The 143,838-nt window shown below is 48.6% G+C and overlaps 2 protein-coding genes and 2 long non-coding RNA genes across 6 annotated transcripts; 3 read left to right on the plus strand and 1 right to left on the minus strand.

Annotated features, from left to right (window-relative positions):
- Positions 1–4,593: 4,593 nt before the first annotated feature.
- Positions 4,594–8,275, plus strand: LOC121489092. Its single transcript, XR_005987273.1, has 4 exons — positions 4,594–4,659; positions 5,082–5,136; positions 6,725–7,101; positions 7,353–8,275. It is a non-coding gene; the product is annotated as an uncharacterized LOC121489092 (long non-coding RNA).
- KLF13 (Kruppel like factor 13) lies at positions 8,196–58,452 on the minus strand. Its single transcript, XM_041751580.1, has 2 exons — positions 57,844–58,452; positions 8,196–14,157 (listed from the first exon to the last, which is right to left on the minus strand). The coding sequence occupies exons 1-2, from the start codon at positions 58,433–58,435 to the stop codon at positions 13,868–13,870; spliced, it is 882 nt and encodes a 293-aa protein (XP_041607514.1). The 5' UTR covers positions 58,436–58,452; the 3' UTR covers positions 8,196–13,867.
- Positions 19,191–35,978, plus strand: LOC121489091. 3 transcript variants are annotated; one of them, XR_005987272.1, is made up of 4 exons: positions 19,191–19,830; positions 23,257–25,734; positions 34,391–34,519; positions 35,339–35,978. It is a non-coding gene; the product is annotated as an uncharacterized LOC121489091 (long non-coding RNA). The 3 variants fall into 3 exon arrangements; XR_005987271.1 differs by lacking the exons at positions 23,257–25,734; positions 34,391–34,519; positions 35,339–35,978 and adding exons at positions 20,472–20,772; positions 22,077–22,488 and having other exon boundaries at positions 19,196–19,830; XR_005987270.1 differs by lacking the exons at positions 23,257–25,734; positions 34,391–34,519; positions 35,339–35,978 and adding an exon at positions 22,077–22,488.
- LOC121489089 (translation initiation factor IF-2-like) lies at positions 58,452–66,992 on the plus strand. The gene is made up of 2 exons (XM_041751579.1): positions 58,452–62,969; positions 65,259–66,992. The coding sequence occupies exon 1, from the start codon at positions 58,678–58,680 to the stop codon at positions 59,611–59,613; it is 936 nt and encodes a 311-aa protein (XP_041607513.1). The 5' UTR covers positions 58,452–58,677; the 3' UTR covers positions 59,614–62,969; positions 65,259–66,992.
- The last annotated feature ends 76,846 nt before the right edge of the window (positions 66,993–143,838 follow it).

Raw genomic sequence — 143,838 nt, forward strand, 5'->3', positions numbered from 1 at the left:
AGCCCCCACAGAGGCCCATCCACAGCCCCACCCCACAGCCACTCACAATTGCCCCTACAGGCCCAGTCCACAGTCCGCCCCCCAGCTCCTCCTACAGACCCAGCCCACAGTCCCCCCACCCCAAGCCCCCCACAACTCTCCAGCTGGTAGAGAAGGCTCATGCAGTCAAGTCAAGACTCTGACATCTCTCCTGCTTGGGCAGCCAGTAAAGGTCAGGACAAGATGCTTCCAGCTGAGGGGGCATGAGCACTGCCTGGGGACAAGGATGCCAGGGCCAGCTGGAAAGGACAGGGGTGTGGCCTGGGTCTTAGAGGATGTATAAGATTTGAGTCAAGAAGCCTGTTCCATCCAGCTCAGAGAGCTGGCCAGGAGATAAGAAGGAAAGTAAATAGGAGGATAATCCAGGACTGAAAAAGTGAAAGTGGAGATAAGAGATACAGAAGGCTGACTCTGTAAGTCTAACTTCCGCTACTGGGAAACAAAAAAGGAGAGACCATGAAGGGAGAAAAATTAGCAATGAAACATCAAAGAAAACATTTCCAGTTCTCAAGAGATCCGTGGGATGGGGGAGGAAGGAAAAATGACCTGCCCTTAGAAATACCCGCTTAAAAGTCTGGAAACAACGGAGTAAGAAATGCTGGAAAGATTTCAAAAATGGTGAAAGTAAAATGTTTGCTGCAACAAAGTGAGAATCACAGTGGCTCAGACTTCCCATTCGTAGCAATGGACATAAGACACTTGGGAGGTAATTTTGAACCTAGTTTTCTATACTTGGTCAAATTATCACTCAAAGTATGAGACAGAATAAAGATATCTTCACACCTTCAGGGATGCCAAAATACACATACACTTCACACATATCCTTTCTTGGACAGGATATATGCAGCAAAGTGAGAAAGAAAACTAAGAGATAGAAGACTAAGAGATAGAAAACTAAGAGATAGGCTTTGGAGCTAAGGAGTGACCCTCCCAGGGTAACAGCTGTGCAAGAGCCAAGGAGCAAGCAGCCAGAGAGGGGCAGTAGCAGGAACAGTGTTGAGGAGGAAGTCTTGGGAATAAAACAGTAGTAAAATTGAGACTATGGCAGAGGAACCTTATTGTTTTATTAATAAGAAGGAAGAAAGGTGATTCAAAGCTACGGAGGAAAAAATGTATATAACAAAATTAAGTTCCAAATATAAAGCAAACTAAAATGAGATATGACTTTAAGCTAGTGGTGGAATAAATGTGTTCACCCAGTTTGCCCTGGATGCTAAGAATATCTTTCTGTAGGCTCACAGAGAAGGAAATGTCCCCCAGCCTAGGGCCTGGCTGTGCAGTGAGTAACAGGTATGTCACCAAAATGCTCATAGCCCCGGCAGATAGAGACCCTTGCTACTGTACCACCTGAATCCACCTTTACTGTACAGAATTTGCAAGAGTACATGACTGAGGAGCCGTGGTGGTGGTGGTGGCGGGGGGCAGAAGGGTGGATGGTGAGGGCCATGGGATCCTCACTTTCCAGAAAGGGAAATAAAGACACGGGCCAAAGGTGAGGTAGCATCCATGAGAGAGGAACAGCAGTTCGTAAAGCTTCAGAGGGAACCTACAGAGTTCAAGCATTCCTCGTCGTGTAAAGTTCAAGCATTCCTCGTCATGTAACTACAGGGCGGATAGGTGGAATTACTCAATCCTGTTTCACATCAGGAAGCCAGTATATTTTGTCAAATGCTTTTAAGTCGCAAAACAGGAGGGCAGACAAGCATTTCATTGAGGCTTAAGGGAATAACTAACAAGATATTTAAAAAGAGAAATGAGAAAAAGAAAAGGGTTATCCCAGGAGTGGTGGAACTTTGGTCGGGGTGGGGAGCAGGAGGAAAGAGATTATTTTATCACTAGGTTTTCTGCTATTTGTTTTTTTAACCTTGTTCACATGTATTACTTTGATTAAAATTTGCAAATGTTAAAAATGAAACCAATGATCGGATTACTCCCAAAGTCCTTGAACACCATGACTCAACACTCCATAAAGCAAAGTCAACATATTTTGCTGCTTTACTCTGTAAAGTATTTCATTGGCACCTTCTCAATTAGTTTTACAACCATCACCAAATGTATACAGAGCATGCTTTCCTTGCTGTATCTGCATACAAGAAGAAAAAAAAATTCAAACATTTACCTAAGGGTACAGTGCCAGCTGGGGTGAGGAAAAATGAGTCCCCCACCTCCAGCCCCAGATGGCATCTCCAGGTACCAGAGCAGGTAACTGGGACCCCTCCTGGCCTCCATCCTCTCAGATCAATGGACACTCCTCTCCTTTCCTTTTGAGGCTCCCCAGCAAGGAGCTCGCGTGCTCCACCCCCGCTCCACCCCCAGGCACTTCCCTCTGACTGGAGCAGTTTTATTTTTATTTCTTGTGAAGCATTGCTTATGTCCCAGCCAGCAGCCATGCTCCTAGTGCCATGCTTTTCCTAGAGTGGAGGGCAGCCCGAAGCCATCACAGCACACTTTAGGCTGTGCAGTCTGAGGATAGCTGCAGGCCTGCCAGGATGAGCCCGGATGCAAGAACTGAATCCTTGGGCCACGTAAAATTGTGGAACATTTCACACCTAGAGCAAATATGGAGAAAGAAAAAACAACCCACAGCTTCCACCACCTAGCAGGTACAGGTGAAGACCTCAGAGCTACCTGCCCTTACTTCCCTTACAGGGTTCTGTGCACTTGGCCTATGGGGATGCATGCGCCAGAAACACATGGCATTGCCCTGTGTTTTCCAGCATTCACAAGCACATTGCTCTATGGCAGTGCTTCCTGTTTGCAGCTCGCCTTCTTTATGCAGCACTGTTTCAGGACTAAAGTTGATGCACTCATTTCTGCATTGCACCTTTGCATGGATGGGCAAGCAGCTATTGGGCATGTCCCTCCTCACGTGGTTGGGTGTTTAGAAGCCTTTGGAGGTGTGTCTGGGTTTTGCTCTCCCTCGGGCAGTCATGGACCCTCGCCTCACAAAAGTGCTATTGTGGTTTTTAATTACAAAAGTTATACTTGAGTAGTTTTGAAAACTTAAAAAATATGGGATCCCTGGGTGGCTCAGTGGTTTAGCGCCTGCTTTTGGCCTAGGGTGTGATCCTGGAGTCCTGGGATCGAGACCCACGTCGGGTTCCATGCATGGAGCCTGCTTCTCCCTCTGCCTATGTCTCTGCCTCTCTCTCTCTCTCTCTCTCTCTGTGTCTTTCATGAATAAATAAATAAAAATTAAAAAAAAAAGAAAACAAAAATATACAAGAGAAGTAAGTAAAAATATATTTAATTTCTACTGCTTAAAGATAAAACTGCTCGAGTCTTGTCTTTTACCAGGAATGTTTCTGTGCATATATTCATACACACAATTATATAACTATAGAGAAAAAATTTAAATACCATGTGATTATACTTTGCAAACTGTTTTATTACCTGCCCTTTTTTACTTAATAATATATTGGGTACTAGAAATAGTGAATGTTACATAGTTCACTTAGCCAATCCCCTATCCCTGTTTACACCATGTTAAACATTTTGGTGTTTTCAACAAATTATTTTCTTTTAAGTATTTTTTAAAAAAATTCTATTAGAGAGAAACTACAAGCTGGGTGGGGGTGGTAGGAAGGAGCAGAGGGAGAGGGAGACGCAGGTTCTTCACTAAGCAGGGAGCCTGAGGTGGGGTTCGATCCCAGGACCCTGGGATCATGACCCTGAGCCAAAGGCAGACACTTTACCCACTTTACTCCTAAGTGTTTCATTACTTAATATTCGCTGCATTCACAAGAATATATGTAATGGAGGGGTGAGGTGTTTTTTGTTTGTTTGTTTTTAAGAGATGGAGAGAGAGCACAGAGGAGGGAGGAGCAGAGAGAGAGAATCCTAAGCAAGCTCCATGCCCAGTGAGGAGCCCTTTATGGGGCTCGATCCTACAACCTGGAGATCACATCTGGAGTCAAAATCAAGAGTTGGATGCTCAACTGACCAGGCCACCCAGGTGCCCCTGGAACGGTGAGTTCTGATCTCCCCACCCCCACCCAGGCAGAGCTGATCACTGCTCTCATTGGTCTTGTGGGCCTCACCCAGCCTGGGACCTCTATACTAGAGACATCCACTCTCCTAGATGTGGGGTTTGTGCTTCCATTACAGTCAAGGCTCAAGCCCTAGCAGCTGACCTTCCCTCCCAAGGTGAAATGTTCATGTAAGAAATTCCCTGGACCAGGGCCGGGAAAGAGCTGCAGAGGCCTGGATGGAGCCACCATGCCTGCTCTGGGCGCCCTGCCCTGACCAGCCTAGGATCTGGATCGGTGTCCATGAAACCTCCAGACTGTGCTTGTTGCTAGGAAGGCCGGAAGACAGACAGAAGACAGGGTGCAGCTGGTGTTCATCAGAGCCAGCTGTCAGTAACCCTTTCCCAAAAGCAGTAATGGATCCATAAGCATACCTCGTTGGGGGGCTCTGGGTGCTGCTGACTCCCCGGAGGAAGCCTATTGATTATGCAAATCATACTGCTATTTATTGTTGATACTCACCCAGTGTTCCGGGGGAGTTAATAAATGACTAACTGCCCTGTTGTGAGGCTGGGAGTGCAAGACACTGTGACGGGGACAGGGGTAGAGCTGCACACTGAGTCCCTGAGTGCTGCTTTGCTGGCGAATGAGGGTAATGTTGCTCTGCCAGCTGCATCCAGGGTGTGGAGCGGGCGGTCGGGAAAGGGATCTGCAGGAGGACTGAGCCTCCTCACTGCTTTGTGACCAACCGGGTCACCTTGGAGGCTGCGAGTGGGAGCGGAGGCCAGACCGAGGGAGCCGGGTGTCTGGGCACACACAATTCCCACTGAATTGGCACCTGACATCTGGTGACTCCATGCAAACTTCATGAGTGTGACTGGAACCCCGCCAAGCCTGCTTCCCCAAGGCAGGCAGGGCTCAGGGAGGGACCTCCCTGGGGTGAAGGCTCAGAGATGCCTCTGAGGCCCCCCCAGGCGCCACAGGTCAGCTGGGCTGCAGTTCTTAGAGGACCCATCACTTCTTTAAAAATAACTACAGTGCGGTGACTAACATTTGCATGGTTGTCATTTCTAGGTTTCAGAGCTGACCACTGAAGGAAAGTTCTGTGAAGGACTACCAGGTCATGCAGGTGACAGGAGATCTGTGCGATTTGATTTCCCGTGTAACTGCAGGGTGCTCCTACCACATAGGGGTCGGTCAAGCCCTGCGTCTCTCCACTGTCACCTGTGCTGCCACCATGCTCTCCCAGGGCTCAGAATGGGTGCAGGAAGGCCACCAGGGCTGGGGTAGGTGGAGAGGTGATCTTGGACTTGCCAGGTGGGCCTAAATGGAATCACAAAGGCCCTTCCTTGCAAGAGGCAGGTGGGCAGTCAAAGAGAAGTTGCTCTGAAGATAGAGGAAGGGGCTAGGAGTCAAGGAATGTAGGTGATCTCTACAGGCTGGAAAGGGCAAGAAACAGATGCTCCACAGGGAACTAGTCCTGCTGACAGCTTGGATTTAGCCCTATCAGACTCATTTCAGATTTCTGGCATCCAGAGCTATTGAAGAATAAATATGTCCTGCCTTAAGCTGCTCTGTTGGCAGTGGTTTGTTACAGCAGGAATCAGAAACTACTATGGGCCCTATGCTCCCAACATCAGCTCCATCCAAACCAGCCTCTCCTGTGGACGCTGCTGCGGCATCTCTGATCCATGGTGGTGGAAAGTCAGCGTGGAGGTGGCAGTGCTGCCAGTAGAAGCCAGGTGCTATCACTGGGCCAACCCACTTTGCACTCAGGCCTTGGGAGTGGTGCTAATGGCAGGAATTTTATCATGGGCTGCATGAGGTTTGATTAGGGGGAACTGAGCCACCCAAGTCCTCAGAATGAATTACACAGCCTAACCCATCATTCAAGGCCCTCTACAGCCCAACCCACCACACACCAGCCACACCCCCAAGATGGCTGACAAGGCCACAAAGAGATAGCTTTAGAGGATTATGCCCCATTGGGTCTCCCCAGAAGATGCTGTGTCCTCAGTTCTGCATACTATCTGGGCTCCCATCCAGAATTGACTGGTGGCATGTGTGACAGGTAGCATTTCAGCCTCTGCTTGAATACCTCCAGCAGTGCGGTGGTCACTGCTTACAGGGCTGGTGCCAAATGATGGTAAGTTGCTGTAGTTTGTTAGCTTTGGCCAGCCTCTGCCCTTGGACAGTCTCTCAACCAGGTGCCACCCCTCCTGCCACCTGCTCAAAGACAGCACTCCCAGGGTGCTCCCAGGCCCTGAGCCCTCCAGGACCTGCTGCAGGTCAGCACCAGCCAGCCAGAGGCTGGGTGTCTTCCAGATTGGTGGTAAGATGGGCCCGTCTCATCTGCCTGGGGCAGGCAAACTTCATCTCGTTGGCTATGGTCAGGGGCTTGCTGTCATCCTACTGGCCTTTGATGCCATGTTGAATCCTTTGTTCTCCAGTACATTAACTGCTACATTCCCGTCACTGTGCAAACCCTCCCCACACTGCATACTTCACACAACTGCCCCAAGTCTGACTCTGTAAGGTGAGGTTCTGATAAAAATGCATAGTGTTCGGCAAGGAGTGTCTGGGGACTGGCTGCCCACTCTGCAACACCCAGTCCCTGCTCAATTCTGAGATCCTATTAGCACAGACCCTCCCCCGCCCCACTGCTGATGTGCTATGTTTATGCCACACAAACTAATACATGTGTTTTTTAAACACAGGAAAACCTACTGCTTGACCATTTTCTTCTTTCTACACTACTGAGGGCCTCTCAAGGTCTCAGGAGGCTCCTGGGCCCTGAGATGGAGGCTCCTTGAATACCAGGCCCCCATCTTCTGGAAAGGAACCCCAGCAGGAACCCAAAACTTCTCGCAAACCTCAGTAGCGATGTCACAAGTGATGGCTGCATTTCCCTCATCCCATCAGGATTTCTAAAGTATTTGGGTTCCTCTCAACACACAACTATTTATGGAAGTGGATCCATCCGGCTTGCTGCGTGCGACCAGGGAGGTCCTGAGCAGAAAGAAATGGTCTCTGAGAAGGCGGAATGACGGCTGTCCTGGGAAAATTGCTCCAACCGAGACTGGGCTCTGAATGTGTAAGCACCAAAAGACTCCTGTTTGAAAACTGTTCTTGTTTTCCTGACAGTTTCCTGACAGTTCCACTGTGCTTCAGTGCATTCACTTTGCATCCCCTCCTCCTAGTCTATGATACAGAAGAGATTTTATCAGGAAATGCCTGCCAGGGTAGATGTAGCTCTAGGAAAAATTACCTTTGATCAACTCCAATGCCAGTCTCTTACTACTATTTTACAGTTCTCCGTGTTTTCATGTGCTCTCTAAACGACAGGTGACAATCTAAGAATCTGCACTATCCCCGGATGGAGCCCTCATCTGCACCTGGCTGGGGCTGCGAGGGCCAGGCAGCACCTGTACCTTCTCTCCATGCTCGGACCCCATCTCCCATCTCTTCCCACTAGCTGCAGGCTTTACACTGCCTGCTGCAGAAATGCCCTTTGGGGGGAGCAGCCAGGGATGGTTAATGATCACAGGAGATGTAAACAAGCTCTGGCACCAACACACACCATGCCAGTCCCTGGGGCCCCCAGACCTGTCCCACAGCTCTGGGCTGGCATTTGTGGCAGCGTGCTTTGGGGTCAGTTCCCAGAGCCACCCTCAGGGACTGCAATGGCTGCATACAGGTCATTCTTTGGACTTTGTGCAGAGGGGTAAGGGGAGCAGGCCAACCTCTGGTAGGCACCTGACAGATTTCAGAACTTCCTAGGGTGACTGGGGCTGACAAATGGGGCTACTGCCTGGGGAGAGAAGCTCAGGTGTTTATTGGGACTTCCAAGGACAGTCACTATGCCCTGCTCAGAAACTCACCATCACTGCCTCCCTGAGGGTCTTTCTCCTTGATGCTCTTGGGGATACAACTGTCAGGTTGAGCTTTCTTAGGGTGAGGGGAGGGAGTAGAGTTGAGGAATGGGACTGTGACAAGCTGAAATAGGCCGAGTAGGTGGGAGGGGATAGCCACTCTCTGCAAAGCCTCTTCTGTAGAAGACCTGCAGAGTTCCAGGCTGGTTTCTGCCCCCTCAGCCAAATACATATATAGGTGCTTGATGTGGTCCATTTTGGTCACTCCCCTCCCCCACCCTGGGCCTCTCTAAGGAACCAACTCTGGCAAATAAAATAATGAATCATAAATTTTATTTCAAAATGTAAACGTCACTAAACATGCATACACGTTAAAACAATAAAATTTACAATTTAGTTATTATTTTTTTTTTGCATAGGACATCATTACAATATAGAATCTATGCCATACAAAATACATACAAAGTTTTATCCGAGCAAGCCAAGGCCAGATTGGGAACTGTACAACTGTAATACTTCACTGTAGTGATCCAGGAAAGATGAAACGTGGCCTTTGGAAGCATGGTGTGGTGCTGGTTAAAAAGAAAAAAAAAGTTCCTACAGAAAAGGAAAACGTATGCTCCATGGAAATGGTCTTGGACCCTTGGAGTCTGCCTTGGGATTTTGGCAAACGATTCCAGAGAAGCTCCATCAGTGGCTTTGGATGAGGAAGGGGTCATTTGTGTGGGTTTGAGAGTATCTGACTCATGCACCTGGCACACCCCCACAAGCTATTCCCCATCATGTGGAAACACAGCAAGCCCCACACCCCACAATGCATAGCTCACACTGATACCATTGAGCCCTTGAGATCCTCAGCACTAGGCACAATGACTCTCCAGGGTGAGGCTAGGGAGCGAAGCCGCCTGCCTGCACACCAGCACCCTGAGTGGGTACAGCTGCCACACCGCTCCCCACACTGGGAAGTGGCCCCATCACCTCCCACACAGGGCGGGCTGGGGACAAATCCAGCTAGTACACCCAGGCCTTGTGCTCTGAGTGGGAGGGATGATCTCCTGCCAGACCTGTGGTTGTCCTGCAGGCATTCAGCTCACATCCTTGGGTTTCTAAATGAGCATGTACAGCATCCTGTCAACGTCACTAGGAAAATGCCCCCGCACCCCTGGAGCAAGCTGTACATGTGGTCCACTCTCCTCTTGTTCATCTTTAAATAAAAGTAGTAAGGTTTTAAAGCTGCATAAGAAGTGGAGAGGTTGGCAGGGCCAGCTGGCCACACCTCAAGGCCAACATTGCTCCAGGGGGTCAGTGCAGGCCATACAGGTACACGCCTCTGCCCTCACGGATCCAGGGCTCACAGTTCCCACCAAATCCAATCTTCAAACCAACAAGGGACATGACAGTGTGTGGGGAAAGGGCATTGCCCTAAATGACGTTCAGGCATTTATCAGTAGTAGTAAGCTGGATTGTGCATCCAAATTCTGGTACAAAATTCTCTGGAATGTGTCTTGGACAAACCTTTGAAACCAAGCCTCAGAACTGGGAATGTCAGCTGGAGGAGCTGGCTCCTCCCAGAGCAATCCTGCATTCAGAAAGCATCAACCCACACCCTTGATTTTAGGTTTGGAAAATATGGTCACTAGACTCACATATAGAATCTTTGGGCAGCGGAAGATGTGGGTGACCAACGAAGCATCTCTGTCTTCGATGTGACCGCTACATCAGACCCTTTATATCGTCCAGCACTGTTTTTGACTGAGTTTTTGCAAAAGGGTTTAAAAACAACAAAAAATCAGTGATACCTGCCAGAAGTCAAAATAATCAAGGATCCTTGTAAACAGCCCAAACCAGGAGTCAAAATAACAAGGGGAGGCTATTGCTCAGATCACACTTTCTTGTTAGGTGGCACTCCTGCTCACTGAGACTATGGATGAAGTCCCTAGGGAGTGTGCTATGACCCTGTGCAGTCCATCTTAGCACCTGCTTCTGGCAAGAAAGGAGGCTGGGTCTTCTGTAGACTCTGGGCTGGACGGCAGAAAGCTTGACTGGAGACCCCAGTTCTGCCACACTTCACTTGGGACCACAGAAAGCCACCAACCCTCTCTTCATGTCCCAACAAGTGGGCTGGGGGCCACCTGTGGCCTGCCTGTCCCTACCTCCAAGTCACTCTCCACTGGTCTAAGATGTGACCCAGGGCATAGGTGAGATCTGGGGACCCAGTCCCACTGACGTTTGCACCTGGTGGCTGTACCTACCATGTTGCATGACCTCAGAATAAAGGGTGGGTGGTGTCCTGCACCTCCAGTGCCATTTGTGGGGGTGTGGTGGGAGGCAGGTAAGGTACCTCCAGGACTACATTCCCATCAAGGGCATCACTGCCTGGTCCTACATAGCACCCTACAGAAGAGGACCCCGGGGTCCTTCGTGGAGACATCTGTGTTCAGGTTTCCTTCTGGATGGCTGTAGGATTCAGTGGGCCTGTGGGGGAGCCGACAACTGGTCCCCAAATGTGGCTGATGCAAAAAGGGGCTTTCTTTTTTGGGACGTGAGTTAAACAGCAGCCCCTGATGCTTGAGTCCAGGGATGGTTTTAGGACTTTTTGGAGGAAACTTTCCCTTTGTTCAGGCAACCTTCATTTTGAGATTTCTGCCCCCTTGGCCTGTGAGAACAAGTCTGCTACAAAATAAAGGTTTGATTTTTCTCTATTATGTCTAGGAGTCCTATGGGTTCTTCAATCACATTGAAGCCAGCAAGCATGGCCATTAACCAGAAAAATGAAAGACCCTGAAATAGACCCAGGCTGGGAAAACATTCTACATCTTAGAAGAAAATGCAGGCTGTTTCAGGAAGGTCTGCCCCACATAACTGCTTTCAGTGAGGGCCCAAGGGAGGTGGCTTTCCGCGGCCCACCACCCCCCTCCACGAGCACTCATTTCATGATGATCAGATGCCAGTGAGAGCCCATGTAAACTTCGCTGGAGGCTCATGGATTTTTCCCACCCTTCAAGTGAGATGAATATCAGCCCCAGATGAGTCAGGATGGTCTGATGGAAGCTCCAGGCCAAGTGCCCAGGGATGCCAGAAGGGAATTCCCTCCAGGTGCCCCACCTCCCAAGCCAGGCCCAGAGTGGAAGGAGTGCACCCTGCTATTATATCAGAACCACTTTGGGAATGAAGACACACTCATTTGCCAAAAATAGCCAATGCCTGCATATTTCTGTTTTAAGGCAATGTTACCTTTCCATCTATCAGACGGAACAGCCCTGGGTCATTCAGAGGAAAAATTAAATTAAGTGCTCTCTTTGGAAACAGCAAACACCCGTGTTCCCTCCCCCACCCCCCACCCCGCCGCTAAAACAAACCAGCTCTTCTTTTATTCCAAGATGACTGGGTTTAGAGTCCTTACTCCCCTTCCTATGTGCAGACAGATGTGGGGTTAGAAACCCTCCTTCTGAGATGCCAGTGGGCAGATCACAAGGAGAAACCTGGCTCCTCCAGGGGATAGCACTGTGTGGCCTCCCAGAGATACACAGCTCCCTCTCCCTGCCTTCGGGGACCCATGGACGGTGAGCACACCAAAGGACTTTGGAATAAAATTCCTGAACCTGGAATGTGAGTTCCTGAGACGTGAAATGTATTCAGTGTGGCTTTCTATGCCTCACACAGAAACAACTTTGGGAGGGGCCTCCGAGGGCCTTCCAGGCCTCACTTTGGAACTGGGCATGAAGATCTTTCACCCCAAGCACTCAGGGTGCTCTTCTGTCCAGGTCTCTATAGGATATTCTACCCTCTCTCCCAGATCAAACGCAAGCAGGGCTGTCATGCAGCCCAAATGGGACACAGCAGCCAGGGCAGTCAGCCCTGCATCTGACCCCCATCCCTGTGGGCTTCCACCCACAGCAGTAACAATGCTACTGTCCAACTTGGTACCTAACATGCTACTCAGAAGCCACCACCATGCCACTGGCTAATCCTAGGTGACACACAGTAGAGTTAGAAAGGGGCATCCAAGTGTTACAGACAGCAGATTGCCATCCTTGTGGTCACTATGGACAGAGGGTGCTGGCCTAAAGCTGCAGCCAAGGGCGATTAGCACCAGCCAGGCCGGGGTCCCTTGGGCTTCTCTGTGCTGCACCCCATGCCCTGTAGGTCAGGGTGCAAGCAGGATGGCCACAACCAAGGCACTCTGGGCCCAGGAAGCCCATCTACAGCCCTCTGAGGTCCCAAGGGTCATTCCTCCTCACCAAAAAGAGCAGAGGTCTCTGCAAAATACCCCGAGTCCACCCCAAACCCCCCTCCCCCTCCCTCCCCCACGCGTGCGCGCACACACACACACACACACACACACATACACACACACTGTCCTGGGGGCTTGTATTTACAGGCCCGAACTCTGAGGAGGAAGGGAAGGGCAGTGCCTGGACAGCAGCACTGAGGAGGAACCTCCAAATGTCTGCAGAGGAGCAGCACGCTGGAGCCCAGCCTGATTGCTCTGCCAGGGCTCAGACCCCAGCTGGGCTCAAGCTGGGGCTCCAAGACAAAGTGCTTAGCTCTTTGCTCCTCCTCTCCCCGGCAGAACCTGGTGATGGAGCACCCACAGCCCTGAGGTGCCACAGACAGGTATGGGCTGGGGCCGCCGAGGCAGGAGAATTATGGGAGGCAACAGGAGAAGTCCAGGGCGTGCAAAGCTCATGGAGAAGCTGGAGGTTTGCTAATTCTGAGCTGGGAACATGGTGGGTGTGAGCAAAGTATTTCCCACAACTTTCTGTCTGGTGTTCCCTGGGGAGGAAACAATGCACATTCTCCAACAGCATTTCCCACTACATCTGCTTTACCACTCCCGAAAAGTTCCAAGTCACAATGTTCCGGTCTCTTGCTACAGAACAGTCTCTGTGAAGCACCAAGCACTGCCACATGCACGGCCACACACACTGGGCCTCTGGCCAGGGGGCCCAACAACCTTCCCTGCTATTCCAAACAAAGGTGTCTTGGTAGCAGGGCCGGTCCAGGAGAACACAGGGACTGGAGACACTTGCAGACATCTCTGAAGAAGACCGGGATTCCCAGGCTCTACTTTCCAGTCAGAGAATGTGAAATAGTGAGAGGTCCCCATGTGTCTTCTGCAGGACACAGGATAGGAGGTGTCCCTCCGTGGAGCACATACCTCAAGCAGGCCAAGGGCAGGGCGAACATGGCCCCAAGGTCCCCTCACGACGGACTTTAGGTGGTGCAGCAGGCTGATGAATCAGGGCTTGCATCTCTGCTTCCAGGGCTCTGAGAGGCCCAGAAGGCAGCTCCTGGAGGCAGGGAGAGGGAAATGGGCTCCCCAGGTGGAGTGCTTCTTCTGCCCGGTACAGCTTAAGGCATCCCTCTGAACATCTATGTCCTGAGCCCGGCCGGGCTGCTGGGGCAGAGGCTGGTGGGGAGGCCCTCAGCTTAGGAATATGGCCTGAAAGCAAGTGTCAGTGACCACATCCATGCAGGACGGACCGACCAATTCACCCACAGGCTGGATGCTGAGCTGCACCTGCACTGCTTGTCTCTGTCCCCAGTGTGTCCCTGAACCTAACAGAAAACTCCAGAGTGCAAATCTATGTACAGAATAAGGCGGCAGGAAGGGGGTGTCCTCACTGACCTTGTGGAACATGTCCATCCCTGAGAAAGGGGGGGGGTTCAACACCACTGAATCTCACCTTTGTGGGTATGTCTATTGTGCAATTTATGAATGGTGTTTTTTGAAAATTTTTTGTTTTTTTTTTACAAATTTACTTTGACACCTGAGGTGAAGAAATTGTTGTGTTATTGTTATTGACTTCATAAAGTTCTCTCTTCTTTCTTCTTACAAAAGGGAAAGACACGGCATCAGGAATAGAAGGGCGAGCATCTGCTCATGGCTGTAGTGGGGGTGGAGGGTCCTCGGCCAGCCCCAGGGAGGGGGCGGGGCCCTGGGCGGGGCTGTGCTGCTGCCGGGGGGCGGGGCGGTGGCCAGGCTCATGGAGAGCTGGCCGGGCTGATGGTGGGGCTGCTGGCGTCCGAGCGGCTGTAGTCGCTGAGGGAGCCGGTCCTCGAGCTCCCGCTGCGCCGCTGCAGCATGCCCGGGTGGAAGTTGGCGTGGCGGCGCGCGTGCTTCGTCAGGTGGTCGCTGCGCATGAAGCGCTTCTCGCAGATGGGACAGCTGAACTTCTTCTCGCCGGTGTGTGTGCGGTAGTGCCGGGCCAGCTCGTCGGATCGCGCGAACTTCTTGTTGCAGTCCTGCCAGCTGCAGGCGAAGGGCCTCTCACCTGCGGGCGACAGGGGCCGAGCGTCAGTACCCGCCTGGCCTTGCCCTCCTGCAAGCCCGCTCCCCCATGCCCACCCCAATTGCCTCCCCTCCCTCTGCAACAAACCCATGGGGCAAAGGAATGCCCTGCGAGTGCCCTCCAGCCAGCACCCAAGGAAGGCAGCAGATGAAATGGCAGCATCTCGGGTAATGTGGTGGCAGGGCCCAAGGCCTCTGGTGGTGGTGGTGCCAGCCAGGGAGCATGCCACCCAACAGCCTGTGCAGATCCCCTGGCTCTGGCCTGTAGGGAGCTCAGGCCCATCTTCAGAATCAAAGACTGGGAACCAGGACTAAACCGTAGAAGCGCGGGAGAGGACCCACACTAGCCCTACAGGAACCACACTCCAGAGCCCCACACCCTCGAGGGCCAAGAGACAATTCCCAAACCCAAATGGTCTGCCACCATTCTCACTCCTCCTCAGTTTCCTCATTTATAACGGGACGCGCCAAGACCAGGTAATTTTCTTCTCTTACAGCAGTTCCAATGCGGCCAACAGGCAACAGCAGAGCAGGAGACTACAACAGGCTCTTGCAGACCCAAGCTTGGAGACAGACAAGGATGGCTACTTAGAACACTCCATGAGAGGGAGGTAACAAAAGTAGGCTGCAATCAGCACCTCCCTACCTCTAGCCCATCCCTTGCTCAGAGCAAGGAACAGGGCCAGCATTTACCTTGGCAAACTCTAAACCACACACACACACACACACACACACAGAAAACCTCCAAAAAAACATCAGCTGATCAGAGAGAACCAGCAGAGGCTCCTGGCATCCCAGAATGCAGCCCTTATGGCACTGAGGGTGGCCACACAGACACCCTTTCAACTCTTTACCTTCCACTCCCTCCCCAACTCTGGCCCTAAAGCCGACAGCCAGTCCTTGAAGCTGGCCCACCTTTACCTGGAAGAGGAAATCCATACCACCCACCCTAAATGAGCACATCAGCCTTAAATATAAATAAACACCCAAGGATGGCCAGATGGCCAATGAAAACCAACAGCATGAAAGGGAGAAGTCCATGAGCAACAAAACAAGCTTACTCCAGAGGAAAAAGAGTGAAGTCAGGAGACAGAAGAGGATGTCAACCTAAAAATTCTAATTAGTATTCTGAGAAATTTCAGACAAAATTCATGCATAAAGCAAACATGACACCATCAAAAGGAAGTGCAGAGAACAAAAAATAGTATTTAGAAATGGAGAGTATTATTACCCAAACAAAAATTCCACAGAAAAGCTAGAAATATACTCAAGTAAATATCCCAGAAAAATGGAACATCAAAAGAGCTCTAAAACATGAATGTTGCTGTGTTCTCTGTCTCCTAGTAATGCTGAAACTAAGAGCTATATATGTGATTGTATATGTTCTCATTCATTTTACGGGTTTCTGTTTTTGTTTCTGGTTTTTTTTTTTTTTGGGAGGAAGAAAGGGCGTTTGTTGGAGGGGGGAAATTCAAAATCAAGTAGGAGAGGAAACCATCATTTCCCAAACCTATCTACAAGTTACAAATGATAGTTCAGAGTTACAGGGAACCAATCCCGGTGATACAATATTTAACTAATTTCAGTTCGTTTAAAAAACAAAACAACAGAAAAAGAGGGAAGAGAACAAATTACCAAAGAAACAAGAAAATGGTATATGTCAGAATAAAAAAACACAGGAGACTAACATGGAATGGGCTAGCACAGAGGTGGGCAGGGTAGTGAGTAAAGGCTCCTGCTGTGAGAAATTCTGCAATGTCAGAACACTGGGTAAAAAGATACCACAAAACTTCTTAAAGAGGTGAGAAACAAACACCAAGTTACCTGTAAGGGAATAAGGCTGGGACACACACTAGACTTCTCATAAATCACACAGGATTCTAGATGACAAAGAAATAGAGTCTTCTAAGTTTAGCTCTCAAACTGCAGCAAAAATGAGAAAAAAAAAAAAACAACAACAACAAGAAGTCAGAGAAGTGAGTGAAAAATGAAGAGCATTCAGGAGAGTGAAGCAGAGACCTGGGGACCACCGAGGCAGGATTCACAGGGGGATAGTTCTAAGAAAGTGAGTACCATGCATCAGAGGTATGATTAAGAGGCTGAATAAACTTCAGGACACAGTAAAGGCACATACAATTCTTTGGTTAAAAGGAAAAAGAGAGGCAATTAGAAACTCCAGGAAAAACAGAAGACATGCAAAAAACTGGGGTCTAAATTTGAAGCAAACTAAAATGCTACAAGACTATGAGCAATCAGGGAAGAGCTCTGAGCCAAACACTGATTAAGGGGCTTTTTGTATGTTATGTTATTTATCTTTCATAACAACCCCATGAGGCAGCAGGAGGGAATGAAATCCCTGCACAGGCCCTGGCATATGGAAGCAATCCTTTCACAGTCATGGTCATGTGAACCCTAGCACACTAGTTAGTTGTCAGTGTTTAGAATCACTGTTAAGGACAAAACCCATACAACTGACTCATGGCCCCAGTAGAGAATGTAGATTTAAGAAAATGGTAGGAACACACATATGAACAAAGGAAATGTCTAAATGAGGTTAAAGTTATAAGGATAATAAAAAAAAATTTGAATAATACATCCATCAATTCGGGAGGAGAGGAGGGGAGGGGTAGGAATGAGGTAAATCCTTAAATTTCATGGCAGGGAGATAACAGATCAAATCTAAATGTGATACATCAAGAAACAGTAAAAAAAATCGTATAGGTTATTTATGTCAGTAATCACCAAGACAACTAAAATCAGAGCAGTGCTGTGGAGTGAGGCTACACTGGGAACAGGATTTTTGTTGTTTTAAAAGCGAATTAAATACATTGTTAATCTGTTCTCAGAGGAAAAACTCTTGTCAACAAAAAAGTTTTGAGAAATGATGCATGCTAAGTCCACTCTAGGAATTTCACAATACACAATGGTCACTAAATGTTTGAAAAGTCCAGCATTAAATACAGTGGTTTCATTTCTATGTGACTGGGTGCTGAGTTGAAGAGTTTGGTGTGCCAAGTCTGACGGATGAGGCATAGAACTATCTTCACAGTGTATTAATGATCCAGCCTCAGGTAAGTACCTCTGTGGTAGGGTAAAGAGTGCCCCCCTAAAAACACATTCAAGTCCTACTGCTTTGAACCAAGGAATCCTCAAATCCTTTTTCTTATTTGGAAAAGGGGTCTTTGTAGATATAACTAAGGTAAGGATCTTTAATGAGATCACAATTGTCCTTAGAAAAGAAGGGGAAAGGACATAGAAGAGAAGGCCAAGCAATGACAGAAGAGATTGGAGTGATACATCAAAAGCCAAGGAACACCAAGCATTGTAGACAGCCCCAGAAACTAGGAGAGAGGCATGAAATAGATTCCACCCGCACCCCCCTGCCAGGAGAGCTGTCAGAAGGAACAGAAGTCAGCAGAGGAGTGAGCTGCCAACACCTTGATCTTAGACTTCTGCCCTCTAAAACAGTGAGAAAGTGCATTCCTGTTGTTTAAAGTCACCTAGTTTATGGTAATGTGTTATGGCAGCCATAGGAAATGAATATACTACCCCATCCCCAAAGTGGGGTACACATGGTGATTGTACCATGGGGTCACATGCAACCAGATCGTGGCACTGTGCCTGGCACATGCCAAATGCTTACCCTTGAAATGTTTAAGTTATTATGTTTGTTCTTATCCATTCTTTTTGTCATCTGTGTCTTCTTAAATTTAGGCCTGAGGTGGGAGTAGGGGAGGATGAACCCAAATTCAAAGTCACCTTTGCTTTCTAATAAGCCCTGGGCCCTCACAGGGGGGCTTATCCTTTTTAGGGTCCTTATGCTTGCAGCTCTGGGAGGCAATTATAGGGTGTAATTATAGATTAGTTACAATGATGTCAGGCCGTAAACAACTACAGCATCCAGTAGGATGGGATGCTGGTACCAAGGAGCCTAGAGCAGCAGAAGGTAGGGAAAGCTCGGGATCACCCCTAGGCCACTCACGGCTCTTGGTCTGTCTGGGCATCAGCAGCTTGGCACTTTTACTGAACATGGATCCAATGACTGGCCTTGGGGACTGGGTCATTATGCAGACAGGGTCCTCCCTGTTTCATCCTTTATACCTCTGTCAGCCCATTCCAGGAGGGCAGATGGCAATAAACTGGTCTACAAACAGATGGAGAAAACACTTATGATTCATGCTGGCAAGGAGCAGCACCAGGGTCTGGCTGGGCTGGCCTCTACATGGTGACATGCAAGCAGCACCCAGGAGGCTAATGAGGAACAGCCAGGAGAATTGAGAACAGGTGGGGGAAAGCAAGCCAGACAGGCAAACAGTCATCCATGACGGTGTTTCTCGTATTTGTAAAGAGGGATCCAAAGACTATTTATGTGGACTATATTCCATTGATATTTATCATACTAGAAATTAAACAAAACAATTTAAACTAAAAACTACAGCTATTCCAGTAGCTGTCAGAGGGATGATGTCATCACACATCATGTAGCTTTTGGAATATTCCACTGTATTCTTTTAGAGAAAAAAGAATAATGTTATTATTTTGAAAATAGTTTTGACCTTATGGCTTCCTAGAGGGGTCTCAGGTACCTACAGGTGTCCCTGGGCCTCATTCTTCTAAGGACCGACCTCAAGTTTGGTGTGACTGCGCTGAGTTAGTACACAGGGAGCGCACCTAGGCTGGAGCAGGTCCAGGCCCTATGAGAAGTTGGCCCAGACTCAATGAACCCTAGCATCCCTTCTGCTGGGCTTAAATTCTGCATCTGCTTCCTCTTGGGCATGTGATAGATAGGCAGCAATAGTACCACAGGGTCATCATAAGGGGAGTGCTCAGTCTAGCTCAGAAGTGACCTGATGGAGGATTCCAGAACCCTGATAAGAGCTCAGCCCCCTGCAGCCTCCTGCCTGAAGCCTAAGCCTGGCATGGGCCCCCTCCAGTCCCCTGACCCTCTCTTTCCAATGAAGGGAGGGCTGCACGGGACCAGGATTAGGGCTGTGGGGCTGAACGGTGAGAGGGCCTTGGGAGGGGAAGGCAGAGTGAGATGAAGGGTACTGGGTACACAGGGAGGTAGAGAAGGAGAGAAGCTAGGGGAAGGTCGGGGTCAAGGGGGGGGAGCTGGGGGAGGGGCCTGCAGGTGCCAGGCTGTGAGGGCCAGGACGCTGGGCCTCTGGATAACTGGCCTATACAGGGCATGGTGCTGTTGGTGCATAGTAAGGGAGGGGCAGCTGGGCGGCAGGGGCGCCAAGGCCAAGGGCTCATGGGGCGCAGGGCAGGGGTTACATAAATGTTCTCTGGCGCTGCAGTGAGGCTGTGAGAGTGATTGCCTCATCTTATCAGGGAACACTGCGTCCCACATGCTCCTCTTGCCCAAGCCACAGGCCTGGGCTGGGACAGCTTGTTCCTCCCAGAAGCTACAAGAGGCCAGACTGGGAGCACAGGGGCTTTCCTACCGCCTGAGCCCCTGACTGGGCACCCAGCCCTGGGCCCTGCCCCGCCCCCTTCCAGGCAGCCTGCAGGTACTGCTTGGGAAGTGTGCATGTTCTAGCTCAGGCTCCTGCCACAGTGAGACTCCATCCAGCTCTGACTCCTGTCCAAAGGGCATGCTCCCAATTATCTCAATTGCTTCAACCAGTTCTGGCCAAACTGCCAACTCCTACAGGTGAGTGGGTCCCTCTTGGCTCCAACAGCACCTGCACATGGCAGTTCTTTTCTATCTGGGGGGCCTCTTGTGGGCAGTCTGGGGGGTCCTTTTGCATTGCCTCCCAGTGCTTCACAAGGAGCCAGGGCCAGAATAAAGTCTGTAGACTAAAGCCTTTTCTGCCTGTCGGCATTTAAGTGCCTTGCCCAGTTGGCCCCCAGGCCTCCTGCTGGCTCTTCTCAGCTCAGGCTGGCTATACCAGCCAGGGCTCTAGGAAGGCTTGCTGAGCTCCCCTCTGTGGGAGAAAGAAGGGAGGGGATGCAGCTCTGAACAGAAGGCCCCTAGAGAGAAGGGCAGATGGATCCATCGACTGAAATCACATGAACAGACCTCAGTGAGCACAAGGAATCCACATGGGTATGTGTGTGGGGAGTTGAAGGTTCTGAAGGGCAGGGCTGGTCAGAGAGTCAGAGGGAGGCACAAAGAGAGGTTTCCACAGAGATACAGCTTTTCCCAGGCTCCCAGGCCCCAGCACCCAGGTCTTGGCTATTCACTGCCAGCAAATGGGCTGTCATTCATCAACAGATAGCTCTGATCTGCGGCCACTGGCATGTGGCCACCTCCAGCTCCCCACTTCAACACTGCCATGTTTCTCACTTCAGGGAATCCCTCCTGCTCACCCTCCCACTCTGGGGCAGCTTGGCAGACGGCCAGCCACTGGAGCCAATCAGCTGCCAGCCACCAAGGAAACCCAGGTCCACAGGCAGACTCCAGGTCAGCAGAAAGGCTTGTCCCCTGTGGCAGAAAGCAGATTTTCCTTTCATCCAGAGGCCACTGGCTACTCCACTCAATACTGAAAATGTCAGTGGCTTACAGACCCCCATGGAGCTGTCATGAAGATGCTTTACCTCCTAGGAAGCCCCAGCTGGAAGCCCTTACCCACGGTGGTACAGCAGGAGAGAGGTGAGGCCCAGCAGGAGGGAGAGGTGCCACTCAGTGGGGACCCCTCTTTCCCTGGGACTCTGCCTGTAGCAGGAGAGGTGCTTTCTGAATGGAAGCCACTGCTAAAGTGGTCAGCCACTGCCCTACCCCCCATCCCTTCTCATTTATTGATGGCTTCAGGGGCTGTCATCCTGTCTGTTCCTTCTTACAGTTACCCTAAGGTTTAAGTGGGAGCACATACTTGCCCATATGAGAGACACTGTTATCACTGGTTGGAAGGGGGGGTTGCTCCTGGGCCCCTGAGCCCCCTGAGAGGGGCTCTCATGAGCAAGCCACTGGCAAATGACCATGGTGGGAACCACTGGTTACACACTGAAGCCCCACACCAGTGAGTATTCATCTTTGCTGGAACTGCCCCCCACCCCCCCCCCACCCCCGCCCTGGCCTTGCCCCTGCCCCAGGGCACCCTGGTCTCCTGCTGCTGTTATGGGGTATAGGAGTGTTGCTAATCACATGCTGCCTTACACTCACTCTTGCAGGAGCCAGAGCTGGCAGGATATAAGGAGAGGTTGAAGACTATGACATATAGCCTTGGGGACACAGTTAAAACAAAATCTACCTTTCTACAATCGATACAAGTGTATTTTTAAAGTAGGCGTTTTTGGTGTTGCCTTGCTTTGTTTTGGAGTAGGGTAATTTGATCCTAAAATTCCTACAGAGAAACAAACAAATAGAAATAGCGAGGAAAACTAATAAAGAATGATGTGGACCATTAGATATTCAACATACTGCCACATGAGGTGATAATTGACCAGTGGACAGGAGCAGAAATGCCAGAACTAAACCCTAAAACAGTGGGAAACATTTAGTGTAAATGAACATCTCATATGGGTGGAGGGGAGAGGGTCTAAAAAAATGTTTAAGGACAGCTAAGTAGCATCTGGAAAGAAAGTAAGGACCATGCTAGGTAGAAGTTCTTTCTATCAATCACTCCAGTAGCCATAAATGAAAAGACTGATAAATTTGACTACAAAAGTATAAAATACTTCTCCAAGGACAAAGCCACCAGAAGCAAAGGTAGAAGATAAATGATAATCCAAGGAAAAAATATTTGCAGCTCACACCAGGAAGGCCTACCTTCTGATACATAAAGAGGGTGCAGAAGAGGAAAAACCAACACCTAACAGAAATATGGGCAAAGGCTGTAAGGTAGTTGGTAAAAAGAACACAAAGGACTCCCAGCATCTGCAGAGATGCTCAGCCTCCCCCATCAGAATGCCAATGCAAACTAAACTCCACTGAAACCCTATTTTTTTACCTATTAGGCAGCGAAGCTGCAGGAACACGAACTACTCTCACACTCACCAATGGAAGTACACATTGCCCCAACTTCTACGGAGGACAACTTGGCGATACTACTCATAGTTACAAATGTGTGCCACCTTTGACGCCACAAAACAACTTTTGGGAACCTATTCTATACACATCCCTGTACAGCTACAAAATGGAATATGTGCCTAATTATTCAAGGCAGCAAAAGCCTCAAAACAACTCACGTCCTTCCTTCCACGGAGGCCAATTCTGGAACGCCCATATAATGGAATACTCTGAACAAGTGGAATGGATTCCTTCTGAACTGACAGGGGGAGATCTCTAAAGTGGTACTGCTGAGGGAAGAAAGTGAGGTTTAGAGCAGAATGTGTAAAATAGGAGAATAAACGGTGTGTGTACACCTAAGTGTCTGCGCATTTGTGCAGAAACATATGTAAGAAAGTCAGAACGGAGATGACCTGGTGACAGAGGGCTGGGAGGCTGGAGGAAATCTTGAAAACGGCTTCAATTTCTTGGATTTCAAAACACGCTAACGTATTTATTACCTATTCAAAAAATCAAAAACAAGAATCCACAGCAAATTAAGAAACACTAGACACAAATAATGCAAATTTTCAAACAGGAGTTGAAGGAACAATATTCTATGCCTTCCTGGCCAGGCACACTCACATCACAGCATATTCCAAATGCAATCCTGAGAGCTCCCCTTAAAATAGATCCTCCTGGGAATGGGGGGAGGGGGCAAGGGAGCTCCCTGACAGAGGGGAAACTCAAAACTGGTGAGGAGGCCCAATCTACCTTGCTGGAAGGTGTTTCTTTTTTTTTTTTTTTTTTAATTTTTATTTATTTATGATAGTCACAGAGAGAGAGAGGGAGGCAGAGACACAGGCAGAGGGAGAAGCAGGCTCCATGCACCAGGAGCCCGATGTGGGATTCGATCCCGGGTCTCCAGGATCGCGCCCTGAGCCAAAGGCAGGCGCCAAGCCGCCGCACCACCCAGGGATCCCTGGAAGGTGTTTCTGAGGCAGGACTTCCAGGGCTCAAGTCCATGGGTTTTATTGCCAGTTGTTTTGTTGGAGGGTGCTCCCTGATAGTTTCACAGACCTGGTGTGACTTAGAAGACAAGGGGGAAGAAGGTGAGCAGCAGCAGACTCATCAGATCTGTAACTGTAGGTGTGAGAGGCCCGTCCAGCCTCCTAGATACCACGTGCCCGGGGCCACCCTCCTACAACTGGACGGCAGAGAACCAGCCTCCAAGGATGTGCCAGGTGCGCTAGGTGAGTTAGCCACTGTCAGGATACAGGCCATACATTCAAGGCAGGAGAACCAGTGCACTGGTCCCCTCTGCCAGGGGCTGGTAAGGAAGTGGGAACTAGGGGACGGTGTGGGCTTCTAGGAAAGGGTTTGCTCTTGGACTGAAGGGAAGGGAAGGGAAGGGAAGAAGGAAAGACCGGGGGCTGGGTGTGTGTGGGGGGCCGGGGCAAAAAAGCCTCAGGCAGGCTGTGTGGAGCTGTGACGTCTGGGGTGGCACCAGGGGGGTCTGCAGGGACTCGTGGAGAAGCCAAGGTGCTCCTAGATACAGACAATCCAACCTGAGGCCACGCACACCACCCTCTCCCCAAAGAAAGGAAACTCATCAAGGTCAGCCAGGGCCCCAGGGGAGGGTGCGGAGCAGAGAGAACTGCTGCCCTACTCACCACCCCAAGGCCCCATGCCCACACCCAGGACTCTAGGCAACCAAGGGAGGGGCCCTTCTCTGGAGAGCCTTGGGCAACCATTCTGTTCCACTTCCTCTTCCTGTGTCTCCCCAACACCCTTGCCCCAGCCTTCATTTCCTCACCCTCTGCCTCTCCCCGCTGCCTCCTGGGTGGGCCTGGCCCACAGGGACACAGCCTGGCCACAGCTGCCCCAGAGGCAAGGAAAATGCACAGCACAGGCATCTGCAAGCACAGAGCTTTACAGGTACGCAGTTTTGACTTTGGACAGATGCAAGCTCATGTAACTCTATCCTGAAGGACAGAAGGGCGTCAAGATGAAACCTGTCTCTGAGATGGGGGCTAAGGGTGGAATGTCAAAATAACTTCACCAAGGCCACACACCCAGAATGGCTGGGCCCTCTGTGTCTAAATTTCACTTAGAAGGAAGACATTACCACAGCCTCTCCCTGCTGTGGAGCAGGAACTGCTACAGCAAGCTGCTCAGGTTGACCCCAGCCATTAGCGTCCTTGGGTCCTTGGTGGGGGTGGGGAGAAGCAGAAGAGGGAGCATTAAGGCCAAGGGCCCATCTCACAGATGAAGGCCCTGATGCCCAGCACACAATGGTGTGAAGTGCCACCCTTGGTACCCTGAGGCTCCCAGCTTCCCAGGGAAGGGAGTTCCCCAGCATCATCCCCCACCCAGTCAAGTAGCACTGGGCCATTCTACCTGCTGGGGGCCTTGACAGGTAGTCACCAGCCTTCTGTGGCATGTGGCCACACCTAACATGTGGATGAACCGGGTAGCTCTTCTACAAGAGGCCCTGCTTGCCTGCCTACCTGCCTGAGAAGGACTGAGCACTGTGAGGCAGCAGACTCAAAATAATGGAGCTAAGAAGTGGCCCTGGGGAGCAGAGGCTCTTCCCCTAAACCAGCACCTACACTTGGCCTGCTCCTGGTACCCAAAGCAGCAGCCAGTTTCCCTCAGGGGGAAAAGAAAAAAAGTAAGTCACAAGGTTTCAAAGAGAACATAGCAAAACAAGGTATTTGTCAGAGCTGGTTTCATAAAGCAAATAAATCAGAATAAAAACAAGCCATTTTTCTCTAGTCCTAAAATGCTTTTGGTTTTTGAGGGAGCTGAGGCAAAAAAAAAAAAAAAAAAAAAGGCAAAAAAAGCCAGTCACTGACCTACCTTTTCTAGAAGAGCTGAAAATGCCAAGTAACTGCCTCAGACACTCAGGGAGGAGCCCAGAAAGCTCCTGGGGCCTCTCCATCAGTAGCCCAGGTCACTAGACCCACTACAGCTTTAGCCACTTGGAGTGATTTATACCTGGTATGTTCTAGGAAAACTGTTTTGTTCAAAAAACCACCTGCAGAGAACAGGATACTACAACAGTAAGCCAGAGAGGCCTTGCTCCTCAGTAAATCTGAGTAATGTTGCCAGAAAGGAGGTGACCACTTGCCATCCTCACCAGCCAGCCCTCTCCCCACCTGCAGGAACCCACACTGTTGTGTAGAAAGAAGAACATCCCCAGGGCTGTTTCAGGTTCAGGGCACAGAGTCCAGCCCCTTCCCCATCCCAGGGCCTGCCCATTGCTTCTCTGAGCCGATCCCTTCCTCCACCCGTCCTGTCTCATGCTCAACCCTGTTCCTCTGCCTAACCTTGAACAGGTCACTAAGGGAGCTGACCCGGAGTGTACCGTCCAGGAAGGGAAGCAGATGCCACTCTGTACTCTAATCCCTACTGGCTCCCAGAGTGTCCTCTTCTTCAAGTGACAGCTCTGCAGGGGACTCTATGACCCAGGGCTACCCTGGGTTAGCCTGATGCCAAGGGAGGGCCAGCAGGAGCTGGAACAAGCTGCCCAGAGTAGGGAGATCCTGAGGTGGGATGTCAGTGGCTTGGTGCTCCTTGCTGTCACCCCTAAGGTCACCGGAACCAGGCTTCAAGCGTCAAAAGGTAAGGAGACAAAGAATGGGTCAGCATGGAGGCTGCCTAGCTGTCCCTTTATGAAGTCTCAGAAGCCACAGACAGGGGTCCACATATAAGTAGTCCTATTAGCACAGACCAACCAAGAAAACAAACTGCCGAGCCACTGAGCCCCACTGTTCCCAATGCCTGCAGGAAATGCACATGCTACATAGCCAGAACGGCAGGAAGGAAACACATCCATTATCATGACAAGATGGGATTCATGTGTGATAGTCCTTTCTGCATTCCTGTACTTTCCAACTGAGCTGCATTTCATGTTATCTCATGAAATGGGATGTATACATGTCTCTCTATACAGGTGTATTTAAGTAGACATATTATAAACCTTTGTCACAAAATAGTAACAGCTCACCCACGGTCCAGCTCAGGAACTGGACATGCTTCCATAGGACTCAGCACCTCTGGCCTCTGGTGAGGGAGTAGCACTAACTGACATGCATGAGTGCATGTGCCTAGAAAGGTCAAAAGAGCACATGCCAGAAATTTCACAAAGGTGTTTTCCCCCCTTTTGCTTAGGGTTAAAAACACATTTGAAAATTTCCGTTCCCAAGGTCCCATTTAAAACAGCAATAATAAAATACTAGTAATTTCTGCCAGCAGGCAGCCAGAAGCCACCCCACACAAAGGCTCTAGAGGTCCCCCACCCCCTTCACACACACACACACACACACACACACACACACACACACACACACCCCGAAGGGACATGGATAGAGAAGTATATGAGCTCCCACTCCCACTTCCAGATCCTGTACCTCAACAGTCCCAGGTGACCAAATGTGACGAGTGGACTCAAGTGAGGTGCCTCAAAGGTTTCTCATCTATTCTGATGGTCACACCAGTATCTCCAAAGGGGACTTTCCATGGACTGAACAGTGACTCCTGTCAAGCTCCCTGATCCCCGCCCTCCCTTTCCTTTGCCATCTCAAAGGGAGCATACCCCTGCTTTGGGAGCCAGAATGCTGTCACCTGCTCTGTTCTGGGAGTATGTGATCTACTGCACACACAGCCATGACAACTGCTGACAACCAAAGAATGACATTTCAGTTGTTTTTTTTCTGAAGTTTCCTCAAACAAGGACAAGGACATGAGTTTGGAACCTATAATTAAGGATTCAGGTTTATTTACTTGATAAAAATGTTCTTCATTTGAGACTGATCACAAGTAAAGGACGCTCATATTCAGAATATATAAAGAACTCTTAAATCTCAAGAGTAAGCAAACATCTGATTTTAAAAACAAGCAAAAGATCTGCACTCAACCAAACAAGATATACAGAGGGCAAACAACTACATGAAAAGGTGCTCAAAATCATCATTAAGGAAATGCAAAATAAAGCAATGAGGTGGCACCATACATTTAGGAGAATAGGTAAATTCCCAAAAAACCAACAGTACTAAAAGCTGGTGGAGCCACTGGAACTCTTGTTCGCTGCTGCTGAGAATGTGGTGCAGTCATTTGGTAAGACAGTTCAGCAGTTTCTTACAAAGTTAAAAACACAACCCAGCAACCCCAGCCCTAGGCATCTACCAAATGGAAGAGCCATCCACAAATGTTTATAGCAGATTTATTCATACTCAGAGAAAATTAGAAGTAAGCTCTTTCTACAGGTAAATGGATAAACAAATTGCAGTATACCCATACAATGGAATACTATTCAATGATGATGAAGAAGGAGCTAGCCACTAATTCACAGACACCAAAATGGTTGAATCTTAAGTGCATTTTGCAAAAAGAAAGAAGCTAAAACAAAAAAAGTCTATATATTGTGTGACTCCACTCATGTGACATTCTGTCAAAGGCAAAACTGTAAGGACAGAAGTGGCTGACCTCAAAAGAGAACTTTTTAGGGCTATGGAACTGTCTGCCTGGTACTGGGGTGGTGAATATAAGACTCTGCATTGGTCAAAACCCATAGAACTGTACATCACAGACTGCACTATACAGTATGCAAACTTTGAGCATGTGAAGGAGGTTGGGGGATCCCAGCATGGAATGCAGACCGTGACCACACACTCTGACCACATCACAAATGTATGATGTGGCCTCTGGGAAGGGGGTGGGCAAAAGCAGCTGACCTAAGTAACTTGGGAAAATGTTTTGATTGGAAACTGGAAGACTACAGACATAAGTAACTGTACTTAAACACTGCTCTAGTTTCTCATGAGATATAAATAGCTATGAAACTGCTTCACGTGTTTGCTGGGACTGAACGAACAGGTGGCCACATAGTGGATGGTGGGAGCCAGCATCTCACTGCTGGAGAGGGGAGGTTATAGATCAGTGGGGAGCGGAAATGAGTCCTTCTTCAGGGGCTGCTCCAGAACCTGAGACATCTGTGTGAATGCATGCTTTGCTTAATGAATGAATGCGTGTATAGCTCCACACAGAGGGCCCAAGAGAGAAAGTATTAAAGTTATGTGTGTGTAAACGGGCTGGGACACAGGTCTCTTGGGTCCATCCACCATGAGGGGCCAGAAGTAGCAACATCCCAAGAGCAGGGAGAACACCCAGCACCCAGATCATGGTTTCTAGATATCATTCTCAAGCAAAAGGAAATCAGAGTTCCTTAGAGAAATGGATGATGCTAGGACCAGAGCAGGAAAAAATGCAAGATAAACCTGACTTCTTAATGTAACAAAGCAAGGAAGTGCACAAAAAACCAATCTGACTGAGATGTATCAAAGGCACATGGGAGCCAACCTGCCAGGATTCCTGGCCAGTGCTAGAACAACTGAGCAGCAAAATGAAGTATCATTGGCAATCACGTGGATAACGTCCTCCCACTGATATGACATGAGAAGGGCATTTCACCTCTGTGCTATTTCTCCCCCAAAACCATAAACCCAGTGTCATCATGCGAAAAACATCAGACAAATGCAAACTAAGGGACAGTCTACAAAATATCTAGCCACTACACTTCAAAACCATCAAGGTCATGGAAATATTAAGAAACTCTCATAACCACAGGAGCCTGAGAAGACATGACAACTATAGTTCAGGTAATAAATTACAGAAAACCCATTTCATTCACATTTTGTGATCAGTACAGCTGGGATCATGCAGCTCATTTCTAAGTAGTAAGTCAGTTACTGCTTAGCTAGTACAAATGGCTGATGCAGCCTCACTTGTTAGGGAAAAAAGTAAATGATGGAGAAAGCACATGATTTCTGAGGTTCCTCAAATGCTTTGGGAGCACTGGCTTATGTGGTGGTCACCTCTGCCAGCTGGACCCTTCTCTGATCAATGCAGGACAAATGCACAGGAGTCACTCAGCAACCAGGACAGTGACAACAGAGTGTCAACTGGTCCAGCACCCATTCTTCATATCCTCTTTCCCCAGACAACATGACTTAAGTTTGCAGTGGCAATGCGCCAGGTAAAGATGGTTCCTTTCTGACTCCCTTGCAGCTAGGATTGGCTTTGTGAACTGACTATGTCCAATGGGTTCTGGATATGTCAAGGGATAAACCTTGTTATGATAAAGAGGACCATGTGCCTGGTGCCCTTCTTCCTGCCTGGAGAGTGCTCCCAGGTTGTAGGAGCAGCAGCTGTCATGTGATTCTGGGTGGAAAGCATAGTATAATTCACATGTCTACAATAACTAAAGAGAAAGAGATGATGAGCCTTTCTGGTGGCATCCTGGAGCTGCTACACCAGCCCTGGATATCTACTTTGGGACCCGTGACCAGAGTAAGAAACCTAAACCTACCAACCTTAGGTTTAGACCTTCTTCCTTCCCACGGTTTCAGTTGCTTCCAGATTATTGCTCACTGTAACACTGGCTACAGTGCCAATTCCTGGGTCACATCCACAGTGATGCCACATCACTGGCATGGATGTGGAGATGCTGGCTCATCCACAGCCCTGGATATCTACTTTGGGACCCGTGACCAGAGTAAGAAACCTAAACCTACCAACCTTAGGTTTAGACCTTCTTCCTTCCCACGGTTTCAGTTGCTTCCAGATTATTGCTCACTGTAACACTGGCTACAGTGCCAATTCCTGGGTCACATCATCGGACAAAAACCAAAGGAGGCTGCTGGAAGCCTGGGGGCTGGACAATTGAGTCCGTGCAGAGGTAGGAGCCTACATGGGAAGGGAATCTCCTGCTGAGGAGGGACATACTCATCTTACCCTCTCGTCTCTCCCTGAATCTCCCTGCACTGGCCCACATGCCAAACAGAAACTCTGGATAAACAGCAGATCACTACCTTCCCATCCCCAGATCCCTCTAAAATGAAAGGAAAGGGATTTTAAAGGACTAAGTGAAAGGGAAAAGAGAGAACAATAGTAATTTGGAAGCTGGAAATTAGAGGGATGGCAGAGAAAACAAAGAAGCATGTTACTATGGAGGATGTGACCTCCCAAAAGGCTCATGAGGGTCCAGTGGGGCCAGGAGAGGGAGCACCCAAACTAAAGAAGCAACAGACATACCACAGCCTTCTGTATACTGCACAGACAGCTGCCTGCCTTTTCCATACCTGCCAAAGAATAACTTACTGTTGGGTGGGTCAGAGCGGTGGAGGCTCTGGGCTGGAGACCCCAGATATGGCTCATGGCAGGCAGGGCAGCCTCTTAGATGGCAGCCCAAGGACCAGCTTGCCCACTCCATGCTGCCACTCCCAGCCCTCTCCCCACCTCTCCCCACCTGGCCATCCGAGTGCTGCAGCCAGAACTACACCCCATAGGCAGGGACTGAAAGTCACGGAGCCTGTCTGTGCACCAGTGCTGGCCTTTGGGCGATATCCCCAGAAACCAGGGACAATCAGACAGAGGACAGCCTCTGACCAGGGCTGTGGGGTGAGAGATCCAAACCAGCAAGCAGAAAAAGGCGATCCAGAGGTTGCAGAGGCCATCCGATGTCAGGAGAAGAAAACTTCCAGAGCTATCTGTCATCCCCAGAGGTAAGACATGGCACCCACGAACCAAAGACTGCTCCTTGAAAAACCGCAATTCGGGGGCTCCTGAGAGGCTCAGTTGGTTAAGAGTCTGACCCTTGGTTTCAGCTCAGATCACGATCCTGTGGTAGTGGGACTGAGCCCCACATCAGGCTCTGTGCTCAGCGTGGGGTTTGCTTCAGATTATCTTTCCCACTTTGTCTCTCTCAAATACATAATACCTTAAAAAAAAAAAAAAAAAAAACAGCAATTCAGAAACCTGAGTCTGAAAGTAAAGACACAGTGGGGGATATGGCAGAGGTTAAAATCTCCATTTCGGGAGTGTAAGAGAAAATGGAGAAAGTCTCACAGAAAACTGAGCAAAAGACAAGTAAGTGAATGATGGGAAGGAGAAGGTAAGATAATGGAAGGATCAGCCAAGAATTCCAAGTCCATATAAAAGGAACCAGGGATGGGGGTGGGGAATCCCTGGGTGGCTCAGCGGTTTAGCGCCCTGCCTTCGGCCCAGGGCATGATCCTGGAGACCCTGGATCAAGTCCCATGTCAGGCTCCCTGCATGGAGCCTGCTTCTCCCTCTGCCTGTGTCTCTGCCTGCTCCCCCCCGCCACGTCTCTCATGAATAAATAAAAAATAAATAAAAAATAAATAAATAAAAGGAACCCAGAGAGCACTCAGAACACAGAAAGTGGGCCATGAACCAGAGGATGTGCAAGAATGAGTCCCAGACGCCAAGGGTACCAGTGGCCACACCAAAGGGCACACTGCAGGAAACAGAGCCTTGGGTCCTGCACTTCCACCCCAACTAATCAGATGAGGAGCAAGACACTTCCAGACACCTATGTCTCCAAGATACAGCCTCCATACCTTCACCAGAAAGCAGAGGCATGCATTCCAGGACACGGGGCCTGAAGGTGGGGGCAGGGGGGGGTCCCAGGACAGTAGGAATGGGCAGTCGAGGAAGCTACCAGGGGTCTGGAGCACAGTCCTCCACACCAGTGAGAGCCACATGGTGACAAGTGAAGGACAACAGCACTGAGAAAACCAGGCAAAAGGAACAACTATTAATTCAACAGAAAATAAAAATGGGACACCAGGGTCACCACCAACTAACATCCAGTTAGTCCTGGCCATCTGTCAACATTGAACGCTGACCTAATGCAAAATACCCCACCATCCTAGTGCGGCGGGGGTGACAGGGAGCTCACTTCTCATCTGCCACCATGGGAAGTCAACACAGGATGTTCAAAGCTGAAATGCAGAGCAGAGCCCCCAGGAGCATGCAGTTGAGAGCTAGGATGGTAAATCCCAAAAGAGGTGGGTAAAGCCAACAGCAGCTGCCTCTGGCAGAGGGCACGGGATGGAAGAGGCACAGCCAGGCACCTGTTTATCACAAAATGTACATGAGGCTTTGGTCCTTAGGCTACGTGTGCTATGTGGTGCATTACTCTAATACATTTTCAAAAACAATCTGCAAAATGGGACAGACAACATTTGTGGTAGCCAAGCCCTTCCATGCAGAACCACTTTGCTATGCCCACTGCCCCTTTAGAGCTGTGTGAGGGTGTGGGCCCTGCCAGCATCCAAGGGGTGTGGGTGTAGCACCCACTTTGCTCCTCCCTGGTCCCGTGGACCAGAGGAAAGCCCTTACTGGGCAGCTGGGCCTCCTCCCTTGCCTCCTGTTGCCCCAGTACCAGTTGGGACTGTCTTTGTTACTGCTGCTTTTGATTCTGATAAGAACTTGTGTCCAGAATAGTCAGGCACTGGGTACCTTCTTTCACCGCAATGAAGTGCTGCCACGGGGGCTGGGGGGTGGGGGGTGGCCCACACCACTTCCCAAGTCTAACTAGTCCTCTGGGGTGACTTGAGGCTGGCTTTCTTTATTCCATATTTAATTAGTGTTATTCTGCCATTAGACACACTGGACTTTCATTTTAAAATGTGTGGTACTGAAATATTAATGGATAAAATGTTATGGTGTCTGGGATTTCCCTGAAAACATTGAGGGGGATGTAGGGGATGTTGGAGATGTGGGCATCTATTACATGCTCTGCTCAAGTGGGGTGTCAGCCCGACGCTCTTCTGACTGTACAGATGTGGGGTGCCACCATATGCTGTAGCCCAGCCTGAGGGCTCCTCTGCTCACTGGATCTCATCCCTCCTTTGGCTCTCCCAAAGCCAGCTCAACATACCACAGGCTACTCTCTGCCTGCCCTCCCATGGGCAGGCTGACACCCTGCAGGCCTGGCCAGGGCCCTGGACTCCCCACTGTAACTTGTCCACACGGGCCCTGTGCTCGCTCCCACAGCTTGGGGAGCAGAGTGCACAGGGCAGAGATTGGGCCTGGCCAGGGCCTTCCAGTCTGATTCTGTCTCCTGGGCCTCCCTGTGGCCAAGCACCACGTCTGATCCCAGACTGTGCATGTCCACTTGATCCTGAAGTCCGGGAGCTCTGGGGGGTTCCTGGCTCCCAGGGGGCTATGAACTAGGCAAGGCTGCTAGGGTGTTTCCTCTAAGAAGCAGCCTGGTTTCTGTTTGAAAGGAGAAAGAGCTTCAGAGAAGAGTCCTTCTTCTCTGCTGCATGTTAGCACCCTGTGGGTGCTGGGCCCTTGGCAAGAAAGGGGAGGGGGAAAGGGGGTCTGCTGCTGGCCAAGGGCCCCTCCTAGGTCCCCCACCTGGGGCGGGGCAGGACTTGAGCTACTGGCACCTCCTGCCAGATCACTGTGGGAACTCTGGCCACAAACACCGCAGCCCCCCTTCCTGGCAGCTATTCTTGGTCTGTGTCTCCCTTTGGGGGGAGGATAAGGGTGGAAATGATCAGAAGCTAAAATTAGCAAATGGCAAACAATTGAGGCCAGGAATCTGAGGTCAGCTGAGGATAACGGTTTGTTTTTTTGTGGCCCTGAGGTTGTTTGAGCAATAAAGGGAATTGAAAATGAAAACAAATCTGGAAGCAGCCCAACCCCTGCTGGGACCAAGGCAGACACTGGGTCAGCGGGGGTAGACCAGGCCAGATGGCAGGGACTTTGCTCAGCCGAGAGACCCTTCCAGGGCTCCCCTCCCCCCACAGGACTTCCGGCTGTTGCCCTTTGAGCTCACCTTCCCCAGCCAGGAGAACATCTACAACTGGGAGCTACAGAAGGCTCCAAAGGGTTCCCCAGGCACTAGTCTGGTTTCGAATTCCACTCCTGGGAGGGCCAGCATTAGCAGTCATGAAAACCCCAGAAACTGTGCCATATAACCAGGGCTACAAGACTCTGCTCTGGTTCTGCAAGCTCTTGCCTTTTAACATAACCCAGGAAAACCCCCCAAGTGACACAAGCTAGCCAATCCAGCCCCTCCATCTACAATCCTTCCTCCTCTGGAAGGCCCACATACACACTCCCGAGGAGACACTACACGACAGCAGGGTGTGGCTACAAAGGTAGGGCCCTGGGCCCCAGGTCAGACGGAGACAGCAGTTGTGACTCCTTCCTGCCCGGAGGTGGGCCAGCTGCAGATAGAGCAGGGGAGGATGGCCCTGCCCCAACACCGCTCCATGGTCTGGGGGCCACCTGCCCCCAAGAACTCCAAGCAGCCACTCAGGAGGTCCCACTGCCCAGTGGTCTTGGGATTCTGTCTTGATGCTCATAGCTTGGGACCTGGAAACAACATCCTCCCTCTATTCTTAAGAGTGTTCAGCTTGGCCTTGTGATACACAGGACTTAACACGGCCTTTTACTCAAGCACACAGGAGCCCAGAGAGCCTGGGGAGCCAGAGACCAAGCCCTAAGGATGGGACTCCTGTCTCCGGACACAGCAGGTACCCAGAGGCTTTTCCACGGGGCTGGCCAAGGACCAGGGACTGGAGCCACAGTAAGTGACACCAACCTGCACATATGCGCTAATCTCAACAGTCACCAAAGCTGCTACAAGACCTGTCCCTAAGCCACACCTAGGCCAAGCAGGATTCACACAGCATGAGCCTGACCAGGCTCTCCTCATTGTCAGGTTCAGAATGACACTCTACTGTGGGGACTGGCCTTGGCTGCATTTTTATCTCCAGCTAGCTCAGGCCAGAGCCCAGCTGGCCACCACCCTGGCCATCAGGTCTATGCACTGAGCGGGACTGAGGATGCTGGGAAGCATAGGAATTTAGGGGGCAGCACTGTGAAGTCCAGGGCCGTCTTTTCTTGTCCTTGGCCCTAGGGCAGGTGGAGGGCCCCAGGTGGACTCGGGGACTGACAAGAGGGATGGGAACCCCTGGGCCCAGCTGGAGCCCTAAAGATGAGAAGAGCTCCCACAGCTGCCTTTCCAGGCCAGGTGCTGCTACAGAAAAACTCACCTTTCCCTGACCTGAAGATCTCAAGACCCTTGCTGTCTAAGGCCACATCACACACCCTACAGCCCTGAGAGCCCGGAGGCTCAGGACAGTCTGAGGGTTTAAAAAAAAAAAAAAAAAAAAAGGACAGTTTGAGGGTCCCGGGGTAATGAGCGGGTCTGGTGCTTGGGTTATGTCTACTCTATACAACCAGCTACCTCGGTTCATGATGAAACCCTTTTGGGATCTCCTAACCCAGTCCCTGCCAGGGTGCCAGACTTGCTGCGCTCAGGAGTGGCTGTGGATGTTGGGTTCATTCTCCCTTTCTAGAAGGCAATGTGACCTTAACTGCACGTGCCCCTACTTGTTCCCAGGAGTTCATGCTATGATAGTAATAAAGATGAGTCCGCTGCAGATGGCCACCAGTCCTGGGATATTCCAGAAGAGCAAGTCACTGGAGCTAGGACAGCCACCAACCCCAGGGCCTATTTAGGACACCAGAGACCACCGGGAAAGGCCAGGTCAAAAAGCCAGTCAGCAACTCACGGATATGATTGTGACAGAATGTTACAGTGGGAAAAATAAAGGACATAAAATGACTTCCATGAGGCAATCCTGAGTTTTATACTAAAACACAGAGACAAAAATGATAACCGTGGTATTTGTGGGTGGGTGAGATGAAAGTTAATGCTATTCCTTCTTTTTACTCTTTCTCTTAATACTTGTTTCCCAAATCCTCTTTATGAACATGCTCAGCTTTTATAATCAGAAATGAAAATGAATGTGGTACACCCAAATCAGTCCTTGGGCAAGCCAACTTCTGGTGAGAAACAGAAACACACATCTACCCCGTCCCCAAGCACCTGAACCCAGGCCACACTACTGGTGGAGTACACATTTTCTGACTGTTGACTTAGGCCCAATTCAGAAGCTGCCACCAGTCCAGGGATGGCAGATTTGGGTCATCTGGAAAGCCAAGTCATCCCTGGAAATGCTGTGGGATTCTCCACTTGGATGGCCACCAATGTCCCTGGTCAGCATCCTGATTCTCACCGTCACTACCATGTTCTCACAGAAAGGCCAGGAAAAGCTAGGCTCCTCATCTATTCAGAACTGCTATAGCCCCAAAGTACCGTGGGCCCTGGGTGTCAGCCAGGGTTCTGGCCTGGCCACAGGGCCTCCTCTGAAGCCTGTTGAGGGGGCTGCCAGACCAAAGTCACTCTGTGGATCCTTTGATGTCAGACGGGGGGGGGGCTGACACACCAAACCGCATTCTCTAAACACTGTGTGGGTGAAACAGGTGCAAAGCACCAAGCCCTGGGCCTCATTTCTTTTACCCCACTTCCTGGGGGACACAGTTCCCGACACCTCAAGTTTAAGCATCTGACAAAAACAGAACCTAAGAGGAGCATCCGTACCCAGAACCTCACACACTTCACACAGGGATCTTTAATGAGATGAAGTTCCCAGGGTCAGTTCCCTGTGACCCAGATGGAGGCGCCCAGGATAGGTTCTGAACAGTGGGCCCATGTGACTTGTGGGATGAGATGGGAGGGGGTGGGCTGTCCAGGGACCTGGTTCTAGCCCCGCTCTCCCCTCCCTGAGCCAGGATCCCCGGAGTCAGGATCTCCCGACTAGTATGCCTACTTCCCCACTGTGACTTGGGCAGACTCTTTCCCTTCCTAGCTTATAATTTGCATAATGGCTTAAAAACAAAGACCACATACCACACCACCCTTCAAGTTCTAGGAGGTCAGGGGAATTCTCTGTAGGGGCTTTGCTTGGTGGAAAAGAGCCACATCATCCACAGAAATGTTCACAAGTTCTGCAAGAGGTCCGCAGAGAATTTGGCAGTTTCAGCAACTCTCCAAGTGCTTCTGGTTCAGCCAAGGACACATGGTGGATCACTTGTTCTACTGTCTAGCTTCATGTGGAATTCCAGGGCCATCTGAACTCACCTGCTTTTTGTTAATTCACCCCAACTTTGCACTGGAAGGAGGGGTGCTGGAAGCTGTGACACCACCACCACCCCCCCGCCGCCCCTGGAGTCCTCCAGCACCCCAGGAGAGAGAGACCTGAGGCTACCTCAAGCACCTGAGGACCCCTGCTCCTGACTCTCATCCTCCTGGTTCAGAGACAGTTGTACAGGCCCAGCCCACCCCCACCCCTCAGGGGCCTGGCAAGCACCCAGTTCCTCCTCACCACTTGCTAGGCCCCACAAAGTAGGCACCCCTTGTACACTCACATAGCAAGAAGCCTGTGGAAGTATCAGATATGATGCAGCTGAGCAGAGGCTGGGCACTGCTGGCACCAGGTCAGGGGCCTGGAGACTCAGGCCCGGGATGAGTCAAGTGTACTTTTGATCCCTGGCCCCCCGACCGTTCACCAGTCAACCCACAAGAGAGCCTGCTACTCCCACTACAGCCCAGCAAGGCACATGCTTTCCACACGGGCCACACCAGTGGGCAGCCCAGCTGCTGTCAGCCCATCCCAGCTCTGGGAAAACAGTGTCAAAGACAGGACCTGCGCAAGTAAGGAAAGCATTGGGCAGCATCTCCACGGGTCCCAGGCATCCCCCAGAAAGAATTACAGTCACGGACCATGACTCTCCAAACTCAGGCATCAGAAAGCCCCAGCAAGCAGGGACAGTGGGCCCACAGGGAATACAGCATCCCACCCCACCCACATCTGCACTCACCGCTTCCCAAGACAGCATTAGCCCTCCACAAACAGCCCTGGATGATGCTAGCACCAACATCAGTAACTTAGGCTGCACCCCAGAGCTCCAGGCACAGAACCTGGCATGTGGCTTCAGCCTCCAGCTCCCAAGAACAAAGCTGTCAGGGCCCCGGGGAGGCAGACCGTGTGCTGCCTTCATGGTCTGCCATATCATGGACGCCAGGAGGGGCTTCCTGGGGCTGAGTGTCAGTGGTTCACTGGAGGTGAGAACAGGGCCACAGCAACAGTGCTCTCTGGGAGGTAAAAACCACGAATACCACTTAATCTTTTCTTTGAGCTTCTCTATATTTTCTGAATTGTTTGCAGTTAACGTATCACTTTCAGTAAAAATGTGCATGCATGTGCCACACGTGACATTTTTCTTCCCAGAAAGCACTCAGGTTAGGCTGACACATCCAGACCCTTGAGTCCCACTGTCATTTCAACACAAGAGCAAGATAAAAGGGAGTAGGAGGGGCTGCCTGTCACTTGTTTGCTTCTGCTGCGGGCTTTCTCTTCTTACACTTGACCGCTTCTGTGGTCATCTCAACAAGGGCTAAGCCACATGTCCCACATGCCAGTCCTGTGCATCTTCCACTTTCTTCCACAGGCAGGAAAACCTGGGCTGGGTCCTGCTTTCATCAATAGACGACAGGCGCCCAGGATGAGCAGAAGCTGCCAAAGTCGAGCCAGATCCTCCAGGGGTGGGAATAACCAAGCAGGAGGCACCATACATGGAAACGCATGAGGACCAGCATCACCCTCAGAGAAGGCAGGCAGGTGCCGGCCCCAGGAATGTACCCATCTGGGAGAAGCCAACTAAATGCCTGCATGTTCCACCAAAGCCACCTGTGAGGGGACATGCAGCAACCACAGCACCCCAGAGGCTAGGGAACATAGAGAGCAGGAGGTGCCAGCCACCATGACACCAATTTTTCTTCTCCCCTTCATTTCCCAATCACATGGCCTCCCCCTCTCCTTCCCTCTCCTTTTCTGGTGCTCCCCACCCTAATCCAGATTCCAAGGCTCTCCTTGCCAAGGCCACTCCCCCTCCTTGTGACAAGGCCCCCAGCCCTCCCTCAGACTCCACCTTTGCTCCCCACCCCTACCCTAATGATGGGGCAGATCTTCCCTGCTCCCACACCACCCAGGGTCCCCCTCCACACTAGCCCCTCCACTACACAAGCCTTGCTCAGAGCCTTGAAACGACCCCCCCACCCACCCATAAGCAGCAGGGACACTTCCCAGACCACCAGTCAGTCTAGCCTGGTGTCATAGAAACCAGTTCCCTGGTGGCCCTGGACTCCCAGGTGGTTCCCAGACTCAGCTGCAAAGCCTTCTCCTTGGAAGCCTTTGTGCTGCCAGCACAGCATAGCTCTGCCCCCCAGGGACACCTGCTGATACCCAGAAGGGTATTCAAGCCCCACCTCCTTGCCTAACTAACCTAGTTTCTTATGCCCACAAATACTCCTACCTACTGAGCCTGGCAACCTGACACAGACCTGACCCCACCACAGCCCCAGCTAAAGGCCAATGGCAGGGGACATGAGATTCCTACCCAGAGCCCCTCCTGTGCTTGCCCCCCACCCCAGGTCACCCACCCAGACCACCAATCCAATCTGCACCTCCCTGACCTGGCTGCTGACTCCCAACTCTGACTGCATGGGGCCGGGGTGCAGAGCAGGGGGCAAAGGTGAGCCAGGCCCAACTACCGAGCGCTTGGCATGTCCCTGTCTAGAAACTGAATGGTTTTGAGGCGCAGGTGGTGTTTTCATTTCTTCTTCCAGTTGAAGATGATGTCTTTGAAAGAGAAAAGGAGGTATGGAAGTAAACCACTGTGACAGAGCAGGCCACTGCCTCATGGGAGGCCTATCCCAGAGCAGAGGCTGTGGTTGTGGGGGAGGCCATGGGAGGCTTTGAGCCCCCATCCTGGAAGCCGCCAAGACCCTGAGAGGCCAGGGGACCACGTAGGACATGAGGAAAAAGAAGAGAAAGGAAAGGTAGCTGTGGCATCAGCAGCAGCAAGACAGAGGTATGGGAACACCCAGCACAGCGCCTGGGGGACACCACACAGAGCCACACTGACTTGGGGAAGGCCAGAGCAGGGCCAGGTGTGCAGGTCTCCCACAGCCTCAAGAGAGAGGCCAGGCCCACTAAGGGAGGGAGGACAGCTCGGCTCTTAACTTGGGGTGGGGAGAGAAAGGTCCAAGAGTCAGAAAAAGGAACAGGGAGCTTACCAGAACCACAGATGGGTGATCTTCCCAGAAACAACAGTCAAGATCATCGACTCGCTGTTCTGTGCAGAACAGGTCTGGATTCCCATGGGGACAGACTGGAGACCCATGAGGGGCACTGGGCAGTGGGGACATGGGTCAGGGTTGGGGCTCATGCTGGGCGCACACGGGCACTCTGGTGTCATATCCTCTCTGCACACAAGCTCCATGTGAGCTCTGGGGATGTCATGAGAAATGTCTGCCCTCTGTTATTCCCTTTAGAACTGGGATCAGAGCATGTTTATCAGTGTTATTACTGTCAGCGGAGGAAAACTTTACCCATAGGGCAGCCCAAGTGATGAGCTGGTGGGAGCAGGGTGGGGAGAGCTGGAGACCCCAAGGAAGCTGGCCCATTATAAATGGGTGGTGTGAGTAGAATTTCATGTGGCTAAAAACATTTGAAGACCTTCCACCAGGTTGGCTGAGCAGACATCCTGGGGTGGAACTGGGCTCTGGTCCAGTACTGCTGTGGTCAGTCCTATGACAGAGACATTCCCACCCACCCCCAGTCACAGAGATAGGGTGCTGGCACATCTGAGCACAGCTGCCTCGGGCTGTGGGTAGCCCAACACACCAGCCAAATGGGGTGCTGCCCATCTGGGGACATCGGGGTACAGCCAGTCACTGGTGAAAGGCAGCCACAGAAGCAGCTCACCTCTCTGACTCTCCTCACACTCACTAAAGTGTTTCCTTTCACTTCCTGTGTGCCCCCTCGTCACACACTGCTAGGCACACAGTGGTCACCTGGGCCTGGATCTGCCCCCACCCCGAGTACTTTGAGAAGGTGTGTCTGAAGGAGGGAAAGACCTGGTCGAGTGGAGTGGGTGGACCAAAGGTGAAGAGGAGGTTGGAGTGAGGAAAGCAGATCTCCCCAACCCAGGCCAAGAGAAGCATATGGGGATGGGGCCACGTGGCACTGGCCTTACAGATTCCCAAGTCTTCCCTTCAAGGGGCAGAAGGACCAGCCAGAGCAGGACTCATGTGGCACTCAGGGAATAAGTGACAAAACCCCACGCCCCACATCCTCCACCCCAACACTATCCCCTGACACCCCACAAATACAGCTTTACACACCAGTCCAGTGTGTGCCACTGGCTGGGCCAACCCAACTCCCATACCTGCCAACCCATCGCTTTGACCCCTGGCCACCTTCTCTCTCCCCTCTTGATAGCCCAGTGCTTCTCAGCCAGTCTGAAGGGTGGGTTAAGACCCTGGTGCCCACTGTCTTGTGACCTGATGTGCCTGTTATCTGCCCCCCACTCTGCCCCTTGCTCTGGCCAGGGTCTCATTACTACCTCTGCTTGCTGGACTCATGGAGCCCTCATCCAATCACCCTCGATTAAAGCCTGGGCAGGTAGGGTGGCAACCCTCTGAAAGGCAAAAGGACTCTGACTACAGACCCCAGAGGCCCCAACTCCCTGGCCCAGCCCCAAGGGTTAACCTGAACCCAGCCTCTGCCTTGGGGGCTTAACCCCATTCATGATGCTTCCTTCCCCCTCCAAGTCACTGAAATACAGAGGCAGGACCTATGCCAGCCTGTGGGGGGATGGGGACAACACAGCCAATCTCACTGGGGACTGTCTTCAGGGTGTGTGGACTGTACCCAGGAGGGCTCAGTGATAAAAGGTGCCATAGCTCAAACCCCTCCAACCCCTACCAGCAATCCTCCCCAGCTCTGTTCTGCACTGGAATCCATGGGATTAGGATGAAGGAAAGATTCTACTGCTTTCAGGGAAAAAACAAAAAACAAACAAAAAAAAAAACCCTGTAAACTCAAGGACCAGGACTCATTCCCCACATTCTTAGGACAAATCCTGTGACCACCAAGTTTGGCCCTGGGGAAGAATGTGGAATGAAAGCCCAGTCCTCCAAGCCTTTCCCTTCTCACTAGTGGCAACAGACCCCTCAGACCAGGCTCCTGAGAAGGGGGCAACCTCATCACCCTACCATGGGTCCAGCTCATGATGGTGGGGCGAGAGCATCCTACCCTAAGAAGCAAAGGTCACCAGCTAGGGCACTAAGGAACCATGTCTGATGAGCACCTGGGCGGCTGCTATTTCCTGGCCTGCTTGTTCCCAACATCCCCAACCCCCTCCATGGACTGGATGCATGGAAAATTCTGAGCCATGGCCCATCTCAGGTGGCAATGGCCTGAGAATTCAGGTGAAGGCAATGATAAAGACACTCAGGAGACCACTCTGCTGACACCCCAGCCCTTAACTGAGGGGTGAGACCAGGTACCAGCTGGCCACCAGGTATAGGCTGCCAGCAGGACCAATTTGGAGGTGCTCCCATCTGCATGAGCAGGGCTAGGAGGGTAAGTCCTGCCTTGGAGCCAAAGGGAGGGCTCTGGACTGCAAGGGCCCCAAGTGGTAACCTGAGGTAGTCGGGGAAGCGTTGCTGGGTATTTGCCCAAAAGGCTTGGGGAGTGTCTTTGTTCATTCTGTCACCAAATAACACCAGCAGGGTATCTTACAAAGAGCAGAAATGTATTTCTCACAGTTCTAGGACAGGAAGTCCAAGATCAAGACTCCAGCATGGTCAGGTTCTGGGAAGGCCCTCTCCTTGGTTCCTAGCTGGTGCCTTCTCACTGTGTCCTTACAAGGAGTAAGGGACAAGGGAGCTCTCCAGAGCCTCTTTTATAAGGGCACTTATAAAGTCATCAGGGCTTATGACCTAATCACCTCCCCAAAGACCCACCTCCAAATATCAACACATAGGGCATTAGAGTTTCAACCTGAGAATCCTGGAAGACACAAACATTCAAACAATAGCAGGGAGAATCTCCAATGGTCAATGTCATCCCTGAGAGCCAGTCATTTGTGCCACAAGTTACTGAACCAGGAATGAGCCAATTGGTCTGCCTAGTGTGACCTGTTTCACTAAGAGGAGGGAGACATTATTACACAAAAATGCAGCCAGAAGAAAAGGAGGTGCAGAGAGTATAGTGCAGAGAGTATAGTGCAAGGTATCTCCCCAACGAAGAGACATTAAGGCAGGATAACTGCCCGGAGCACCCCGGAGGGCCCAGGGCCCCCAAGGGCGACTCTGCCATACAGAAAAACTGAGAAGGCAGATCCTAAGGCCCTTCCCAAGCTGATTCAGGAACCAGAAGACACCAATTCTGTGCTTGGGAGCCCAAGGTGTCCTTGGGTTTTTTGGTCAGTCCTTTGCAAGGCTCTGTCTTCCATGGAGTCACTGCAGTCAAGAGTCAGAACATCTAAAACCCAGAGCGCACACTTGGCACCCAGGGCTGGCTACTCTCCATCAGGGGCAGTGTAAGCAGGAAAGTTACCCAGGTCATTTCCTTGCGGTTGGAAATTTCCTTAACACATGAAACCCCGTTCATCCTACTGTGGTCCAGGATGCAGCTAGCACAGGTGGGCAAGCGGCCCTGCGAGAGTTCATGGGTGCTCAGGTCACCCAGTGGTTCAAGTGCCTCCCCATTCTGGACCCCAAAGAAGGCTGGATGCCTTTCCACACTAGGGAGCAGCCTACAGGCACCCCCCCACCCTCCCATTCAGGATGCTGTTTGGGATAGCACAGGTTACCAACACCAGGTCTGCAGGAATCTCTTCTAGAGGCAGAGCCTGTCCAGACTTTCTGCACAGACAGCCCTGGCTTTTTCCCCTCCATCCCTGTGAGAAGGGCAGGGCGCCAGCCTGTCTCTGCACTTTGAAGGACATCTGAACGTGGCCATCACAGACCTGGCACTGTTTCTCAGGGTGACATCGAGTGGACACCTATAGCAGCTACACCTGAAACACCTGAGCCAGCAGGTCCTGTGAGGGGTCTCACCACAGCCCACCACATGAGCAGAGCACAGAAACAGCACAGGAAGAGCCCCCAGTGGCCTCTCCTGTCTGAGCAGAAGCCCTGGTCCATGGGAGACCCAGGAGCCTCCCCGCCCCCCACACCATTCACAAATACCCTCTGGAACAAGGAGATGCCAGAAGAGAGTAAGGAAGGCCACGCTGGTGTCCAAGTGTTATCTCAGAATAGATGCCCTCGGCCCTTATATTCATTCAAAATATTCACCTCAGACCACACAGGAAGCATCTTGATGCCAAACACACTCACACAAGATGAAAAGCAAGCAGGAAAGGGGTATGAAACTCACACAAGCCGAAAAGCCAGCCTCAAGAATGCTTTCATGCTTTCCTCTAGGAAACAATTCTAATATCTGCAAACATAGGATTGCTGCCTCCCCCCCAGAAAAAAAGAAAAAGAAAGGGGGAAAAATCCACAGATTGCCCGAAGCTCATGAAAGCAATTACTCTCGCAAACAAGAAGAAGAATGCTGAAACCAGAGAAGCCCAGGAAAGTTACAAAAATAGCAAATATGAGTCCTGAGTGGGATTCCCAGGCTGTGTGCACCTAACCCACTGTGACACCAGAGCCCAGTACCCTCTACTCGAAGGAGCTGCCAGGAACATGGGGTGAGGATAGTCTCCTTGCAAGCAGGATTTCTGCTGTCTTCAGGCTGTACACCCGGGCTGTCAGCTACCCAACTCTTCACGTCATGGCACTAGGGCCTCCCCAAAGACTTCAGGCTTCTGGAAGTCTCACCGAGAGCACACACCTGCACTCAGAAAGTCCTTCCCTTGAGGTGGAGTCACGCGGCAGGACTGGCATAGCCCTGGTCACCGTGATACTGTCTGACACTGCGGAGGGGAGAAGCTGCTAGCCCTGTGCCATCCAGACGTGCTCTGGTGCCCAGGGATAAGGTCTTTCACCTCAAGGTTCTAGTTCAGCTGCTTCTGCACTTAAAAAAAAAACCATTAGGCCAGGTACAGCTGGCTGGGACCAGGGAAGGCTCCGTTACCTGGTAACAGAGGAGGCTCACCTGCAATGGGGCCGCCACTCCCCAGGCTGAGCACAGCTATCCCAAGCTGCAGATCTCCATAGCAACAAGATGCTCCAGGAACCTCACCTTCTGCAGCGACCAGTTCTGCAGGTCCACTTCTTCCTCCCACAACCCAACATGGACAGTTTAGGGATGGGGGAGTGGAGGCTGGGGCACGGCTGGGGCCATGCTGTTGGGGAGGCTCACCCCACATGTGGTATCAGACATGGGAGCATGAGCTGGCACCTGCTTCAAAAAAGTAGTTCTAGGGATGCCTGGGTAGCTCAGCAGTTGAGCGTCTGCCTTTGGCTCAGGGTGTGATCCCGGAGTCCTGGGATCGAGTCCCACATTGGGCTCCCTGCAGGGAGCCTGCTTCTCCCTCTGCCTGTATCTGTATCTCTGCCTCTCTGTGTCTCGCATGAATAAATAAATAAAATCTTAAAAAAAAAAAGTAGCTCTAAATGATCTGTTGTTGGGTTTTTTTTCTTCCCCAAAAGAGAAGGCAACAAAAATGTTCATTCAGGTCCCCGTGAGCATCACCGCAGTGGGTGAAGCTCTGCTCCGGTAGGTTCAACACACAGACACACACCACACACACACACATACATACACACACGCACGCGCGCATACGCGTACAAAGCCCACCCCCATACAACCCAGATGTATACAGCACAGGACACATTCACACACTGCACAGACCACACCACTCCTGCACCTCCTACCCCACCCCATGCACTCACTTGCCTCCTCTCCTCCAAGGTCAAGCACGCCCCAACCTGCTCTAGGCAGAACAGTGACTGGCTCAATCTGTTCTCACTCCAAAGCCCTCACTCCTCAACAACATTCCATTTTGTCTCTCTGTCTGAATGACACACAAAGCGTATCAGGCAAAAAGGACTTTGTCTGCTAAAAACACTGAGAGGCCCCAGAAGGAGTTGCTTGGAACACAGCATAAACTTCAACAGGGCTGGGAGGAGAGAAGGACCATGGGGTGGGGCTCCGTGGCCAAAGCCCAAATTGTTAGTTACAGCTTACAGAGGGCACAGAGGCACTGGGTTTTTGACAGAACTCCCAGATTAGGGCTCTGGACTTCCAACATTGCATTTGATGCATTTTGATGCATTTTACTACCTTTAATTTGTGTCTTTTCTCCAACATTATTAAAAAAAAGTAAATTCTTCACACACACAAAAATCAAATTCTGCATCCTTGAAAATGGTTCCTTACAAAGGAAGAAAGGATGACAAGAAGGCTTCTCGGTGCCCAGGGAGGAAGGCTCTCCAGCACCTCACTGGGAATCTGGAAAAGCTGAAAGGCACAGTGCATGAACAAGTAGCTCACCACAAAATAAGTGCAACAAATAAAGATATTCCCTTCAGTTTGGGGTTGGGGGGACTCCCCCCGGGGACCCCGCCCGTGGTGATCACAACAAGTGTTGACATGGAAGCCTGGAAGCCAGAGGAGGGAGGGGCTGCAGGGCAGCCTTGCCCAACCCAGCAAGAATTCAGCCTGTCTATGTAGAGAGAGGGGAACCAAGTGGCCCTATGCACCCCCAATGAAAAAAGGACCCTGGATACAGGACTGGGTGCTAACTGTGGGGCGACTTAAAGGACATACCACCCCCCAGGGGCCCGCCTGGCCAGCATGCGTGGAGACAGCCAGCAGGGTGGCAGGAGGCCCTGACCTAGCACATCCAGCCCAACCTACATGGCAGTTACTGTTTAACAGCAAACACCAAAGTGTTACCTTGTACCAAGGCATAAAACTAGTTCACACCTTGGCCTCCCAGGAGAATCTGGCACTGGGCAGAGAGAGCCGTGCTTGGGCTCAGAAAGACTTACAGGACTGTCAGATAACTTCCAGAGATCCAGTTATGGGGATTGAACACCCGGAGATAAGACAAGCATCTCCCCCAAATTTTCCATGGAATTCAATCAACTTCAAAGCCAAGAGGATATCCCCATGTGGCATTTACATAAGAGCTCCCCTTCCTGGACCAGTGCCAGTGCTCCCCTCCCTGTCCCCCAGGGCAGACCAGCTGTCTGCAGTGGGGGCCCTCTGTGCCACCCCCGCCCTGCCTTTCTGCAGCTTAAAAGAAAAAGTCAATGAATCACACTGGAAGAAACATTCCTCCTGTAAATGGAATATAAATGTTTATTAAGAAATTATAGGAACCGGGTCAGGCATTTTGGTATCTTAGTCACTCCAGCTAATTAAAGAAAAAAATCAAAACAGAACAGCATCCCAGAAACTTGAGACCTTGAGAACTTTTCTTGCCACAAGCACTGCCCCAGCTCTGCCAGTTGCCAAGGTGACCCAGTGTTTACCTCCCATCCTGTAGGAGGCGGCTGACTGAGCAGAACAGCCCAGCAGGCAACCTTGCTGTGAAAGGCTGCCAGGGCATCCCCAGGGGTGTGAGGAGGAAGCCAAGGCCACCCCACGGGCTCTCCAGGCTGAACCAGGGCTAGAACACCAGGGAGAGGTATCTTCACCGGCTCTCTAACCCCTGCGGCCCTACCCCCAGCACACCTCCTGCCTTAGTCCTGGGGGCTAGAAACCCCTGAGGACAGGTGAAAGATATGCTTAGATCCTAGGATGCAGAAGGGAGAGGAGAAGGGGGAACAGGGGGAGGGGAGGGGAGAGGAAGTAGAAGGGGAAAGAAAGGAGAGACAGAGGAGGGGGGAGAAAAAGGAGGAGGAAGGAGAGGAGCAGAGAGGAAAGGAGAGAAGTAGGGGAAAGGGAGGGGGGAAGAGGACAAGAGAAGGGGAGGAGGGACAGGAGGAGAGGGGAAAGGAGAGAAGTAGGGAAAAGGAGAAGGGGAAAGGGAGGGGGAGGAGGACAGGAGAAGGGGAAGGAGGGACAGGAGGAGGAGGAGAAGAGAAGGGAGAAAACAAAGGGGAAAAGAGCAGAAGGGGGATGGGGAGAGGAAGACTAGGGAAGGGGGAGGGGCAAGAGAATGGGGAGGAAGGGAGGGGAGAAAGGGAAAGGAGAGGGAAAGGAGGAGGAGGAGCAGGGAGAGGGAGGAGGAGGGGGAGGAGGAAGAGGGGAGGAGGAGGAGAGTATGAGAAGTGAGGGCACACCACACTGCACACTTCGCTGGCTAGCTAAATGGCTTCCATTCCCCTGGCTTTAGCCAGGCGGCCATCCCAAGCTATCTGCCCCCGTGCAAAAGGTCAAGGGCACAATGGCTTGAGAAGGAAGACTCCACCAGGAATGCACACCCTCCAGCCTGGCACCAGAGTCCCCACTCTACCTAAAAGACGGACCTGCCCGGCACCCACTGCTCCTTTCTTCTATGCCCTTGCAAGACACTGGCCTCAATGTGAAACAGCCCCACTGTGGGTCATGGAGAAAAAGCCATCCCTGCTACACCTGGGATGGCTTTTGTGCCACCTGGCCAGATGCCTTGTGACTGGCTTACTTCCAAAGGAACAATCTCTTGAGCTTTGACAGATGGCTGACAATGCACACGCTCATGCGTGCGTGTACACACACACACACACACACACACACACACACAAAAGTATCTGTCTTCAGAGGCCACATGCAGTGCTGAATGTAGGACGGGAGGGCTTGAGTATGGGAAGGAGTTTAAATGCTCAGCTCAGATTCAGGGAGACAAGTGAGATCAGGGAAAGGGAAATGAAAGTGGAAGTTTTTCAAAGTTTAAAGTTAGCATACTTTAAAATGAGACAACCTGTCCAAAGCAAAATGCTAACACGTAACACCCACTAATCAATAGGGAAGGACAGCTTCAAATCAGAACCTAGAAGAAGCCGAGGAAGCTGAATTTCTTGCAAGACCCAAAGGCCTGACAGTAACTCAACACAACCACTTTTGTGCTCACCAACAGGGCAACAGAATAGCTGTGACAGCAGATGCTGGTCAGTTGGACCACTGACCACCCACAAGGAAGGCATGGCATAAAATACTAAGAATACATATCATGATAAAAGACAGCATCCTGCAAAGCCCCTCGGACCCTCCTGATAATCAATCCCCTGATGCATAAGGCCAAGCAGCAAGGTGATCTTAGAAAGCAGGACATGCCATGCAAGCAGCCAAAAAGGAGCACTCTGGAAAAGACAAGGAAGCCTTAGGAAACTGCCCTTACTTAGCACACAGGGCTGCAAGGAGCCAGAAGTCCCTGGTAGGTCCCTGCGCTGCTGTGAGGGGCCGTCTCCCCCCACCACACCACACCACACCATTCAGATGGCAACTGACGAACAAGCACCAGGGAGTGAGGTCCTCAGGAGAACCAGGCAAGATCTCTGGGGCCCTACCCTACCAAGGCCAGTTGGCACACCTGCCAGAAGATGACCACAGATGGAGACATGGGGTAACCAATGACTAGCAGACAGACCAAAGGTGGCCGGTCGGTCGGGGGAACGAGGACAACAGGCAGTGCAGAGTGTAAACCAAGACAACAGAGTGACTGCGAAGTAGCAGGACTTCCCATCACTTGTTACAATGGCAACTATGTAATTAGCTCACATGTATTATTTCTCTTCCAAGGAGAATATGCTGGAGTTTGATACTGATAAGATATTCAAGGTGCACCCATGGTGCCAATGCCTTGTTTCCAGAGCCTTCCCCTGATCCCAGACACGGTTTTGAACAAGCAGCCCAGGCGATGGCCCAAGCAGAATATCACGGGGTACTAAGGATACTCCGGGGTACCTGGGCCCTGCTCCTTTCCCCTAAGGGCGGAGCTCTAAACTCAGTTACGCCTCTTCTGTTTCCTCTTTCCCAACACTTCCTTGCAGAAACCTCTATTCTTGATCTGCCATTTACTAACTTCTATCTCTAGCCTCAAACCAAGTTCCCTTTATCCTTTGTGTGTGGGTATTTATACCATAAAAGACAGTAAAAGCTCAGAGGAGTTTACAAGGGTGGAAATTCCTGGCTATATCACAAATATAGGCTACACATACTTGAGGATAATGACCTCAGGTTGACTTAACGCAAAAGCGTCAGGAGGCCACAAAGGGGTCCTTGACCACCAGCCAAGCTGCCTGGCCATCGCCTTGCTGATGATGCCTCTACGGTGGTCCTGGGTGGGGGGCAAGAAGCCTCCTGAGCTCCTCTGAGCCCACTCCCTCCTCTCCCCATTCCCAAGCTTCCTTCCAATTGGCCCATGTTTGTAGGAGACAGGCATGTGCCAGAACTCCACTCTCAGAAGCTCCTGGGATAGGAGCCCAAGGCAGACACTGAGCCACGTGCTCCCTGGTGAATGATTTTTAATTTGCGCCCCCCCCCCCCATTCCCTGCAAAGCTCTTACATGATGTACCCTGGGCTCTAGTTCCAAGGAGATGAGTTTGTACCCTGTGCTCAGAGACCATGGGTCACTCACCCATTCAGGGAAAGCCACGCCCCTGTGGCAGCAGCACAGGGACATTTAATCTGAGGCATCAGGCCTCAGCACTCTTCCAAACAGGTCACCTTGGGACAGACTGGCCAATCGCCATGGAGTGTTGCCAAGTTCCTGGTTAGCAAGTGTTTTTGTGTGATGAACTTCAAAAAAGAAGAACAATAAACAGATAACCCCCCAACATAGCCTCCCCCACAACCCCCCAAAAAAACCAAACATTCTGTTTGTGTAGAATGTTAGTCAAAACCATGGAGTGGTCAAGGCTGCTTGCTCCCACCATGCACACAACGCCCAACAGCAAACAGTGCCAACACCCAGGTCATGGGTCAGGAGGGGAACGGGAACTGGGTAGAAGGCGCACGTGGGCTAGGGCATTAACAGGGGCAAGGCAGGTGGCCAGGGAGATGACCAGTCTCTTTGCCGTGGCCTAGCTACAGCTGAGGGACTCCATGTCTCCAAGAAGCCTGACTTGCACCCAGCTGATCCACAAATGCTGGAAGATGGGGTTGAGGGTGGACTCTAAGATCAAACTGAATAAATGAACCAGAATCACAGGTCTCACATAAACATGTTCCAGATTTAGACACAAAACAAACAGGAGAGCACGTTTGCATGTATGCATGTGTTTATGTGCAGCCAAACGGCAGAGCTTCTGGTTGCGTGAGGATTTCTGTGTTACATCCTGTGCCTAGCACCAAATCACTGCCAACAGAGTAGAAAGTTAGCATCTGGGTCTCCATTAGATTGACTTAGAGCAGGGGAGAGGGCCTCCTGAGCTCAGGGTCCCACCCTGCAGGCCTTGGCAGCCAAACCCCCAACACCCTCCCATCCCAGACCCACCACAGCAGCTTCTTCAAAACTGCTAAGCTGGAGAGAGCACTCCAAAGTTTCTTTCCATTTTAATGGGAAGCTGACTTATCAAGAAAATAATCCCACTTGGGGCTATGAAAGGGAAGTAAAACAGGCTCAGGTGTGTGGGCTTAGATCAGTATTGTTTTTTTTCTGGAAAGCAAGCAGAGATGCACCAGGTCCTTGACGGTATCACTGGCTGCAGGCCCCACCCAAGTCTGGAGGATGGGTCATCTGGGGCCATACACCCAGGGTGGATGCCATTGGGCTAACTAAAACAAACAAAACCAGGCTATAAATACTATCTGGAAACAGTTTAATTCAAAGTAAAATTAGGGTATGTCGTTTGTTTGGGAAAGGTGCACCTAAGACTTGGCTGAGCTATCCTTGGACTTTAAAAGGACTTTAAAGCAGGACCCAGAAATCCCAGTGCTTGTCCAGTCAATGGAAGATGAAACGGAAACATATCAGGTGGACCAGATCAAAGGGGGTTGAATAAAGGTGAACAGACACCACACCTGCACCAGCCAGGCACCTGGCTATACATACAGGACCAGGAGCACCCTAGCCCTCCAAAAACCCAGCCTCAAAGTGTCACCATATCGGTTACTTATTATCAAGAGGAGAATGTCCTATCTTTATAGTGAAGAAACCTGGCAGACACAACCTTAACCACATACGTGATCCAGCAACCAGACAAGCTGACATCAGGTGCTCCCACTATCGTGTATGGAAATGACCAACATTCCCTGTGTCACCAAAATGTTTCAGTTGGACCTAATCAGGGGGAAGCAACCAGACAAATCCCAGATTGTGTGATGCTCTACAAGACAACTGGTCTGGATCTCTAAAATGCTAATGCAACAAAAGGCCACAAGATATTCCAGACTAAAGGAAACTAAAGGGACAGGCCAACCCACTGCAATGTGTCATTAACTGGACCCTGCATCCTATAAGGGACATTTTGTGGATCATTAGGGAAATTGATTATGGACTGTACACTTACATAATACATACTATTTAAAGGAGGAGAGACAGGGAAGGGAGAAAATACGGTACTTGAAAAAAAAAAGGAGGAAGGGAAAAAAGGATAGAAAAAAGTGACAGAATATTTAACTGATGAGTCTAGGAGAATGTATGAGCATTCACTGTATTTCAGAATAAGAATCTGTGTGTGTGTGTGGGGGGGGGAAGAGCTAATAAGAATTTGTGTGCTGGGACACACATATTTCTAATACCATGAGGCACTGCTCACCTGTCATGCCCTAGAACACAGGTCCAGACAGGAGTAGCAGTCAGACCAGCAGCAGTGGGTATACCTGAACTCAGAAGTGGGGCTGCCCAGGCACTAAATTTCAGTTTCCCTCTCATGTGCGGTGTGACCTTAGGCATATTTCTTAACCCATCTGAATCTTGGCATCCTTTTTTGAAGACTAGTAATAATAATAGTGCCTATCTCATCGGGTCCTGTGAAGATTAAATAGCTTACTGGAAATTAATGCAAACAGAACAATGCCTGTCCCTAGCAAGCAGTCTGCAAGTATTAGATACAACAATGAGAGCTGAGTTTATCATTCTATAAGTTTTCACTTTGAAAAGCAGTTTAAGTGCTTTCTCAAAGTATAAACCAGACATACTTTAACAGTGCCGTGATACCTCAAGATCGCTGGTATAAAGGGCAGTTACAGAATGCAGGCCTCAAGGACTACTGGGGGGGGGGGGGGGACACGACACACCCATCCACAAACAGTCCCACATTTGTTTCAGTGCTGTTTGGTTTTGTTGGGTTTCTTGAGTTATATATTTAAATACACAGGCATATACACATGCATACAATATTAATAACTTGTTGGTTTCTTTCCTTCCTTGCCTGTAAGCCACTATCAACACATCTCTCCCTTCCCCTTTCGATTTGCTACATCTAGGAACCCAACGACCAACTTGATTCAGAGTGAGGTCAGGGCAGACAGGCCCTCACAGTGTCTGGGCTGTCGTGAGCTGGTTTCAGTGAGAGGACTCTCACAGCACCTCCTCTGAGTTTCAGATTTGAACCCCTACACACAGAACCTCTGGCTGAGAAGTGTGGTCCTATCAGCCTGTCCACACAGAGGGGGCTCCAGCCCTCTTTTAGCCAGGGGAGGGAGGGTTTCAAATGGCATCACACCAGCTTCCCTCCCAGTGCCAACAGCCATTAGGCACAAGGGTGGCAGGCAGGGTGGGCACACCTAACTGTTGCAGGGGCTGAGCCCTCACCCAGGCTAGGGTAGAGGGTAAGCCATGGAAGGCTAGCAGGAGAGCCGGGCATGACGTGTGAGAGAGTACTGGTGATTTTCTTAGTGTTGTTTTAAATGTTCCCAATATGATGATGTATAAAAGGAGAACTGGGAGAAGTTTAAACAAACAAACAAACAAACAAACAAACAGCAACACAGCAGGAACCTCAGTACTGGGGAGACCAAGGCCTCCATCTATTTCCTTTAAAAACGTAACATGCCTTTTAAGTCAATACAGTAACTTCCCAGGGCATTTAAACGCTGTCTACAGGACCATCAGTAACAGTGCCAGGTCTCAAGCTTATGGAAATGCCAGCTGCTCTGCACCAAGACACACACCAGAGTGCACTGCTGCAGGCATTAAAAAAAAAAAAAAAAAAAAAAAGGTGGGGGGGAGGCAATGTAGCTCTCATCTCAGATCAGAGGCTCAACAAGTTGTGTATGCTACAGCCACACAGCCACACCTTAGAGTACCACACAGCCAGGAGAAAGAACGAAGGTGCCTCAATTAAACCCCTGCCTGGAACAAAAGCCTGTGGTAGGATGTATTTGCTATGATCCTACATATGTATTTTTCACATGTCTGTGAAGATGCACATGCAAGCATACATGCAAGTCTATTAAGAGGATCTGGGAAGAGACGTGCCAACTTGAGGTGACAGTGGTTCGCCAGAGGAAGGGAAGGCTGGCACATTCTGTCTACATACTTGTGCACTGCTTGAGGGGTTTCACAACTAGGCCCTACTGGCAGCCTGGGGCTGTGAGGGAGCAGGGAGTAGGGCTGAATGTATCCTGAACAAAGTGCTGGCTCCCTGCCAACCTGGCTTTGCCCTGGGTAAAGGAGATACCAGTCGCTCAGCTCACTCTTCACTCGATAGGCTGCTGGTCCAAGGCAGCTGCACTGGGGAGCACCTGGGAGGGGTCCAGGTGGCAAGCAGTGTGGTTGAAACCAGGCTCTACAATCAGAGTCTGTGTTGGGGGAGGGAGCCTAAATACCAGGCCCCAATATCTCACTGATGATCAAATCCCTTGTTCTGTGGCTCAAGATAAACTTCACTAACCCCACCCGAATTATTACAGGAAATGGCTGAATGCAATGTTACTCGACTTCCACCCCAACCCCAAAGAGGGCTAGGTGACCAGGGATATGTCTCTTTTGAGGCCTGCAGGAAGGAGGGGCCGTGCACAGCACAGTGGCTCCCTATCCAGTCGGGGCCCCCAGAGCTGCTAAAATGGGCCCAGCCCAGGAAGCACACAATTGGATGTTTTAGCTCGAGGGGCTACAGGGAAAACAGAGCACAGAGGCATTCTGAAAACAATTCTTTGTGAGAACAAATAGGTAGGAATGTATTCAAGGCATCTCTGCCAAGAAAGACTGAGTGGGCCATTCTGCTGGTGGCCCACCAAGCCCCACCACACCAGACAGCAAGCAAGAATCTCTAGGTGAATGATCTGCCCTCAGAAGGCCCTAAGCCTTTCTTTCTGAAAGTTCTGAATGTCCACATCAAAGCCCTTCAGCCACCAAGGAAATAGGTTCCTGGTCTTATGACTCCCCAGGGCAAGACTTAGCAAATTTCCAGATCTGGGTTGGGAAGTTCTGATTAGCCAAATAATAAGTGGCTTTAAAAAAAAAAAAAAAGTGGGTTGAAATGCAAAAATGTTAAGTCTTTGTTTCATCGAGTTTTCTATAACATCAACAATTACCTAAATGTGACAGAGTAATCAGTCCCCAAGTCACTGGCACTCTTTTGCATTCAGGGAGTGGGTGTGGGAGATTGCAGCAGAGTCAGGGAAGGCCAAGTCTCCCCCAGAATCAAGGTTGAGTTTTGTACTTCCCAAAGCATTCTGAAACTCACAGCCTCATTTCCCACAGATCTTCCAAGTGGCCAGGGGAGACATCACCAAGCTGCAGGGAGGTCTGGGGGCCCGTCCTTGGCCACAAGGCTAGACAGAGAAGGCTGTGAATTGCCTTTTTGACTAAAGTGGTTTTGATATTCACCCCCCTGCCATGAGATCAGTATGGGTGGGGGTGGGATGGTGGTGATATAGGTTCCCAGTGGAGTAGAAGGCCTCGCATGAGACCCCCCCCAAAAAAAAGCTGCTGGGAGCCCACAAACCAAACCAGGGCTACCTCAGAACCAAAGTCTGCTGCTCAGGTTCTCCCAGGGTAGCCTGGCCTCTCAGTCCCCCACTGTGGCCTGTGGGCTACCCTTGTATCCTCTATGACCACCAGCTAATTATGTTCTGCACACCTGGCACAGGCTCCCTAGAAGAGCCCTCCAGCAGAGGCTGAAGCAGACACCCCCCAGAGGCAGGTTCATGGTTCATAATCAGATTCACCTGGGGCACCATTTAAACTGTATGTTGGGCGGATGGTCAGTATCTGGAACTGGAAATCTACATCTGCAAGGGCTCCCAAAGAAACCTGTACACTCCTGACTCGGAGGTCTACATCTGCTCTGGAGGTAGGGCCTCGAGTTTCTGCACACCTGGAGGGTGAGGCCGGCTCCTTGCTCACAGCACAAGGACAGCACACTGCAGTCGGTGTTGGTTTCCATCCTCTCCTGTTGCTTCAGGTTTCAAAGCACCCCAGAGAGACTGGGTTCCACCCCACTGGGGGAGGCCCGGGTTCCCGTTGCCTCTGCCCAATCCTCTGGCCTAGACCTGCTCAGGAACACTAGAGCCTGAACCAGGGGGGCGAGCCAACCCAGAGGCTACCCTCCAGCTCAGGCCCCGTCCAAGCCTGCCCCGCCCCCGACAGCGAGCCCCGCCCTCGGCCAGCCCCTCCGTGGTTCTCCAACACCGCAGCCCTGCGGAGGATCCACTGGGAAACAGGCTGGAGGAGCGTCGGATCATTCAATTACCCGTCCAATACGGGCCTCGGCCCCCAGGGCGGCCCTCAAGCCACGCCCCACGCGCTGCCCCCGCCTCCGATATCTGGCAGCTCCAGGATCCTAGCCTAGCTTGGCCCCTCCTTCACCGCCACACCCACCCTTGCACTACAGTTCCCAAGCAGAACCAATATGCCTACACTAACCCCACCCCCTATCTCGGTCCACACACCCTTAATTCGTACTCACAAAGGGCAGAAAAGGCCCCGCCTTTCACCCTCGACGCCCCCCCCCCCACCAGCCACGCGATTCGGGGCGGCCACGGCAAGGACCAGAACCGCGGCGGCAGCCTCCGAGGTAAAGGCTGGTCTGAAATCCGCCGGCCTTGACACGTGCAGACCTCGGGACAGCTCCGTTCCGAATTCGCCAAAAGAAGGGGGTCTTTCAGCTCCAGGGTCTTAGGACTGCGATTTTTGAGTCAGTCTTTTAGTCCACTTCTTTACTGTTTTATAAATGTAAAACCGAAGTCATTGGTAACAAAGTAACTGCACTCGGGTTTTTAACCTGGTCCAAATGTGGAAAAATCAAGTGTAACAAGAGTCAGCGCGAGCCCTGAGAAAAGACACATTTCTTTCAAGCCAAACTAGGAGAGAAAGGTATGCCATCCACTGAAGCACAGCTCCCACGTTTGTGCTTAAAACAACAACAACAACAACGGGAAACCACCAAAGACGAGGTTCCGGGCCCGTGCGAAGGGGAGGGCTGCCCCGGGGTCGGAGGCCGGGCGACGGCGCGCTGGGGCCGCCCGCTCCCGCGCAGGTGCCGCCCGCGCGCGCCCGACGCCGGCAGGTGAGAGCAGGGCGGAGAAGAGGGCGGAGCGCAGGCCCGGGCAGGCCAAGGGGCGCTCCTTTCTGGGGAAAGCGCCCCGAGGCCGAGCAGCCCCCGTGGGTTGGGCGCGCCCCCGCCGGCCGGATGGGCGGGGCTCCCACAAAGCCTCCGGCGGAGAACCCGGACCGCCCCCCGCGTCGGCCACTGCTGGCTCCGGCTTCGACAAGTTAAACCTCAGAGCGCTGGAGAAATTACAGGAAGAGGAGAGCGAAGAATGTGCCGAGTGGCTGGAGGGAGCCCTGTCCCCGCGTGAACTTCGCCCGCCGCTCGCCCGGGCCGGGCCGAGCCGAGCCGAGCCGAGCTGGGCGGGCCGGGCCCTTCCCCTCCCTCCGCCCTCCCCAGCGCGCGCGCGCCCGCCCGCCCGCCCGCGGGGGAGGGGCCGGGGCGAGGCACCCCCGCCCGCGCGGCCCCCAGGCGCCCCCGCCGCCCGCCTCCCCACGGCAGCACGTGCGGCCCCCGCTCAGCGCGCCCACACCTGCCCGCGCCGTCCCCCAGCCCCCGCGGGGTCCACGCCCGCAGCCCGGATGACGACATCCGCCCCCGCGGCCCCGCCCGAGAGCGCCCGGGGAGGGGGCGTGCCCGGCGGGGGCGCGGTCGCCGGGCGGGCGCCGGCTCCCGGCTCCCGGCTCCCGGGGCCGCCTCGCCCGGCGCGCGGGGCAGCCGGCAGGACCCCGTGGCGGGAGAAGGGGCGAGGCCCCGGCCCCCCCCGGCCCCCCCGGCCGCCCCGGCCCCGCCGTCCCTCGAGCCCCGCCGGCGGCCCGGGGGCGTGGCCCGGTGGCCGGCGCCGTCCCCGTCCGCGCGCTCGGGGCGCCCGGGCGGCCCCACTGACCTGTGTGAGTTCTCAGGTGCGCCTTGAGGTGCGAGGACTTGCCGTAAACTTTCTCGCAGCCCGCGTAGTGGCACTTGTGCTTTCTCTGCGGGGACTCGAGGTCGGCGCGGCTTCGGCCCCGCCGGCCTCTTTGTCTGAGGCCGGGTTCGCCGCTCCCCGCGGGCCCCGGCTCCCGCTCGGGCTCCAGCCCCGCCTCGAGCTCGGCCTCGGGCTCGCTCCACGCGGGGCTGAGGGGCGCGGCCGCCGCACCTCCGCCGCCGGGGGAGGCGGGCTCGCGGGCGGGCGGCGGCGCGGGCGGCAGGCGGCAGGGGGTCCTCGCCTTCCGGGCCGCGGCGCCCTCTCTGCGCTCCGCCGGGGACGGCGCCGGCGCTTGCTGGTTGAGGTCCGCCAGGATCCGCGCCACCACGAAGAGCGAGGCGCTGTCCTTGCCGTCGCGGCGCTCCTCCACGCGGGGCAGCGAGGCGGCGACAGCGGCGGCCGCGCCCTCGGGCCCGGCCTGCGGCCCCTCCCGCGGCCCGTGCACGACCGCGCGGCTCGACATGGACACGAGGCACTCGGCGGCGAAGTGGTCCACATAGGCGGCGGCTGCCATGCTGCGGGATCCGGCCGGCGGCCCGGCGGCACTGCTGGTCGCGGCGAGTCGTCAGCGGCGCATCCGCACCCACGGCCTCCGGAGAGCGGGCGGCGGGCGGCGGGCGGGGGGCGGGGGGCGGGGGCGGGGGCGCGGCGCGCCCTCTCCGCGGGCTGGGCTGGGCGCGCAGCCGCCTCTGCCGTCACCCGCGCGGCTCCGCGTCCGCGAGGCGCCGGCCCGGCCGGGCACCGAGGAGCGAGCGCATGGGGGGCGCGGGCCAGTGGGATCCCCGCGCGGCGTCAGGGGCGGCCGGTCCTAAGGATGCCGAGCGGCGACGTCAGGGACTCCCTCGCCGAGTCGCGGCCGCAGCCTCGCCGCGCATTGTGGCAGGCGGGACGGCCGCCGTGCGCGCCGCGGCTCGGTGTGGGCGGCCCGGCCCCGGGGGTGGGCGGGGCCGGGGCCACATCTGGACCCGACGTCAGCCCCCAGCCACATCCTGGCGGCGCAGGTTACAGGCGGCGGCGGCCGCGGGGAACTGCGCGCGCGGAGGGGGCGGGACCCCCAGAGCGCGCGTCGTCGGGAGCGAGCGCCCGCGCGCCCACGCCCGGGGAGGGGCGTGGCCTAGGGCAGCACGGGCGGGCGCCATTGGCTCGTCGGTGGGCGGCCGGACCAACCCCAGCGGCGAGAGGGGCCGGCCCGCCTCGGGGCCTGCGCGCGCCAATGGGCGTGCCCGCGTGGCCCGCGGGAGGAGGAGCGGAAATTTGAGCCGGGAGCCGGGCACGCTGACGCAGGACGTCCGAGGGCGGCGGGCCGGGGCGTGGCTGCGCAGGGACCGCTCTCCCCCTGCCCCCCAACAGCCGGGAGGCCGCGGGACGTTTTCCTGCCGGGCTTCCCTACGGTGGCATCCTCGAGCCCGGGAGTGGAAGCGAGCGCTCGGGAGGGCGCCCCTTTGTCCCTCCATCCCCGCCTGTGAGGGGCGCCAGGGATGGGTGCGCCTCGGCGGGGCTCGCCTCCCCTTCTCTCTTTCCTACCACGGCGACGTTTGCGCGGCGAGGAGGCGTGTCCGCTCCGCTGGGCGCGGGGCTGCCGGCCTGGCCCGGGGGCGGAACCACTCCGTGCCCCCCCGCCGCGGCAGGGTTTCGAGGTGGCAGCGCCTCGAGACGCGGGCGCTCGCCCCCTCCTTGCTCTGCCTCTGCTGAGCTCCCGGCCTCGGGGCGGCCCGGCTGGGAGCGAGGTCACGGCTGGGGCGGGGCCGCTCCCGCAGGAAGGACTGACAGCGTCCCGGTCTGGTCCCGGGCGGCCGGGCACCCGGAGGGGATCGCGCTGGTGGGGAGCCGGGCTCCGGCGGAGCCTGACGACTGGCCCCGGGCAGGTGGATAACCTGGCAGCGTGGGTGACGTGCCCACCGCTCGTGCTTGCAGGAGTGAACTACGTGCGGGCGCACCGGCGCCGCTGTTCAGGGAACGCGGGGCCCCTTCCTTCTCGCCCCAGGCCTGCTGCCAATTCCTCTCGGCTGCCTCCTCCCGCCGCGGTGGGAAGGCTTCAAACGCCACCAGCTGCGAGGCCCCCGCCCACCGCGCCCCACCCACGCGCCATCTGGGCCTGGCGGAGCGAATACTCCGGGCCGTCCAGTCCGCGTCCTCGTGGCCCTGGCCCTTCCAACTGGCCCCGACCGTCACCGGCGCCCCGCCTTCACCCCCTCGGCCCCACCATCCTTCTACAGGCCTAGCCCTCGTGGGAGGAACCAGTGCACAGCTTCCCGCTGCCTCGGAAGGAGCGCAGCAAGCTCCTTCCCGGACCCTCGGACCTCGCCGGCAGCCCCTGGACTGGAAGGCAGCGCCTGGGACTGCAGCCCCTGGGCGGTTTGCCTTAGTGGACGGATCGCACGTGTCAGCCGACGGACCGCGCGGGGAACCTGCTGGGTGGCAGCAGCCGAGACGCTCGAGACGCTGGAACCGCGTGGACCTGGGTGGGGTGGAGGGTAGGCAGCGTTATCCTGCGCGCAAAATTAGGAGCGGCCACTTCCCACCGAGTTAATATGAGGCCTGGTGAGAAAAAAACGTTTTTCCAGGTAACGAAGAAGGAACTGAGAGAGAGGTTCTCTGGCGTGTCCGACACCCTACGCTTACCTCTCCCTGATGGAGCCGGTGCCCTCTGGCAAGTCCGCAGGAGTGCTTCCCTGGGGTGGGCTCCGTAAGGGCCATCTGGGTCACATCCCTCCAGGAGGGTCTCCTGACAGGAAGGAGTCGTTCTGCCAGGCAGATTGTGTTGATGACATTTAAGAGGTTTGTGTTCTGACCAAAGAATGATTCAGAATATTCCCGTAGTCCTGCCACATGCCACAGTCACTTGGTTAAAGTTGGAGCTGGCCCTTCCCGGACTTACCGGCATCCATCCCCTGCCTGTTCCTCTCCTGCTGCAGTACCCCAGCCTGCACACACACACTGGCTGTCCTCCTACAAGCATGCACTATTCTAGGCACTGGGCCACAGCCATGGGCAAGACACCTGCTCTGGGTGAGGGGAGGCTGGCCTGGGTCGAGGTCCTCTGCACTGCCACGCACCCCACCCCCATCCACAGCCCAAAGCTGTCCTTAGGCCTCTGGGGTGCTGAGTGCAGTCTCCCTAAGGGTTTCAGCTGTGCCCTGTGGCATTCTGGATGCAAAACTCAGTTCCCTGGTTGGTTTCTCAAGCATTTGATGATCGTTCACTGAAAGCCTCAGACCCTGCAGCCTTTACCATGTAGAAGTATGTTCCAGTATCGAGAGATGCATTTCTCCTCCCCAGAGCTGTGAGTAGTCCGTGTTTTTCTTCTTATGTGGTATTCTGGCAGAGGTAGCTTATGTATAAACGAGGGTGGGTGGGGATCAAGTGTCAGATGGAAGGAACAGAATATACAAAAACAGAGTAGGGAAGATCAGATGAGAACAAGTAGATGGAGATGGAGATGTGTCTGGGAGTAAAGAGGTTCAAGACTGAAAAGGTAACTAGGGTTTCTGGTAAAGGTGGTGAACTTCTGGAGCCTCCTGAAACTTCTGGAGCCTAAAGAAAGTAAAAGGAAGCATCTTGGATTGGGAGACACCAGGCACAATTGACAGCAGTGGTGCCATAACCACTGCTGAGCAGGGGGATTAAATGAACTTAAAGATATTGGATACTGAGACTAGCCCCTGCACCCCTCTTGGCATTTCAGATTGCAGGGGCCAGGAGACAAAGGGTCTTTTCTGGAGCATCAGACCGGGCCAAGGGAAATACTTCAATTTTCTGGCATCTGTGGTTGCCCAGCTAAGTCAGATCACCCCAAGGAGAGGCCACTGATAATGAGCCCCACACATGTGTACAGAGCTTCTAATCAGTCTTTCACAGGAAGCCACAGCTGACCTGGCATCTCAGGAAACTGGGGCGGGGGAGGGGGAGAGCATGAAATCTAGAGCCCCAATGGCTTTTTATTTTTATTTTTTTATTTTTTTTTATTTTTATTTTTTTCCCAATGGCTTTTTAAAAAGCAACTTGGAAGAAACAGAGACTATACAGAGAGAAGTATATGTCAACATAAACTACTAATAACGTCATCAGAGAAATTAAGATACTGCCACCCATGAAGGCAGGACACCTATAAAGAAACATTCAGAGAACAAACAAAATTTAACATAAGATAGCAGAAAGGATTCAGGAAGGGGGAACAAGATAAAGTTGAGGAAATCCCTATGAAAGTAGAACAAGGGGTGCCTGGGTGGGTCAGTCAGTTGAGCACCTGGCTCCTGATTTCAGCTGAGGTCGTGATCTCGGTCCATGCTCAGGACGGAGTCTTTTTGTCCCTTTCTCTCTACCCATCCCCTGTTGGTGTTCTTTTTCTCTCTCTAAAATAGATAAAATCTTTAAAAAAAAAAAAAAAACAACAACAACAAAGAAAGTAGAACAAAAAAGAATGCCAGAAATGGGAAATAGAGAAAAAATTAGAGGAGCATCCAGGAAGTCCATTGATGAAATAATAGGAACCCGGAATGAATGATCAGAGAAAACACAGGGGGTGGGTGGAGTCATCAATGAATTAATCCAAGAAAAGTCTCCACTACCAAAGAATGTGTGTTGAAAGGGCCCTCAGGGAGTCCAGCTCATTGGGAAAAAATAGTCCTACCCTCAAGGAGATTGCTGATGAAGTTCAGAATAATGGAGACAAGAAGCGTCCTGACAAAAGAAGCAGGTCACATAGAGATTGTCAGGAGTCAGAATGGTTCTGGGCTTTCCCACAGCAACAAGTAGACCAGGCAAGGGGCAAAGCCTTGGGAAATCTAAAGTAAAATTGCTTTCCGTGTTTACCCAGATAGTACAAACCGAATATTTTTAGATGCGGGAGGTCTCACAAAATCCGCCTTCCAAATAAATAAATAAATAAATAAATAATGCCTTCCATACATCCTTTCTCGTGGTAGGAAGCTACCAGAGATAATGCTTCCAAAATGAAGAATTCAGTCAACAAAGAGGGAGGCATGTGGTCCAGGAAGCCTTCCACACAGGAGGGAGAGAAGCACAGAGAGCGAACAGACCAAGCTGGGGTAAGTCAGAGGCCCTGGGGACACCTCTCCACCAGGTGAAATAGGTAGAATCCCTATATAACTCAGAAGAGGCTGGGCCATGCTGCAGTACAAACAACTTGCAAATCTCAAAGGTTTATTTCTGGCCACGCTACGAGTCCATATTGAGGCACCCAGGGACAGGGAGGTTGATGGGGCAGCCACTGTCTAGAACATGGTGGTCATCGTGGCAGAGGGACAGTGAGAGCACTGACCCAGAGGTGTCACTCACATAAAATCTACCTTCCCCCTCCCCAAGTGGGCCTGACCCACTTTCAGGAGCCTTTTAAATCTGGACCTAGAGGCCAGTGACATGGAAATCTCAGCCTGAAGGGTGACAGGGATTTGAGGCAAGGGGGATTCTGCAGTGTCCAGTTCCAGGTCCAGGACCTCTGAAGGAAGCTCAGTGGTCCTTGCATGTGTGTGGTTCATGTGTGGCTGGCTCATACAGTTCTTTTTAATCTAGAAACCTATGACCTAAAGATAAATTGTCCGTTCCACACTCCCGCATAGCACTCCTAGCCCCAATACACAATCCCAATGCACAGGGGGTAGAAAGGGACAGAAAAACACAACAAACACTCTGATTCAGAAAGTGGAGGAGTGGAAGAGTCCCTGTAAACAGTGTCCATAGCAAACCTAAAATTGTGCCAGAAAGGTATTTTCCCCCACCCAGAAGTGAGGGTATTCCTGGAGTCATTTGAATCCATGCAATCGAGGAAGGCCTGGCCAGTGCATTTTTCTTTGGACTCTCACTTCACCCTAAGGAGTTCTTCACCTTCATCTTCTCTGTCTCCTTCTCCTCATTTGTGCACTCTCTCTCTCTCTCTCTCTCTCTCTCTCAAATAAAATCTTAAAACACACATACACACAGGGGCACCTGGGTGGCTTAGTGGTTGAGCATCTGCCTTGGGCTCAAGGTGTGATCCTGGGGTTCCAGGTCAAGTCCCACATCAGGCTCTCCATGGGGAGCCTGCTTCTCCCTCTGCCTATATCTGCCTCTCTTTATGTGTCTCTCATGAATAAATAAAATCTTAATTAAAAAAAAGAACATTGATATAAACACAGGGAAGACAATAAATACAGTCCATGCCTCTCATTTAAAACCAGGACAGATATGAGAGGCATTTTAAATATGATTCCTTAAGAGACATAGGCTCTAGAGCAAACAGTAAGTTTTAACCATTTCCAACCATATAAGAACACAATGAAATGCACATTTCGATGTTCACTGCTACATGACCCTTTGGTGAAAATATTATAACCAAGGAAGAATTATAAAATATTCTGCAATGACAGTAAAACAGTAGCTATAGTGTAATTATACAGCATTAGATATATACTTAAAGGTTTTTTTAATGCCTTCAAACTTGAGAACACCAAACATACAGAGGGACAATATCAACTTACAAAGTCACAGGTCTGGAAATGTCAGTTCACTAATTTGTGCATATTTTAATTTGTATTTCTTCCTTCTGTGTCCTCCTTATCTGTGGTGTATCTCATGACTCTTCTGGACAATCCTTCTGGTAGCTTTCCTCTGCTATTTAGACACCCCGGGTCAACACTTGGGTACATTTAGTGGCCTGACTGCTGGGGCTTTGCCACTGATGGTATACCATTCTGACCCACATCAAAAGGCTGAAACTCATTGATTTTTTTTTAAGATAAAGTATTCTCATTTTAAATAATATTAACTGATTAAATTAAAATATAATTGACTTCTTACCTAATCTGTTTGATTCCAGTCAGCTACATTGTCAATAGCCAGTTTCCGGTGCATTTTGGTAAATGCTATTCTCTCTAAACTTAATTGCAAGTTCTTTGAGCCTCTTGATCTTTGATGGTATTAAGTAATACCCTTAAGTCTCTTTTCTCTGATTCTTCCAAGTTCTCCCAGGTGATGATTTCCCAAACATTCTACCCCTGGACACATGATGGCCATCCTTCTAGCCTCCACTGTCTCACTGCCTACTCATTAAAACTTAAGCCAATGCCACAAATCTTATTTTCTTTGCAGCAACACCCCACACGTGGTTACTATTCTCTCAGTCTAGAGCAGCTAAGTTATGGTATAGTAACAAATGATTCCAAAAACTCTGTGGCTTCAAATACCAAACGTTTAATTCTCAGTACATCAAGAGTTATCTGGGGGACTGCTCTGGGTTATGATCAGTCTCACCCCAGCATTCAGATCAATGGGACAGCCATGCCCTGGAATACTGACAGTCACTTGTGTTCATAATGGTCACAAGGACTGCTGGCCCACAGGGAGCCAGGTGCAGACCCAAGATGTCCCCAGAAGACAAGGAGCTGAGAGCTATTCAGTGAAGCATTAACAGTTGCCACAAAACCTGTGACTTCCACAAAATGTGACTTCTGAGGATACTAAGAAAACTGGTAAAGAGTTTGGGGGTTGAATTAATGGTAAGTACATGGAAACAAAAAAGAAAGCAATCAAGAGCTCCAAAGAAAACAAAAGGAGTCCATTGTAGTTGACCACTTGGCTCAGTTACAGAGGGTATTTTCATGAGATTTAAAAACATGGAGCATTGCTCTAATGAACTGTTCTATGTCACTTTAATGGGCCCCCTTTTTTTTTTTTTACACACACAGAGAGGCAGAGACAATAGACAGAGGGAGAAGCAAGCAGCCCAGTGTGGGACTTGATCCCGGATCACTCCCTGAGCCAAAGGCAGACACTCAGCCACTGAGCCACCCGGTGTCCCTCTAATGGAAGTTTTTGAGGAGTGCACACGGGCAGAGGAGGCAAGAGGAAAGGAAACTAAGTCCACAACTACATATGGGGCAATAACTGACAGCACCCAAAACTGAAAGCCCAAGAGGTAGCAATATGATCATGCTGTGGCAGACAAAGTTCTAAGATGGCCCCAACATTCTAGTCCCCAGTCTACATATACTTCTCCCCATTATCAAACCCTAATGCAGGTATTTCTGTAAAGGCATTTTACAGATATGATTAAGGCCCAAATCAGTTGACCTTAAGATGGGGAGGTTATCTAGTAGGCCTGACCCAATTACATGAGCCAATTTATCTGGGTCTAGGGGTCAGAGATGGGAGATCAAAGAGATTGGAAGCATGGGATTCAAATTGGGATTCAATTGGGATTTGAAGTGGGAGAAGTTTTACATTGCTGGCTTTGAAGATGGAGGAGAAACAACATGGCCGGAAACATGGGTGTCTCAGAATGGCCTCCAGATGACGCCCAATTGAAACTGGGACCTCAGCCTTATGACTGCCGAGAACAAACTTCAACCACAGTCATTGGATTGGAAGAGGGCCCTGGGCTCTAGTACAGAACATGACCTGGGTGGTACTTTGATTTTGGCCTCATTAGAAGCTGAGCAGAAAACCCAGCTGCCCCATTCCTGGACTTTTGACCTACAGAACTGCCAGATCATAAATGGATGATTCAAGCTGCTAAACCTGTGGTAATCTGCTACACAAAAGAAAATTTATGCATGCCCTATTTGAGTTACAGAAATAGGGGAAAGAGGCAAGAGGGATTATTTCTGGGGAAGGGGAAGAAAGGGAAGTTGAGGGGTTACTGTTTCATAACAAACCTTGAGCCTATAAGGTATCTGCATATATAACTTTAATGTAAGGAATAATCCCAATTAAAAGATGTGTTAGACTACGAGCACTCAGCTACCAGTTGCTGTAGACTGAATGCTTGTGTCCCTCCGCACCAAATTCATAGGTTGAAACCTAACCCCTCAGGTGAAGGTATTAAGGGTTGGGGCTTTGGGGAGGTGATTGGGTTATGAGGGTGGAGCCCCCCTCCCCATAAATGGGCCTAGTACCCTCATGAAGAGACCCCAGAGAGCTCCTTTGCCCCTTCTGTGTTGTGAAGACCCAGTGCTATGTGAGGTTCGTATCTATGAACCCGGAAGTGGGTTATCACAAGACACAAAATCCTTGGCACTTTGATCTGGGACTTCCAGCCTCCAAAACTTTGAGAAATAAATATCTGTTGTTATAAACCACCAAGTCTATGGTATTCTGTTACAGCAGCTCAGATGGACTAAAACACCCATAAAATCTATCCCCAATTTCTACAGCAGTGACTGACCACACTCCTCACTCTCCTGTGCAGTTACATGTGACCTCATGACCAAGTTCTGAGGGAGGGAATAGGAGTGGAGGGGCAGTGAGCTGCTTCTGCACTGGGGCCTTTAAGAGGATGGATTCTGTCCTGCATGTTCTCTTTCCCCTTCTGCCAACTGGGTGATTACGATAACAAAGTCCTTGGGGATGACGGAGCCACCAAAGAGAAGAGATTGGGACCTAGAAACCTGACCAGCAGTGCTCTCCTGAATGGTGACTGAATTTGAGCCACAGTTTGGGGCCTACCTATTACTGGGGCTGAGCTTGCCCTAACTAATATAAAAGTGGAAGTGAGAGGAGGGAAGTGAAACAAAAACAATAAAACAAGGTATAGGAAGAAGGGGTTTGATGCCAGGCAAAGCGAGGGCTGTGCTTTGTTCTGCAGTGTTATTCTCTAGGATTGGTTTCTTGGTGGCAGCCAGGCTGTGGGTTGCCAAGTCTGGGCATCCATCATCTTCCCTACTTCTTCCCAGGGCAGCCACTGCCTCTAAGTCCTGCATTTACTCACAAGCCATGGCCCAGAGCTGGGCTGAGGGTGGCTGGGATTTATCCAGGATCGCCTCGTGATTTCCTGATGCTAAGGCCCTCCACCCATAGAAAGCAAGCAGTATCCTCTTCATGCAGCCCAGGGGTCACTCGTAGACTCCCACCTGCTCCTATCGCCTGACTTAGCCACAGTATCATAAAGAATTCTTGCTCCAGAGAGACTTTCACCCTGAGCCATCGCAGTACTCAAGTTTGACCATTTCAGAATCAGATGGTTGGATGGATGAGAAACTTCTGACCCAAACCTCATCATAGTCGTTGATGGCTTGTTGCATGAAAAGGAGAACAAGCCATTCTCTGTTGTATGACATGGGGGAGGGGTAGAAAGCTGTTTTCATGTCCCATCTCCCAGTGGTCCTTGAGTACAAAATAATTCATCAGGTCCTAAATGATGAAAGCTGGCTTCACATCTGGTGCATGCTTACACAGCAGAAGATTAAAACCAGAAATGCTTCTGAGACCAGCCATCGAAAGACCGAAGAGATATTTACAGTGTCTGCAACAAATGTAGGAGGAAAGCATGTTAAAATGATGGATGGTCCCTTCCAGGCTTGCTGGAACAGATGGCTCCCACTCGTAAACGTGGCAACCGACATGGGATTCCACTTTCCTTCCTGATAATCTGGGAAGATCTCTGTTGCCATGATAATTGCCTATTCTGTATGTCCCCTCCCAGTCTCGCCCCTTGGTCGTCTACTGTTCATAATCTGTGATCCTCTCCCTGGGTGGGTGTTCAGGGTCAAATGCTTCATTTCATCCTTTGGGCATGAGTCTGATGTTTCTGCCAAGCCCCAGCCAGTAACAAGAAGCCCCAAACTTTGGGAACACTTCAGAACTCCCCTGACACATTGACACACATGGAAATGCTACAAGGAAAGTGTCATTCCTTCCTATTTCACAGGGGAGAAAACTGAGCCTCTGTCAGCTTGAGAGACATCCTCCAGGACATGTGTAGCAAGATGCACAGCCTAGAGTGTCAGCACAAGTTGGTGCTCCCAGCCTATGGGAAGCTAGCTAATTAATGTGGGGATTTATCAAATCAATTAAATTAGAGCAGGGCTGGTCCATTCTAGGCTCTCATGGAAATCCTGTCTAATGAGTATGCTCGTTAATGGGATTGGGAGGATTTGCAATAGACAATATAGGATAAGGCTTTCTTTAATTCTTGGCTGTTTGCATGTAGGACTTAGTAAAGAACAGAAGGGTGGTAAGGTTTAGCTGACAGTATACAAAATGAAGCAGTATTCTTTTATGCTAGTACTCTAGATATTGCTTAGGCATCATAAAATCACAGAAAAGGGGGCTGGAGACAATCTGCTGGGTCATGCCCACCTGATTCACAGGTGAGCTCTTGGGACACATGGGTCTGTTGTCACCTTCTGAGGGGACAGGGAATATCCATCCATCATCCACACCTGCCATATGTTCTACTGGTTTTTTTCTAGGCTCTGGGTTTCCTAGGTAGGATAGTATATCAAGAAGGTCGGTAGCTTTTATACCTGGTTTTAGATTAAATTAGTTAATTTCAAATGTCTTCCAACTGTAGCATGAGTTGGTTCTTTCTGTGTGAGCCTCTTTGAGCTTCCTAATTTGGTATTTGGTATGTATCTTCTTTCACAGGTAAAACAGATAGCTGTGCAACTAGGGCTATTGCTGTTTCAGGAAGAAAGAAATGTATCTCCCCGCTCTTCCCCCAGCGCCACCCCCCCCCCCCCCCCGCCCGCCCCGCGGAAAAGGAAAGGAGAAGTTGAAGATGAATTTGTTTTAATCTCATTAAGGTAACTTGAGAGCAGCCAAGAGGCTGCCATCTCTGACCAGAAGTCACTTCCTGGAAATCCAGAAATAGTTTCCACTGAGATCTGCTGCCTAAGCCCTTTTGAGGAGCGTGCCTTGGGTTTGGTGGGTGACCATGAGGTAGGCCCCTTGAAGGCTCCCTTCCAAGCAGAGGAAAATGGCCCTGAACAGTAGTCTACTTTACTTCCTCTCTATGCCCAGTACTCAGGTGTACAGCCCTTCAGGAAACAGGTGCCCAGGGGTTCCTCATCCACGTTCTGTTGTTGCCTTGAAGTCCCCCCTTAATGACCTTTATCTGCCTCAATGCCATTGGGAGGCAGTAACTGTGGGACTGAGAAATCTGGGCTCTAGTGCTGCAGTCCATACTCCCAGGCTGGCCAAGAGTGGGAGAGGCAGCCCATTTGCAGACCCATTCCAGAGATGCACACACACTTCTACCCACAGCACCTGTACTGCATGCTGGTGACACAAAGGTCCACGTGGTGCAAGAGCTGCCTCTGCTCTTGCAGAGGCCTACAGTGCCAGCCAGGAGGGACCAGGGATGCCCTGAGCCTCCAGGACAGAGCCAAGCTAAAGGCAGCTGACACTTGAAAGCAGAAATTGTTGCAGTATTGCAAAGCTGTTTTAAATATTGTTGCAACAAGAGTGTAGTTGTGGTTTTTTTTTAATGGCCTCAAAGTTTTTGACACCCCTATCATTGGATCTGGCCAGCTTTTGACTACTTTAATGCATAGAATAGGGTGGAAGGGAAGCTTTGTGTCTTCTGATGCCAGATATAAAAGCCAGTCAGCTTCTACCTTGGCTCTCTTGAAGAAGACTTTCCTATGTTCCCTCTTAGAGCCCTCAGCTTCCATGAAGAAATCCATCTGCCCTGACCTGTGGGTGATTCCCACCACAGTGCCAGACATGTCAGTGAAGAAGTATCTTGGCAGCTGACCCCCAGGTCTTCTAACCTTCCAGACCTTCCAGCCAAGACCCCAAACATTGGTGAAGCAGAAACCATCCCTTCCAGGACCCATCAAAATTCTTACCCACAAAAGCAATGGTTGTTGCTTTAGAGCATTATGTTGGGGGTTGTTTGTCACACAGCAATAGTAACTGGAACAAGCATGGTTTCTTTAACCTAAGAAATGACTCACCTAGTGCCCAAAGAAAAATGATCTCTTTCAATCCTGGGAAAGAGGAAACCAATGATGGTAGCCTTAGGTCTGAGGTCTGGACTATGGGTAAGGGTAAAGGGTAAAGGGTTTTCCATGGTAAAAGGGGACTTATTCCACATTTGAGGGGCTCACTTGAGACTTGCCTGGTGCTCACAGCTGCCTAGTGGGTGCATTCAGGGACCCCAAGTGGTGAGTTCTTTGCCTCCTCAGAGCCTCCCCTGACAAAATGGGTGCAGGCCATTGTTCTGGATGCTTGTTTCCATGCCACCCTTCGATCTGGAACTTGAGTCATTTAGGATCCTTGAAGTCCAGCCTCCTCCTGAATGACTGGGAGTATGACCTTCCTAGGCCTGGCCTCTCTGACACATTTTCCAAAATTCCATGCTTCCACAGCTTCCCTCTTATAACATTATTTGATTTGAAAAACACCAAAAAGCTGATTATTGATATTCTCTCCAGGAAAAGAACCATTTCTTTGCTCTTCTGCCAATGCTTGCCTCTACAGACAGGTTTTCTCTATTTACTTATTGTGACAGCTGTTGCTAATTATTTACTGCATTGATCAGCTCTTGCTGTGAAACAAGGTAGCCCCAAACTTGGTGGCTCAGTATAACAATGAACATTTGCTATGATTCATGGTTTCTGTGGATTTGGGAATGGCTAAGCTGGGAGGTTCTGGCGGGGGGTCTCTCTCAGGAGACTGTAGTCACAACGTTGGGACCGCGGTCATCTGAAGACCTGACTGGGGCTGGAGAATCTGCCTCATAGTGGTTCGCCCACATGGCTGGCACGTCGGTAACAGTTGTCTGTTCCTTCCCACTTGGTCCTTTCCATGGGCTGCCAGAGTGTCCTGACAACATGGCAGCCAGCTTCCCCAACCTGGAGCATGGGGTCTAGAATGAGAGCCAAGTGACAGCTAGCCTTTGTCTGAAGTCCCTTCTGCCACCTCCAGATCATTGGCTCTTCTGAGACTTGCTATGTTGGGCCCAGAGTCAAAGGGAGAGGGGTAGGGGTGGTGGAGATTAAGCTCTATCTTTTGAAGGGAGAAATGTCCAAAAATTTGAGGACATCCTGCAATTTTATGCTAAGCAGCAAGATAACTGGCTAAAAGAGGGCATTTCTGACCCTCCCCTGAAGTGAATGGAGATTAGTTAGATGGAAGCAGAAGTTGTTGGGTGAGACTTGCCAAAAGTTTCTTAAGAATAGGAAGAAACAGATGGCATTTGCCCTATGCCTCTTCCTCCTGCTGACTGCTGGGGATGTAAATGTGATGGTTTGTGCTCTAGCAGCCATTTTATGAATATGAGCCAACCCCAACGCTGGAAGGCATATGTTACAAATCAAAGAGAAAACTAAATGGAACTTGAGTCCCTAGTGACAATCATGGAACCTCCCATAATTTACTCAAATTGTCTAATGCTGAACTTATTTTATAGGGAGGGGAACTAGCAGTTCTGGATATTTATGCCAGGTTTACTAACAGATGAACACAGACCATAACCAATAAATTCATTATTGTTCTTTCTTCAAGCCTGGCTTGCATAGGACTCATCATTGTATTTCTGGGCCCTCCTCTTACATGTTCTTCTGCAAATTGGGTGGCCTTCTTGGTATCTGTAAGTTAAGTTGCTGAAGGAACTGATTGATTCAGATAATCAAAATAATCCATTTAGGCACAGCCTCTCATGTCAGACTAAGCCATAGGTCACCTAAGGATGGGGAAGTTTGAAGTCTGGGCCCTCTCCTGATCTACTCACCTGTGGCCTCTGGGAATAGGTAACAATGTGCTGATTTCTGCCTAGGGAGGAGGGCTTCGGGGAATGGGAAGTGGCTGTGCTCCATTGTGGGAGAGAGAGGCTGCACCAGGGGAGCTCTGAATCTGCCACCATGTCAGAGATCCAGGTCCGCCCCCACAGGACCCTCACTTTATTCAACAAACCAAGTCACCTTCATTTTTATGACCTGGCATCCAGAGTCAGACAGCAATACTTCCCAACCAGAGTCCATGGATTGGGGTAATCAGAAGGCCTACTCAGATTCAAGAGGAGGAGACATGGACTCCACTTATTGATGGGGAAGTAGAAAGGTTCTAGAAGAACACATGGAATGGGAGACATTACCATGGCATTCTTTAGGAAGTACAACCCACCACAGAGAGTATGTGTGCCTGAGGCCCTTCACTGCTAAAATTGGAAGGTATCTCATTCTACCACAGTTCACAGGACATGGGAGAGGCCTGAAATGCCACGGCTCAATCCCCTTCCTTCCTTTCAGGAAACCAAAGTTCTTTTTGAAAAAGGGATATTTTTGTTCTTTTTCAAGATAAGCTGTAATTTTACAAGTGCCAAGGTGAGATATGCTTCCCCTACAGAACATGGGCTGTGTGGAACTGGGCCCATCAGGGGAGGGATTGCTGTGGTTGAAGAATTGGCTCCTAAGATTGCATGGCCCTTCCCGAGGGAGGTGCTGAAAGTGACCCCCACTCAGAGTCTTGCTCCCCCTGGAAATGTACCCCAAGGGCCTCTGATGCAGAGGTGGGGGGAAGAATCCTAAAATCTCTGACTTTCCCAGCCTCCCCTGGTGCTGGGCATGCCTCATGACTCCATTGGGACCAATGGGATCTTAGGACCCATGGAGAGAACTACCATGGCCAAGAAACCCCCACACAGGGACAGGTGAACCCTTGTCGCCTTCTTTAGAATCTGCTAAAGGCTTGAGGAGCCCCCATATCTACTTACTTCTGAGCTGCTTTTATGAGAGGAATTGGAGCTCTTCTCTTCCTGAAGCAGTCTGAGTTGAGTTTTCTGGGACACACAGACTCACTCCAGTGTGATTCCTGGACCCTTGGAAGCAGAACCCTTGGGAGGCCTGGGTGGGGGTGGGAGGCAAGTCCTGGGGAAGGACTATAGTTGGGTTAGTGCTCTTAGAAGAAGAGGAAGAAATCAGAGAGAGTTCTTTTTGACTCTGACTACCACAGCAAGAAGGTGGCCATCTATAAGCCAGGAAGAGAATTCTCATGAGACACCAACACCTAGATCTCGGACTTCCAGCTTCCAGAACAGTGAGAAATAAAGGTCTGTTGTTTGAACCACCCAGTTGATGGTATTTGGTTATAAGCAGTCAGAGCTGCCTGAGATTCCCTGTGATGCTGGAATCATTGTCCCATCGCACAGGGGGAAGGCATCTCTGAGAGGTATAGTGGGCCACACGAAGGCCACATCCAGGGCCTAGGTTAGAGCCCTGTTCAGATTCCAAGACCAGTTTATAAAGTTAGAAATGCCTTAGGCTGCAAGTAACAAAACCCAGCCAACAGTCACATAGAATAGAGGTCTCCTACAACAAGATGCCAGAAGGTTGGCTTTCCCAGGGCTGGGAGAAGCCACTCAAGGGTGCTGACAAGGGCCCAGCTCCTTCTCCCTGACCGTCTGCCCTCCTTTAACGTTGGTGTTCTGCTGTAGAGACAATAGCTACAGCTTCAGGTCCGCAGTTAGGGCTAGAAGCCCGGGGAGGGTGTTGGAAGCACATGACTCGTTTTCTCTGTGTAGCAACTTTCCCAGAAGACTTCCGTTTCACTTTACTCAGCCGCATCAACAATAGGGGAGACTAAGGAAGCAAGTCTCTGACTTCCCTGTTCTTGTGGCAGGAGGCAGCCTGGGACAGGGGCCCAGGATGCCCAGCGTCAGCCACCCCCAGCCTCTTGTTACAGATCCTGTTTTCTGATTCAGAGTGTTTGCCAACTTGGGACAGTCGGGGGAGCTCATTCAAATTTGCCATCCTCTGCGAGGTTTAATTGGATACCTAACAAATGAGCATGCTCTGATATGTGGGTGCTTATTTTCCTAGTGGGAAGGGGTAGAGAATGAAATGTTCCCAAATCCCCACCTCTGCCCTCCTCCAGATTTCCAGGGTTTTCTTTTTTTTTTTAAATAAATTTATTTTTTATTGGTGTTCAATTTGCCAACATACAGAATAACACCCAGTGCTCATCCTGTCAAGTGCCCCCCTCAGTGCCCGACACCCATTCACCCCCACTCCCCGCCCTCCTCTCCTTCCACCACCCCTAGTTCGTTTCCCAGATTTAGGAGTCTTCATGTTCTGTCTCCCTTTCTGATATTTCCTACCCATTTCTTCTCCCTTATTTCCAGGGTTTTCTTGATGAGGGTTGCTGGCTTGTTCGTAAGAGAGCTGTTGGGGACCCGGGATTGTCAAGTTTACCATGAGCTTGGATGAGGCAGCTGTAACCCCACAGAGCCTTCTTACAGGGCAGACAGGGGATCCCCTGGATCTTAAGGGAGAATACCCTCTGGTCCTCCCTCCAGCTATGCCCTATGCTTCTAGCTTATCCCACTAAGATGAATGGTCCTGCATAGGATCACCCTAAAGCAGGCCATCACTTGGAGGGAAGCTCTTTGTACATAGGTATTTCCTGGTTCAAGGCACAGCCCCGTACACCCGGCTCCTCATGTGCTTTTACTATCCTGTTGGTTTACCTTGTGGCTTCCCTACGCTGCTCTTATCACATCAAGGCCTCACCAGCCACTCCCTGTGGGCATGTGGGCACCCTTGCCTTTGTGACCAGTGTAACCCAGATCCCTTCAGGTTAGCTGGAGACACATACAGAGTTGAACATCTCTCCTGAAAGCCAGAGAAGCTGCAGTGTTCTCATGTGCAGTACAGTCATAAAGTTAATTTAGGTCCAGGAGTGTTGGTTGATTGTAGGCATGGAGGTTGGTTGATTGTGCTTCTGGGCTAAGTACCCAGGGGGCCAAAATGCAGAAGGAACTCATGGCTGGAATGCCAAACCCTGTGCAGACAGAAGACAGCAAAATTTGGAAGAGCATGAAGGGGCATTCAGGGAAGCTGAGGTGTGTCCAAGGCTGAGTTTGTAGGGTTAGTGGGAGTTTGTGGGTCCCCTTGGGGACAGAGGGAATTCAGGTGTGATAGGAGAGGCAGCCCAAGGTCAGCAAGGTGTGCTCCCAGGTGGAGGATGGTGGTCTAGGACCCACCTGATGCTTGCTGATGGCATGGGTCCCAAGTGGGGCAAGGGCAGACAGTCTTGTTACCTTGGCCACAGGTGCAAAGGCAAGAGCCTGAGTGGAGGGCTCCCAGAGGAGTTGGTGTGCTGACCCAGGCAGCTAGATGTGCTGACCCTGGTGCAGAGGGGGCACAGGAGGGAGAAAGAAGGTTGAGATGCTCAGAAAGGGCAAGGGGAAAAGGAGTGAGGGGTGGGAGGAACCTCAGGGATGGCCTAGAGAAACACACCTTAAGGGGATGGATCCTTCAAGCCCAGGCTCTGCTGTGTGATGCTAGCTAGGCAATCTCATGCTCTCTGAGGCTGCTTCCCCATCTAAACAGCGCAAAAACACCTGCTGTGAGCGGAGCATCAGATAATGTGCTATTTCCATGTGGGTATGGCATCTGCCACGCGGCAGGCGCGCATACCATGGCAGTTATCTTCCCTCCTTCAAATCTGGGGTCGCCGTTAGTCACCAGGTGACCTGGAGACCTCATTTCATCAGGTAAGGTCAGCCCTCTCCTCCGCATGAGACCCCAGGGAATCCGAGTCTGACCGTGACTCTGGCTGTGGCCCCAGCAAGGGCAGCATTTGCACCGAGCAGCCTCAAGGCCCCTGGGCGGCGGCACGGGGAGCAGATGCCGGCAGCTGCTGCTCGCCCCACAATGTGGCTTTTGTCAGCCCGGGTGGCAGTGGAGCCCGGGAAGGATCGGTGCTAGGGACAATTCCTGGGACTCGCCAAGCGCGGCTGAGAGTGCTCAACAAAGCAGCCGGTAGCTGCTGCAGAGAGGCTCGGGGCAATTGCTTTTGTTATGCAAACAAAGGAGGAGGTTCCCAGCAATCTGCACCCCCCCACCTCGACTCTGCTGTTTGTGATGCAGATGAAGTAAGGTCTCCAGGCCCCCACCCGCCCTCCCAGAACTCTTCCTGCTCCTCCCCACCAACCTCCCCAGTGAGGCTGGGTGAGCCTGCCTGGGCTGTGTGGGCCTGGACTCAGCTCTCATGGGGACTCTCAGTCCAGCCAGGAGGTGACAGGACCAAAGAAAAGAAGCAGAGGCAGAAGGACATTACCTCAATTTGTGCAACCAGCCGGGAAGAATGAGACCAGGCAGCTGGGAGAGGCCCCTCTGAGCAGGCGCCGCTCAGGCTGAGCTGGCCAAGCTGGGGACAGTGTCTGGACTGGACAGACTTGGTGGCAGAGGGACTGTGGGTCCCCTGGTTCCAGGGGCAGGCTGGCTGGTGTGAGGAGGGCCCATCCCTGAGTTCACGGGCACCCAGAGCTTGAAGGGGGTTCCGGGGCTGCACCTGCCTGCCCAAAAGACAGATGCTACAGTGATTTGGCAGATTTCCAAATTTCTCCAAGCCTCAGTTTCTTCATGCATAGAAGTGAAGGGGGAACAGAGGACTAGCTGAGGACAAAGCACATTGACAAGTCCTTGAAACAGGCAGAGTAACATTACTCTATGGACTCAACTGCCTGGATGTTAATACTTTGCTGAGGGCAAAAGGCAATCTTAGCCCCACCCCCAGGATCCTGTAAGCCTACTTTAATGTATAACAATTCCTTTAGAAATTTCCTTTATCTCTACCCACCAAGATCCATGTTGGCAATCATCCCCCAAGCACATGGCCCACCGATATACATCTGAAGGGTCTCATGACTCAGGTTTTATTAGCCGGTAATAAGTGACCTTTTCCCAACAATAGCTAGACCCCTCAAGGTCCTGGAAACCTTGCTTCCAAAATTACTTAGAGAGTAAGTTATCCCCAAACCCCTCCCAACTCCCAGGTATATAATCAGCCACCCCTCACAGGCCCAGAGCAGCAGGTTTTCCTACCCATGGGTCCTGTCCCGGGGCTTTAATAAAACCATGATTTTGCATCAAATGCGTCTCAAGAATTCTTTCTTGGTCGTCGGCTCAGCTCCGGACCTCACGCCACCAAACCTCACCTTTATTCCAAAACTTCATCAGAAGGAAGAGAGTAATAACCTCCCGCACAGGGTTGTGGAGAGACAAACAAGATAATCCAGACACGATATCAGGTCAGGGCCGGCACATTATAGGCATGCAATGGGTAATGATGATGGACAGCAGTTTGGCAACATTTACCAAGCTTATAAACTCACACACTCATTTCCCAATAATGCTATTTCTAGGGATTTATTCTACAAATATTCTCCCGTGTGCAAAATGACATATGTTCAAGCTTATTCTTCAAAGATTTGTTTGTAGCAGCCAGAGGTTAGAAACAGCCCAACTGTCCATTTGCAAGGGTTGGTTGTATGGTCCATGCATATAACAGAGTCCTCTTCAGCTTAAACACAAATGTGGGTGCTCCCATGTACCGACCCTGGGGACTGCACAGGGCCTGGGAGGGGTGGACCAGGCAACCTGCACAGCAGCACCCTAGGAAAGGAGTGGGGTTGAGTGGAGCAGGAGCCCCGGCTGCACTGGGCCCAGGGAAGAGGCAGGTGTGCCAGGAAGAGTGGTGTGCAGGGCCCCAGGTGGTGGCAGTTATGCACACATACACACACACCTGGAGGCAGACATTCACTCTTGCAAAAAAAAAAAAAACGAACCCAGCTTAGAGGGAGGTGGTTTACACAGCTCAGCAGTGCTGGAGTAACACAACCAGTCACCATAGCAACAAGCAGCAGTTGTAATTTGCAGAAGGCGGCTGCACCTAGCACACTAGCACACCAGGGAAAAACTACAGGCCCCCTGCAGGGCTGCCTTGGGGCCAGAGCTCTGTAGCCCTGGGAGTGTCCTTGGCCCCATCCCTTGAGTCCTGGGCCTCAGTTTCCCCATCTGTAAAATGAAGACACACCTGCACTTCTATGCCTGGGAGGAGAGAAAGAGTAAAAGGCTGGGTAGGAGCACAGCACACTCTAGTGTGGGCCCAGGGCTCTACTGATGCAAAGGCTGTTAGCCTCTCACGCAGGCCCAGAGAGACAGCTCTGTCCCCTCTCTGTTCACTATTGCCCTCGTTAGAGTCAGCTGTGTGCAGCTCTGAATTTCTACCACCAAAGTATCTTCCAGATAAATAAATAATGACTACAGAAGAGGAAGAAGGCAGATTGTGTTTCCTTTGGGCAGTAAAGCGGCCCAGGGGGTCCTCTTTAAGAACACAGGTGCGAGTCCCCTGCTTTCCAAGCTTCTTGCCCCTGCTCCCCTCCCCCAGCCCTTCCAGAAACTGCAGTCATCCTACCACCCCTGTCTCCCCCAGGAAGGCACCTCCCAGACCACTGGCCTTGCCTCAGGGTGTGAAACCAAGCTCCCAAGGGCCATCTGTGGCTGCGCTGGGTGGGCTCAGCACCATCCAGACTTGACCATGCCAGGAGGGGCAGCAAGTGATCCCTGACATCTATGTGTGGCAATCCCAGCCCAGCGGGCCTCCACCCCCCATCCCTCCCCATGTCCCCTGTCTAGGATGCACAAGGCTCCTTTTTCCCTGTTGAGACTGGCCTACAAATGGATACAGGGAGCAAGAGCAGGCAGGGATGGTGGCGAGCTTTGTGGAGGGGAGGAGCCCAGAAGGGCCTCTGTCTATGCTTCCTCCTCATTTGCTGTCTGGCAGGGGGCAGGCCAGGCTGACTCCAGGTGGTGGTCCCCGACACCCCCTTCCTTACCACAATCTCACCAACACCCCTCAACTTACTCATCAGGCCTGTCCCCACTTGCCCTCAAGACCCCACTCTCTCCGCCTTGCTGCGCTCCTGCAAGTGCTAGGGGCTGCAGTTAGGACAAGTGGTCAGCAGCTTAGTTCTCAGACTGGGAGCAGGAGGGCAGGGAGGGTGAGCTGCACTCAGTATGCAGCAGTCACTACTTTAAAGCACCTTTAAAAAACGGTTAAGTACAAGAGGATGATGAATAGCATAGAAAACCCATGTGACATTCTAGGTAAATGAACCTTATGCAGGTGGGTTGGCAGGATTCCCTCTTGGATCTTATTTGCTCTCAGGTATTTGGAGGGTGGTGGGTTTGGGGAAAAGTCTGAGATCCCGGGACCCCATAGTGTGAATTGGCATCCCCAAGCACAAACACCTGTGCTAGCACATGATCTCCAGGCACCGCAGACATACTTTTGTCTTCTGCCAAGGGGTTTCAGGGTTGGGCAGAGTAGTTTTGAGTGGGGAGGCTCTGGAGGAGCCTGAGGTCCCCTACTTATTCTCTAAAGCCCCTCTTCCAGCCAGATGGGTCTGGGCAAGGTGCCGGGCCCTGGGGCCCTGGCATAAGCCAGCCCTTGGCACAGTGATTCCTGTGGACCTGACTTAGGGGCTGCCCACAGTCATGTTAGGGGTATGGCCTCTCTATGCTGTATAGTAATCCCAAATATATCCCCTGTGGTCTTGAGCAAACCAAAAATATCTGGCCTGGCCTAATGACAGAAATATTGTGAGAAATTAAGCCTCTGTCATTTAGATATCAATTCTATTTTTAGGTTGAACCTGTTTAAGGATTATGTTTCTTTCATCCTCAGTGTCCCCTCTCACTGTTCTCCTGCGGGCACTTTGAAGCTTTTGGGACAAATGTGCAACCAGGTTTCGGTGGCCTTGTGTGAGATCCAAGGGAACAGGCTGAGACCCCTGCTTAGCTAGATGCTTCCAGCTCCATATGCCCAACTAGCCTTGGAGAATGTCCTCCATTTCTTGATGTCTTTCCTCCACCCCCAGGTTCTGTCTCTCACCTGGGTCCTAGGGCTAATGATGCTCTAGGCCTTCTGATTTTACCTTAACAGTGGGCATTGTAGAGGGAACAAGGTGCCAGAAGCTTCTCCACTCGCATCTGACAGAGAAATCCCTGGGACCCCACAGCAACAGGGCCCAGAAATGAGTGTGCTCCATCTCACCTCTGCGCCAGGGACCAGGCAGGAATACCAACTCTGAACTGGGCTAAGGAAGCTATGGCCACCCTGGCATGCATGGCCCGGCCACTTCGAGGCTGCTCAAGAGCCTGTCCTGCCACTGCTCCCCTGCCCACTCAGTGTCCAGCACACCACCACCTCCTCCTGGTGAGTGGCCAGGCTGCCTCACACTCCTAGAGAAGAGCCAGTGACTCCACTGGCATAGGGAGCTCTGCACCTTGAGTGCTTTGTGCATGACCCTGCTTTTCTCCCCCAGCAGCCTCCGCTGGACAGATGAGAAAGGACAGTGGCCCAGAGAGGTGACAGGTGGCTCCCCTGACCATTTCCCTGCTGTTGACTCCAACCTTTCCTCCGGCCTCCAGGTACTCAAGTGACCTCACTTGATACCATAACTTCCCTTCTCTGGGGAAGAGTCACGGTGTCCTGCTCTGCAGAACTCATTCCTGGTGAGCTGGACTCAAGGCTGGGTTCAGGATCATTGAGTGACCCTCCAGTGAGACTGCATGTTGCACTTGGCATGATGTACCACTTCTCCCAGCCTTCACACACCCTGTTCCCTGGCCTGGGCCCATGACACACCCCCTGGACATCATTTTTCTTTCCTGGGTGCTTGCTTGGCCTTCCTGGTCTCCCAGCAACCTATGCAGTCCTGCAGAGCTGTTTTTATTCATTTGCCCAACCAGCTTCCTATTAAGGCTATGGACTTCTTGGGAGCCACACTGGGCACAAGAGACCCAGCAGAGAGCTCACAGCATCTGGTGAGGGTCTGCCCACTGCCTCTGCCCCACGGTGCCCCCCACCCTCCCATCAAGCCCATAGAAAGACCCAGACCAGGCAGTGGGGAGGAGGTAGGGGTGGGGAGATGATTTCCAAGCCCAGAAGCTATTCCTCACTTACCTTTCCCTGAGAATAGGGAGGTAGCCCCGAGAGTTCCTGTGGAGCTGTGATAAGAGGCTGAGTGTCAGGAGCCCTCAGAGCTGGGTGGAGGCCTTTCTGCAGCACTCTAGGCAAGTCCACCTCAGCCATGATTCCCACCCACTCATCCACAGAACTGAAACGGGTTAAAATCTTGGGAGATTCAGGGGCACCTGGGTGGCTCAGTGATTGAGCGGCTGCCTTTGGCTGAGGTCATGATCCCAAGGTCCTGGGATTGAGTCCCACATCGGGCTCCCCACAGGGAGCCTGCTTCTCCCTCTGCCTATGTCTCTGCCTCTCTCTCTGTGTCTCTCATGAATAAATAAGTAAAATCTTAAAAAAAAAAAAAAAAAAAAAAAAGTCTTGGGAGGATCAGGCCCGGTTAAAAAGGCCTTTTGCCATTTTTTTCTTTAACAGTTTAATATAAATCCAACTCAAAAAGAAAACAAACTTATCTGAGAGTATTTTTCCCTAAATTAATTAATTAAATTGCTGTGTCAATCGAAAAGAAGCAAAACAGACATCCCTCAGGATTTGTTTCTTGAATACTTGAGTGAATGAAAGCAATGCTCCTACTAGGCCTTTTCATGGATAACCCCAGGCTCTGGATGTTCCCTCCAAATGGCCTCATCTGGTAGGGACCAGCTGAAGGCCTGATAGCATCTCCTGGTGGGTTTGGAGGTCAGTCAAGTCCCTACGGACCATGTGAGTGCAGGGTCTCCGGCTGCAAGGTCCCAGAAGAATTGTGCAGCTGGGCGCTGGCAGCAGATGGGCTGTCCCCTCCTGTCTACGCAATGTGGCGACCCCCACCAGGCAGGGGATGGTCGGTTCCTTTGGGCTGAGGGGCCTCTGCTTCTCGCTGATCAGGCCAAGTTACTCAGAGGAGAAGCATCTCCCTTCGCCCCCAGTGCTCTACTTGAAGAGGATGCTCAGGCAACCGTGATCACAGGTGTCCCCCAGCACCTCATCCTCCAAGGGAAGAACTGAGGAGGGTCGCCCTGCCCAGGGTTGCAACAAATCCTGGCTCCCAACTCTGGCCCAACCCCCATGTTCTGCCTCACAGGGGCTGAAGGGGAGCAGGCTGTGCAGAAGGCCTGTGTTCTGGAGGCTGCCAGGGGTAAGGGTGAGAGGTAGGACATGCATCTTCCCTCCTGGGCACACATTTCATCTGTACCTTGCTCAGTGATTCGGTCATAGGAAGGAGCCGCCACGGGCAATGCTTCCCTGGCCCAGAAGGAAGATGGCCCTGGGTGAAGGCAAACCCCTTCTCCAGTGCCAGCTTCTGGAAACTCTGGAGCATCTCACATGACAAGGGCCTGACTGCTGACCACCTGCTCTTTGGCGAGGCCCCCGCCAGCCCCAGCCAGTGCTGTAATGTCTGGATGTGGGGCTCCACAAACCAAACTTTATTTTGAAAAGGGATGAAAATAGGGTCACCCATATTTCATTTTGTCAATTGAGGGTGTAGCCCCCAAACAACCTCTATCTACTATCATCATTTCATTTAAAAAAAAGAGAAAGATGTTTTTATGTCTGAAAAAAAGCCTTATATTAAAAAAACCGAATACATTCAGCTTCATAAAAATTGACCAGGCTGCCCTTGGCTTCTTATTTTATGGACATCAGGGGCTCTGTGAGGGGCCCCAGAGGCAGGCTGGGTTGGTCAGGCAGCAGAGAGGCCTAGTGATGCCAGGGCACCCTGCAGGCCCTACTAGTGAGGGGGGTCTGGCTGCCAGTCTCTTGTTCCCAGTCCCAGGTTTCATCAGAAGCAGCCGGGCCAGCCTAGGTGTTTCTTGGAGAGCCCCTGGCTCTGGGGCTCTGGGGGCTGTTCAGGGTGCATCGTCTGTCTCAAGCATCTCTGGCCTCCATGGCCAGCATGGCTGGCTGGCCAGGCCTGCCCCAGATGCACGCGGGTGTGCCGAGCCAGCTACTGCACAGAGCTGCCTTGTGGACCTCCGCCCGGCAGACAAGCATGTGACAGCGGAGGGTGTGCCCCAACGCCTTCCTTCTGATTGGGACTCTGCATCCTCACATCAGGCTCCATGCAGCTGGAGCCTGGCCAGCCAGGGTTTGGGGGATCATGGAAACAGAAGAAAACAGAGTTATAAAACAAGCGAAGGTCTCTTGTCCACCCAGCATGCTCGAACTGGGCTCCTTCTGGGGTCTGCCTGGCACCTAGACCCCAACTTTTATCCCTGTCACTGGCCTCTTCTCCCCGAGATGGCCTCTGAGCCCAGCATTCACAGAGCCTTGGCCTGAAGGCACAGAGAGGAGCTTTGGCTCTCTCTAGCTAAGGTGCTAGAGATACCCACAGAGCCACCAGGGACTGCCCCCACACACTCCCCTTTCCTTCCCAGTCCACAAGAAGGTTCTGACATCCGGCTTCCAGCCTGGGCCTGCCTGGCTGCAAGGAGGAAGGGGAGCCCCTGAACTCCTGAGTTTAGCCACCCACAGGTGAGTATCAAGCGTGCGGCTTTTACACAAAACAGAAAAGAGCAAGAAGGCTCTACCCATGTCCACGGACTCCTTCCTGGAGCCCACAGACCTGCTAGAAGACCCTCACAAACTAAAAAACAAAACAACAAAAAATATTCAAACAAGAAAGCAGAGGCTCTGCCCCAGACCTGGTGTGTATGCCCGTGATTGTGTTCCTCTCCTTCCCAAACTCCTGTGGCCCTCCCCACAGGCTAGTGGTCTGTAGGTCCAGGGGACACACTCACACACTCATTCAGAGCCTCTGCTCCTTCTAGGCCTTGTGGCACTAGGTATGGGACAGTTCCCTGCCAAATGCCCCCACCTGCTTCCTGTGCCTTCCTGTGCCTCTGCACACCACACACCTCTTCTCTGTGGTGGGGAGTGGGAGCGAAGGGAGCAGGCGGGGCCTGGGCCAGGGTTACTTCCTTGGGCTTACAGGGGAGTGTAGGATGCTCCATCTGAGCCTGGGTCCAGGGTGACTGAAGATGTGAGGGAGTCACAGTGAATAGATAGAAGTGTTTCATCAGCAAAGTGTCCAGCTTGACTCATCACTTTCCCCCATGAGGATGCAGAGGGGTAAATGCTTCCTGATGCTCCACCCTGCAGGCCTGAAGGGTACTCTAGCCCCATAGATTTCAGATCTGTCCCCTCCACTGGCATTACTGCCTGAGCTGGGGGCCATGAGTCTCCCTGCCTCCTTCTACTTGTGCTAACGTGGAGGTCAGGCCCTGCTGCTTGTCCGAGGTTCTGTGTGCCTGGTGACAGATCAGCTCCAGTGAGGAACCTCAGGAACTGGCTCCCATCTCCTGAACCCTCCTTGTGTTGTTCCCCTTATTTGCAAGGCACATTAATTTCTTTTGGTGGTCCTCACCTTGTGCCCTTACACTCCCCCACTTCCTCCAGGTTTGAGAAGGGACCTCCTCTCTTTGTCCCCACCTCTCCCTTCTCCCCACCTCTGGAGAGCAGAATAGGTTGCTCACCCCTTGACATTTGCTCTTTCCTTGCTGTTTGAGGTCTATTTTGATTTAGGTCCTCCTCCTCCTCCTCTCACCAAGGACTCAGGGATCAGTCCAGCCATTCTACCCTCACCTCCCTTGCCAGGGGCTGGTGACCTGTCTTGCTAATGAAAGGTGAACAAAAATCTCTTGGGAGTCCCTGGGTAAGACTTCCTCCCTGATAAAATAGACCCACAGAAAGAAATGCTCTAGCACCAGCTCTTGCTGAACTTTGCCGTCAGGAGGTCACATCTTTTACCGGGTGAGGGTGAAGCCACAACCTGAGGAGGGCTGTGCAGGGCATATGGCACTTGCTGTGACCCTTGCTTCTCCCTGCACTTTCTGTCATGAGCTGCTCTGTTCCAGCTGCTCCGTGCTGCTTGAGCCTTGGGTCTTTGCCACTCACAGCCAAGTGCACCTCTCACCCCCTGCAGAGTTCCCCCAGGCCCTACCAGGGTCAGTCTACCATGTTACACTCAGCACCCCACCATGTATCCCTGGAGGGTGAGGGTTATCTCTTACCCAGTGCCATGCTCCCCCTGCCCCCTGCCCCCATGTGCTGGCTGCAGACCAGATATATCCAGAGTGTTCAACAGAGTTGGCTGAAACAATGCATTTCTTATAAAACATCCATGGGTGAACCTGCCTGTTTTGTTGTGCAATATCCTTAAGGTCCATGAGGTATTAGATTTCTGAACTAGGAAAACATTTCTCTCCCTCTTGAGATTAATTAACAGCTTCTATTACAGGCTTACAGTCTCTTATGCACGATTCCAGAAATCTAAATATTTCTGAAAACCAAGTCTTTTTCCGTAAGTTAGTGACAAAGTCATTTGGTGGTAAAAACCTGACCCAGGCAGATATAAGAATAATTAAAATCTCAGAGTGAATATTTATATATTTCACCACAGAAAAATGAATATGGTTGGTAATGGTTTGCTGCCGCCAATCCTGTTAGAATATTACTTAATATACAGTATATACACATTACTAATGGCCTAAAATTCAAATATTCTGAATTCAGGAAAACATCCTCCCCTCAGGCCTTCTGATAAGGAATCATGGGACTGTGTTAGAAAGCAAGAGCTTTGCAATATACCTTATTTTCCTTTTTTGCCCTGGCTGCCAAGAAAGTCAAATTGAAATAATTAAACTTATTTACAGCAACTAGTTTTTGTCTAAAATTTCTTAGTATAGTTATTCTGTCCTTTTATAACTTGTCTTTAAAAAAATTATCTGAGCAATATAGCTTTATTGAATTTGTGTCTTTTATTTTAGCTGGCTTCACATTATTATTTTTAAGGTGAAATGAATATAAATTTATTGCAAATGAGTGAATCCAGAGGATTCTGTGGACTAATGGGACAGATGGTCCCTAATGTCCCTGTCTGCCTTCCTGCCTCTGAGGGATATGGATGGGGATGGGGCTGACATGATTATGGATTCTCTCTATGCCTCACCACATGCCTAGGGCAGACAACAGACACCTCCCTGCCATCCCCGATGACCTCCATCCTTGGTGGCTTCTCAGTCAATCCATTCACTCTTGACATACATCCAGCCACCATCCAGATGCAAGGACAGCCCCCTCAGATCAGTGCAGCAGATAGCTCATTGTAGATTTGCATTGTTGACAAGCTTCTTCTGAATACTCCCATCAGATTCATCCTCCTAGGGAAACTCAAAAGTAATGTTTGCACAAGTCATACATTAGGAGTCAATTTTCATATAAAATTATTTGTACAAATATATACATAATAAAATACATGTGCTTACTTACTACAATAATAATGAAGACAATTGCTAAATGATGAGGATTATGGATGACTTTTTTTTACTTGTCGTTATATTCTAAATTTTCATGATGAGTATTACATTTGTAATAACAATAGAAATACAAGTTTACTTTTAATCCCCTTTGCAAATACTATCATAGAGCAGTTTCTTAGCGTATGGTAGCTTTTTTCTAATCAAAAGTTTCGCTGTACCTTCATAAAACACTTTCACATGGATATGCCAGAAATCTATCTTAAAATGCAATCCAACTACACAAAAATTACTATAGTCAAGTTTCTGAGACTGTCTCCTTTATCGGGTCCCATTTTTAAAAACTGGCTAAAGCTTTGTTTACATGATGTCAAAGCAGTCAGATAATTCAATAATCCCAATGGAAATAAGCAGGCTTGCACTTCCTGATATGACAGAGCAACAGGCAGTAGCCGAGACCTCCTGCTGTAAACATGTTGAAAACCAGAGAAAAAAAATGAAATGACTATTTGCAGATATTGGACAACAGGCAATGTAGCAATGTGATCTCACAGAGAAGCTAAATAAATAACATGAGCCCTGTAATCTACCTGGCTTCCTGCCTGCAGACATTTACTGGACCCTAGTGCAGAGAGGGAACCCCAGCAGAGAATAGCAGTCTCATTGAGCTGAGGAAACAAAATTGTGGTTTTGGAGGCTGAGGAAGCTAGACTTTGTGGGGGTAGAAAACTTGGTAGGAGGGATCCAAGCAGGAAAGTTTTTGGATGAACACCAGTATGACCTGCAAAGGTGAATAGGACTAACAGAGAGGAAGTACAGGTACAGTTGCCAGAGCTCACACAGAGTTGGGAGGCACTTCAGTTCTGTCCAGTTAAGAGTGGGGAGTCTTTAACTGAACACCAAATTATTCAATAGAAACTCCAGAAAGGCCACATCTTAAGAATACAGCAGAAATAACCCTGGGTAAAGGCTTAGCAAAGTTTAAAAACAAGTCTTAAAAGATTCAAGTTGGTATACAAAGGAACTAAATGCTTATCAAAACAAAATGCAACGCTATATAAAGGAAGATGACAAAATCCAGACATTAAACAATATAATAATCTCAAGTCTACCATTAAATAAAATTTATTAGACATGCAAAAACGTGGGGAAGTATAATCTGTAACCAAAAGAAAAATGATTCAACAGTAACAGACTAAGAAATAACAGAGATGATAGAATTAGCAGTCAGAGGTTTTTTTTTAAGATTTTATTTATTTATTTGACACAGAGAGAGAGTGCACAAGTACATAACTAGGGTGAACAGCAGAGAGAGAGGGAGAAAAAGGCTTTCCACTGAACAGGGAGCCTGATGTGGGGCTTGATCTCAGGACCCTGGGATCATGACCTGAGCTGAAGGCAGATACTTAACTGACTGAGCCATCCAGGCTTCCCAGCAGTCAGTAATTTTAAAAAAGCTCTTACAGGCTCTCTACGTGGAGCCTGTTTCTCCCTCTGCCTATGTCTCTGCCTCTCTCTTTCTCTCATGAATAAGTAAATAAAATCTTAAAAAAAAAAAGAAACCACAGAGAATAGAAGGATGTGGTACAGTACTGAAAAAAAAAACTGTTCACCCAGAATTCTATATCTAATGAAAATATCCTTCAAGAACAAAAGTGAAATAAAAACATTGCAAAGTAAAGGAAGACTAAGAACATTTGTTACCAATAGACCTGCCTTTAAAAAAGAAAAAATTCTGAAGGAAAATTTTTAAATGGGACTGGGGAATGATGCTGGGGAACACTTGAAGGATAGGGAATTAAGGAAAAACAGAGAAGCAGCAAATATCTGAGTAAATATAAAAGACTAGTTTGATGTCTTTAAATTCTTTAAAACATGCATAACCACTGAGCATATAGGATGTAACACTGTCTTATGAGGTTTTTAAGTAGGTAGATGTAATACATATGGTAACTATAGTATTAAGGAGAAAGGTAAAGAACCTACATGATGGTAAGATTTTAAAATTCCACTCAATTGATAAAATATTAATTCTATTTATATGTTGAAAAGTTTAAGAATGCACATTGTAATACATAGTGCAAACCACTATATGAAAGTTCAAAGAGATGGAGTAAAAAACTCAATTAAAATGAAATATTAAATACTAAAATACATTCAAATAATCCAAATGAAAGTAGAAAAGGAGAAATACCAAAAAAAGGAACAACATAAAATAAATAATGAAATAGTAGGCCTAAATATAAGCTTATCAAAATTCCATTAAATGTAAATGGTCTAAACACATAAATTAAGAGATTATAAGAATGGAATAAAAAAAAAGAACCATATGCTGCCAATAAGAAACCCTCTTTAAATATGATACTATAGTAAGATAAAAGTAAATGGATGCAAAATGATCTACCATGCAAATGCTAATAATAAAATTGGAGTGGATATACAAATATCAGAAAAGTAGACATCATAGCAATGATAAAAGGTCATTACAGCAAGAAAATATGAGTCTTAACTATGTATGCATCTAACAAGAGAACTTTGAATAAATGAAGTGAAAATTGATAAAACTGAAGAAATGGCCATACACAATTATAATTTGAGATTTCAACACTCCTTTCTCAATAATCAATAGAACAAGAAGAACAGAAAATCAGTAAGCATTTAGAAGAATTAAACACCACTATTTAGCAAAGATATCTAAATGATATTTATAGAATACTCCAGCAATATCAGAACATAAATTCTTATTTTTACGTGCACTTGGAACATTCACCAAAATAGGGCATGTCCTGTGTCATAAGATAACCTTAACAAATCTAGAAGAATTTAAATAATTCAAAGCATATTCTCTGACAAAAATGGAATTAAAATGGAAATCAGTAACAAAAATATAACTGGAAAATCAACAAACACTTATAAATTAACACTTCTAAATAATCCAGGTGACAAGAAAATGTCTCAAGGGAAATTAGAAAAATATTTTTTAAAGAAATTGAAAATACAATATGTTCAAATTTGGAAGATACACTTAAAGCACTGGTTAGAGGAAATCTTATAGCACTTAATGCTTTTATTAGAAAAGAAAAACATTCACATCAAAAATCTAAGTTTCTACCTTAGTAAAGTGACAAAGCAGAGGAAAACACATGAAAAGCAAGCAGAAGCAAAGAAAGAGGAGAAATCAGTGAAACTGAAAACAGAAAAGTAATAGAGAAAATCAATGAACAGAAAGATGATCCTTTTAAAAGGTCAATAAAATTCATTAGCTTATAGCCAAACTTTCTCTTTCTCTCTCATACACACACACACACACACACACACACACACACACAAAGAGTGAGAGAGAACAAATAACTTATATCAATACTTAAAAAGGCAGTATCACTACACTCCCCACAGATATTATGAGGGAATTCTATGAATAGCTCTATGCAAATAAATATGATAGTTTAAACAAAATGAACCAACTCTTTGAAAGCTATGAACTATCAAATACACCCAAGGAGAAACAGACAACCTGAATAGTTCTAAGTCTTTTGGAGAAATTTAATTTTCAGTTAAAACAAAATTTTTTTTTGAAAAGAAATCTTCTGATCCAAAAAGTTTCATTGATAGCTTCTACTAACCATTTAGAGAAGAAATAACAACAAGTGTTACACAATCCCTTTATACTTTACTCTAATTCTTTATACTAAAAGAATAAAATAGGAGGAGAAATTTCTCAACCCAATTTATAAGGCCAGTATTATCTTGATACTAAAACCAAACAATAATACAGGAAAAGCAAACTACAGACTGCAATGCCTCACAAAAATAGATGCAAATAATCTCAAGAAAATATTGACAAATAGAATTCAGAAGTATATTTTTTAAATTACCTCATGCCTAAGAGGTGTTTGTCCCAGGAGTACAAGGCTGGTTCAATACTCGAAAATCAATCCGTATAATTTACCATACTAACATATTAAAAAAGAAACACTATATGACCATATCAATTTATGCAGAAAATATTTTAAAATTTCTAACAGCCATTTATGATTAAAAATTTTTCCACAAAGTAGCACTAGGAAGAACTTCCCTAATTTGATAAAGGACACTTATTAAAAAAAAAAAAACTACAGTTAACATCATATTTAATTATAAAAGACTGAATGTATCCCCCTACCGTCAGGAACAGGACCAAGATATCTGCTCTTACCACTCCTATTCAACATTGTATTGGAAGTAGTAGCCAGTGCAATGAGGCAAGAAAAAGAAATGAAGTCTTACAGATTTTATAAGAAGATATAAAACTGTCCTTTTCACTGGCAGCATGTTTATCTACAGACATAATTCTAAGGAATATGCAAAAAAAGATCCTAGATTTAGTAAATTATTAATAAATTAGTTTTTCAGGGTTTCAGGATAAGAGACCAACATGTAAAAATCAATTGCATTTTTTACATAGTAGTAATGAACAATTAACAAGCAATTTTTTTAAAAACCATATATTGTAGCTCCAAAAATGAAATATGTGCTATAAATATAACAATGTATATTCATATTTATATGCTGATAACTATAAAATATTGATGAAAGAAATAAAACATATCTATATATAGATATATAAGGATATACTCAATAATATAGTCTCTATGTCAATTTTCCCAGAATTGAACTTTAGATTCAATACTATTCCTATAAAAATCTCAGCAAGTCTTTATTTTTGTATATGTAGACAAGACAATTCTAAAATTTATATGTAAAGTAAAAGAAGCTAGAATACCCAAAAGAATTTTGAAAAATAAGAATAAAATTCAAGGATCCACACTACTTGGTTTTGAGACTTCCTATATAGATATAGCAGTCAAGACAGCATGTTACTGGTGAAGGGATATACAGATCAATGGAATAGATTAGGGACTCTAGAAATAAACCTACATAAACTTGACCAATTGAATTGAGATTTAATTCATATACCATAAAATCTATCATTTTATTTTTTTTAGAAGATTTTATTTATTTATTTGAGAGAGAGCAAGTGAGCAGGGAGGAGATGCAGAGGGAGAGAGATAGGCAGACTTCATGCTGAGTGCAGAGCCAGATGCAGGGCTCAATTTCACAACCCTGAGATCATGACCTAAGCTGAAATCAAGAGTCAGATGCTTAAACAACTGAGCCACCCACCATTTTAAAGTGTCATTTAAAAATTTTTTTAATTTAAAATTTAAAAATTTTAAAAATGTATTAACAAGGTTGTGCAAACATCATCACTATCTTGTTCCAGAATATTTTCATCATCCCTAAAAAAACCTGTACCCCTTATCAGTGACTCCTCATTCCTCCATCCACCAGTCCCTGGAAACCACAAATTTCCTTTATGTCTCTATGGATTTGCCTATGCTGGACATTTCATATAAAGGAAAACATAATAGATAATACATAAACTAGACTTTTTTTAGTCTGGTTTCTTTCACTTAGCTAATTTTTTTTAAAGATTCATTCATGTTGTCACATGTATCAGTACTTAATTCCTTTTTATGGTCAAATAATAATCCATTGTATAGATATACCACATTTTGTGTATTCATTCATCAGCTGGTGGACATTTGGGTTGTTTCTACTTAGGCTATTTGAATAATTCAGCTATAAACATTAGTGTACGAGTTTTTTTGTTTTAAGATTTTATTTATTTATTTATGAGAGACACAGAGAGAGAGAGAGGCACAGGCACAGACATAGGCAGAGGGAGAAGCAGGCTCCATGCAGGGAGCCTGCATGGGACTCAATCCTGGGTCTCCAGGATCATACCCTGGACTGAAGGCGGCGCTAAACCACTGAGCCACCCGGGCTTCCCAGTGTACAAGTTTTTGTGTGCACATATGTTTTCATTTTTCTTGGGGCTATATTTATAAGTGGAATTGCTGGATTATATGGTGACTATATATTTAACTGTTTGAGGAACTGCCAAATAGTTTTCTAAAGCATCTGTGCCATTTATCACTCCCAGTAGCAGTGTATGAATGCTCTAATATCTCAACATCCTTGCCATCTTTTGTTCTTATTTGTCTGGGATATTTGATTATGGCCACCCTAGTGGGCTTGAAGTGGTATCTCATTATGGTTTTGATTTACAGGTCCCTGCTGACTAATAATGTTGAGTATTTTTTCCTTGGTTTTATTGATCATTTGCATTTATTTCATATATTTGTATATTTGAGAAAATGCTCAAATCCTTTGCCCATAGTTTAATTAATTGTTTTTTTTTTTTTTTTTGTCATTGCATTGTAAGAGTATATGCTATACATACTCTGGATAGTTGACATCTATCAAATATATGATGTACAAACTTTTCTTCAATTCTTTTTTTTTTTTTTTACCTTTCTCCAATTCTGTGGGCTATCTTTTCACTTTGTGATATTGTCATATGAAACACAAAAGTTCTCAATTTTGATAAGGTCTAATTTATCTATTTTCTTTCATTGCTTGTGCTTTACATGTTTTGTATAGAAGAAACCATTGTCTAATCCAAGGTGATAGAGATATGCAACTATGTTTTCTTCCAAGAGCTTTATAATTTAAGCCATGACATTTAGATCTTTGATACGTTTTTAGTTAATCTTTGTAAATGGTATGAGATAGGGATACAAATTCATTCTTGTGCATATGAGTATTCAACTGTCTCAGTACATTTATTGAAAAAAATATTATTTCCCCACTAAGTTGTCTTGGAATCTTTGTTTAAAATAAATTGCTCATAAGTGTGTAGGTTTATTTCTTGACTATCAATTCTATTACATTAATCTATGTATCTATCACTGTTCCAGACTTACATAATGTTGGTTACTGGCTTTATAGTAAATTTTAAAATTGGAAACTGTAAATTCCCTCAACTTTGTTCTTCTTTATGAAGATTATTTTATTTATTTTGGGTTTGTTGTATTTCCCTATGAATTTTAGGACCAGCTTATCAATTTTTTGCAGAAAGACTAGCTGGGATTTTGATAAGGTTTTGATGAATCTGCAGGTCAATCTGGAGAATATGGTCATCTTAGTAATGTCAAGTCTTCCAACCAATGAATGTGTGATATCTTCCCACTTATTTAGATCTCCTTTAATTTCTCTCAATGAAGTTTTGTAGTTTTCAATGAAGAAATATTGCACTTTTATCATTAAAATTATTCCTAAGTATTTTTTATATGATTATAAGTTGAATTATTTTATGAACTTTCTTTTTGGTAGTGTGCAAGAATGCAATTGATTTTGTATATTGATCTTGTCTCCTACAAACTTGCTAAGCTTATTATTAGTTGTAATAGTTCTTAAGTGAATTCCTTATGATTTTCTCTATATCACATCATATGCAAATAGAGATAGTTTAACTTTATTTTTAATCTGGATGCCTTGTCTTTTGTTTCTTTTTCTTGCTTCATTTCCCTGGCTAGAACCCAGATTATAATGTTGGAGACAAGGGATCAGAGTACATATCCTTGTTTTCTTCCTTATATTAGGAAGTAAGCATCCAGTCTTTCATCATTAACTGTGATGTTAGCTGTGGGTTTTTTTAAAAAAAAACTTATTTATTTGAGAGGTGGGGACGAACAGAGGGAGAGAATCTTCAAGCAGACTCCCCACTGAACACAAACCGGATGTGGGGCTCCATCTCAGGACCCATGAGATCATGACCTGAGCAGAAACCAAGAGTTGGACCCTCAAGTAACTGAGGGTTCATTATTTCCTTCCTCTGCTTGATTTGTGTTTAGTTTTCTCTTCTTTTTTTTTTTTTTTTAAGATTTTTTATTTATTTATTCAGAGAGAGAGAGAGAGAGAGAGAGAGAGGCAGAGACACAGGCAGAGAGAGAAGCAGGCTCCATGCAGGGAGCCCGACCGTGGGACTCGATCCCGGGTCTCCAGGATCAGGCTCTGGCCTGCAGGAGGCGCTAAACCGCTGCGCCACCGGGGCTGCCCTTAGTTTTCTCTTCTTTTCCTACTTTCATAAGGTGGAAGTTTGGGTTTTCTAACTCGAGATCTTTCTTCTTAAATATAAGTATTTATAGCTATAAATTTCCCTCTCAACTCTGGTTTCATTGCATCTATAAGTTTAGGTATCATTTGCTTTCATTTGATTGATCTCTGGGCATTTTTTAATATTCTTTTTGATGTCTGACACTTTGGATACTTAGGAGTATTTTGTTTTGTTTCCATATATTTGTGATCTTATCAAATTTTCTTCCAAATATTTTTTTGACAGGTATGCAAAGGCAATTCAATGAAGAAAGGATAGTTGTTTCAACAAATGGTGATGTAACAACTAGACATTCATATACACAAAAATAAACCTGAACCTAATCCTTATATGTAATCAAAATGTATTGAATATTTAACATGAATCTAAATGTAAACTACAGTACTATAAACATTTTAGGTATAAACAAAGGAGAATATCTGCATGACCTGTCATTTAAGCAGAAAGAAATTAAGCAGAAAGAAAGACTTGACACTAAAACATAATACATTAAAAAAATCCAGAAATTGGAGTTCACCAAAATTTATAAATTTTACTTTATATAAAGCACTTAAAAAATTGTCCTTTCTAAACCATCCTCAGTCCTTTCTGCATCAGGAATTTCAATCATTGAATCTATTCAATTTAGAACTTTATTGTAAGCTCACAATTTGTTCTCCAACTTGTGTGTCATTTTTTTCTACTCCATTCGGTCGCTGAGCCAAATAGTGGCTTGAGAGGACTTCCCCAAGCCACCATAGATAAATACACAGCCTAAATAAAAATAAGTTCTTATATTCTCAACCAGCTTCAAGACAATTTCCCCAGTGTCCACTTCCAACCAATTGCCACCTCCAGGCTATGCCTATGCAGAAAGTCTCGAGTTGTCCCAGTTTCTTTGGAGGTCTTAGAAGACATGCAATGGAATACTAGAAGGCATTACTAAAAGAACGAAAAGACAAGCTACCTAATGATAGAAGATATTGCAATTGATATATCTGACATATATCCGGAATATATAAAGAAGACTCAAAACTCAACATTAAGAAACCAATATCCCAATTTTTAAAAATTGGCAATTCCAAGCATTGGAGAGGATGCAGAGCAACAGAAGCTCTCATTTATTGCTAGTGGGAATGTAAAATTGGACAACCACTGTGAAAAACAGTCTAGTATATTTATATAAATGTAAGCCTTTTACATTTACCATATGACCCAGCAATCCCACTTGTAGGTATTTTCCCTAAAGAAGAAACACTTATATTTACACCTGTATGCAAATGTATGTAGCATGTTTTATAGTTACCCAAAACTGGAAGCAACCCAATGTCCATGAATGGGTAGGCATCTGTACAATGGAATACTTCTCAACAATAAAATGGTAGAATTACTGATTCATGCAACAACATTATTGAACCTCAAAGGCATTATGCTAGGTAAAAGAAACCAATGTGACATGTTACATATTGTGATTCTATGTGTATGGCATTCTAGAAATGACAAAACTATGGATAAAGAGAACAGATCAAGGATTTCCCAGAGTTAGGTGTTGGTGGGGTGGGCTGAGGTGGGGGGAGAGTATTGCTACAAAAAGCAGCATAAGGGAGTTTGGCGGGGGTAGGGGGAAGATGGCACTGTTCTGTATTCTGATTGAGGTGGTGGTTACGTGAACCTACACATATTTTAAAACTCATAGGACTGTACGCCAAAGAAAGAAAAGGCCTTTTTAGTGTGTGTTAATTTAAAAAAACACTATAAATCTGAAAAATAAATACTGAATGGGCTTAACAGAAGATGAGATACAGCAGAAGTAAAGGCAGTTAACATGAACAGAAGGTACTCGAAGGATCCAGACTAAGGCACAGAGAGGAAAATGACTGAAGAGAATGAATACATGCCCTCCCTCACCTGTGGAACAATATCTCGGGGGTGAAACTTAGCTCTAACTGAAGTCCTCAAAAAGGGCATAGGCAGATAAAATATATGAAGAAAGGCTAAACGCATTTCAAATATCATGAAAAACATAAACACATAAATCTGAAGAGTGCAATGAGACCTAAGAAGAATCAGCACAAAGACAATCACAGCAAAGATCATTTTATTCAAATCACTAAAAATTGGTGTTGAAGAGAACATCTTAAAATCAGCAAGCAATAAAAGACATATTCTATATGAAGAACAAAGATAATAATGACCATTGGAAACAATGCAGGGCAGAAGACAACTAAAAGGTGTCCTTAAAGTGCTGGAAAAAGGGAGCTTTTCACATTTTGGCATTCAAAATATTTCCTCAGAAGAAAATTGGCTGTTTATAACAACAGTATCATGGATTTGCTACTTATGTGAAAGTCATATATCTCATTACAATAGAGTGGAAAATTAACAAGATAAAAAGGAATAGAGGAGAAAATAAAAATATGCAGTTGTAAGGTTTACATTTATGTAAGCAAGTAATTATTTGTTGAGTTAATTATGGATTTGTGAATCTAAAGCACCTAGTAGTAAAAGGGTAAAGATAACAGATAATAGCTTGTAAACTAAAAGAGAAGATAAAAACGGAATATTTAAAAATATACAACCCTAAAAAAGGCAGGAAAGGAAAAAAAAGAACAAATAGATAAAAAGAATATAAATAGCAAGATGGCACATTTTAAGCCAGCCTTATTGATAATCTTAAAAAAGTAAGGAACTAAATGAAAAGCAGACAACATTGTACTGAATTTTAAAAACATCCAAATAATATGTTATTTATAAAAGGTACACTTTTAATATAAACCCCAGAAAGATAAACAGTGAAAGGATGGAAAAAATATGTATCATGTAAACACTAATTATAGATAATATGAATTGATTCATCAATAACAGCTAAAGTAGACTTCAGATAGAGGAATCTTACTAGAGGTAAGAAGAAGCACTTCATGTTATATATGCTGCCAAAGCAAGCACAGTAGCATTAAATATTAACAAATGCATCCATTCATCAAAAAGACCACCAATTGCCGTGAACTCAATTATGTGTCCCCAAAATTCAGATGTTGAACTCCTAGGCCCCACCCAGTGGTGATCGTATCTGGATAGGATCTTCAAAAGGCAATTAAGTTTAAATGAGGCCATAAAGGTGGGGTCCTAATGCAATAGGATCTTCTAAGAAGAAAAAGAGACCATGCAGCATTCTCACTCTCTTTCTTCTTGTGTGCAGAGGAAGACTATGGGAGAACACAGTCAGAAGGCAGCCATCAAGTCAAGGAGAGAGGCTTCTCCAGAAACCAAACCCTGTTGGACCTTGATCTTGGACTTTCTAGCCTTCATAATCAATTTCTATTGCTAAATCCACCCAGTCTATGGTTATTTGTTAGGGCAGCCAGAACAGACTAAGACACCATCTTAAATGCACATGTGCATAATAAGAAAGCTTCAAAATAAACAAGGCAAAAACAGAACTGGAAAGAGAGGTAGACAAACCCATTATTAGAGTGGGACATTTCATCACACAATACCTAGGAAATCAGCAAGGATATGGAAAACTTGAACAACACTATCAACCGACTTGACCTAATGGACATTTAATCCCACAACTGCAAGCAACGCATTAGTTTTACATGGGGCATTCACCAAAGCGGAGCATATGCTAGATCATAAAACAGATCTCAATACATTTAAAAGGGTTGGACATACTACAAGGAATATCTTCAGACCATGGTGGAATTAAAGATGTCTGGATATTTCCCAAGTATTTGGAAGTCAAACAAAATCCTCCTAGAAATTCCATGGATCAAAGAAAAAATAATGAGGAGAGTTAAAGAGTCTTTCGAATGGCATGACTGTGAAAACATAACCCTATCAAAAACCTCAGGATACAGTTAGAGTTTGGGGGGAAATATACTGCTTTAAGTGCTTGTAGGGGAAGGAGAAAGGTAGGTAAGAGCTGTGTTTGAGGCGCGCTGAGGCCACATTTGAGGGAGGCAGTGGGACATAGTAAGGGATCAGGCATCAGGTCCTGAGCAAACAAAGGGAGTCAGAGAAGTAAGTCAGTGCCTGATGGGAGAGTGGGGTTGGAGGCCTGAGCTCCTCCACCTCCAGTACAATTCCCTCGACTGTAGTTTCTGCCTGAAAATGGAATAATGCTTTCTGATGCTCACTGCTACCCAAATGCCCAGAGAATCCTGAACAGCAGTTTGCTGGCTCTGGGAGAGAGAGGTGAGACCTGAGGGGAGATGGGCAGCTGAGTTCTGGAGGTGCAGGGGCTCTGACACCCAGCCCCAGAATCTGCCTCAATCTCCATGGCCTCCCTCCTGGAACTGGCTACCTCAGCTCTCTCCTTCTGGGTTCTCCGAGTGGGGGCAGGACGGGCTGCTGTGTTCTGACCTCGCAGTGAAATCTGAATAATTGATGCCGCAGTCTAATGTTTCACCCAATTGTCATAAAGCAAGAAACACAAGCCCAGTGTGTAGCAAATGAGGCTCTGGACAAAGGGCTGTTTTCATCGCCCCCTTTCCCCCAACCTCCAGCACATGATCTGTGACAATCGCCCTGTGTTCTCCCACCCCTCCCCAGGGGAGCCGAGGGAGGGACTATTGGGGAGGTAGCTCCCCCAAGATTCGGAGGAGGGCTGCCTCCCTGCCCCCACCTTGGCATGCATGATCTGGAGAGAGTGCCCAGCTGTTGCTGGATACCCACTTGGCACCACCTTCTCTCTGCTGAGAGCTGGTGCGAGGCCTCTATAAATATAAAGCTCTCACCCAAACAAACAGTGCCAGTGGTCCCCAGGGGCCTTCAGGCTTCCATGTGCTGTGGTGAGTGAGTATATGGAGAAAGGAGTAGGGGACATCCTAGAGACTCCCTGAGTCTCAAGGCACAAGGGAGACACTGCCCAACCCTGTGTAGATTTCTGGTGCTCAGGGCCTCGGACTCATTTGTCACACCCCAAGGGGGAGAAAAAGCACACCAGATGAACTGCAAATATGCAGTTCTGTGAGCGGGGAACAGATGACAGTTAGACCTCTTCTGAGCTGACACCCAAGGCCATGACAGCATGTCTAGGCCACCACCGTGGGAATTGCACGGGGGTATTGGTGCCAATCTGGTCACGGTTGGAACTGCAGAAACAGAGCTGGGGGTTGAGATGCAGCTGAATTCCCTGCAAGGTTTCCCAAATCACTCATACTTGGTATCTTGGAAAAATCCCAGACATCCTTGGTTAGCTCAGGTTAACCCACCACCCTCCCCAAGTGAACAGGACCAGGTCCTGAAGTCATTTGTAGGTTGGGGCACTTTATCCTGATGAAATAATTTAGTGGAAGTTAATAAGGTGTGATACGCTAGCCAAGTGTCGGGAACATGCTGGCCACCATGCTCAGGTTTATGGTAGTGAGAAAAAGCCTGCAGACTGGGAGGGCAGATCTGAGGGCAGGCAGTAGGATTTGCAGGCCCTGCCCTAAATAAAAGTGCAAGGCAGGCCCTTTGTTCAAAAAGCAGGGGAAAATGGGATCGCTGGGTGGCTCAGCGGTTTAGCGCCTGCCTTTGGCCCAGGGCGCGATCCTGGAGACCCGGGATCAAATCCCACGTCGGGCTCCCGGTGCATGGAGCCTGGTTCTCCCTCTGCCTGTGTCTCGGCCTCTCTCTTTCTCTCTCTCTCACTGTGTGCCTATCATAAAAAATAAAAAAAATTAAAAAAAAGCAGGGGAAAGTGCTTTCCTTTCTTCCATAGTCTGTCTCTTAACTTGTCATAATTTATGAGATTTTCTATTTAATACTGCGCTCCCTTGGGCTCCAGGATACTTGTGTGGGGAATACAGACCCGCACACAATCCCAGGGCTCTGTCCTACACATCACTGCATATGCCTGACCTTCCTCGCACCTGACCTGTGTCCTCTACCATGTGGCTCAGGTCACTGAGCACTGGGCAGGGGAGTGGGAGGTTGAGAACCCTTTTTGGAGAGGCAGCTGGAGGCAACCCCCCCCACTCCTACACACGCTCCACTGTTCTACTGACTTTACTTACAAAACACACATTCAAGAATAAAACTGTTAAGAATTTTAGGTGGTGGCGGGACCTGGGTGGCTCAGTTGGTTAAGTGCCTGCCTTTGGCTCAGGTCATGATCTCGGGGTCCTGGGTTTAAGTTCTGCATCGAACTTCCTGCTTAGTGAGTAGTCTGCTTCTGCCTCTGCCCCTCCCTCCACTCGTGCTCTCTCTCTCTCTCTTTCTCAAATAAATAAGTAAAATCTTAAAAAAAAAAAAAAAAAAGAATTTTGGGTGGTGACCACAGAACCTTGAACCTCAAGCATGATTCCCCCTTTCTGAGCACCAGGCTTGTGTACTTGTGGCTTGCACCTGGAACTGGCTGAGCCTGCAAGGGCCTTTCTCCCACCTTTCTAAGGCCAATAAAGTGCTGGGGATTCTGCCTGCAGTACTATTACAGAACTGGACGGTCTGGGTCAAGCCTTCACCCCTCTAGCCTGAAGCTGCCACACCAGTGCCAAGAATCAGAATGAGAGGCAGAAGGAAAGCAGTGTTGAACTGAAAACCAGAATGGAGGATGAGGTGCTCTGTGAAGACCAGATCCCTTCTTCAAAGCCCACTCCCAGCTGGGGGAACAAGACCACTCACGGTTCACAGCCAAGCCCTTCCATGGGCATTGTCTTTACCTAAGATGATGCCTTCAGGAGCCAATGACTACCTGTGCCACTGGTACAGAGGTCAATCCCCGTCCTCCATTGGGGACAGCACTAGAGGCTGCAGGACTCCTGCAGGATCTGCTGAGGCCTTGGGCGCAATGGCATCCTGGGTCCTTCTCCCCCTCTGCCCAGTCCTGCTCTCCTTGTTTCCTTACACTTACCTGGTATATCTCCGAGGAAGAAGATCCCAAATGGGATCACTTGCCAACAGCTGGCACCAAGGATCACAAGTAGTAGATAGAGCATGTTGTAGCCAAGGGGGGGTTCGCCTTTTCATGGGGATGGAGAGCTGAGGCATTTTAAGGAATAGGACCTGCCAGCTGGTGTAAGAGAGCTAAGGGTAGGAAAACATAGTAATCTCTTTGATATCACAATAGAAACATATTTATAGGTATGTCTCCTGAGGGAGGGAAACAAATGCAAAATTAAACTATTGGGACTACACCAAAATAAAAAGCTTTTGCACAGCAAAGGAAACAATCAACAGAACAAAAAGACAATCTATTAAATGGGAGAAGATATTTGCAAATGCTGTATCTGATCAGGAGTTAATAATCCAAAATATATAAAGTTCTTATATATTTCAACACCAAAAATCCCCCTAACAAACCCAAATGATCCAATTAAAAAATGGATGAAGCCAGGAACAGACATTTTTCTAAGCAAGACATAAAGATGGTCAATAGACACATGAAAAGGTGCTCAACATCATTCATCATCAGGGAGATACAAATCAGAACCACAGTGAGCTATCACATCACACCTGTCAGAATGGCTAAAATCAACAACACAAGAAACAACAGGTGTTGGCAAGGATGTGGAGAAAAAGGAACCCTTTTGCACTGTTGGTGGGAATGCAAATTGGTACAACCACTGTGGGAACCAGTATGGAAGTTCCACAAAAAATTAAAAATAGGGGATCCCTGGGTGGCTCAGCGGTTTGGCGCCTGCCTTTGGCCCAGGGCGCAATCCTGGAACCCCAGGATCGAGTCCCACGTCGGGCTCCTGGCATGGAGCCTGCTTCTCCCTCCTCCTCTCTCTCTCTCTCTGTCTATCATAAGTAAATAAATAAATATTAAAAAAAATTAAAAATAGAATTCCCATATGATCCAGCAATTCTACTGCTGGGTATTTACCCAAAGAAAATGAAAACACTAATTCGAAAAGATATTTGCACCTCTATGTTTATTGCAGCATTATTTGCAATAACCAAGATATGGAAGCAACCCAAGTGTCCATCAATAGATGAATGGATAAAGAAGATGTGATATAGATATACAATGAAATATTACTTAGTCATAAAAAAGAATGAAATATTGCCATTTGTGACAACATGGATGAATCTAGAGGTATAATACTAAGTGAAATAACTCAGTCAGAGAGGGGATCCCTGGGTGGCTCAGCAGTTTAGTGCCTGCCTTCCGCCTAGGGCGTGATCCTGGAAACCCGGGATCGAGCCCCATGTCAGACTCCCTGAATGGAGCTTGCTTCTCCCTCTGCCTGTGTCTCTGCCTCTCTCTGTGTCTCTCTCTGTCTCTCTGTCTCTCTGTCTCTCTCTCTCTGTGTGTGTCTCATGAATAAATAAATACAATCTTTAAAAAAAAAGTCAGAGAACCACAAATATCATCTGATTTCACTTATACGTAGAATTTAAGAAACAAAATGAAGAAAGAAAATAGAGACAAACAAAAAAACAGACTCTTAACTACAGGGAATGCACTGATGGTCACCAGAGGGGAGTGGGCGGGAAGATGGGTAAAATAAGTGATGGAGATTAAGGAGGGCACCTGTTGTAATGAGTGATGTATGGAAATGTTGAATCACTATATTGTACACTTGAAACTGATATAACTGTATGTTAATTATACTTGAATTAAAAAAAAACTTTACTCTGGTAAACTAATAACTATACATTATGAAAAATTGTCCATCCTTACTAATCTTGGAACAGTGACCTACCTGTTGTCAATACATTATCATCTTATGGAAACAATAGATCTATAAATATAAATTATTTCTTCAGTAATAATTATTCTAACACATAGAAAAACTATGAGAAAGTACTGAAAATGTGATTTTATAGAAAAATGATGAATATTTTCCCCCAGGAGTAACAGGTTGTGCTATGACAGTAAACATGAGGGAGAATGCATACATGGAAGATTACTTGAGTATCTAAGCACTTAGTAATTGCCAACAATTTTTGCTGCTGATGTATTATTTAAAATTATATACTTGTATATAGATGTATATCTCTCTCCAAGTCTATGTCTTCAAGAAGTTGAAAATCTAATTTGGATTTATATTCTATGCAAAAGAAAAAATATTTTTAAAAGATTTTATTTATTTATTCATGAGACACAGAGAGAGAGGCAGAGACACAGGCGGAGGGAGAAGCAGGCTCCATGCAGGGAGCCCGATGCGGGATCACGCCCTGAGCCGAAGGCAGGTGCTCAACCACTGAGCCACCCAGGTGCCCCCAAAGAAAATATTTTTTTAAAAAGAGAGAAAGAAAAACAAGATATAGGAATATGGGTCTGGGAGGGGCAGGCTGCTCTGAATACCACTGGTTGTAGAAGAGACAATGACAGGACAATTCTACCCCAAATGTGAAAGCCAGAGGGCCTCCCTGGAGCATTCTGGGGGACTTTAGCTTCTGTCAAAGGGATAGAGGAGGGGATGGACAGTGCAGAAGATGAGGCTCAGAAGTTTCTTGTAGGAGTGGTGGAATTCTCAACCTTGACCTTGATGGGTGTCCTTTGCAAGGTCATGACCACAGGATCCTGAGACCTGGGGTGGGGAGGTCTGCGTTAGGTTCAGATGAGAACTTGCAACTTCAGATACCTGTGAACACGTGAGCCCGCAGAAGTGCCCCGCCCCCATTCCCATCTGCTGGGAGATCACACAATGGACCCAAGCTTGGTAGGTGTCCAACAAGACAGTGCTTGCTCCTTCAGAATCCACTTCCACACTCCCTCTGGGCAGCCTGACTGGCAGGGTTAAATCCCACTACAGCCCAACTGGGGAGGTGTGAAGGAGAGGCATTTTTTTTATTGAGTTTTGTTTTGTTTTGTTTTTATTATGGTAAAACACACAAAACATAAAAGCTACCATCTTAACCATTTTTAAGTGCAGAGTTCAGTGGCATAAGTACATTCATATTGTTGTACAACCATCACTCCCGTCACCTCCAGAACACTCTTCAGCTTGCAAAGCTGAAATTCTGCACCCATTAAATGCTAACTCCCCATTATCTCCTCTTCCCAGCCCCTGGCAACCCTCATTCTACTTTCTGACTCTATAAATTCGACTACTCTAGTGCCTCATGTAAGTGAGATCAGGCTATTTGTATTTGCCCTTCTGTGTCTGGTTTATTTCACTGAGCATCATGCCCTCAGGCTTCACCCACATTGTAGCAGGGATCAGAATGGGAGAGGAGGGGGTTTATGCCAAAGAAGCTGCAGGCCCAGGCTGAACCTGGCAGGCCTATAGAAGGTACCTGGAACTGGTTTCTGAGGGTGCAGGAGCAAGGAGGGCAGAACATGGGAAGAGGGGGAGCCCATCAATCTCTAGATTATGGAACTTCACGCCCTGGCAAGAATCCTAGGAACCGGATCCCTGGGTGTGGCGCAGCTGTCTGGTGCCTGCCTTCGCCCCAGGGCGCAATCCTGGAGACCGGGGATCGAATCCCACGTCCGGCTCCCGGTGCATGGAGCCTGCTTCTCCCTCTGCCTATGTCTCTGCCTCTCTCTCTCTCTCTCTCTCTCTCTCTCTCTCTCTCTCTCTGTGTGTGTGTGTGTGACTATCATAAATAAATAAAAATGAAAAAAAAAAAGGAAACCTAGGAACCACTGCTAACATGTGATGGCTCACAGTGTGTGCAGACATATACCAGAACCGTGTGGATGGAACCAAAGGCTCAGAATAAGGCCAGAAAACCCAGGAGGGGTGGAAGGACCCCCCCCCCCCCTGCATTTACCAACATGACAAAGAGAGTGCTGTTGAGGGGACATGAGGCATTGCTGAGAAGCTCAGTGCTGGTGACCTCTGCAGGTCAGGGCTGACAGTGGGGGTTGCTATGTTAGCAATGTGGACAACAGGGTCACAAAGGAATAGAGGACAGATAGCAGGGCTTAACCATTAGAAGCAAGGTGGATGCATTTCTTAGTAAGTGGCAAGATGGAACAGCAACTGGGGGCCCTGTTGTACAGATAGCCTAGGAGATGGTTCTAGGACATGGCATCTATTGAGGTAAGCTGGATGGTCAATACTATGGTAAGGTACTGCTTAATCTGTGCAATAAATAATACTAATGATGATTGATCAGATGGCGGACAACAGCCAAATCATGGTGTCTTGGCTGTTTTCTGTCCCTGAGTCAGTTATCAGATCCAGAATCCAGACCGAGAGAGAAGCCAGTTCTGTGCAGAAGGTCTTGAACTTCATGGCAGGTGTGTGCAGTAGTGACTCCTCTTGGCTTCTCCCAGCAGAATCCTAGCCTTTCACTTGGGCGATCATGTGTATGAGAACGGGGGTCACCGGGACTTTTCAGGATTCTTGAACACAGGGTCTGAATTGTTATTGATGAGTGATGACCAGGGAGTCACCACGGCGGTGGGGGAGAAATAGGTAGGACCAGTTCTCAGGACAGGTGCCATGTGGCCCACTGGGTCATTTCCCCACTTCCAGATTGGATCATTGGGATGCAGCTTCTTGGCAGTGAGCAGAACCCCCACATGGTTCCTTAACCTATGGGGTAAGAACTACCAGCGTGGTGAGGGCTAAGTGAAATCCTCTGAAATTGCCCCCACCCAACCAGCCAAGCTATATTAAAATAGTTCCACGCCAAAGGGATGGCAGAGATTAGTGCCACAGTCAAAAAACCCAGTAATTCAGGAGCGGTGGTCTCTGTCATATCCTTATTTAGTTCACAAGTCTGGATCCTACAAAAATGAAATATGATGACAGATTATAGTGGGTGTATGGATGGAATTGTGTCCTCCATCCCCGCTCTCCCCGCTCCCAACTTCTGAGGTCAAAGCCCTATCTCAAGCTGACTGTATTTGGACATCCATTTTGGAAAGAGATAGAGGTCAAATGAGGTCATGAGGGTGGGACTCTGGTCCCATAAAACTGGTGTCCTTCTCAGAAGAGGAAGAGACGGCAGAGATTTCTTTGTCTCCACTTGTGTGCACATGAGGACAGTAAGAAGACAGTCATGTGCAACCCAAAGAGATCTCACCAGAAACCAATTCCGACAGCACCTTGATTTGGCGGGCTCCTGTCTTCAGAGTGTGAGAAAATAAGTGTGTCATGTAAGTCAACGAGCTAGCGCCCTTCTGTCATGGCAGCCTGAGCAGAACGATACAGCAGGCTCTACAAGCCTCACCAAGTAGTGGGCTGTGTCGAATGCCGCCTCTGGGGTAGAGCCGATTAATAGTGTTTGGGGTGTGGCGCCAGGCATCCATCCGAGAACATCCTCTTTTCCATCCTTGCAGAAAGGGGGATCAGAAGCAGTTTGCATTCGTGTTGGGCGAGAATACACATGTATCCAAAGCAGCTTGTGTGGTCTGGCCATTTCATGAACAGATAGTTCATGTACAGTGAATTCTGCCTACAAATGGCCTGGCCTCCAGGCTTGTTGGCATTGATTTGGTAGTTTTTGGCTGGTCTGAAAAAAAAAAAATGGGATAAAGTCACTGACACCAAGGTGGTAGAGGGAGACTGCAGAGACGAGAGACGTGCTGGGGCCAAAGGAGGATAAAGGGGTCCAGTGGGGCCTGCCCACTAGAACCAGGCTCTGGCGAGAAGAACAGGTGCCAGAGCAAGTCAGCCTGTGAGTGTCTGAGCAACCGTGGTAGGCAGCGGTGGGGACCCTGGTCTGGCAGAGGAGCAGTCCATGTACCATCCCAGGCCTGGTGGAGATTGACTCACTTTGCAGATCAACTGGACAGACCCTAGGAATTTTGGGGGACAGGCTTGGGTGTGGGGTGTTGAGTGTGATTCCTGGGTGGAGCCTCAGCAGCCAGGGTAACAATTTTGAGCCCAAAGGAAGTGGGGTCCAGCCTCTGCAGGCTCCAGAGCCCCATGTCAGAGCGCAGGCCCTGTGGACAGGGTTCTGGGAGGACTCACCCTGCTCAGCGGCACCCAGAGCCCATGCCAGACACCTGGAGAAATGGCCTGGGATCGCTGGAAGCCTGTTACTGACCCTGAGGCATTCACGAGGCCCTGGGGCTCATGTTCCATGGGCCCCCTCTGCTGTCAGCCCAGATTTGACTCTGCTGCCTATAAATGTCCGGATGTGAACTGCAGCCCCTCTGCTCCACAAACCCTCACACGACATTCCCAACACAGTGGATAGTACAGACAGGCTGGGGCTTGAACCTGAGGCACTAGCTGTGCACTGTGCACTCCTGTCCCAACCCCCACCCCAGGCCTCCCAGCTCCCTGTTCCTGTGAGACTGGTAGTGTGCATCCCCAAGGCCCCAGCCCTGACCCTCCCCTGCTCTGCAGTTGCCTCAGAACATTCTGTCTTCACTCAGGCCCTTGGGACCCTGCTTCCACCCTGGGGCATCCAGCCGTCACTCCTTCCAAAGGGCAACTCCAAAGCCAGATGTTAGGATAATAAAAATGCTTCCACCTTGCTCCTTTGGGAACAAATTGGGAGGTGGGGGCAAGCATTTGGCAACCTCCCTGAATCAATAGGCCAGCCCCAACCTCCAAGCCTTGTGACTCGGAGAAACGGGGGTGATGAGGTCAACTATGTAGCAGCTCCTCAACTTGCCCCTTGGCCCCCAGCTGTGCGGCCTCCTAAACATGCTCCTCACTGACCTGAGGCACAGAGGGAGGCAGGGGCTGTGATCCACTCACCTTACTTGCCAGCCCTGGGAGTGGTGTGAGTCTTGGGCTCTTGGGTACTCCCAAGGGTGCCCACTGGCTTCCTGTTAGGCATCTGGCTGATGCTCCACTCAGTAAGATGCAGTGAGGAGCAGAGAGTATCCACTCATCATCTGCCAGGCCTGTGAGGGGTCTAGTTTCCCATCTCAGCGCCTGGATGGGTAAGACCTGCTAGGAGAGACCAGGCAGGGACAGACAGAGGGCAGGTCTGCAAACCTTACCAGCTGCCTTGCAAATGGAGGGCTCCAGGCCCTGGACCATGCTGTGCACCTAACATACCTTTCCATTGTTTGCTTTACAAGGAGATCTTCCAAATTTTGAGTCAAGATTAGGAGAGTGAATAAAATTATGTTTCCTTAATATTAGCTTTTGCCCTTTTACACATCAGTGAAAGTTCATTGGTCTAAAAGATGTGGGAGGCTATGCAAACCTGTTTTCTCAGCAATGTTCTGGACAGAACATTGAGGCTTAGAGTTGGCTGTATTAGGCAGAGACCAGATCACTAGAGCAGATAGACCTTTGTGGCCTGAGTATCTCTGGAAAGAAGAGGCCTAGTGTGATGGAGAAAGGGTCACACACCCCAGGTTTCTAGGGGAGAGTGCTGGAGGCAGAATTAGCGGGTTTCTTGGGGGAGGGAAGTGGTTGCAGTGTCTTGCACTTGCACAAAGGACAGAAATGTGACCCCAGAGATGAAAAAGGGGGATAAGACTTGCGTCAGAGGGGAGAGGTCCATATAGGCCCTGGCCCAGAAAATGGTGATGAGCGAGAGTCCTCTCCCGTTTCTGTGAGCACAGGCTTCAGGGTGTGGGACCATCTTGCTCTCTTCTTCCCTAAGGTATTATGGTCTGACCAGATGTAGGAGGCAGTTCCAGTCCCACGGAAGCTCAGGATGGAATCCTGGTCCATCTCATGGTGTCTGGGGTGGGATGGGCAGGTCTCAATCCCTGGTCCAAGGAGGCTAGCCTCATCTCCTGGGAGGGTGGTATAACTTCTGTAAATCGAAGTTTCCTGGCTTAGAAAGTGAGAATACAACCACATGTACTTCGCAGGGTTTCATGAGGAGGAAGCAGGGTAATGCAGGTAAGGTTCTCTGCTGCTGTAGTAGAAATCGGATGGCAGGGCCTCCCAAGCCCAGTTGGAGGCCATGGTCAGAGTGTGCAGGCCTGGGTAGGCCTCCCCAGAATAGCCAAGAGCACTTGGGCTTAAAGGGACCATCTGATGAGGCTTGCAGCTTGGGGATCAAGAGGCCATACAGGACCTGCATGGCTTCCCAGAAGATAGAACGCCAGACTAGCTAGCAGAAGCTTTAAACAGAATCAATCCAGCCTAGTTCTGAACCCCAAAGAGTCTCCTCCCCTTGGGGCAGGAGCAGCATGGCGGCTTCTCTGCATGCTCACCTCCTGAACAAAAGTGAAGCTCCTCCTGTGGCACGCAGCTCCCAGCTCCTTTTCCCATGGGGGCAGGCCCATGACAGAGGGCTTCCCTAGAAACTACCAGAGCCAAGGAGGGAGGAAGCCCTTTGGCAGGAAGCATGGGACTCCTGTTGCCCAGCCACACCCAAGTCGGTGCCCTTTACAGTCTGGATCCTATCCAGCCCTCTACTAAAAGCCACCCCCTTCCCTAGCATAGTGGTTTATTTTTTTCTCTTTAATTGCCAGTAATAGGCCAGCCTTCTGCAGAGGCTTCCTGAAGGCTGCCCTTTACATCTCCAAGTCCCAAAACTTTGGCCTGGCAGCAAAGTCTCTTACCATCTGGGCCTGCCTGGCTCTGCCAAACTATCACCTCCCTCCTGGTCCCCCCATCCCCCTTGTGCGGGCCGGTCTCCGCACTGCTCCCATACTTTCCTAATCAGGAGTCTCAGAGCTCCAATTAGTACTGGGCTCCTTCAGAGAGATGGGAATCATGGATGAAGCCCAGGCCTCTCAAGCCATGCTCCCAACTCGTGGGGTCCCCACCACAACTAATATGCCATGTGATCCTCCAAACTGGGTTTGGCATTATAATTAGCTCCATTTTCACTTGAGCTTTCTGAAACCAAAGCCATAAGGCTGGTAGGTTGGAGCTTGGACTGCAACCCAAGCCAGCCAGGGTCTTCCTGGTAGCCCAGAGCAATGATAGCCCATCCTGTCCCTTGCTCTCAGGCCAGCTGGGCCACATTTGGGCCTTCTCACCAAGCTTTACAATCTGGAAAGAGGTCCATTTGCCTGGGTTTGTCTTTCCCCACCAGAAGCTGGGCTGGGTTTGGGGAAGCAGAGACCGCCAGGCTGTGGTCCTCCACTCCTCCACTCTACTGTGAGTTGAAGACCTCCGTATGGCAAAGACAAAGGGAACCAGGGAAAGAGTAAAGTAAAGGTTTTCAAAGAGGGGTCCCTCACCTTTTGGCACAACAGATACCTGAGCTAGGTACACAGTAAGTACTTTACTATCCTTACAACAGATCATTGCCAGGAGGAGCATGCCTAACTCTGGGTCCCATGTGGCCACAAAGAGCAAAGCATCCAGCCCTTCCTAGAACCTCCTTACCTGCTTTTCTTCCACAACCCCATGGGCTGAGTGCCAGCACCATCCCTGCCCAGAGAACACCTGCCCACTGTGTGCTTCCTGGAGCCAGCTTTTACCCCTGTACTAAACCATCATCCTGAGCAGGCCCTTGGCCTTAGCCAGGTTGTAAAACCAATTTTCTCAGCAGCCTGCTATCACAAGAATTAAGAACCACTGAGGTAGTTTGTAAACATGGCTGCATTTCTGAACATCCATTCCCAAGACTGAAGTGGTTTTAGGGTCTCCTGAGGATGATTAAACAAGCTTCTTACCTCCACCAAATTCAAGTCCCTGCCCTATGAGTCCATTAATATGCACCTTAGGAACTTCACAGTACCATCAAAGGAGAGGACAGTCTCTGCCAAGGTCCCAACACTCAGTGGAACTGGTGAGTTCAAAGGCATTCCTGCCCTATTCTGACCATGTGAAGTCTGCATGCCCAGGGAATACAAGCGTACATATCACCTATTCTGTTGGGTGGAGAATTTCAAGGTAAAACCAGGGCCATTGTGTTAAATTGGTGCCCGATGTCCCAGTAGTGGTGTATTAGCTCTCTCTCCATATCCACTCTTCATGCTCTCTCTCCATGTCTGCCCTTCATGCTCTCCTCAGCAGTCCAAAGGTCTAGGAGCATGAGAACTATGTTTCCTACACTCCCTTGCAGTCCTGCTCCTGGGAAGCCCTGGAAGGAGGTAACAGGTGGGAAACAAGAAGAGACTCCTTTACTGCTGGCTGTAGCTTCCATGGTGGAAGTGGGTGATACACCCTGCAGGGCCACTGACAGTGGCCCCAACAGCATGAGCACAGAAGGATGGGGGTGTTGTATGGCTCCTGCTCAGGGCTGAGTTGGTGCCTCCCAGTATAGGTGCAGAACAGAAGTGGCTCCAGATCTCCAAGTAACACCTTCTCCCCCTATTTCCTCTTCCAGCCTTTCCAGCACCTTTATCACCAATGCCTGGCACTAAGGCCTCTCTGCCTAAAATAACTCGAGTGGATTCTGTTTCTGGCTGGAAATTCACTGGCGATAGAGCTGTTTGCCAATTAGGTGTTTCCAGATCTGGGCATGAAACCAGCTGGCTCCTAGCTCTCCCTACTGTCACCATAGCCCGGGCCTTTCCTGTTTCCTGTCCAACCCTGGAGCTGGACCAAGCCTTGTCCTCTCACCCCAGTAGGAATCATGTTCATCCTGCCCACCTCCAGCCCCTGTGGAATCACAGATTCACCCTAGCTCAGGAGGCCCCTGGTCAGGAGGAAGGAACATGCAATGCTCAGGGACATTCTGTGACAGTCTTCCTGGAGTCATTCTGGATTTGAGATCCCAGTATTTACACCCTTCCCCGGGTTCCTGGGGATCCCAGAGCTCTCCTGACTTCAACATGGCATGCACTCCCATTGTTCTGTTTCTCTTCTCGAGATTTCCTTTCCATGGTTTCCAGGAAACCCTATGCCCATTCTCCCACTTATTCTCCTGATCCCCCAACTCATCCCTCTTCCTCACAGCTTATTTCTGATGAAAACATCAAGATCACTGTGTGGCCCCAAGAGCTGTAGCTTCCTCTTCATTGATAACAGCATTCTCAGGAAGGTGACTGGTCACCTTTTCCACCTTCCCAGGAGATCCAAAGACACTACCAGACAGCCCCTGAATGCTTCTGTTGCATATTGCTGCATGGTCCACCACCCCAAAAGTGATCTATTATTTCTTGTAATTCTACGAGCTGCATGCAGTAAACACATAGAATTGACTGAGTTAGCTTTTTTAAACTGTGTTCAGCTGGCATTGGCAGCCAGGCTGAGCTGGAAGGCCCAAGCAGGCTCTCTTCACTTATCTAGTGTCTTGGTGGTCTTCCGTGTTGCCTGTCTAGGTGGTTAGCTTGTGCTTCCTCACAGCATGGTGGCCTGAGAGCACTTGGACTTCTTAGGGGACATGGAAAGGTATGTGCATGTCCTCAAGGGAGCTGAGGGCATGGGCAGGGCCACAGGTAAAGGGAGAAAATGTTATTTTCTCAATTCCTGAGCCAGCAGCGGGGCCCACACTGTAGTCCCAGGGAGCTCAGTCTGATGCATGTGCCTGAGCCGCTGCTCTCTGAGCTTTCCCCTGATCCCATGGGCTCCTGTGCATCACAATGATGACGTTGATGGGAACAACAGTGTTCAGGAGATGACCTCCCTCCCGGGAGGGGAGGAAACCACAGGTACAGGTAGGATGGTGGCAGCATTGACAGACTCTCCTTGATCAAACTCTAGCCAAGCTCCACTGAGCCCACTTCTTAACGGGGCCTTCACCTAGGCCTATAAAAACTGTCAGCGCAAATGATTTTGTCTCCTCACCCTCCCTCCCCTCCCCACACACCAAGAGACTTGAACAAACACTAGTAGACTTTCTAATAGCCTTGGGTCGCATCTCTAGGATGACAACTGCAAACCTTCAAGTTTCTGCCCGAGAAGGCTCCATGCTGCCAGGAGAATTTACTGTTTGTTCCAGCCAAAACTTGGTGGTAGGCAGATAGGCCCCTGAACCCTCCTTTTAGAGCAGCTACTTCAGAAAGCTTACAATTAGAAGTCCTTTCTTTGCCCTTTGAGATGTAAATCTTTTATCATCCAGAACGGTCTCTTGGAAATGCAAGCACTCAAGAGCTAACTCTCCCTCCTAGTCCCGTCCTATGAGAGGCAAGAGCCTGAACCTGGTGGATGGGCCCATGCTCAAAGTGGCTCCACCATCTCCCATCATATAGATATAAGGAGGTCTTGTTTCCTCTGGATAAGCAGGTGGCCTAGCCCCTTCCGCCAGCACGCTCGAGCCTTTGAAACATCTCCTGCCTTTTGTTTCTGGGAAGCTGAGGAGAGTTCCCTCTGGGCTCTCCTGCCTATTGCAATAATTATTATGAAATAAAATCTTTCTTACTGTTCTAACTAGAATCCAGCTTTGGTTATCTTGGCCAGAGGCAAAAGGCCAGGGCTAGGTGGGGGGTCTCACCTACAGTGTTTCCTGCGTGTGTTCCAGGAAAGTCTGGGCCATCTAGGCTGTGTTGGTATGCCACCATTCCGATTTTTGAGGAGCCTCGCTAAGGGTCAGTGATGCATTGCAATAATGCTGTTTTGTCTTTGGTGGTGGCCACAGAACCAAAGGCATCAGGGTAGACTGAGTCTCCAGATGTGTGTTTCCTGAGCCTCCTGGAGCTTGGCCCCCTGAAGCACAGTAAGGCACAGATGACAGAGCCCTCATGCTCTTACAAAATGTTTCTAAGATTAATATGCAATTTTCCAATTAACTAATATGCAGTTTTAACTTTTTTCTTTTTTCTTTTTTTTGCTAAGAGGAAGAGTTTTCAGGACTGGACTCCACCCCTCCAGGACCAATGAGTGTCCTCCTGAACTGATCTGAATTGGGTCTGTAACTCAAGGCGCGCTTAGAGGAGGGCCAAGGTCATAGGCACAGCAGCCAGATTCAGGACAAGCCTATGGCCTATGTGCGAGCTTCAGGGACAGACCCCTCTCCCTCTACCAGACTCCTCTCAGGGGGCTTCAACCTTAACCTTCTGAGCAGAAAGACCAACCTTAAGGGGCAAGTACCAGGTGAGGGCAGAGGGCACGGGGTCAATCAGAGAAAACTGGGGTGGGAACCATGGGGCCACCACCCCTCGTGGACATAGCACAGGTATCTGTCGTCTGAGAAAGGGTTGGGGACCGCAAATGACTGTGGAAACTAGATGTACATGTGGGGGCTGCCAGGACCACCAGGGTGAGCTCATATGAAGTGGGGACGCAGAGTTCTGGAGGAGGGACAGCCCTGGGGTGTGTGTACATGTACATGTGTATAAGTATTGGGTTGTGTGTGTGTGGGGGTGCATCTGTGGGGGGTTATGGTGTGTGTGTGTGTGTGTGCACGTGCATGTGTACATATGTGTTGGTATGGCTGTGTAAGTGTGGATGGGTGTCTGTGTGTGTGCGGGCACAGTGCAGCTTCTGCATGGGGTGGTGGGCAGTTGGACTCAGGGGTCTGGGAAGGGCAAGAAAAAAGGTGTACAGGCAGGCAGCAGCCTTGGGAATGGGACAGTTGGGAGGTCAGGTTGGGACAGGAGGAGTCCCTGGGAAGCCTGGAGGTGACCTGCTGGCTCTGCCATGGAGGCTAGGCTTTAAACACATGCCCAGCGGCCACTGCACCAGTGGCCTCAAGTTCCTGAAATGTAGCCTTCTGAGGAGAATAGGATGTGTCCCAGTTGGCATGTGGGAGTGGACAGGGAGACTGACCAGAAGGCCTTCTGCAAGGAGGAGAACCAGATCTGGGCCTTGGTCGGTAGCATGGCCCTCGGACCCTTACCATGAAGACCTACAGATCCTCAGGACACCAGATACGGTGGGACCTCCCCAAACTGCAAACACAAAACATGCATCTCTGCTGAAATGAAAGCAGCTCCTTTCTAGACCTGCCAACTTCTGCACACACTCTCTGTAGCTGCCTCTCCCCCAGCGGCCTGCCTGCGGGGCTCCCTATCAGGGTCTGCTCTGTCTCCTTGGTGGCCCAGCTCTGCCCTTGAGAGCAGCAGCCTCAGTCTCCGGTGTCCTCGAGAGCCCTGTGATGAAGAGCTGTGTCCTACCCCTGGGGGGCTGCTCTGCTCCTTGGACCGCTGGTGGTGACCACTGGGGGTGGAGGCCCTCTGTGTAGGGGTGTCACTCACCAGGAGGACACAAGCCACATGACGAAGGCATGAGAAGCCCGAGCCCTGTGGTCCCTATGAAAGGACGCCCTTCTCTGTCCGAAGGGAATCATTCTGGGGTCTTGGAAACGGTCCCACTCAAGCAAACCTCTCTGTGGCCTGTCACACAAACAACCCACCAGGCAGACGGCGAGCAGGCTGAGGGCTCAGACCCAGCTGCATGCAACAGCCTTGCATGTTTTTCTCTTCTTGTGGTTTCTCCTTGGGGTTAAGCAATGTTTCAATTCTCGGCATAACAACCCAGCGGCCTCCTTCTGAGGTGTCAACCAGTCTGATCAGTGGGGGACTGGAGGGGAGGTGTGGTGGGGGACGGATGGGGTCTCTGCACTAGCCTTTGGGTCCCCAGGCTCCTTCAAAGCCTGTTAACAGTGAAGGAATGAGAAGCTCCAGTGTTCCCCAAAGGTAACTGGGTGGAGGGCTCTCCCTGCCGAGGAGTGTTCTAGAAAGATTAGGACACAGTGAATGCCAAATGCAGCGGGCACCTCTCCTGGGATAGACATTTATCACTGATCACACAGCCCTGGTGTCTTGACTAGAGAAGGCCCCTGGCTCTGGGCCAGCAGCCCCCATCCTATGGCTGGTTTGGGGGTGCCCCAACATCCTGGGTTCCTGGAAGTCAACCCCCAGTTCTCCCTATCTCTCTTGTCCTCCCCCAGGCACCCCCAGCTGACCCCATTGCCTCCTCTGAGGGCCACAAGGGAGTCGCTTCAGGTGCCAGGTGTTCACCACCTGCTGACTCATTTCTGAGACCCTAGAGGTCACTGGAAGGCCCCAGCAAGCTGTAAGTGGGACTGGAGTCCAGGACCCATGATTCGAATTTCCTAGCACTATCAGAGGGCTACTCTGCACAGCCCTGAGCTGGTCTGAGTGGGCTCCCACATCAGGAAAGGGCACCACTCTTGACCAGGGAAGCAACTCTTGACCATGCGTCCCAGGGCCTTCACACAGGCTGCCTGGAGCCTCCACGTGCTGGGCCATCCCATGGGGTCTCCAGATTGCTGACCCTCCTGCTGCCTGACCGACCCCATGTTGCCCAGCTGAGGGTCCCCGTGGGGCCTCACTGCGGTTGCCCCCCAACATCCCAGCCCACTCCCAAGGGGTGGGCCATGCTGTGTCCTGAATCAACTCCAACAGCCTGTGTTCACTTTCATAGCTTCCCCTGCAGCGTAGGCAGCCTTTTGACCCTAACCATGGTCTCTGGAGACTCTTTTGCCCTCCTGAGCGGAGTGACACAGCTAGCCAGTGCTTTCCCCTTTCCAACTCCTTGACTGCACCCAGTCTGGAGCCATTGCAGAGAGGAAGGCCCAGAGAGTGCTCTAACACAGCAGAGCCTGAACCCCTGCCCAGCTCTTGTTAGGAGAGGACCACAGGCAGTTTCCCAAAGCCTCTCCCCACTGGGTGCCTGGACCTTGCAGCTGGATGCATTCCTGAGGGCTGTCGTGGGCCCTCAGAGCCCCAGGAGTGTGGGCTTGGGGCCCTGGCTTCCTCTGGCTCCTCACTCCCCTGTACCCTGAGAGTGCAAATCTCCTCCCCAAGGGAGTGAGCACAGCCCTCAATGCCCTGAATGTGTTTTTTCCGTGCTTGTGTGGGCCTCCAGAAGCTACTTTGTCATCCTCCTCTCCGCAGAAGGGAAGAGAGAAGATAGGGAAGGCTCTCCAGGTGAAAATCTCCAGCCTCCCAGCTCAGATCGGATCTCCAGGATCAGTTACTCTGTAATGAGGCAGCGTGAAGGGCACTTCCTGAGACGGGCATTCGCTCCCTGTGTCTTTGACAGTCTGCCTCCTGCACTGTCATATGTGGGACACAACAGGGCTTCACCTCTCTGCAGGGCTAGGGGGGCCATCACCCCGGGATTCTGTCCAGGATGGGGTGCCCCGCTGGAGGCTGGCGAACCATCCTGTGGGCTCCCTGAAGCTGCCACCACCCCTTCCCCAGGCTCAGGACCTCACAGCCACTGTCTACCTCTTGCTCTAAGCCAGAAGGTTCTGCAACCTACTTCCCAGGATTCTTCTTCTGGATCCTAAGTCCATAACTAAATTGAAACCTCACTCTGCTAGGTACACATTTCCTCAAGGTGACCATAGAAGGGCGGATGAGGAAGGGGCCACTGGGAGCCTAGGTGCTGCTCAAATAGATCCCATGGGTGCCAGGGTTGCACCCCCCTACCCCTTGCAGGGCCCTCTTGGAAAGACCGTGTCTGGGCTACAACTGAGGGTGCCTGCCCCAGCCGTGACTGGGAGCCAGAGTGGGAACAGAAGAGAGGCCAGTTCAGGAAGCTGCAACCTCAGCTGGGTTTCAGTTCAGCCCATGTTTGCGGAACCCTGGCTTTGTGCCAGGACCAATGCTCAGCACTGGGAAGATGCCAAGAGGAACAGCGGAGTGGTCAGGGGAGATGCAAGGGAACTGCTCCCCAGCGCCCTGACTGTCGGTTGGTGTAGGCAGAAGGAGATTCTCAAGGCAGGTAAAGCTGCTCCTCTGGGGAAGGAAATGGTTGAGGGGCGGAGGTGGGGGTGGAGGCGGGGATAGCTGCACAGGGGAGGCGGGCAGCAGGACAGTTGTTGGACTAGGCAGGGGTCTGAGCTTGAGCATCCCGCAAGCAGAAATGCTGCCAGGTCCCAAAGTGAGGGATGACAAGCTAAGGCTGAGGTTCTGGAAGATGGCACCACAGTGGTGGCAGTGTTTGCAGGCAGGTTGCCAAGGCCTTCCAGCAGGATCGATCCATGCCCCGAGCTGTGGAGTTAGTGCAGCAAGTCCTGTTAAGGGGCACAGGAATTCCCAGCTCAAGGCAGGGGATGCAGGATATAGTTAAAACCTGGAGAGGACATTTACCCTTACAGATAGAAATGCAACTCCAGGTTTTCATGTGTGTGGGTGAGCAATGCATCATACACGAGAGGACATATTACAGGATAAAACATTTTCACAGTCTCCAAGGTCTTCATGCTTATGTCAGATTTTCTAGAGTAAGAGGAATTCTGCAACAAATTCACTCATGATTTAGGTCTTTTGCAAATAGCCAACTCGAGTTGGCTTTCTACAAAACAGGAACTGAGGTAAGAAAGCCACGTTGGGGTTTCCAGGAGTGGGAGGGTGGGGTGCCACTGCACAGCCCAGGGCATTGTTGGATGCAGGGTCCCCTTTGCCTCTCCTCTGGTTCTCGAATTGGTGTGGAGCACCTTTCTCTGCAGGTGGACAGAGTTTACATCTCTGCAAAATGAGCTGGGATTCGTACTCTTGGGGGAGGGGGCTCTGGTCGCTCTGGCTTGGGTCAGATGCCCATCCCGGGACAGACCCAATGGGGCTGGTGTGGGGCAAAGCCACACTGCAGATTTTGCTCTTTTTACAGCAGAATTATTTTTTTCCCCAAACAAAATCCTTTCTGAAACTGTAAATATGCCAGAGGCATCCCCAAGAGGGGAGACAGGTGACACAGAAGAGATCAGTGTTCTCCGTGCTTGCCTCCCCCTTCCCTCACTGAACCCAGAACAAACCTTCAGAGACAGTTCAAAATACAAGCAGATGTCTCATGCCTAACACAAGCTCTTCCTCCTACCCACCTTCTCCCCCGGCACACACCTCCTGAGTCCCAGGGTGCACACCCACCTCTCCAAGGTCTGCGAGGACCTTGAGGGCTGGGAGTAGGAGCTTAGAAATCAGAAATTTCAGCTTTTGGCCATGCATGGAGAGTTTGGGTGATAAACTGAGTCAAGAGTAAGTCCAAGGCATTAGCTTACCATGCTTCCACCCCTGCCCCTTCCAGAAGCTTCCCTCTGCCCAGACTCCTCAGGTCAAGGGACTGACTCTGTGCTGCACAGACTATTGTCAAGGGTCCTGTGGTTTCCCACTGTGAGTGGCCTGTGCAGGTCCTTTGATTTCCCAGTAGATTTACAGAGGAACAACACACCAAGGAGCCAAAGGGAAATGAGACAAGCAGTATTGGTACCTCTGCTGTGTGTCAGATCACTTAACTCAATCTTATTAGTCCCTACAGTAAGCTGGGTCTTAATAAATGAATAACCAGAGCCTGACTAGGCCAAGTCCCCAAGGTCACAGAATCAGTAGATATCGGAGCAGGAAGTTCACACAGGATCTCTAAGGTTCTAAAGCCCTCTCTGCACTATGTTGTCCAGAGCAGCAGAAACTGTCAGTGACTGGTGGAGGACCAGAACCCTGGGTCCTCATCTTCCATCCATGATCACCATGCCCACATGGTGAGCACATGTTATGGGTTAGCTGATACTAACCATATCTCTCCCTGTCTATAATCCTAAAAGAGACCCAGTGCTGTGGAGACTTGTCACCTGCCCAGGCAGGGAGTTTGGGCCCCTGTCTACTTGGTTTGCTGCTTGCCAAGTACCTTCTAACAGCTCTCTGCATGTGGCACGCCCTTCCTTGCCCTGGTGCCTTGAACTGTGCTGTTCCCACTATGCCAGCAACCTCTCCCCCTATGCTGCTGAATTAACTCCCCCCAAGATGGCATGTCTCAGTGTCTCTGGGTACCTGCAGCTCACAACAGCAGCTTCTCAGAGTGCCCTTCCCCTCTGCAACCCTGGCCATGCCCCACACTCCCCTGGGTTAGCATGATATTTGGGCCTGCCATGGACCAAATGGGCTACTGTGGCTTAAAATGTCCTCCCAAATTCATATGTTGGATCCTGAACTCCCAGTGTGTCAGAAAGTGATAATATTTGGAGTTGGGCCTTTACAAAGGACATTAAGGTAAAATGAGTCATTATGGTGGGCCTTATCTAATCTGACTGGTGTCCTCAAAGGAAGAGGAGATTAGGAACAGATATACAGGAAAGGAAGGCCATGCGAAGACACAGCAAGAAGTTGGCCATCTCCAAGAATCCAAGGAGAGAGGTCTTGAAAGAAACCAACCCTGATGGCGCTTTGATCTTGGACTTATGGCCTTCAAAATTGCGAGAAAATACATTTCTGTTATCTAAGCCTCCCAGTCAGTGCTACTTTGTTATGGTAGCCCTAGGAGACTACTAGACAAGAAAACATTTAGAAGGTTCCAACAGGGAAGAAAGACAACAGTTCATTGACTAAAGTGTAAGCAAAGGTGACTAAGAGCACCTCTCAAAAGGTACCTGCCCACACTTCACACACTGCCTGATTTTCCCTAGGGCTGAGCCAGCTGGGATTCCGTGTGGGTATGAAGCCCTCAGGCAACACCATGCTAGTAACAGGCCCCACTTTGAGGAATAAACCTATAGACGGCTCAGTGTCCTAGAAAGGGACCTCTGTCAAATTGCTAAGCAGGATGCTCTTATACCTGATCTGATGGTTGCTCATAGTTGGCCACAATCTCACTGAGACCTTCAGACTTATCTGCAACCCACAGATGAAGAGTGAGAGGGTGGGGGTGGCTTGATGGGGTCCCTCAGCTACAACAGACAGGCTGGTGGGAGCTGCCAGGTACTGTGTCCAGGGCACGAAAGCACAAAGGATGGGGAGGCAGCTTGGGGTTGGGGCATGAAGTACTGGGTGGAGCCTGTTCCAATGCCAAGAAGCCAGGGCCCTTGAGTAAATCGTGTCATCTTTCTTGGTCTCAACCCTGCCTGCCTTGCAGAATTGAGGTGACAACATGGACAAGGCAACAGGAGGGAAAATCCCTAAAAAGACTACAAATTACCTTTTAAATGTTTGTTTCTCCTGTTCCCTGGTAGAGCAGTTGTCCAAGTTAGCAAAAGAATCAACACAGAATATGACAACGAAATCCAAGGCACGGTCGGTGCCCTCATTTTGAATCCTGCAAGTGACACATGTCATGGCTGCCACTCCTCAGGGTCATAGCAGCTGGGAGGCTCCCCTGACCCTCCAGATCCAGCAGCAAAGCTGATATGATCTACTTGGCCTGTGCTGGGCCACGCACGGGGCATACAGAGGCACAAAGTCCTGGTCTTAACTGCTGGGAGGGACTCTGGTTTGGAAGATATCCAGGATGACCATCCATCTGGTTTTCCTGGGGGCTGAAAGGGCTCCTGGTCTCAAGAGTTCAGTTCTAAAACTGCGAAGGTCCAGGACAAATGTACAGAATATCCCAGAAGCCGCTGGCCTAGAAGAATGGTGAATGGCCCACCCAAGGCTCAGTTTTGGCACCCACAAAACATATTTCCAGGGCTGGTACTGTCCTGAGGATGTGTTACATGTTCTGAACCTGCAGCCTGTATATGCTTCTGCTTCTCTCACAGATCCAGGAATCAAGGAGTGGATGTGGGAGGGGCTTCTTGTAGTATACACCCTCACCAAGTGTTTGCTTCTCACCTCTGCAACTTGGAGAGCTATTGGCCTGATAGGCTTGGTCTCAGTTCCCCAGGGAGAAAAGTCTCAGTCCCCAGGGAGGAAGCAAAGTTCCACTGAATCAGAAATTGAGGCTAAGAGATGGCTACCTCGGAATCTTCATGCTCCTGGGCCAATGGGCAAAGAAGGGGGTGTTACAAGCTGGGGGTTCCAACCTGATTACCAAGGACTGCTGCTACAAGTGGAGGGCAGGGAGGACAGGTCGAGAAGCCCATAGAGTCTCCAGGGTATCTCTTAGTACTTCCTGTCCAATCATGGAGTCAATGAGAAGGTCCAACAACAACAGGCCAGAGACAGGCCCTTCCCAAATAAAGCTCTGAACAACCTCACCAGGTAAAGAACCCACATCGGTACAGACAGGGGCAAAGGAGGCCCAGAATGGCTGAGGAACACAGGAAGTCCTAGGTCAGGTCTTAAGGCCAAGGCCAACACATCTCAAGACTAGTTACAAAAATGAAAACTAGCTGCTATGGCACATGTTCTTTCTTGCTAGGGGCCTGTAGAGTTTTCTTTTCCTTTCCCTATTTTTAAAAATTTTTGGTAAATGTCTCAGTCACTCTAACATAAATACAGAAAAGTACATAAATTATAAGTGTACAGCCAGGAGCACACAAGTGAACATATTTGAGCAACAGCACCCAGATCAAGAAACAGAACATAGTATCCCAGATGCTCTTCCTGTACCTGCCCCCCCCCCTCAAGGCCTACTGCACCCAGAGCAGCGACCATCCCATCCTAACACCGTATAGCCGTTTTACCTCTTTTGAACTTTATATGTGTGGACTCATATAGTTTATTCTCTAACTTAGGGCCAGTGGGCCATAGGAGTGAGTAATACCCTTGTTTTCCAAAGTGATTGCATCAAGTCACACTCCCCCCGAGTCTGCCCCAAGCTGTGTGTGAGAGTTCTGCTCTCTCCACACCCTCAGCAATGCTCGGGATTTTTTTTTTCATTTTAGCCTTTCTGATGGGTGAGTGGTGGTGTTGCACTGTAGCTTTTTCTTCCTTCTCATCCTCCCTCCCTCTGGTGTCCCTTCCTTCTCTTTGACAGCTTTATTGAGATACAATGCATCCATTTAAAGGATACAATTCAATGGGTTTTAGCATATTCACAGAATTGTGCTGTCATCACTACTATCAATTCTAGAATGTTTTCATCAACCTCAGAAGAATCCCATTATCTTCTACCTGTCACCCTGACACCCAATTTGGCCCAGCACCTGGCAGCTACTCATCTGGTTGTCTCTAGATTTGCCTATTCCAGACTTCTCATAGAAGTGAAATTACGTAACAGTCTTTTGTGGCTGGTTTCTTTCAGTTGACACACTTTCAAGTTTCATCCATGTTGTAGGATGCATCAGTACTTCCTTTTTATGGTCAAATAATATTCTATGGTATGGATATCCCACATTTTGTTTATCCATTCACCAGCTGAAGGACATTTGAGTTGTTTCTACTTTATGGTTACAATTCTTAATTCTTAATTCTACTATTAAGAATAATGCTGGGATCCCTGGGTGGCGCGGCGGTTTAGTGCCTGCCTTTGGCCCAGGGCGCGATCCTGAAGACCCGGGATCGAATCCCACATCGGGCTCCCAGTGCATGGAGCCTGCTTCTCCCTCTGCCTGTGTCTCTGCCTCTCTCTCTCTCTCTCCCTGTGTGCCTATCATAAATAAATAAAAATTAAAAAAAAAAAAAGAATAATGCTGATACGAACATTCACATACGAGTTTTCTCTGAGTTTATAGTTTCATTTCTCCTGGGTCCATACCTAGAAGTGGAATTGCTGGGCTATATGGTAACTATGTTTCCCTTTTGAGGGATTTCCATATTGCTTTCCTAAGCTTATTATTTAATGATGCCAGGAATCTACTTTCAAAGTACATGGGTCTGTATTCTCTGTAATCTCACCATTATTTGTTAATACTTATATTTTTTATTATAGCCATCCTAATATGTGGGAAGTGGTACTCCATTGTGGTTTTGATATATTGTAGTTTAGTTGGTGTTTCCTTGATGACTAATGAGATTGAGCACCTCATACGTTTATCAGCAACTAGAATCTACTCTTTTGTGAAGTGCCCACTCAAATCTTTTTTTAAAATTAATTAATTAATTAATTAAATCTTATGAAAGACATAGAGAGAAGGCAGAGACATAGACAGAGAAAGAAATAGGCTCCTTGCAGGGAGCCCAATGTGGGACTTGATCCCAGAACTCTGGGATCACTCCCTGAGCCAAAGGCAGATGATCAACCACTGAGCCACCCAGGTGTCCCCCCACTCAAATCTTCAACTTTTTTTTTTTTTTTTTCCGTGCTGGGATGCCTGCCATTTCTTATTGATTTCTAGAAACTTTTTATATATTCTAGATATGAGTCTTTTGTGTGTGGCAAATATCTTCTCCCAGTTGTAGCTTGCCTTTTCACTCTCTTAATGGAATCTTTTGAATGTATGTATGTTCTTAATTTTAATTTTCAAATAATTTCATTTTTTTCTTCCTCTCTTCCTCATTCTCTTTTTCCTCATTTTCCTCCTCTTTGTATGCCTCTGGCTTTTTGTAATCTCTTCAGGGAAGTCATAAGTCATGCTGACATTCTTTGTAGACACCAGTTTTCCATAATGGTTGAGTGCAGTGGCAACTGTCTATCCCAAAATCTAACCGTTCAACAGTGTTCCCTCCCAGGCAACCATGGATGCTGATTGAGTAATTATAATGCCACCACATACCACAGATCACTGGGGTCTTGTTTTCTACTGGCAATGAGCCCATTTCTGCCTTCACACTCAAACAGCTGAACAACGCCATCGCAGGAACCCAAGTAAGAGGACTTATTTCTTGAATCAGTACTGAGTTAGTCTGGGTCCAGTCGGGAAGATAGAAACCACTTTAGATATTTCACACAGAGGGAATTCATACAGAGAACTGGTTACAGAGGTGTTGGAAGGATGCACAAGTAAAAGGAAGAAAGAAGGAGAGAGAACTAAAGGAAGCAGGGGTGATTCTTAGAGATAAGAAACACTAACACCTCTGGGCTAGAGCCCAGAGCTTGCACTTTCTGCTGTCCTGTGGAAGAAGCTGGTGGTATGAGAGAAGCTGAGATTGATGGTTCTAGATCTAGAATGGGGCATCTTCTTGTTCAGGACTACAACAATTTTTTAAAAAGATTTTTCTTCTTAAGTGATCTCTACACCCAACGTGGGGCTCAAACCCACAATCCCAAGATCAAGAGTCATGCTCTACCAACTGAGCTAGTCAGATACCCCTGAGACTGTGACTTCTGATAAAGGTGCTCCCTTTGCCAGAGCTGCTGGGGTCTATAATCACCCAGTCCCTGTGCTACAACTGCCATCCTATCAGAGCAGATGCTTTCTCCCTCTTGCTTTCTGACCTCCTGCTCTGCCTCTTGTGTTAGATCCTATAGCAGGACCTAACACAGAGACAGTAGGCACAGAGCCTGGAAAATGCGGATAACTTGGGAACCCCAGAGCAGAGCTCAAGAGGGTGGCATGGCCTGGGACCACAGGCATTGGGCAGCACAGTTCACCTGGCTCTAGCTCCATTGGTCTGATTTCAGCAGCGCTACTGAAACATCCTCTGCACTTTTTTACTTGGCTGCTTCCGGCTCACCCCCCCCCCCATGTATGGTTCACAGGCCACTTTCTCAGGGAGTCTTTGCTGTGCTGTCTTGGCCTGCTGATTTCTGCACATCTTCCTCTTTGGGATGAGCTTCTTGAGAGAAGACAATGTATCTGATTGAGTCTCAGGTCATGAACCCAGTGTATGTTTGAGTGCATGAGTGAATTAAAAATGAAATAGTGACAGGCCTGCCCTCAGGTAAACTGTAGAGAGTAGATTGAAGGGCTTTTCTCTCTGGACATATCTTTTCCATGCTTCCAAGATCCCAGAGCTCACCTGCCCCTAGTGCCCTTCATGTCTGACCCCTACCCCTGGTGTTTAAGGATATATATCTGGCACCATGTTGTCAGAGACACATTCCCAAACATTGTGGCATAACACAGCTATTTATAGTCAAGGCTATTTAAAGCCAAGGGTTTATGGAAAAATAGTTATGAGTTTGAACAAATTTGGATATTTTGGATTTAAGCAGATTAAACACGATTCTTTACCATAGCATTTCTCAGATCTTTAATTCCCTAATGTGACTCTCTAGGAATAGGACATATCAGCCAAACTTCCCAGACTTATATGGCCACAAAGGTCTTCTTTTTTTAGGAATATCAAGCAGAGTTTGGTAATTAGTAAAATAATACTTTAAATATATTTAATTTATCTATCTTTGAATAGGCAACACACATACACATAGTACAAAATTTGCTAGACAAAAGAAGGTACTCAGGAAAAATGTGTCTTGCTTTCCCACCTTTCTCGGGTGCTTCCACCTGAGGCAACCACTGTCAGCAACTTTATGGGCTCTCTTTGTCCTTTGGAAGGAAGAGTTTCTTGGTAGATACCCTAAGGACTACTTGAGATGTAGCATGTTGTTGACCATGAACACAATGGTAGAGCCACCCCATATTCTCCCTTCTTAATGAACAGACTTTCCCTGGAGGGGGTGGGAGTGACACCAAGCAGATAATGACAGAAGATGATAAGGAAGAAGGGGATGGAATGGGTGTATTAATTATTTGTTGCTGCATAACCAATCAGAGCCAAGCCTGGCTGCTTGCTTGCTTGCTTGCTTTTTTACTTTCTTTATAAATGCAATACTTCTTTTTTTTTTTAAGATTTTATTTATTACTTGAGAGAGTGAGAGAAAGAGAACACAAGTGGGGGAGGAGAAGCAGAGGGAGAGGGAGAAGCAGACTTCCCACTAAGCAGGGAGCCCAATGAGGGGCTTGATCCTGGGACCCCAAGATCATGACTTGAGCTGAAGGCACATGCTTAACCAACTCAGGACCCAGGTGCTCCTTTATTATTTTTTTTAAGATTTTATTTATTTATTTGAGACAGAGAGAGAGAAGCCCACTGAGCATGACCCTGAGATCATGACTTGAGCTGAAGGCAGATACTTTACCAACTGAGCTACCCAGATGCCCGCTTTTTCACTTCTATTTTATTTTATTTAAGATTTTTATTTATTTATTTGAGACAGAGAGAAGTCTGGCTGCTTAAACCAACACAAATTTATTATCTCCTATAGTTTCCAGGGTCAGAAATCTGGGTGGTTCTGGTTTGACTTCTTTCCAAGATGTGGTCAAGATGTCAACCAGGTCTGCAGCCATGAGAGGCCATGGGGGCCAGTGGGTCTGCTGCCAAGGTTACTCACGTGATTGTTGGCCTCAGCTGAGTATACTTCTCCATGAGGCTGTTAGGTGTCCTCCTCACATGGCAGCTGACTTCTTCCAGAGTGAGTGATCCAAGAGAGACTAACAAGGAGGGAGCCACAGTACATTTTATGACCTAGTCTTCAGAGTCATACACAGTCACTTCTGGTACATTCCATTTGTTAGCAGCAGGTCACTAAACACAGTCCACACTCAAAGAGAAGGGAATCAGTCTCTGTAGCCTAATGGGAAGAATAGCTAAGAATTTGTGGATGTATTTTAAATATGTCTTCAGTGGGTGCAGAGGACCAAGCATGGGGACAGGGAACAGCTGGTGGCTCCTGATCCATTACTAATAATCCTTGTCATCTTGGCAAGTCACTTACTTTCTGGGCTTTCAGTCTCAGGCTATTTGGAGATGGTGACATCATATTCTGTTGCAGGGCCAGTGGCTCAATGTGACAGGGAGGCAGAGAGGAACAGAGTCAAGGGTGTTGGCTTTGGAATCAAGTCCCTGCTGCACTACTTCCTCTCTCTGAGCCTTGGTTTCCCCCACCTGTATCATTACCTGCCTCCCAGGGTAGTGGTGAAATGAACTGAGGTATGCATGTGCAGGTATGGGCTCAGCTGAGTTCAAACTGAACAAGTCCAGAGGCATCTGTTTGCTGGAGAAGCCAAGAGGTATGAGAAGGCTCTGTGTGTAATCCAACCAATGATGAACAAGCTTCAGGAAAAGGTTCCTACCCTCCATCACGTGCAGGTTCTGTGACCCATATGAAGCTGACCCCCACCTTCATTATTTTCCCCAGCTAGGCCACATTCTGGAAATATGACCAATATTTTGCATCTAGAGGAGGTATTCAGCTACTCTTGTGATTAATACTATCACCCCCAGACCAAAGCCAAGAGCATGCTTTGTTCATCATGGTCCCCACTGCTGAGTGTTATGTATTATGTGGGCACATGGTCTGGCTCAAGCCCTGGTGGCTTAGAGACCATGGAAACCGCACATGGGAACTGGGATCCCATCTGTGGGGAGATTGCCCAGCTCAGGACTGGATGCCCCAGCCTGAGAATCAATGTTCTGTGGCATTATATGAAGTCCATAAAACTTGCTAATAAAATACCAACTGGAAATCAATTGGTAACCCAACCTCACTGAGCATCCAATTTCCTAAGGCTTTAGAATTTTTTCTGGAAGAAAAGTGCATATTAGTGGCAAGGAGCTAATAAGGTTCTTGCTTCTCTGACAGCCAGTGCTTGGTCTGGGGGCTTCCTTTGAAGCAGTTTTAGAAACACAGGGTTGCAGGTTCATTATTGCTGGAGACTAGAAACATGTGCAAGAAGCTTCCCTTAAGGATGTGTAATTGTGCTCACAGCTCCTTGTAGAATTCCTATCAGAGAGGCTGGACCAACTTTGAACCTCCCAGTCCTGAGTTTACCTTCTCACTGGGAACAGTTAGCTTGAAAGTGTGGCTGGTCTATTGGACTAAGCCAGATACTCCAAGGTCTGTGTGACTCCTCTTAGACCAAGCAGCATACCTCCTGTGAGGGAAAAGAACATGGAATAGCCTGCAAATTCCTCTTTTTTTGCAAGCAAGCCATTTTGACCCATTAAGCCCAAGACTTTAAGTTGTCTGTCACCAATGAGCACAACCTCTGCCCAAAAGGAGGAGTGAGAGGTGGGGGTGGGACACTCCTCTATCCTATGACCCCAAGGCATGGTGTGGATGCAGATGGACCCTCTGCCAATTGGCCCCAGGCTGCATGAGTGGTCCTGGTCCTGAGTATGGGGATGGAACTGAGGGTTAGAGGGTCCCACCTTCATGCAGAAGGAAGAACGGCATGGCATGGATCTAGGTGGTATTGGCACACCAGTGGTTATGGGAAAATAGGGAAAGCCATTGCCTGGTGTCTACCTTTTGGCATTCTCTGAGCTCTGTCTCACTGGATGAGCATAGGAACCCACTTTGATATATCAGTCCCAGGAGCCCCACCCCCACAGGTACAAGGTTGGCCAGAATCATAAGCAAAGAAGCACTGGCATCCAAATGAGAGCTGTTGGGTTCAGTATCCCAACCACAGAGCCCCCATATGGAGCTGGAGAAAGGAGGAGAATGCTGGGCTCTGCTGGATTTCAGAAACAGCCGGTCAGAGGGTGGGCTGGCCACATAAGACCTTCCACCAGGGGGCAGAAGAGCAAAGCTGAAAGATTGATGCATAATTAGACCAAGTCCATTCAAGACCAATTTAGGGCCAGGAAACTTCAAACACCTTGGGATGAAGGTCCCAATGCTACAGTTGGAGAACAAATCAGGACTGCGAAGGAGCGTATCTGCCAGCCCTGGAACATCTGCCGGCCCTTGGAACAAGATCAAATATGACATCACAGCTCAGAGCCAGCAACACAGGCTTGGGGTGGGGAGCATAGAAACTGCAGGTTTTCCTTGGTTTCTATTTTTTTTAAGATTTTATTTATTTATTCATGAGAGACAGAGAGAGACAGAGAGAGAGATAGAGAGAGAGAGAGAGAGAGAGAGAGAGGCAGAAACACAGGCAATGGGAGAAGCAGGCTCCATGCAAGGTGCCCAATGTGGGACCTGATCCCAGGACTCCAGGATCACACCCTGAACTGAAGGCAGATGCTCAACCGCTGAGCCACCCAGGCGTCCCTCCTTGGTTTCTTAATATCAAACCCCTTACATGGGAGGGCAAGAACCATACACCCAACAGAGGCCTCCTTGCAGCCTATAAGGAGACTGTATGTCCTAATTTCCTTCTGTCCTGGCTGGTAGATCACAGGGTGGACAGCTGTGATTGCCTTACCAGATCTAGAATTCTGTAGACCCTAACATGAGTGGGGCAAATTGAAGCATCACCCCTGACCTGCCACGACTCAGGGAAGGGTGGTTTAGACATCTTTGGTTGTTGTACCAGTTATCTCTTGCTGCATAATAAACCACCCCAAAGCAGTGGCATAAAACAAATATCAGGTATTTTGCTACTGAATCTGGAATGGATTAGGCTCAGCCAGGCATTCTGAGGCTTCTGCTGATGGCTGCCTATATGAACACCAATATTCCACTTTTTCTAGACAGGCTAAAGAAACAATTCTTAAAAACTTGAAATCTTCTAATTTTTAACTAATTTAAAAACTACAGGAACTCCCCAAGAGCAGCCCAGGGGTAGCCAGCTTATGCCTCTGCCTGACTTTGCAAGGTCAATTTGGAATGGCCAAGGCAGATAAGGCATTCCCGGAGCTTCTGCTTAGTACACTGGTGCCTTGTCTGAGGTGTTCAGGGCCTGGCAGGGGTGAAGGATGGGGTGGTAAAGGAGTGAGGTAAAAGGTCTTCCCAGAGATGCATGGCAGAGCATGTGGGCAGCAGATACAGGGGTGAGATGACAGCTAAGGGAGGCCCACAGTGCAAAAAAGCTTTTTTTGTAGTCCACCCTCTTATTTTTCCTATGAAAACCCACTCTTTGCAACTTTCCCAGAAAAGCACACCTTCATGAAAGATCCTGAGCCCAGCCACACTGAGGGGTAAGTAGTTGCTGAAGCCTAACATAACTCTCTCACCCACGGACAGTTGTCCTTTACCAGGGGCAAAAACTGCAGAGTCAAAAGTGCAAAGTTTTCATAGTAACATCTAAAATTGATAAGTAAGCATCAGGTAGGGTGTGAGGTGATGGTCTTAACCCAGCCTGTGAACCCAGCCTGAATCATCATCATCATCATCACCATCATCATAAGCACTAACACCATCATCCCTGCCACCGTCATCACCATCACCTACCATCATCACGTCACTACCATCATCATTACCATCATCCATCATCATCATCACCACTATGATCACTACCACCATCATCATCACTACCATCATCATCACCATCACCACCACCACCATTACCATTATCATCACCATCACTATCATCATCACCATCGCCATCATCATCACCATGATTACCACCACCACCATCACCATCACCACCACCATCCCTACCAGCATCATTGTCACCATCCCCATCATCACCATCACTTACCACCACCATTTCCATCATCATCATTGCCATTATCATCAACATCACCACCACTACCATCATCACCTCATAATAACAATATCCCATCTTAGCCTCAAGTGGAAGAAAGACATTTCCTGCTTATGCCATATCTACCATTGTGTATGGCCTTGGAGAGCATTCACAGACCCCAGTGGCTTCTGTGATGCCCCTCACATGATGAAAGGCTCAGGGAGACACTACAGAGTGAGTCAGGCCTGTTCATACTGGCCTTGAGTTACCAAGCACCTGCTATGTGGCAGGCCAAGGGTAGAAGCTGCACCTTCCTCCTCAAGCCCCTGGTTGGGTCTCCAAAGCCAATCCCCTTTCCTTCTCTTGTTGCCTTGCTATCTGGAGGACGTGGTCCTCTTTCTCTATCTTGCTCTGCCTGGTCCTCCTACCTCTCAGCTTCCCTCCCAGCAACTGCCTTAGTAGATGTCCAAAACATTTTCAATAAATAAGCAAATGTCCATTGCACATATGTGACTCCCACAAAGTAGGCATCAGGCAATTGTCTGGCCACCAGTCTTCCTTCTCTCACTTGGTGGTGCCACCATAAGTCCCCTTCATTATAGCAAGGGTTGAGGGCACTCATGACACATGCAAGATAATTCCATGAAGGAGACTATCCATGGTACTCTTCAGGTGGACCATGGCATGAGGCCATGTTGCAGGTCATGGGGTTGTGAAGTTCAACATGACCTAAACAGGCTCAGTGTTCTCAACTATAGAATGGGTTGCTTGGATTTTTAAAAGCAGTTATACACTTAAAAATTATATTTATCTTCTCAAAGTGCTAACAGAGTGGAAGTCATATTCTCTTTCTCGGTGTAATGGGGAGGCTCTGAAGGGAGAAAGAAGGTACATTCTTATCTCAATTTTCTTGATGAGTTGTCATGGGAACTTGGAGTTGCCTTGAGCTTCTCCAGAGCACAGATTTCTCGGTTGTACAATGAGGACATTGTGTGAAAATCATCTAGTGTTCCTCTGAGATGCAGGACAGCACCACCAGCCAATTGACACTTCCCCAGCAAAGCCTGCAATGCTGTGGATTGGTGGCATCTTGAGGACTCACCAGTACAGATGTTCCTTCATTAAATTGCAGTGGGCACAGCCCCCAAACTTAGCAGGGGCCACAGAGTCTGCCTGGAGATGAAGGAACAAAGAGCAAGTAATCATAGAAATTGTCATTTCTAACCTGCAGCCCATCTACTGTGACATGTGTATAATGACTACTGACATACCACTTTACAACATACTGAAATTGTTACGAGAACAAAGTAAGATAGATATGAAGGCAATGTTCACTTTGCAGATGAAAAAAATGACCTTCAAAACAATTAAAAGCCACCTTGAGACCACCACACAGGTGACAATGATGCAGTTGAAGCCTGACTCCCAGTTATGTTTCCTTGTGGTACAGGCAGTCAGCAAGGGCAGGAAGGTGAGGGGTGACTGGAAGACATTTTTTACCTCCTTAGTCCAACCTACCTCTGGGCCTAAAGCCACATTCTCTAGAATGCTACTTCTTTCCCATCCTACACAAAATGGAGAATTCTTTAAGGGTTATCAGTCCCTTACACTCTACTGAGAATAAAATCTCCACACTGTATTTGACCATGACTAGGTAGTGAGGATGTGTAGAAAGGAGAGAAGGATACTATTGAAGCATGAATCATTGTCCAAGAAGGGCCAAATGGGTAGTCTACTGCGGTAAACAGGGAAGAGCCAAGAAAGGAAGACATAAGACAAATTGCTCATCAGTATTTCTTGTACAAGAACACAACTTAGTTTTACACTTTTATGGGATGAAATATATGCCCCCATAAATTCATATGTTGAAGTCGTAACCCCCCAGTACCCCACAATGTGGTTATATTTGGAGATAGAGAATTTAAAGAGGTATTTAAGGTAAAGTTAGGGTAGGCCCTAATCACATTTGACAAGTGTCCTTATAAGAAGAAATTAGGACATAGATAGGCATAGAAGAAAGACCATGTGAAGACTTAGGGAGAAGGCAATAATCTACATGCTAAGGAGAGAGGCCTTGAAGAAACCAACTCGGCTGGCACCTTGATCTTCAACTTCTAACCTCCAGAACTGTGAGAGAATAAACTTCTTTTGTCTAAGCTACTCAGTTTAAGGTATTTTGCTATGGCAGACCACACAAACTAATATACATGCCAACAAAGTTTGTCTCTTCTGATTAACTCAGCAACATAAGTCACTGAGTTTCCATCATTGCCATGGATGCCAGGGAGCTCAGAGCTAAGTTATTCATTATAGTGACCATATAGCCTAGACTGAATCTACACATTTTGGGGATATGTGCCCTGTCCAGTATAACCAACTGAGGAACACTCAGAAGTGAGGGTGTGATGATGAGTCTGCTGTGGGCTGGGATGATCGTCTCACTTCAGAATTGACTGTGCCACAGCTCAGAACTCTTTATGGCCATTTTGCCTAACCTATGCCTCATTTTGCTGATCTGGAGAAAGTTATCTATTGACCCAGTACAGAGCTCCAGTCTTCAGCCTATCCTGTTCCACAGGCTGATACCTGGCTAACTTCATCTGTAACCAAAATTAAAGAGGATGTATCTCTAAGCCCCACATGGATCCCCTGGGTACGGTATGTGTCTATTTTATATACATCCCAACCCAATAGTAGGCCTTCTGGCAGGATCAGCCTCAAGTTCAAACAGGGTAAGAAGTACCCGCCCCAAACTCCATTCTCTACTATGGGGTGATTCCAAGGGTGCTGAGAAGGGTTTAGCATCTTTCCCCATACCTCTGAGCCTATTGGCTAGATTCCCACATTGCAGCAATAGGTCTTCACTCCTTTGAAGGAAGTCTGGGATGGTCTAAAGCTTCCCCAAGAAGGGCCATACTCTAAAATATTGGAATTGCCAATATGTGTGTGCTCTGGGAATAGCCCTACTCACATCCCTCTCACCCAGTGGTAGATAAGGGACATTTATCTTTACCTGACTATGGCCTAAAACTCCTCCTGTGTTGGCAAGGAATCCTCCCCATGGTGGGAGTTTAATGGGAGGTGACTTCTGAAGCCAAAGTAGCAACACCATCCTTCCTCACCTCCTGACCTACCCAGCAGGGCACATGCCAGTGACCCAGGTTCAGGCACTGGGATGCTCCTATGTGGGGCTTGGACTCAGGGTGAGAGGTGAGATCTTGAAGGAATGGTGAGAACTTATGCACAGAGAGGGCATCAGACTGTTCTAAAAGTTAGCAGCAACACCCCGACAGGCCATTCTGGTAGCATGGCTGTGAATGTGGTTCTTGCTCCAATGCCTCTTGGTTCCTGGGTGTTTTTCAAGCTGGGTTTTGCAGCCTTAACTCCCAGCCTTCTTCTAGTAAAGGCCTTTTCTGCTGAGTCATTCCAGTTGATTTGTATTGCCTGCCACCAGGCTTTAGTTATTAGATTGGAGCCAAGAGGGAAGGTGGGCCTAGTCCCCAAGGAGAGCCAGCATGGTCTTAAAAGTCACTTGCCTCATGTGAGCCTGTGCAGTCATCAAGCAATGGATAGGGACTCTATCCTCAGTAAATGGGAGTGAAACTCTAGAGTTTCAGGGGAATCTGGGGGCTCAAAGTCCTCAAGTTCCAATATCCCATCCCAAGTGTCAGGGCCCCATCCCTTTCCTTGGACCCTGACTTTTCCTGATTTTCTCAGGGAGGAGAGGAATTATACACCAAAGGAGCTCCTTCCTGAACCTGCCTAATGTGTACTAGCAGGAATGAAAGTGTGTTGGGAGTCAGTCCTGAGGGCAATTAAATAAGCTGGATAAGAGAGATTTGTTGATACGAGGTCCTTCAGCCATAACAGTGTAACACTGTGGAATGTGTCCTAGGATGATTCCCTCTGGGATGGCTCTTGGAAGTTGGAAAAGAAGCAATGGCCCACTGGTGAGGGGAGCACTAACATTGTTGAGAAAGCTCAACGGTGGCTGTCCTTCACAGGCCAGGCTGAAGCTAGGAAACACTGTCCTACAGCAGGGCTTCCAGGAGCAATGGAGATGACAACCCTACAATAGCATTTAGGTGTAGCACTTGCTTCTTCAAGATTGGTGTAATTACCATAATGGACTGTAAAGTCAGAATGAGGGGGAAAGGGGTAAGTATTCTACTTTTCAGAGACACAGGTAATGGAGACAGTCTATAGAACAAGACATTCCTAGGGGCAAAATAGATGGGCACTGCTTAATAAACATAATCAAAAGGATTGAGAATGGATTTATAGCCAAATGTCCATCAGCTGATGAATGGATAGACAAATGTAGCATATTCATATGGTAGAATATTATCCATTGAAAGGAATGACGTACTGACACTGCTACAATGTGGATGAACCTCAAAAACATCATGATGAGTGAAAGATGCCAGTCTTGAAAGGTCATGCATTGTATGATTCCATGTGTATGAAATGTCCAATATTCTGGCAAATACAGAAATAAGTAGATTAATAGTTGCTGGGGGTGGTGGGAGCGAGTGGAGGTTGTTGTAAGGGCTGAATTGAGCCTGACTGCTAGGAGGTATGAATTTCTCTTTGGGGTGATGGAAATGTTCTAGAGTTAGATAGTGCTCATGGTTACACAACCTGGTACCGAATTGTATACTTTAAAACAGTGAATTTCATGTTATATGAATTGTATCTCAAAAAAGGATGTATTCACAGAAGACTATGGTAGGTCACATCCTTTGCCCATTTTCCACACCAGACCCAGAACCCACTGAATAAAGAGGAGACTGAGCTCCGCAAGGAAGAATTTTGCAATGCCACGGTGAGTGCCAGACAGCAGCGGTTCTTCTAGTCAGTCTCTTAAAGAATCAGTGGTGTTCTACTTGGATAACCACACCTTGGAAAAGAGGAATTATCCAGATTTTCAAGGCCAATTGGATATGGTTCAAGCCAATACTGGTATTCAAAGTGCCATCATGCCCTTCCTGTTAGGACATCAGGTAAAAAATGTATTCTTGAAAAAAAAATGTATTCTTGGCCTAGATCCATCGCACAGTGGCCCAAGGTAAGGATATGCATGTACTCATGGGCACTGAGGGGTTGCTTCACTGATTGGTCAGGAGCCTAGAAGGGGTTCAAGGACAAGGAGGCCTAGGGAAGAGGCATGTGGTTGGACATACAGAGTGGCCACAGAGCACAAGGTCCTTTGTAACCACTCAGGAGAGGCACTAAATCACCAAATGGACAGGAGAATTTGACTAGTGGATATGCTCATGAGTCTTGTACAGTGGAGAATGCAGAATGGAGGGAGCAACCACACTGGGGACCATGCATGTCTCATTCTCAATTTTGATAGAAACCTTTATCCTTACTCTCATTTCTTTTCATGATACTGTAGAGAATGTGTTGTGATATTGAGCACCTTCTCATGTATCTATTGGCCATGTGTATATCTTATTTAGAAAAATGTGTGTTCAAGTCCTTTGCCTATTTTTAAAACTGTTTTAGTTTCTGTGCTGTTGAGTTATGTGTGTTTATTTCACATAGTAGCACCTTCTAGATATATGGTTTGCCAGTGTTTTCTTCCATTTCATAGGCTGCTTTTTCCTTTAGTTGGTTTTTTCCTTGGCTATGTAGAAGCTTTCTTATTATTTTATTTTTTAGGGTTTTTTTGCATGCTTTATTTTTAAAATTCACTTTATTGAAAACAAAAACTGTTCACATATTTTTCACATGCCCTACACCCTGCCTCTGGCAACCACATGCCTATTCTCTGTCTCTGTGACCTTGGTGTGATTCGTTCATTTGTTTGTTTACTTTTAGATTCCACATATTAGAGAGATCAACATTTGTCTTTCTCTGACTTAATTTATTATTATCTAACATAATGCCCTCAAGGTGTATCCATGTTGTCACAAATGACAAGAGCTCATGCATTTTTATGACTAAATAATATTCCATTGTGTATACCTACCACATTTTCTTGCTTTATTCATCCATCATTGGACACTTAGGTTGTTTCCACATCTTGGTTATTGTGAATAAGCATGGAGGTACAGATATCTTTTGAAGTTAGTATTTTCATTTTCTTTGGATGAATACCCAGAAGTGGAATTGCTGGACCATATGGCTGTTCTATTCGTAATTTTTTTTGAGGAACCTCCATTTATTTTCCATAGTGGCTGCATCATTTTGCATTTCCACAAATAGTATCAAGTCTCCCTTTTCTCCATATCCTTGCCAATACTTGTTATTTCTAATATTTTTTAGAGCAGTCATTCTAACAGGTATGAGGTGATATCTCATTGTAGTTTTGATTTTCATTTCCCTGATGATGAGTGATGTAGAGCAGCTTTTCATGAACTTGTTGGCCATCTATACATCTTTAGAATAATGTCTATTCAGATCTTTGGCCCATATTTCAGTCACACTGTTTCTTTGCTGTTGAGCTTTATGAGTTCTTATATTTTGGCTATTAGATATACAATCAGATATCAGATATACAAGTCTTATCAGATATACAACTTGCAAATATTTCTCCCATTCAATAGGTTATCTTGTCATTCTATTGATGGTTTCCTTGGCTGTGCAGAGTTTCTTAGTTTGATGCAGTCCTTTCTGCTTTTGCTTTAGTTTTCAGACTCAAAACTTTATTCCTAAGACCTATATCAAGGAGCTTAGTGCCTTTGTTTTCTTCTAGGAGTTTTATGGTTTCAGGTCTTAACATTTACATATTTAATCATTTTAAATTAATGTTTGCGTGTGGTGTAAGAAAGTGGTCCAGTTTCCTTCTTTTCCATGTGGCAGCCCAGTTTTCTTCCCATTGTATTTTCTTGGTTCCTTTGTTGTAGATTAATTCCGTTGGAATCTTGAATCTGAATATTACTTTGGCTAGTATGGACATTTTAAAGATATTAATTCTTCCAATCCATGAGCACATATCTTTCCATTTACTTGTGTCTTTTAAAAATTTTTCATTAATGTCTTGTAGTTTTCAAGACGTATAGGTCTTTCACCTCCTTGGTTAAGTTTATTGCTATGTATTTTATTCTTTATGTTGCAATTGTAAATTGTTTTTCTAGTTTTCCTTTCTGATAGTTCATTATTAGTGTATAAAAATGCAACAGACTTCTGTGAATTGATTTTGTATCCTGTAACTTTAGTGAATTCATGCATTAGTCCAGCGGTTTTCTGGTGGAGCCTTTATGGTTTTCTATATACGTTATCTGCAAATAGTGACAGTTTTACTTTTTCTCTTTACTTTGGATGCCTTCTATTTCTTCTTCTTGCCAAATTGCTGTGGCTAGGACTTCCAATCCTAAGTTTAATAAAAGTGGTGAGAGTGGGCATTCTTGTCCTTTCCTGACCTTAAAGAAAATGATTTCAGGTTTTCACCATTGAATATGATGTTAGCAGTGAGCTTGCCATCTAAAGCCTTTACTACACCGAGGTACACTTCTGGTAAACTTCTTCTATATTTGCTCTCTTGAAAGTTTTTTTTTTATCATAGGTGGATGTTAAATTTTGTCAAATACCTTTTCTATATCCATTGAGATTATTTGATTTTATCCTTCTTTTTGTTAATGTGGTGTATCACATTGACCAGTTTGAAGACGTTAAACCATCCTTGCATCCCTGGAATAAATCTCTCTTGATCATAGGGCCACTGAAAGTGATCTTGATCATCCAGTACGATCTTTTTAATGTATTGTTGAGTTCAGTTTGCTAATATTTTGTTGAGGATTTTTGCAACTATGTTTATCAGGATGTTGGCCTGTAACTTTCTTTTCTTGTGGCATCTTTTTCTGGATTTGGTATCAGGGTAATGCTGACCTCGTAAACTTAATTTGGAAGAGCACCCCTTTTATTTTTGAAAGAGTTTGAAAAGATTGGTATTAATTCTTCTTTGAATGTTTGGTGAATTTACCGTGAAACCATGTGGTCTTGGACTTTGTTGATCGGGAAATTTTTGATTACTGATTCAATCTCCTTACTAGTAGTCTATTCAGATTTTCTACTTCATCATGATTCAGTCTTGATAGATTGTATTTTCTAGGAACCTATCCATTTCTTTCAGTTTGTCACTATTCTCATTCTTAAAAGATATTTTCCCTGGGTAGAAATATTAGTTCAGGCATATTTCATTTGAAACCCTTTTCCTAAAGTAAATCTCACATAGTAGTCCAACAAGTACGGCAGGGACAAAAAAAAAAAAAAAAAAAAAGAGCTTTCCTCATTGAAGCAGGGGTGGGAGGTCCAGAACTCTTTTTGCTCAACCTGCCTCTCACCATAATCAATCTTAAGCTCCTCCTGGAAATGCTAGGGAGGATACTGTTGCAAATCAATTTACAAATCAACTTAATACTACCTAGGCCCTGAGGAAATCCAAAGGGCAGCATTGGTTGTATCCATAATGCTCTGTTCAGAGGGAAGAGTCTTTGAGTCTGAGGCAGGAGGGGCTCTTCTGGCTCAAAGGGGCCAGTGGTACTGTGGGGCAATAAATGAATTCTTATACCCATGGCAACAACAGTGGGCAATAAACTGTTGTGCAGGTACACGCTACTCAAAAGCTCCTGGCCCAGGAGGCAAGTGAGTTTTGAAGTTCAGTACCTGTTCTGCTCTCCTGACTGGGTCCTTGGGTTGGATTAGGTTACCTTTTTCTAATTCACACAAAGATTCTATATAGGCCAACAGCGGCCCTATGACCAAGATGAAATGTCATAATCACTCTACCTGCCTTTCTGAGCTCAGTCTCCACATTTATTGCGCCTTTTTGTGATCTTGCAGACTTCACTGTAATTCTGATCCCAAAAAGGGACCCCCTTGATGGGGGACCTGGGTGTTCAAGCCTACAAGAGAACTTCCTTATGGACAATAAACAAATTGGTGTCTGGCTTCTATAATTTAGCATCTTACATAGCAGTGTGTGTGTGTGTGTGTGTGTATGTGTGTGTGTGTGTGAGAGAGAGAGAGAGAGAGAGACAGACAGACAGACAGAGACAGACAGAGACAGACAGACAGAGACAGAGAGAGAGCATGTGTTAGCCTCCTTGGACCCTACTTGATTCCATGAACTGAAGACTTGACCTTGGGCTCTCAGTCCTGAAATCCCCGGGAGGTTCTTGGGAGATGCACCCAGCTTTCTGCATTCAAGATCTCTATGCCATCTTCCACTGCGATAGTGACAAAGCTCAGGTTGAAAACCAGCCAACAAAAGAACACACTGCCAGCAGGACTTAATACTCCCTGTCAGTCTTCAGGGCTGTGGGGAGCAAGCAGGCCGTGGTGATGGGATAACACACATTGTTTGGGGGCGTTGCAGATACAGTACAGATTATTTTTAGCAAATTGTTCTGACTTAGTGAAAAACCTGAAAGATAGTGTTGATAATCATCCTTATTTTAGTGCCACAGATGGCACTGCTATAATTAGACACTTGTTTCTGGGTGATTCTGCTGTTCCCATAAGGAGACACCTTGCCTGGTGCAGAGATATATCACTGAAGGTTGTCTTCATTTTTTAATTTAGGGCTCAAGTTTTTACTCATTACCCTTAAGTATTAACAATATTTGTGAGAAAAAATAAATTATTCATATGTCTCTCATGCTAATGTTAGCCTGAACATAAATGAGAGGTTTGGGCCTTTCTTTTTCCTCTGATCCTAGTGACAACCAGGAATTATCCCCTGTTGCCTGCTTTTTCTCCTCAGAGGTACTTCCTGGGCCCTCAGCCAAGCCAGACTCCCTGTTATCTCATTTCACCCTGCACTTTATCTCATATCAGTGTTTTTCACTTGTAATTGTATTTATCTGTAAGACACTTGGACTAATATCTATCCACCCCTCCCTCTGGACCATAAGCTCCACAGGGAAGAGACTAAGGCCTCTCCTCTTCACTGTCCTTTCCCCAGTACTTTGGACGAGGACATCAGTGAGAAGCTAGAATGAATGGGAAAGCCACAACCAGAGACGAGCAGTGGAAAACTCATGGCTCCAGCAGTCTTCACTCTTCACCCCCTGGTGGGATCACCATGCTGGCCAAGCCTTTGGCCAATATTGGGCCTATCTCTGTGCACTTTGATTTTCTTCTCCAAAAAGTAATAAAGCATGTACAACTTGTAGCAAAGAGATATCATGAGACTTTTAATAAGGAATGTGAATTGAGAGAAGATGGAAGAGGGGGAAGTAGGTATGAGTTGACGGTTCTATTATGAAAATTAGGGTTGGAGTGGGGGGAGGGGAAGAAGGAGAACTGGAATTTCACTAGGAGCATAATTTTTTTGGTAACATGTGTCTCCTTCACAGCCACAGCCAGAATCATGGACTCGCCCACATAATAAGTGTCCAACCAATGCATCTCCCATTATCACTTGTGGAAGCAGTCTCCATGATGGCCCCCAAAGACCCCACCTCCTGGCATGCACACCAGTGTGTAGAATTCTTCCACGCAGCACCAGGGGCTGAAACAACATGGCATAAGTGATGGTGTGACATTTCTGAGATGAGGTGGTATTTTAGCACTATGGCTTCCTTCTTGGTTGAGCTGTCTGTTCGTCTCCGGCTCTCTCAGTCTCTCTCTGTGATGGCTCGTTCTGGGAGAAGCCCTTTTGTGAGCAGCCATTTGGAGATGCCCATGTGGTGAGGAACTGAAACCTCTCACCAACAGCCACGAGTGTGAATGAACAGCAGAGCACATCTTCTAGTACCCGTCAAGTCTCCAGAGACAACTGCCCTGGGCAGCTGCATGACTTCAACCTTGAGAGTCCTTGAACCACAACAGCCATCTGAGCCCTTCCCAGAAACTATATCCGATGATGCATGTTTGTTGCTTTAAACTGTTTAGTTTTGTGGTTATTTGTTATGCAGCAATAGAGAATTCATACTCTAGCCAACTACATCTCTGCCTCCCGGCACTGCTGAGTCAGGGCTGGAAGCTTGCCCCACCCTGCTAGGTGCTTCCAGAAGTCTGCCCTTCTCTCTTCTTCCATCTTTCTGCCCCTCTCACCAGCTCCCCATTCATCTGAAGACCAGCCCTCTGGCCCTAACTCAATAAAGTTACCGGGAGACGCCAACATAGATTAAGGAAATCGATCTTTCCTTTAAGGGAAAAGGGCAAGGTTATAGGGACCTGAGTGCCAGATAACCCTAGGGGATGTTCTAATTCTGACCCGTGGCCTGAGAAGGAAACTTGACCTTGCTTTCTCCTCCCCTATACTGGCTTACTCTCATTTCCTATAAGGAGGGAGGTGCTCAGTCAAATTTCTCTCCCCTCCATCCTTCTAATCCCACTCCAAGGGAGCCTTGCCACATCTTATTTTCTCCACACTACCTGAGGACCTTTCTTAGTCCAGTCATGAAATCATCCCTCTGTCCCAGCACCAGTGGCTGGTATTTTTTGGAGGCCAAATATTCCATCAACAAATCCAACTGTTGTGGTTTGATAAGAATTCCTACAGAAGAGAGAAGGGCTGATAATGGCTTCTCAGGCCTCGGATTTCTGCCTCCAGGGATTTGCCAGACAGGTTTCTTCTATTTGTTAAATACTCCAATTCATCAGAGCCTCCTAGATTCTCCTGCTGCTGACCATGTCTCACTCCTGTCTCCACATCCTGTTCTGTAACACACCAACTAAGACAGTGGTCAAGTGGTAGGAATGTCCTTTTCCTTTTCCAATTAATTTTTTTAAATTTGTAAAAATGATCTTGGCAAAAAAAAAAAAATGATCTTGGCATGTGGTGTATAATAGAAATAATTTAGTCTCACAGTGAAATGCAGCCAATCTTTCCTGGTCTCTCTCATCCAACAGTCCCACTCCCAGGCTCATTGTTCTCAAGTTTTTTTTTTAAATTTACTTCTTAATAAATAAGGAAATCTGCCTCTTTTTAAATAATTATATTTTGATGATATTTGTTGAATTTCTATTATAATTGTGGAAGATTTGACACTCATCTACTGTGCTCCCACTTCCCTTACCCATCAGCCTAATATATCTTTATATTATAGTTTTGGGTTAAATTAATAGTCATTGTTTACATTATTACCAGGATTATCACTAATCACACAGCCAAGCAATGTATAATGAATATGTTCCTTTCTCATGATCTACCCCTCCACACCAGAGATAAATGCTTCCTCTTACTATTTTCAATGTCTTACTAATACAATGTATTACTATTACTTACTATTTTCAATAGCTAACTTGTACCCAAATGCTTCTATATTTTCATCAAATACCTATCAATAGTTGTTTCAAATGCCCTAACACATCAAATAATCTGTATGATCCCCCCATTCCTTGGATGCCTCCTTCTCAGTCCTCTGACCTTCTGCTCAGATATGAGCAGTTGTTCTCTTGGTCTATGTTACAAATTGTTACCTTGGGGCTTCTCTTGGCTTCTCTGTCAGGCTGGGTCCTTCATTTCCAGTGCCCCAGGTCCTCCTCTTTCTTGGTTTATATGTTTGTTTTGCTGGAACATATCCTGCAGCATCTTTCTGAGAAAGGCTATACAGAAGGTAAAAAGCTTTAAAAATGTTGCATGCCTAGAAATACTTTTATACCACTTCATACTTCCAAGATAATTGGCTAGATGTAGAAATCTAAGTTGAAAATAATTTTCCACCAAAATTTCAAAGGCATAATTCCATTTATCTTCCAGTGCTATTGTTGTGAAGTCTACTATCATTCTAACTCTTAAACCTTTGTATATTTTATATACCTCTCCCCTCAATCCTCAGTTTCTAGGAT

Source organism: Vulpes lagopus, chromosome 4, assembly GCF_018345385.1.
Source record: "Vulpes lagopus strain Blue_001 chromosome 4, ASM1834538v1, whole genome shotgun sequence".
Lineage (NCBI taxonomy): Eukaryota > Metazoa > Chordata > Mammalia > Carnivora > Canidae > Vulpes > Vulpes lagopus.

What these genes read in the sequence shown, in the direction of transcription:
- LOC121489089 (XM_041751579.1), top strand. Translation starts at nt 58,678, where the DNA reads ATGGGGGGCGCGGGCCAGTGGGATCCCCGCGCGGCGTCAGGGGCGGCC.
- KLF13 (XM_041751580.1), bottom strand. Translation starts at nt 58,435, where the DNA reads ATGGCAGCCGCCGCCTATGTGGACCACTTCGCCGCCGAGTGCCTCGTG. An exon ending in GCACCTGAGAACTCACACAG is followed by an intron (nt 14,158 to 57,843) that starts GTCAGTGGGGCC and finishes TGTCGCCCGCAG; the next exon opens with GTGAGAGGCCCTTCGCCTGC.